The 144,179-nt window shown below is 43.3% G+C and overlaps 4 protein-coding genes and 1 long non-coding RNA gene across 9 annotated transcripts; 3 read left to right on the top strand and 2 right to left on the bottom strand.

The window, feature by feature from the left end:
• Positions 1–27,413: 27,413 nt before the first annotated feature.
• Positions 27,414–36,279, bottom strand: LOC123036254. Of its 2 annotated transcripts, none has more exons than XR_006417109.1 (2): positions 36,010–36,279; positions 27,414–28,443 (listed from the first exon to the last, which is right to left on the bottom strand). It is a non-coding gene; the product is annotated as an uncharacterized LOC123036254 (long non-coding RNA). The 2 variants fall into 2 exon arrangements; XR_006417108.1 differs by lacking the exon at positions 36,010–36,279 and adding an exon at positions 32,984–33,270.
• Positions 36,280–36,571: 292 nt separating this feature from the next.
• FAM210B (family with sequence similarity 210 member B) lies at positions 36,572–49,851 on the top strand. The gene is made up of 3 exons (XM_044455168.1): positions 36,572–37,167; positions 48,304–48,479; positions 49,472–49,851. The coding sequence occupies exons 1-3, from the start codon at positions 36,667–36,669 to the stop codon at positions 49,686–49,688; spliced, it is 894 nt and encodes a 297-aa protein (XP_044311103.1). The 5' UTR covers positions 36,572–36,666; the 3' UTR covers positions 49,689–49,851.
• Positions 49,852–52,960: 3,109 nt separating this feature from the next.
• Positions 52,961–63,629, bottom strand: AURKA (aurora kinase A). The gene is made up of 8 exons (XM_044455167.1): positions 63,551–63,629; positions 62,387–62,648; positions 60,209–60,317; positions 59,630–59,821; positions 58,817–58,955; positions 56,816–56,964; positions 54,408–54,582; positions 52,961–53,707 (listed from the first exon to the last, which is right to left on the bottom strand). Exons 1-8 carry the CDS (start codon positions 63,602–63,604, stop codon positions 53,480–53,482), a joined length of 1,308 nt encoding a protein of 435 aa, XP_044311102.1. The 5' UTR covers positions 63,605–63,629; the 3' UTR covers positions 52,961–53,479.
• A 2,226-nt stretch (positions 63,630–65,855) lies between these two features.
• On the top strand, positions 65,856–85,807 carry CSTF1 (cleavage stimulation factor subunit 1). 2 transcript variants are annotated; one of them, XM_044455490.1, is made up of 7 exons: positions 65,856–67,150; positions 69,598–69,801; positions 72,420–72,615; positions 74,612–74,889; positions 77,992–78,189; positions 80,754–81,144; positions 84,839–85,807. In XM_044455490.1, the coding sequence occupies exons 1-7, from the start codon at positions 67,031–67,033 to the stop codon at positions 85,096–85,098; spliced, it is 1,647 nt and encodes a 548-aa protein (XP_044311425.1). In that variant the 5' UTR covers positions 65,856–67,030; the 3' UTR covers positions 85,099–85,807. The 2 variants fall into 2 exon arrangements, with proteins under 2 accessions (XP_044311425.1, XP_044311426.1); XM_044455491.1 differs by lacking the exon at positions 65,856–67,150 and adding an exon at positions 71,565–71,661 and having other exon boundaries at positions 69,689–69,801.
• An 8,857-nt stretch (positions 85,808–94,664) lies between these two features.
• Positions 94,665–143,568, top strand: CASS4 (Cas scaffold protein family member 4). 3 transcript variants are annotated; one of them, XM_044455745.1, is made up of 7 exons: positions 94,665–94,900; positions 128,197–128,622; positions 132,215–132,319; positions 134,205–134,354; positions 135,629–136,975; positions 138,628–138,705; positions 141,957–143,568. In XM_044455745.1, the coding sequence occupies exons 1-7, from the start codon at positions 94,865–94,867 to the stop codon at positions 142,368–142,370; spliced, it is 2,556 nt and encodes an 851-aa protein (XP_044311680.1). In that variant the 5' UTR covers positions 94,665–94,864; the 3' UTR covers positions 142,371–143,568. The 3 variants fall into 3 exon arrangements, with proteins under 3 accessions (XP_044311680.1, XP_044311682.1, XP_044311681.1); XM_044455746.1 differs by lacking the exon at positions 94,665–94,900 and adding an exon at positions 98,880–98,954; XM_044455747.1 differs by lacking the exon at positions 138,628–138,705.
• Positions 143,569–144,179: the final 611 nt, after the last annotated feature.

Here is a 144,179-nt window from a genome sequence, read left to right as displayed (position 1 = left end):
GAGTCCAGTTTGCGGTGGGTTAGAGTGGCTTTGTCTTCAAAATGCTGAGCAAATCTGTCACACCAAAGCCCAAAGAGTTAAGTGGTCTGTAGGAGGCCCAAAACGAAAAGATCAGCTGGACAGCACTGCAAAGATGCAATAGAAATGGCAAAATACTTTTACTGCCATGGAATAGTATCTATAATGAGCTCTAAGTCATGCCCCATCAATTTCATCTCAAGATTCCCTCCACCTATGCTCTAGCCCTCTCCCCTCTCACTTCATCACCCTAAGCTCCAATGTATACCATGGAGCAGGTTGGGTTCTGCAAGGGGAGAGAGGGCCCTTAGGAGCAATCATATCAACTGCCCAAGTCTTCTCTGCATTCCACAGAACAACTTGGGCTTTGACAGAAGCACCAACCAAGTCAGCCAGATATTCCCCAGAGATCTCTGGAAATAATCTGGATCCAGCACTCAATTAGCCCCCCCATTCTAGCAAACAGGAAAAGGTGCCAACAGCCTAAAACTCACCAGAAAGTGGTCAGACCATGATGACAGACCATGTTAACCCTCCACATCTGAACCACCGTCTTTGAGGTCCATTGAAAAAACCTGGTCTAGAGTATGTCCCTGTTTCATGAGTCGGGCCACTGACATGTTGAGACAGTCCCATGGTTGTCATAGTGGCCATGAAGTCCTGGATAAAGTGGTCTTGGCATGGATGTTCAGGTCTGCAGAGTCAATTGCCAGTGTGCAGGTCCTTACCACTCTGCCTTGAGGCAATTCTGCTGTTACTAGGGGATGGGAGAGCTCCCCATGACTGGATTAAATATTACAGCCCTAGTGGGCGAATTTCATGACGGCTGGGACTGCTCCCACATGTTCATCCTTGGTCATTTTGTTTAAATGGAAGCAAACCCCAGAAGGCGCAGGAAAGCGTATTTGTATCCTGATACCTCTTCAGCTAAACTTGGTCAGAGACAGAGAAGAATCCAGTTCAGTTCTTATAAAAAGAGGGATCAAAGTTCGTTAGTCTTCCATAGTATTTCATCTGAGTTGCCATTATTTTGAGATGGTTACAATTTGTGTTTCGCAGGTTATAGGCTAACGTCAGTTACTGTACCTCATTTTAAGGAGATGTGAAAAGTCAGGAAATAAATGGGAAAGCACAGTTCTAATGATGCCAACAGTTACACAATGAGTACCCAGGAATAAATGACGAACAGCAAACAGAAGTAAATCAGTGAAGGCAAACAAATTGGCTTTTCTGTTAGCTTCAGCTTGAGGATGTGCAAAAGTGATCATTTTCCAGAATAAACAGAACACTGAGGTATTTAACTGGGGGGAGAAAACGCTACTGGTATAAATTCTATATTGCAGTATAGTTTCCTGCCCTCCCCATACACAATTATTTTAACTCTTTGTAAATCCCACTCTAAAAATGGAGTGTTGATAGCTGTAAATAGAGTGATCCATACCTTTGCTTGCTCTCAGCATAGCTACTTCTGCTAACAAGTGCAAAAATGAGGACATCCTTGAGACGTGTGAGTCCCCCCAAACACACATGAGAATTGTGCCACAAAGGGGGTGAATTAAGCACCCTCCTCCTTGTCACAAGCTGAGATCACTCAAACCTTTGATTACATTTGACAACTTACCTTTTGATAGCTGTCAGATGAAACCAAAGGGAAGAATAAACTTACCAGCAGTAGCACTTCTCTTACACATTGCCCACCCGCAGCTCCCCTTTCCCACAACCACCCCATTGAGAGTGTTCACAGTTACAAGTGCATATAAAAAAACAAATATAATTTTCACAAATATTTGCAAATGTTACATTGAGCAAAAATAATCTTCAGACTGATGGGCAACCATGGGCCACTCCGCTGGGGCACTTGGAAAGGACTTCCCATAGTTGTCAAAGAAGGAATGACAAACGGTGGCTTGACAGGTGGCTTCCACAATCTCCAGGAGGAAAAACAGCAGTTAAAGGAGCAAAAAGTCACAGGGAGCCTGAAACTGCTTGAGATCGTAGCAGGGAGAAGGGAGAACGTGCCAGCTGCCTCCAGGAACTGCTTGGGCACATTAGGGGCGGCTGGGTTCTCGCAGTTGCCCAGGCACTATTTTGCAAAAGCTGCAAGGGCTTTTTTGACTCTCTGCTAAGTGCTTCCATAGTCAATTCCCGGCATCCATGGTGGGGTTGAGTGCCCAGGTTTGGACAACATGACAACCCACTGCAGGGAGAAGCCCTACAATAGTTGTGGGGCTGGTTTCTACATACAAGCCAGACACCCCGGGGAAACCAGTCCGGGTTCACATGGCATGACAACCCATCATGGGCAGGAACCCGTGACGGATTGCTATGTTGTGCAAACCCAGTCACTGCCTTGATTATCTGATGCTCACTAGAGCAGTTTTTCCAAGTGGCCCCCTCCAGAAATGTTGTACAATTACTTCACACATCTGGAAGTCAACAGTGGGAAAGTTTGCCCTACAAAACCTCAGATTCTCTATGAGTGAAATGGCTTTCTGTTAGCTTAGTATTTATTTACTTGATTTGATTAAAAATAAAAATTTTAAATGATAAGAATAAAGCTGAACATTAATAGATGCTGTAAAAAGAGTATTTTAAAGTGAATTCAAGGATCTAACTACTTTCTTTTGTATAAGAGATTATTTTGCTCAAATACAAAACATAAATTTATTTGTCAGTTTGTATTTGCTTTCCTCTGCAACGATAGCCTTCAGTAATTGCATAGAGGTACAAAATGGAAGAGAAAAATGTTTTCCAAGCTAATCACTAGCTAAACAGTAGGAGACAAGTGCTTCAGTTTCATCCAGAGATATTTCCTGAACCAGAGAGGGAGAAAGCAGTAAGACAAAGCAATCAGAGCACAGGAACGCAATCAGACACACAAAATGACCCACCATTTCAAAAATGCTGCCAAGCCAATAAAGAGGTTTTCATTTAGGTTACACATCTGGCTGAGTCCATCCATTAAGAGGCCTCTTTCTGGACAGAAGTTAATGTTCTGAATGGAGCAACTAAAAGGCTTAACAGTCCTCCATCCTTGGTCCTTTTCCTGCTATTTCATTGCTTTTCAGTCAATTGACATCACCTTATTAAGTAAAGATAGACAGATATCACTTTAGCAAAGCACAGGGTGGCCAAAAAAAGGGACAAAAGTGGTCCTTTTTCTGCCAAGAAGTATGGCTAGTTCTGGCTGAGAGAGATAGAAATATAACCTTGGACATTCTGTCTGTGCAAATTTCAGTGGGTATAACTTTCCTGTCTCTCTTATATATTCTCTCTTACATGGTGATGGGTTCACATGGTAATCACCGTTCAGGGTGGCTTATTTAAGCCACTGTGGGTTGTGGCACATAACAGCTGCCTTCTGAATATTCAGGCCAAGTCAGGCAGTCACTGTGGCTGATCATCCTGTGTGAAGCTGTGTAAGACTGGCTTATGAAAGGGCTGAACAATGATCACAGGACCCTAAAACAGTCCCTAGGTGGGTTCACATGTCACAGCAAACGACACTGTACTATTTGCACAGCAAGTAGGTTTTTACCTCAAGCTACTGGTCAGATGGTCCCCATGGCCAGCTGTCTCTTCCTGATTGTGCTGCTGAGGTTTGAGGTGGGGTCTCCCCTTTCCCCCACCCAAGTGTACCTACATCTCTATAATGCTTCCAAGCCATACCACTCCCAGAGGACTTTTTCAATTATATGTATTTATTTATTTAAAACATTGTTATCCCATCCTTTGCAAAAAGCCTCAGGACAGCTTATAATAAAATAAATACATACCACCTAAGACATTTTGCAACAGTGCCCATGAGACTTATTCAAAATTCCAAATGTTGCTACCAACTAAAAATATTTGAGGATCACCTAATGTATGGTTGCTATTCCAGCATAGGCTCAAGACTTTAAGCGTAGGATCATTTCCTTATTCTAATAAATGAATGGTGCTTACTCATTACAGATAAGGAAACATCCATCGACATCAGTCCGAAATGATCAAATATCATTGACAGAAGTTATTTATTTATTATTTATTTATTTAGAGGTTTTTGTATGCTGTCTCCTTGCTCTGTAGCAGGGGCCTCAAACTCAACTGACCTGGGGGCGGCTGGAAGTAGAGTCTGGGTGAGGCTGGGCCGCATCAAGGATTCCACCCCTGAGGTGGTGGTGGGCCGCTCATCCTGCGGCAGCCCGGGTGCCGCCGGCGCTTTGAAGGCCACAGGGCCCCTTGCCCGTGCCCCGGCCGTCCCCGCAATTGGCCCGCGGGCCACGAGTTTGAGACCCCTGGTCTATAGCCTTGGGACGGCTCACACAAATAAATAAATATAATACAGATACAGTTAAAACCCAGAAACACCCTGGCTGCACAATTAAAACCTATGAATATTACACGTTAAAATATTGTTTGAATAAAAAGGTCTTAGCCTGGCGCTGAAAAACAAATAACGACGGCGTCACACGGACCTCTCTGGGGAGCGCATTCCACAGATGGGGAGCCACCACAGAGAAAGCCCTCCTCTGGGTACTTTGCTTCCTGGTGTCTCTCCCGGAAGGCTCCCGGAGGAGGGCCTCTGCTGCCAATATCAAGGGGCGGGAAAGCAAATATGGAAGCAGGCGTTCCTTTAGGTATCCAGATCCCAAGCCATTAAGGGCTTTGTAGGTGATAACCAGCACCTTGAATTGAGCCCAGACTTCGATGGGCAGCCAGTGAAGCTGGTAGAGGACTGGGGTTATATGAGAGTAATGCCCAGTCCCCGTCAGCAACCTGGCTGCTCTATTTTGCACCATCTGAAGTATCCAGACTGTCTTCAAGGGCAGCCCCACGAAGAGCATGTTACAGAAATCCAACCGGGAAGTTAGCACATGCATCACCCACTTTGAGAATTAGTAGCAACTTTGGCTGAATCTGCTAAAATATGACATGACCTCTGATTTATGTTAACATTCCTGATACATTGTCGCAAGTAAGATGGCTGGTAACCTGAAAAGGAAGTATACAGAGACAAAGCATGCTATAGCAGCAAACTCACTGAAAATCAAAAGAAATTTCTGGATATAAACAGCAACCACAACAACAGAGAAAGAAGACAGACTAACTGTCAGCATAGTTGAAAACATTCTATGCTATGGCATCCTAAGTAAAGTAAGGGCATGGTCTCCTCCCACACATGAGTTTAGCAACTGCTGCTAATTATCATGGCAAATTATTGCCAGTACTAGAAATCCTTGCAGGAACATAAACGAAATTTGCAAATAGGAATTCATAATTCTCCAACAGGTATATTCTGTCAGCATTTGAAGGACTGTGAAAAATATTCCTCAGAAGCTTTCATAAATATGTGATTATGTTGCTTGGTTATTCTGTAGAAATCTTCCTTTAAAGATTATTGCTAAATTTACTGAACAGTGATGGCTGGAGATGGGGCAGATGGAACAAACCAAAATATGGGGAGGAACAGATGAAGGAGAAAGAAGAGGAGAAAGAAAAGGTCCTGGTTTACATGTGACAACAACCCAGAACAGGGTGGACATTAAATTGCAGGTTGTTGCTACATGCAATCCCTGCACTCTGGTTTAACTATGGGTTGTTAACTACAAACAAACCTAACTTTGCAACCCAAAATCATGGGTTCTGTTCCTGAGCTTGTCAGAGCAAATATCAGCTAGAACCAGTGTTCAGGACACTGATGTGAGCAGCCCCTGCAGATGGATCTAGTTTCTTTGTTTTTAAGTTAGAAGTTCAGTTATGTATAGTCTGACATAACTCTAAAATTTGGTCTACAAATGCAATTGTCCAAATGTGATTCTCTGTGGGTTTAGTAACCCATTCACACTTGGCTACTCAGTAATATAGATCACGCTGTAGCATTGATTTCCTTTGTGAATAATTCTCCTTCAAGCAATGACATCAAAACTTTTTCCTTGTGTGCTCATTTGCAGCATGCTACCACAGCACCTGAAGGCAAGGTAACCTAGTTCAAACAAGATGCCAGCTGCAACCAATATGGAATGGACACATCCATGCTCACCTGGATTCATATATAAATCAGGCCAGGGATGCTGGTGGAAGAGTATGGGAATGGACGCAGAGTTGCAATGTGGAATTTAGGGTGTCTCCACCACTCCCAGAGTTTCTCCGTCTTGATCTTGGTGCTAAGCCATGCACTAAGCTGTTCCACTTTATACTAAACCATGTAAAATAAAGGTAAAGACATTTTTTCTCCATGGTCTAATAAGACCTTGTCCAACTTAGCCCCCTCCAGACATACAACTCCTGTCATTCCCTAGCCAGCAGAGCCACTGCCCATCCTGACTCAGGAGTGATTTAGAGCTGCAGTGTTACACATCTGGAAGGCTCCAGGCTGGGGAAAGAGGCCCAAATTCATCTTTTCCTGTACAGTATATTCAGTACCTTCTTGTTGAGTAAGGAATTCATCACTTTGGCAAGGTGGCACAGATAGCGTAGCTTCTCCTGACCAGGAAAGTTCACATCTGAAGAGCAAATCCCAAGCAATCAATTCATTTCAAGAAACATAGAAACTTCTCCTTGAACGCTGTGCTGAACAGTGTTCCTTCAAGTACAGTTCCTCATCTCTGTGTGTACTGAGCGCAGTACACCTGAGCATAAGGCCTGTGGGGTCCACAAAGTTCTAAAAATACTCAACTTCATTAAAATGATTACCTCAACTTGCTTCTGAAATGCTGATTAGGAACAGAGTCAGGGATTTAAAACATTACATATACCCAGGACTCAGGTTCCGGTGCCTTTTAAACACGGTATTGTGATAGACTACCATTAAGGTTATTTTGAATAAATGCCCTATACAAATAAATAAATAAATAAATACAGGTGCATGATCAGAATGGAGTACCATGAATCAGTACTTGGAGAACAGGTCTGAATGCCCTGGGGAAAGCAAGGCACTCTAAAGAAATGCTGGGCTTCCATAGAGTTGCATTAGAAATGAACGATATTTTTCTTTCTGTTCTGTCCATGAGCATCCTTGCGAATACATATTACCCTATCACACAGGCTATTCAAAGAGGAGAATAACTGTCAGAAGGATAACTGACAGATGACTGGCTGTGTTTCTTAGCACAACTAAAAGCACAGCCCCTGATCCTAAGCAGCTGCTCCTTCTCAGCTCTACATAGTTCCTATGTGATGCAGCTCTATCATGTTTGGGATAGAAGAGCAGGGATTAAAAAGTTCCTTTGCCCCCTGTATCAGCATAACACCATACCCTTCCTTTCAGTTCAGGCAACCATAAGCTAAAAAGACAATATTATATTTCCTATTTAACACATGATGATAATCACGTTGTGTGTGATTGTGTGTGTGATATTTCAGGCTGAATTTTCTTTCAGCTGCAGAAAAAGTGGGCACAACTTCTCCCCAATGTGCAAGTACCTCCCAAATTTTTTCTAAATAGTAAAAAAATATGAAAGATGAAAGAAGAAATGGGTATTAGAAAAATTAAGAGTGGGGAGGGAGAAAGAAGAGGGGAGGCAGGGAGGTTGGAAATGAAGAGAAGGAAAAACAGAGATGCTTCGTCCAGAATGGATGAGTTTATCTGTCCTCCCTGAACTAAAATTGAGACCTGAGATTTCTTCCCCAAAAAAAGCACAAATGAATGGCTGAGAAGCTTCTGTTCTAAGAGAGCCAGAGTGGTGTAGCACTGAAGGATGCCACTAGTGTGTATCCAGGAGCAAATGGAATCACACAAAGGGAAGCAAAGCAATGAAGGCAAACAACCTGGCTCTCCTGTGTTAAAATGATCATTTTCATATATATATAATTTATACACCAAGATAGTTTCCTGCCAAGAAGAAGAAAGAGAAGGAAGAAACTGGTTTTAATCTTTTTGAGTTCCAAATGGGAGATAAGTGGTATATGAACATAATGTATAAATAAATAAACCCACTTTAAAAGTGGAGCTTGGACTTTTGCAGCCATAAATGGAGAGGCTATTAGCTTAGCATGTTCTTGAGACTGTAGGTTCTCAGGATCAAATGCAAAAGTGAAGACATCCTTGGAACACATAAGCTGCTTACGAAAGGAGCACTTTGAAAGGATTGTCCACAGCTGTCAAAAATACCTTGAGGTTCCAAGGAACAGATTTTAATTTTAGTGGTTAAAACATGTTAATAAAGGATTAAGATCTAAATGGAACACACAAAGGACCTCATTCACAACAGGGCAATAAAACAACCAGAGATAACTAATAAATAAGTAAATAAACTATATTCAGCTAACTTTAGGCTGAGCCCCTATTTTGTCCAGGATCCTTATCCAAGCAGTAAGCTATTGTCATTGGTCCAGCTCTCTGGATCCATCCTTCCTCTACAATGCCAACCTGTTTTCTTTCCTGCTATCTTTTTTCTTCCTTTCTCTTGTGGTCTTCTAGATGTCTTGGTCTACAATTCCCAGCACAGATAATCAAAATAGATTGTGGAGGTAGATCACGGGACTTGCAGGCCAAAACATTTGGAAGGCTATACCTTTTCCACCCTAACCCAATATCTGACAAGGAGGCCTCAGCACATATACTGAAGTCCCCAAAACAATAAGCCTCAGGATCTTCAAAACTGCCATGCAGACCTCCTGCTCCATCTGCTCAGGCATGGAGACTACTAGGAAGTGGAATGAACAGTAACAGTAAAATCCTTGTTATATTTCCATAGCCCAGTTTGAACTGCCACGATTCAAAACTAGCAGAATGCTGGAAATAAGCTGAGAAAGGAGGCATCTCTAAGGATCACCCCGCATCCAATAAATTGCATGCAGCCCAGATGGACAAAAGGATAGTGCTACAAATAGAGGTACGGAGGGTATCTACCCAGAGAAGGGCCTTCTCTGTGGTGGTGCCCAGATTATGGAATACAGTCCCCAGAGAGGCCCACCTGGCACTGACTCTCTATTCTTTCTGGTGCCAAGTGAAGGCCTTTTTATTTAACCACCATTCTAATAATGAATATCTAATATTCTAATAATTGATAACAATTAATATTAATTGTAAGCTGTCCAGAGACGACAGTGATGGATGGTCTATAATTGTCATAAATAAATAAATAATATCAATAATTTTAATAATAATAATCATAATTTTACACACTTTTCTTCTTTCTTTTCTTTCTTTTCTTTTTCCTTTAGTTATGAATGGTTGTTTATGCCATATTATTATTGAATGTTTGATTGTATTTTATATTACTATTTTTATCTCTTCTAAGCCATCCTGAGGCTTGTTGCAAAGGACAGCATAGAAATGTTTAAATTAAATTAAATTAAAATTAAAATTAAATTAAACAAATACTACAGTTAGTGCAAGAACAGCTATCTTCTACTCTGTCCTTGCAGCTGAACCATGCCTCACCCACCTGTTGTTTTTTTTCCTCCTCCTTCCTCTCCAGCTGCTTTCCTTGTGTCTTTTCAGATTGTAAGACTAAGGGCAGGGACTGTCCAGTTATTGATTGTTGTAAGGCACCCTGGGAACCATTTAATGGCACAGTGGGATAAACATGCTTTGGATCAATAAATCTCTGCCTCCCTGCCCTTTGAACCATTGTTGTGTTGCACTAGAAAACCTGAAAGACTTATTTGGAAAAGATTCATCCCTCTATGTAACCAGTACTCCACAATAATACACAAATAGAAAATATCCATCCTATCTATTATCAGAAGGATGTGAAAGAAACTTTCTGATCAGTTAGCATGGTTGCAGAAATGACTCATCCATGAATTCATAAATAACTTGAAATGAATCAGACTGAAGACCAGAACCTGCCTCTCAAACGGCAGGGTGTTATTAATATTCATGGACAAAAGACAGTATAAACTGGTTCATACAAAGGGCATTTTTGTTCATAATTATTTCCTCTGAACAAGTGCTATTCTCAAGTACTGAGAGTATTATGGTCTGTCCGATTCAAAGAGTATTACTGCAATTAAATTCTTCTAAGCTTTGGACCCCATATTTGTTCCACTTCAGTTGGTCTCACCGCACGGACACATGTCCTTCTTAGGGAGTGGGTTAAATCTGGGTGTTGGCAGCCTTCATAATGATACTCTGACCTGATTTGCACAATCACCACATCTCCCCATGGCTTACAGAGGTGCAGCAAGATGGGCTTCAGCACCCATGAGCGCCACATGAGCAATCTGAGTGTCTGCAGATACTTGTTACATGCAAACCTGAGAATGGCTTACTGGGGTGATTGACAAGCCACCCAGAACCCATGGGCTGTTTTAGGTTTGTTGGGGGAGTTACCAGCCACCCCAACAATGCACCCACATTGGCTTCACACATAATTAGAAGCTACAGTGTGCCTGTAGGATGTCTTCTTATTCTAACGTTGGCCACCACCACAATGAAAACCATGCAGGAAAATCAGCCCATGGTGGCTTCCTCTTACAAATAAAGCAGGCCTTTTTCACACCCTGACCTTGCTGAGTAAGTTTGCTACTACACAGCTAGTTTAGTTTTGCCTTTATTTGCATGCTTGATGTGTCTAAACCAGGGAATCATACCTATCTCCATGCTGTGAAAAACTTTAGATGCTTGTTTCTGGAGTCAGTCAAGTACCTGTCAAATGTTCCATTTATCAACTGGCTTTGTTTGTCCTCAAATACCATCAAGCTGCACTGTTTTAACAAAGGAAACGCCATTAAACAGTGGCCATCCAGCACTATTTCAGCTTGCTCTTTGCTGGATGAACTTTATGCAAGGATTCATGAGAGCACAATGCGAGAGAAGCAGATTCAGGATTACTGTAAGTGCTAATGGTATAAGCTTCGATGTAAAGGGCAAATGTCACAATTCTCCCTTTGCAAAGTAATTAAGAATTGCATAGAATTGTGCCCTGAGGTGGGTAAAGGTACATCTGTATTTGCGTTGCCTCTTTCTCAAAATGCCTCTGCACTGCACTTAGAATAAAATCGAAGTGTCTGTAATGTATCATAGAATGTATAATGTATCATAGAGTCATAGAATACTTGATCTGGAAGGGACCAGAGGGCCATTGGGTCCAGCTCACTGTTCACTGCAGGACTACAGCTTAAGCATCCCTCCAGTTGCATCTTGAATGCCTCCACTGTGGAAAAGAACCAGCTTCCCTAGGTAATTGCTTCTGCTTCATACTGCTCTAACAGGCAGAAAGTTCTTCCTGATGTTCAGCCAGAATCTGGCTTCCTGAATAACCTGAGCCCATTGTTCCATCCCCTGAACTCTGGGATGATCAAGAAGAGACTCTGGGCTTCTTCTGCGTGACACACTTCCAAGTACTTGCAGAGTGCTATCATATTTCCCCTCAGTCTTCTCTTCTCCAGCCTCAACATGCCCAATTCTTTGAATCGTTCCTCATAAAGCTTTGTTTCCAGTCCCTCAATCAATTTTATCGCCCCCCTCTGAACCCTTTCCAGCTTGTCCACATTATTCTTCAACAGGACACATTACTCCAGAAGAGGCCTAACCAGTGCTTAGTAAAAGGGAACTAGTACTTGACATGATCTGGAAGTGACACTTCTGTTAATGCACACTAAAATAGCATGTGCCCTATTTGCAGCCATATCACATTGTTGATTCAGCCTGTGATCAACAACAATTCTAAGATCTTTCTAACTTGTAGAATTGCTGAGTCAAGTATCCCTCATCTTGTAACATTGCATTTGATTCCTTTTTCCTAGCTGCAGAAGTTGGTGTTTGTCCCTGTTGAATTTCTTTCTGCTGTTTTCAGCCCATGTTCCAGCCTATCAACATCACCTTGAACCTTCTTTCTGTCTTCCAGGGTATTATCTATTTCACTGAATTTTGTATCATCTGCAAATTTAATAAGTATCCCCCACACTTCCTCATCTGCATTATTTAAAAAGTATCCCTGATGATGAATATATATGCTTTTTTAAAAAGTATGACTAGGTCATTACCCAGCTGAAATGATTTTCACCTTACTTTATAAGGTTGGCATGGAGCTTTCAATATTGAAATGTAACTTTCCACATACTATAATGTTCCTCTCATTATCTGTTTATTGAGGGCAATATGTGTGTAGCTGCATATCACAGCATAACCTAACACTCTCTAGGGAGCTTGCAATAAACAGAAATGAAAACAGAAAATAAAAGGCAGCAATAAATATGACAAAGCAAATATTAAATGCACAGATTTTACAGTGGAGAGGGACAGATCAATACATTATTTAAAAGAGTTGGGTAATAGATAAGTTGTAACACAGTGCCCAAAAGAGCACAGGGATAATGCCAAGCTAGCCTCATCGGGAATGCTGTCAAAAATTACTGGGGTGCCACTACCAAAAGACCCTCTTTTTAGTAGTTTCTTACTTCAGAAGATGCAACAGAGCCACTTAGGGTCAGGCATCTAAGGAAGGTTTTTGATTTTGGGTAGACACATATGACAAAAGTCGTTATCTCAAGTTAACCTGTTTGCAGGCCTTTTGGGGCTTTGATGGTTTAAACCAGCACATCAAATTGGATCCAAAGACTGATTTAGAATTAAATGTGTGAATTTTCCAGACCCATGGCCAGCCTCATCATGGTTTTTCACTGGTAACATAAATCAGATGCCCCCAGTACCCCTAATGTTAAGTGGAACATACAAAATAGCAGCACCTCCTACTCTTTTTTGTATTTTGGGAAAAAATATGGTGTTTCTTTTATCATAGCTTATTGCAAACAACCAAGAGCCTCAGCTATTGGGCAGTATGGAAATGAAATAATAAATAAACAAGAACCATCAAATACTAAATAATATTGCATGTCAACCCCCGAATGATATCAGGTGCTGAAATGATCTGCAGTGGGGACTGTAACTCAGTAGAAGATGAAATGTGTCTCTGCTTCAGTCTCTGGCATCTTTAATACCAGATGTTGGGGCAGATGAGTTGGGGAAAGGGCTATCTGAGGACTTTATAGTCAGAGTAAGCAGTACTAAGACCAACGATCATCAGTTCTCTAATAAGTGTACATATATTATTCCTTCCCAAAACACTTTGGGATGCAGTTTTTTGGCATGTCAATCATTTGCCCTTCATTCTTTTTCCAAGTTAAGAAAAAGGTAATGACAGGGAAACATGGGAGAGGAATTGAAAACGATACCTTCAGGACCCCCATAAAAGTCTGTGCTTGAAGCAGGGTAATGGCATGGTCACAGCATCCATCTGGAAGCCACTAGAAACATAATTTTCTGTGAAGGAGAGCTTAAAATAGAAAGAGCTTCTGGATTTTGTCAAACCAGGTAGGGATAAATACTGATTTCTGCCAAACTGTTGTAAGGAGGAAACAGAGAGAACAAAAGCGGTGCTTGTTTCTGCTCACCTTTTCTGCAGAAGTCCCACATGGAGAGTAAGAGAAAGGCTTCCTTCATTCATTCATTCAGCTTCCAGGCTATGAGCAGGTGGAGGCTTTTATGCGCCTTCCTGATGAATTCAACAGGATTTAGACAGACAGCTTTGATTTGGAGGCTCACAAAATACACACAAAACCAATCTATACAACTGCCTAAAGAGTCTCTGCTCAACTGCAAGGAGTTATTTTCCTGCTCTGGACAGAATAGCCAGTGCAGAGAACATTATGCATTAAAGTCTTTTAGCCTTAATGTAAGGGTTCTTTTAACTAGATCAAAGACAAAACCAGAACTTTTTTATGCTGACCATTATCACTATTTATTCTAAATCCATTTTGCATAATAAAAGGTTCCCATGTGACCCATTCCAGTCTACCTTTTATTCAGTCTAGAGAATGAGAGCATACTATTTAGCAATTTCTGGTAATAGTAGGCAATTTCTGAAAATTACATTTGGTCTTTTCACACCGGCCTATTATGTGTACATTGGATGCACTCACAGAAAGAACTAATTATCATATGCATTTGAACTTGAGTTTCACTTCTGAACTTCATCTATACTCCTCCATCGACTCACACCAGAAGCAAAACCTATGTAATCATCTCTTTGGTGGGTACACAGAGAGTTTCACAGGCAGAGGTGGATCCCCTTGCAAATGTATGGACCAGAATGCATGGAGCACACTGATAAGAAGGATAATATTATCTGTAGATCCACCACATGGCCTTCAGCTTATTCAACTCAACTGTGTCACATTGGCAACTGAACCTTCCTGGAGGATCTAAAGACTCATCTGAAGGCCAGGACTGAGCAGGTGCTGTTTTCTGCCAAAGGTGGGCCTCACATTTTTCATTTGGAGGTCCAAATCCCTGGGGAGACCACCTGTCCCACCATCCTGCTGCCCTTGGCCCTTGCTGAAATAAAGGGACAGGCCCCTGATCGTCTCCATGGCATATGATCCTCCTGGATTAGCTGGTTTATGAGCCACATGTGCCCCTGCCTTTGAATCTTTCAATCAGGGGTGTTTTTAATCAAATGCTCTCCTCTCCCCTGTAAATACACCTGTTTTATAAATAGAGGTGTCTTTATAAGACAGAATCCTTTAAAGACACAGAGGGGGGCTGCTATGGAGAATTGTACATATTTATATTTTTGTCTTGTGGGCCTGAGCTCTGGATGTTTTCATTCTCCAGCACTACCCTCTGCCTTCCATTGCTGCTTGAAGAACTTTCACAGGGGCCTCAACAGACGAGGGAGGGATACATTCCTGTGGCCATCAGTCTCATCAGAGCTACTACACTGACCCACAAGGAGCATAGGAAATTGCCAGGTCAGAGAATTTATCCACATGGACCCATGATCATCTGCATGGTTGGGCAGCAACTCTCAAGGTTCTCTGGCAAACGCGTTTGCCCCTCTCCCGCCACATCGGAGGGGCCTCTACCCCACCCTGGAGCACATAAAATCAGCAAAACAGCAAAAACTGCAGTGCTAAAATGTGGTCTGTTCGGTTTCCCACCACCAGAGTTTGGTGACAAGCCCTTGATGCTTTCTCAGTGCCTTGCAGACTCTGCAGTGCCCTTTGAAGTGTGGCCCCTGGGAAGGTCTGGGGGACAAAAGAGCTGCCCACCATGTCCACTGCTGTGCTACATGATCTTTGACTTTAATGCAGGAGGACCGGCCAGAGACCGTCTGGATGCAGCCCGTGTGTTCTCCAAGACGTGTGACAGCCTTGAGGGAACCCCTTTCAGAAACCCATCACATTTCCAACATCTGTGGAAGTGGAGGGAGTGAAGACACTGGTCATGGGGATGTTGGAAGCTCGCTCATATGGATTTGGACCAGGATGATTCACACTTATTGTTTATTTTTATTTATTTATTAGGTTTTTCTCGCTGCTTTAGCCAAAATGGCTCTCTGGACAGGTTACAAGATACACCTACTGGCAGCAGTGGGTGTCCAGGGACCAAGTCTGAGCTTTCTTCCATGCGGCTCAGGAGCAGCACCACTAAGCTGTGCCTCCTTCCTAGTCACCCAAACCTGAGTCCAGCGATGGGAGAGAAATGTGGTGAACTTCCTCGTGCCAAGTTCGCATGGTGCTTCTGAGCTTGTGATTGGCATGTTATTAATAATTTCCTGGCTCCCCCACAATGTGAGAATAAATCAAGGTCATACTTTGCATCCTGTCATGTCGGAAACGTGGCACCTGCAGCTATTTCAATTAATGCTATCACAGGTTCTTTTTTTAATGAAAATCAACTCTAATGGGGGGCAGGAATGGGTTCTGCCCAAGTTCTTTAATAATAGCCAAAACAGCTCTTGAGCATTTGTAACTGCAGCCTTGCACACAGAGTTCCCAAGAGAAAGCACATACAAAGCCGTCCACAGAATTATTTGTTCTGTGCTTCAGCACTCAAGGGAGAAAAAGTCTCCAATGAAGTCTGTTTCCCCAACGGGAATTTCACTGAAGCCCGGCCTTGGTACCCTGGCAAGTGCAAGTCACAATCCGATTAGGATGGAACACAAGTTCTCAAGGTTCCCATGGCTTCTGCAAAGATAAATAACTTGCCTTCGATGTATGAGAACTTCAGAATCTCCTGTCCACACTGGCTCTTCAGCTCTTGGTACTGGCTGAATTCGGCCACACTGTTGCTGGCGCTTGAGAAAGTGATGCTCCCATGTACATCCCAGGTGGCAAACTGCTGTGGCACCTGTCCCCATGGCTGTTCTGTCCTTCACAGTTCAGGTTTACCTCACCTGGGAACAGGGAGAAGAATGCCAGGGTCCCGGAAAAGTCTGGCTTCCCCTTCGGCTGCACCTGCAGTCCCAGCTTTGCTGCGTGGGAAACCACTGACTCTTTGCAAGTAGGTTGGAGGGCCCCTTCCCACGTGGGGCAAGAGTTGCTCGGTCCTCTCTGAGGAAGCAAGTGAAGGCTGCAGAAACCCTTCAGCATTCCCAGACCCCTCAGTGTGCAGCCAGCCACCTTCCCCAGCCTCCGTTTGTAGCAGCCACCTTCTTCATCATTTGCTGCCAACAGAGGTGGTGCAGCACCCAGGTTTGCGGCCACCATTCCTGGCGGCCTGCCCTCTTCCCCACTCACAGCTGCCAGCAGCACTAGCAGATGTGGAAGGAATGCATTGTGCACACGGCACACAGGGCCCGATCCCTGGTAAGCGCACTGCAAACCCTGTTGCTGCAGGCAGGCTGGAATCTAGGAAGCCAAACATGGGAATCCGGTAGATCTTCCTCCCAAAGTGGTTTCTTCTCATGTCCCTACATAGGTCCTTGGCAGGCAGTAGACTGCTGAATGAGGAGGCCTGCTCGCTTATTTACTTATGTGAAACTTTTGTATGCCATCCCTTATGCATGGCTTCTCAGGACGGTTTACAATCCTTAAAATCAAAATACAATAAAACCACCATACCTATAAATAAACAACATAGTACCAATAAAAATTTAAATCAAAATCAAAGTGACTGTTAAAACGTTAAAATACTATTTTTTAAAATGACAATTAAATAAAAAGGTTTTGACCTGGTGCCGAAAAGAATATAAACTCTGCTTTAGGTCACACTCTGTTGCCAGTTCTGATTTTAGACCACAATTGCCTCTCCATGCTGGCTCAAGATGTTTTCCTGCCTGAAATGGAGGGCGAGATGCCCCAATCACATTCTTTAAACTATAGCCTGCACTAGCACTTGACTCTTACTTCAGCCGTGCATCTTCCATCGCACCTGGGGATTCAGGCTGGTTTAGGGGACTGCACTATGTCCTTCAACAGCTAGGGGAGTTGGTGGCTTCTGCCCCTCTTCCACCCCCAGCATCTTCTGTCTGAGGCAATTGGCTCACCCTGCCTAATAGTAGGGCTGGCCCTGCTCCATGGAACTGGCTCCTGTCAATCAATCCACTCGAAGGGATCCAGCAGCACTCGCTTTTTCCCTTTCCCATCATCATACCTCTCCAATTATTTCAACTGCCTCTCACCTTCCCTGCAGACTTTCAGACCCCTGGACAACAGCGATGCTGTTCTGGCACCTCTTTTCCTTCATCCTGTGCCAGAGAACCTACCTACATTTGCCATAAGTAAGACAGAGGCATAGGAAGCAGTCAAGCTGCTGTCCAAAATACCTAGGGAGCTACTTTCTGCCCACCAGGCATACATGCCACTGTTGGTGCTCCTTAAAGCAAGGGTGAAATAAACACACATAGTTATGAGCCAGTAACCATAGAACAATAAAAACAAGCATCTGTATCCAAGGAAAGCTTTTATGTCTGGAAGTAGAAGGAGAACCTCCTCTAGGGGGGTTTACTGGCATTTCAGTGCCTATGTCACTGGCAAAGTGCTAAATAAATAAACATTACATGACATGGACCCCAAACTCACTTCCTCACACTGTTTCTGCCATTATATCCTGGATTTCTATATTCCAGTAATTGCATGATACTCCTATGCATTGCTTCTTTTCAGGGTATATATTTCAGGGTGTGCTCAGCTTGTGGTACAATTCTGGATGTGGGGGAGGCTTCAGTGGGCTGAGGGGGAGAGGCTATGGGAGTATCCTATCGTCCGTTTCTTGTTGGCTTGCAGCCATCCTCAACCCACTGCTTCAAGCTCTCTCCCTCTCCCTCTCCTGTGACTTGCCCAGTGAATTGTAAGTTAAGTGCAATGCTACTTCTGCCCTCCCTGCCCTGCATGCTTTATAAAAAAAAGCATGGAATAGCTTTGCAAATCTTTCTCTTGCCTTCTTGCCTCAAGGAACAACCAGCTGAAAATGCACCAATATGCCCATTTATTGAAAAGTCATTCACATTCTTGTCTATGGCACCTACTCCGGAGAAAGTCGGCATAGGAGAGGCATTGCAGGTGCTTTTGGAAATTGCTTTTGGGGGGGGGGGGTACTGATCCCCCTGGCTTCACCCCATGGGAGTAGGAGGACAACAGCAAGCAGCAGCACAACTGCACTCCTGCACACCAGCAAACCTGCGCACAGCTTAATGGAACAAGAACAAGAGCTTTATTATTACTATCATTAGGTAAAGAGCTGCTTCCCTGCGTACGTCTCCTTTCAGGCTCCTCCTGCTTCACCCACAATTGCATTTATGTGTAACACAAAAACCATTTCCAACACAGCAGAAACTGTGCTGATTTTGTTCTCATGGCAGAGCCATTTCCATAAACACCAACGCATCTCTCCCCGAGGCTCTAGCGTAGCTCACCCCCTGGGACCCACAGCTGCTCGCCTTCCTAACGTCACTACTCCTTTCAATTAGCTCTAAGTAGGAAATGTTCTGCTGAGTGCCAGCCCTGTAAGAAGGATAGCAGGGCACTGCTGTGGTGTGAATAAGTAGCTGAAAAGTTCATAGATTCCCTCAGCTCTGAAAGCTAGAAGGGAGAAAGGAGCAGCTCTTGAAATGTCTCTCCACTGCGCCAGTGCTCCAGAGAGATTTCATTCACAGCTGCCATGTTTGGAAGCTGTCACTGGACGGCCTTTTTTGGCAGAATTTGGCTTCCTCCGGATGGCCGCTCCTGTCTGAGGCTTTCAGGTTATTGCTTGTGACTGCAAAAGGGTGCCCGAGCGAGCATCGCACTTTCTGAGGAAAGTCATACAGCTCCAGCTCCAGAGGACAAGCAACAAAGAGAGAGAACTTGTCCCTTGAGCTTCATGCTCATTGTTCAAATGAAAATAAACAGGTGGGACAGAGAGCAAAACCTTTGAGGGCAGAATGCGCCAGTTCAGGGTCCCAGCATGCCATACACTTTCAGGACATTTCATTGAATTTTACTTCACTCCTGGCTTTCCTCCCTCCAAGAATAACCCAACATACTGTGCTCATGGACATGCTTCATCTTCATCAGACTGTTTGGGAGGAGAGGAGGAGAATTTGCTAAGCCACCCTGTTTTCCTTGCAGAAGGAAGAAAAGTGGGGCATATATGTAATGTATGTGGCAATAATAAAAATAATAGGCATTTGGGCTTAAGGGAAGGAGCTACAGATTTTCTTACTTTGAAGACATACGTTCCACCTATCATGGAAAGGTGATTACAACCTGGGCAACATCTGTGGTGCAATGTAAGGACATGATCAGCTTCCTCTTGCTCAGGAAATGTTTTCATGTTCTGCCATATCCTACAGACGTGCCATTGGATAGTAGGATATTGGAACAAGGCAGAATTAACACTTTCTCCAGCCTGGATAAAGTTGAGATAATATGCATATCACACAGCAGTTCTACAAACAGGTTGCTTCGTCCAGACAATATCAGAGCCTGCACTGCCACCTGTTGACTGTACTGTGAACAACACCTGTCTAAGCAGGACGGACAGCATGTGACTACTCCACTTGCCTTCCTACTGGTAGTAATAATTCACAGAGACCAGTTTCTAGAGGCTCGCATTTCAATAGCAAATGTGAGAATTACAGGCAGCACCCAACTGTGACATGCCATTAGCAAAACTGAACCAAGTTTGTGAACTACGCACAACAGCAGCAGTCCCTGTACATCAGGGGCCTCAAACTCAACTGACCTGGGGGCCGCTGGAAGTAGAGTCTGGGTGAGGCTGGGCCGCATCAAGTATTCCACAAAAAAAGGATTTTAAGTATTCCAAAAAAAGTACAACTGATCCAGTCTTCTCAATCTTTACTAATAATAATTCAGAACATGAACGGTTCTTCAGAACATAGGCTTCTCTTACTTCCTCCTACGCCTTGCTGCCAGAGACCTGACAGCGCTTCCTCTTACACAGCTGAGCCACCTTTGGCTTGAGGGAGGAAGCAACTGAGACCCTCAGTATGTCTTGAAGATGCTCATCAGTAAGTTTGGACCTGAACTTTGACTTATTAAAGTTCATGGTGGAGAAGACCTCTTCACACAGATAGGTGCTCCCAAAAAGGCACATGGTCCGCTTGAACATCCTGGAAAGCTCAGGGAAGGTAAGGGGCAATTCTCTCAAAAATTGTCCAAGCTTGTCTGCTTTTCCACTCACCTCCCTGAACTTGGCTTTGAGTTCAGAATTGCACTGCAGGTCAATTAGCTCCATCTGGGTAACGACTCACGCAGGTGCGTGTGAGAAAAACGCGCGGGCCGCACTATCACTAAACTTTGATATCAAGCGGGGGCCACAAAATATCATCCCACGGGCCGCGAGTTTGAGACCCCTGATCTAAAGTTATAGTTGTACAACCACTTCATGATTACACTTGCACAATCCATTGTGTAGCCAGTTGTGCATTACACTTGTGCAATTCATTGCCCAGCTACTGTGGGGCATCAATAACAGGCAGAGAAGGTGCACAAGTCACCTTGCCACAGTTTTGTTCACTGTCGTGAGATACAGTGTATTTCTATTTAAATTAAGCTACTCTTCTTTAGTCCTCTTAGTTCATTCACAGATGCCAGGTACCAAGATGATCTAAGGTGCAGACCCACAAGACAAAATGAATGCACAGATTTGCATATGCTAATTTGCATTCCTCTGAGGTCTGTCTGTGCATCAGTCTGTGTGTCAGTCTCTCTAAAGGATCTTGTCTCCTAAGGATGTGCCTGTTTGTAATAAAGGGATGCATGGACAGCGAGAAAGGGAGCAGGAGGATGAAAGTGTGGAGAACAGCAGCAGATGAAGAACATGTGGGCGAGAAACCAGAGAACAGAGAATCCAGAGGGATCCCACTCAACAAAGACTAACAGGACCCCGACCCTTTACCTCAGCAAGTGTGCATGGACTGCAGAGTGAGAGGGCAGATGGCCTCCCAAAGATTCAGGGCTCCCACCTTAATGATCCAGCATCTAATATCACCTCTGCATAAATGGCCACCCTAGTCAATGCATTTGCCTTAGTGGGATCGAGTTCCTTCCACTGCGTAATTTGCTCTCAGTGCAAGGAGGGCACACGCTCTCTCGGCTTGTGTCAGGAAGGACGCTTTTTTGCTCAGCTGTGGCTCACGGCTTTTTCTAACAAACAGATTTGGCTTCATTCTGCAGCCAACACTGCAGATGGAAGACATCTCAGTTATTTGCATTTCCTCCAGGCAGCCTTTCAAGGGACTCCGAAGCACCCTATCAATTTTTTATCTGATTTCCTCAGCTGAAATGCCAGCTGAATATATATTGTACAGCACAGCCAAGCAGGTGTTCTGTTCTTCTCCCCACCCCAACCCAACCCACAACACATTTCTTCTGCTGTAATCTTCAATATGCTAAAGGAAGCAAATCTCAGCTAGGTAATTTTAGGCCCCGAGAGTCAGTGTGGTGGGGTGGTTTGAGTGTTGGACTGGAACCCGGGAAGTGGGAGTCCTAGTTCCAACTCAGCCATGAAGCTCCCTGGGTGACTTTGGGCCAGTCACTCACTCTCAGTCTAACCTAGAGTAGAAGCAGAAGAAGAAGTAGTGTTGGAAGGAGACTCCAAAGCCATCGAGTCCAACCCCCTGCTCCTCTTCACATATGGTCACACACCTGGCTGCAGGCCCACACCTTTCCAGCTTAGCCAAGGTGCCTTGACATGATAACCTACCTCACAGGGTGGTTGTTGTGGCAATAAAATGGCCATCTTGGGTTCCACACTAGAGTCAAAAAGGCAGGAGATAAATGTGACACAGTAATAACAACAGCTGCATTGGGAGCCTGTTTCAATGGCCAGGTGTATTTCTTAAGTTGTAAAGCCCAAGTCTTCTTGCCTCTTTTGAAGCCTCTGCCATTCTGTGCTTTATGAGAATGTCTTCATTCGTGATACATTAGAAGAACAACAGAACGGTTTGCCTGCCTGGGTAAGTGCAATTTTACCTTTGAGATTTACTTAGATCATAGCATCCTCGTGACTACAGGAATCAGAACAGGCCTGCATGCATTGCCTTCATCACCTGTCATGCTCCGTGTAGTCACTGGGGAGAGTGTGGCCGGACCAAGGAACCCTAAGATCGAGTCCAAGCTGCACCACTGAACATATTGTCCTCTATTTCTCTATCCTTTCCCATCACTTCCCACTGGTCAACACGATGCTAAAGGATTAAATTCATTTTCCCGTTGATTTCTTTCTTTCCCCTTTAGGCCATATCTGTATCACCCTGTTATAAAAGTCTTGCAGTATTGTTAGACTCACCACACTTTTCTAAACAGTGGGGCATTCCAGCACTGCCCTAAATTTGGTTTCCTTTGGAAGGAGGCCTCTGAGTTTTTGTAATATGACATGTATTCCTTGCAATTATGAAGGAAGGGTGTAGGTAGAAGCACAGCCTAAACACAGCCAAAGTCTATTTCTCTCATACCTCTTGGGCAGCATCCAGCAAATACCATTAGTTTACTGAACCCAAACTCTGTATTGCCTGATCACATCATCCTGAGGAGAGGTATTCCCCCTTTCAGGACAGGGAGGCAAATCTGTACTGCCCAGTTGTTTTGGTCAACCTCTGAACCCTTAGCCAGCCAGGCCAACATGAGGGATTCTAGGAGTAGTCCAGAACTCCGAGAGGGCTGCAGATTGCTTCCAACTCTGTCCTAACCCTCCAGAAAACCAGCAACTAAGAGCAATCAGCCAATCTCCCTTACAAAAGGAAGTATCTTGACAATTTCATTAAGACTATGAGGGTTCCATTGCCCCGTTATTTACACAGAACACCAAGGAAAGGACATTAAACTTATCAAAAGCTGGCTTCTTTTCCCACCCACCAGTTCCTTCACAGCTCTATCTTTCTTCTTGAATTATACAATATTATATTCCTCTGATGAATGTGATACCTCTACACATTCGTTACTTTGAGAATTGCTTCATGAAACAAATGCTGTTTGGGGAGTGGTAAGTATATAAAGCTATTTCTTTAATATGCGTTCTTCATTTATCTGAAAAATGGGCTCCATGATTTATGGTAAGGACAACTTCCCTCGCTGTGTAGGAGACAAACATCTAGACTGTAAGTTAATAGAAAGATTCGTCATTTCTATTGGTTGCCTTATCTTCGGCATCTGTTAGCATTTGCCATTCATAATCAGGTACTGACTGGTATTTCAGGCTGAGTTAGGGCCAAAGCAGATGCAGCCAGGGCTGCTGAATTTATTTCAGAATGAGGATCAAATTCCCCTTTGGAGACATTCTTGGGACTGGCATTTCAGCAGCGGGTGGGACCAAAGGCAAAAGGGACCAGGTCTAACCATACCAGAAATAGCTAATACGGTAGCACATTTCATCTTAGAAACATAGAAACAGAGCGAGTCAGAAGGGGTCTCCCGGGCCATCTAGTCTGACCTCCGGCACCAGCCAGCTCCGCTCACAACATGCCCACCATGTGGACGTCCAGCCTATCCTTGAACACCTGCAGCGATGGGGCCTCAACGACCGCTTGTGGAAGCCCATTCCACACCCTCGGGGTCCTGACTGTCAGGAAGTGCTTCCTGGCATCCAAACGAAACCTTGGCTCCCTGAGCATTGCTCCATTGGAGCGCGTTCTGCCTTCCTCTGCAGGGGAGAACAGGTCTCCACCCACCTCCGTGTGACACCCCCTCACATACATGTATGTCGCCAACATATCCCCTCTGAGTCTCCTCTTCTCCAGGCTGAAGAGACCCAGTTCCCTCAGTCTCGCCTCATACCCCATCTTGATGCTCATCTTTCCAGTAACTGCACTGCCTTAGGAGAGGGCTTTCTACCTTTTAGAATGGGGGAAACTGAACAAAAGATGGGAAACTACCACCAATGTTGGGGGAAATGGGTGGGGCAGGAATGAGGGCAGAGCCCTGTAAAGAGGCAAGGCTGTGATTCCAAACAGGTTGGGTTTGACCTATGTGCCAGAGGGTCAACATTTTGCAGTAGATCTACAAAGAACTTTCTGTATATGTTTTCCTCCTGGCTGCAAAGAGGGGCAGTGTTCAGATTGGAATTGTAGTGCTAAATTGGAGGGTGTTAACACTTTTCTTACCTTGCTTTTCCTGATGAAAATTCCAACCCTTGGCAGTGACTCTTTGACCATTCAAGGAATACACACAGGAATGTCTTTAGGGGAAATGGGACAACAATGGAGCAGGAAGGCCTTTTCCCCACTCCAGTCATATGGCCTATTTCAGAATCAGGTTCTGTTTGTAGCTACTAATAGTTTAATATGTATTTATCTTGCTGTTGTTTTAATGTTTTATTTTGTTGTTCAGTTGCAGTAACTTGCTGTTTATTTTTTAACAACTCGCTATGCATTTTATTGTAGGTCTCTTTGAATTTTAAATATGGAAAGAGAGGGTATAAATTAAACATATTTTCAAAAATTACCCTGTGTACATTGGCATCTTCAGCTCCCGGTCAGAAGAGGAGGTTGAAAATATTATTCCATTTGTCTTGGGATTTTTTTAATGATTATTTCCACATCATCCTCTTACCATTTTTCTAATGTATGCTAAGGGTACCATTCAGAAAGAAATTAAGGATGCAGCATTAGACATTTATATCTGTAGTGGGTGCTAGGTGCTGAGCAAGTACTAAGATGGGGAAATAAAATGGCAGCATAAAATTTAGATGATGAAATTAACTCACTATATTAAATTTTTCCAAGGAAGATTTGGATCTTCTCCTGGAGCAAAAATATTAATGCTGAAATTCCAAAGAAAATACGAGTTTTGCTTTCATTATGATGACATATAAATGATGTTATAGCCTGTGCAATTTGTTTGTTCATGCAGTAACATATCCTTTGTATCTGTGATTTTGAATAAATACTTTTCTACATATTCTATTTCTGTCCATGCATTCATGTATAAGGCTGTAATCCTAGGTATGCCTACTTGGGAGTGAGCCCCATTAACTGGGACTTATTTCTGAATAAATGTATAGAAGTTTGAACTGTCAAAAGCAGACCATAGTTTTAAAAAAATGACTCAAGGGGCTGCCAAGCTCTTCGGACACAGGGCATTTATCATATTTACAGTCACCACATATACATTATTTTAAAAAGGACCAGAATGGGAGGAGTCAAAAGGGGGTGCAAACGTGCATAAAATGTGCATTTGCTAATATATAGGTATAGGTGCACGCTGGGAAATAATTGCTGTAATTTAAAACGGAATTTGTGTGGAAGACTGTGATTGTCGTGTTGGCTTGCACGTGTGCTCAGTCAGCCATCCAGGTCCAATAATTGTTCACAGACCTCTTCAGTGTCCCCAGATAACCTCCTGCTGGCTCTAGTGCTGGGACTCCAAGCTCATCTTTGGAGAAGCTGGAGCCTCCCCCCTGGTTCAATTTCAGAGGTCTTTACAAAATAAAAGTATTTGCCACATTTAAAAATGCCAGTTTCTTGCATGCATGAGGTTAGTACCATAGAGCAGTGGTAACTAAAACCAGTTGCAGTCTAACACCCTTTATACACTTTTGGTAGCCTTCCTTTAATCAGTTTAAATGTTGGCATGACTCAGGTGTGGCTCCTATTTGGAACGCAAAGGACTTTTACATTTTCTGATTGTCATTCCACATTAATCAACAAGCACACTTCTTAGCTTCTTTTCTATCTATCGGGCCACAATTACCATTTATTTTCCTTAACATTCTCTCTGTTCAGACTTAAACTCTTATTAATCCTTTCCTCATCACTCTTCATCTTTAGACTGAACTTGGACTGTACAGCCCTTCAAATATAGGACTGTTCTCTGCAAAATAGGACACATGCCTACCCAAATCACACTCATTTGTGTCTCCACACCCGTGTCAATTCAAGCCCGGCCATCGCTTGTGAGGTTATTGAAAGCTGCAAGAAACGCTGCAGGAGCCATCCTGTTAGGTATTAGCAACTTTGCTGGAAGCTGAAGGATCCCACACAGACGGGGACTGGAGTAGAGAAGGGAAGAAGAGTCAGGGGTGGTGAAGGTTCACATTGAAGTTTACAGGGTAAGAGGGCTGGCATCAAGAGTAGGAAGAGCTGGGGGCCCACACCCAGCAGGGGCCTGTGGACAAGGGCTTCCTGGAGTTGTTCCTCTTCACCATTACAGCTTGGTTGTCCACCTCTCACTCCCTCTGGCCCAGACAAAGAAGGTGGTGGTGAAGAGAAGCAGTGGGAGATGCCCTGGCCACTCACTCCTTCGTGCTCTGCTATCAAGCCAGCAAGTGGAAGCCGTGTGGAGGAAGAGGAGGAGGAGTGATCGCAGGGGAGTCAGTGAAGGAGGGTATCTGGCCCAGAGGACACCAGCAACACAATGTTGAATGTATCTACTGAGAAGTAAGTCCAAAGAGACTTACTCTGCTGTGGCAAATGTGGTCTTGTGATCCCTAAAGGACTAGCTCATTTATTCAGGCATAAGCTTTGCTGGAAGCTGTCTATTTCAACAGATGCATGAAGTATTAACCTCAGACTGGCAGATTTACATACACATGCTGGAGCGGGTGGCTGAGAGGTGCAAACTCTGCTGTCCAAGGGAGCTGAAATGCAGAGCATACAGATGGTGATAATTATCTTAACAGTTGCTGTTCAGAAATATTACTGAATGATATGCAGACATTATTGAAGTGGTAAGCTGGTTATTTATGCAGTGTGATTGAAAAGCAAAAGCAACCTCTGCTGTTTTTCAGACCAAAGGAAGCTGAGTTGAATCTCCTGATGAAGGGCACTTCATTTCACATGGATACTTGCGGTTGAAATTCCTTTTATTCAAGAATAGCCACTTTAGGGTCATGGAAGGGGTATCCTGAGCAGCTTTTTTGCATACTTGTTCCCAATGTCTGTTCTGTCCATGGAGGTCGGAACATTGGTGCCTTTGCATATATCTATTGCTTCCTCCAGCTTGATGTGGTTCTGATGTGTTGGATTACGACTCCCATCACCCCCTGGGCGGCATGGCAAGTAATGTGGTCTGCTCAGTGTTTGATGTCCTTGAAATTCCAGGCAAGAGGCAACAAAACCCACGAGGCTTATGGCCAAATTGCACATCCCAGTACAACAGGCTTACTCCAGCATTCCATCAGATCACAGCTGTGATCCTCACCATAAACTAACATGAAAGAAAAACAATGATTTTGTTAGAACGGCACTACAGAAGCACGTGAGTGACAGTGCGTGAGAAAGCAGGTCTCAAAACACTGTTTCCATTTGACAGTCTGTCGAGAATTTATACATGTCACAAAACCTAAGAGAAAAGAATAACTAAGCACATAGTAATTTTCCAAGTTCCTCGCTCTATATTGTTTTTCTAAACAAACCTTGCCATAAACAGCAACATTTTACATTCCTCAAGAGTTGAGGTTACAAGCATCTAGGCTTCCCATCTCCTTTCTCTGATTCTTCTGCACTGTTACAAAGTTCATGCCATCCTGACCTGATGCTGTTCCTTATGTGGATTCCTGCCAACATGCTTGTTGGTCCCATTTCCCACCCCACACACACACACAAGCACACAGAGCTGTTATTCGAAAAAGTTCTGAAGCCGCAGTCGGGATCCGCCTCCGATGAGCTCCCTTGCAGCGCCAGATGTGACTACGTTGGGTCTGGTGGACACGCTGCGTACAAAAAGAAGGAGCGGCCCATCCATGGGCACAAGTGTAGGCACCAGCAGGCAGCCTGGGGATACGCCTTGCATGCGCAGGGGATACATACATATACGGCCGTGCTGAAACGATTGCCGCGGGTGGACGGGAGGCTCTTCCAGGGCTTGCTGCTCAGTGGGGCAGAAGAAGTGATGCCAGCTGCTTCAGGGTCACCCAGAGGTAGAGAAGGCTTTATCCCAAAGAATCCCAGTGGGGCATCTTGCTTTTGTGCCCCCGTTAGTGGCATGGAAGCTGCTGCAGTGTTGCCAGGGCAGGAAGAGGCCTTCTTGTTTCTACACCACCACTGAGCAGTGCAAAAGCAACAGAAGGGGGTGGGGATCAGCAGCACAGGGCCTCTGTTTCCTGAGCTGATCACTCGTAGCACCTCACCCTTCCTGGCTGTAAGGCGTGCTGAAAGAATTGCTCACAGCAGAACCTACTGGGCTGTGCAGCAGGTGCACTGAACGCATCTACGCATCCACCACCACAAATCGAAGCACATGGTTGTCAGAGTGCCAATGATCCATGTCATTTCTCTCCAGCGGTTTGAAACAGCATGTTCCAAAGTTGCAGGGTCTCTTAAGTGAAAATCTCTGGAGGGACAGAAAGACAAGGAAAGAGCACAATTTTTTGCTTTCAGCAAATGTAGGTTAATTAACTAGAAGGCAGGCTAACGATAACAATTGATTATGTTCAGTCTGTTCTGAGCTCTCTGCAGTGAGTGGTTGTTTGCGGATTCATCCAGGGCCCCACTAAGGTTTTACTCCCAGAGATATGGAAAAAGCCTAAGCAGAGGGGGTTTGTTTGTTTCTTTGTTTGTTTGTTTTGGAGAAATGGTTCCCCAGTGCCTTAGAGCTGTGCTAATCAGTGCAGAGTTTGCTTCCGAATTCTGTGCTACAGCTGCAGAGCAAGACAGCCACAGAAAGCAAGCCTGCATTCCATTTATTCTGGATCGCATAAACACAGAACAAACTAAAATCCAATAATGACAGGGCCCAGGGCAAACTTGCCCACAAGCGGCGACCCAGCTTGCATCAGAACAGTTCATAGCCGTGCACCGTGGCTTGCCAAATGCTTTCCAGGCCTTGTTCTTAGCACTCCTGTCCAGCGGGAAAAGGAGGAGTTCTGCTGAGTTCCTGGCATACCAGCATATACGGAAGATCAAGGGACAATCTGTGCTACAGACCCCTCCATGTGTCAGCGAACCCTGTTTTGGTGTGTATGTAAAGAACATTTATTGCTGTCGGGGGAATGGTAATAAATGCACTGCAGTTTCCACTGTGTTGAAAACATGGTCTTATCTCAGAAACAAATACAACGGCCAAACAATAGAAGTTGAAAAGACTTGAAAACCTGCCCTCACATAAACATCCATTAAGCCTATGTACAAGTCCATTGCCATGAAGGAGTAGAGGGTTTTTTAAGTAAAAATGGGTGGGGGAATGACTCCTCCTGTCCCCTCCCAAAAATCATGGAAAAGGAGAACAGGCTAGAGAGAAAAAAGAAGGAGCCTTTGTTGTCACACCTCCGCCCCATCATTTCCGATGGGGTGAAGTTAGTGGGACCAGCTTCCCCAGTCTTTCCATTCAAACTCCCCCAAAGCATTGTATCATCTCTGCCATGCTGACCTTCCCAAGAGTGATTTACTTTCCCACCACCACCATAGTCCGGGCCAGACTGAGAGGCATGGGAATAAGAACTTTGCAGGGCTGAACATACTGCTTCCCAGCATGCAATTCCATCACTGGAGAAACTGCAGCAGTGGCCTATTCTCTACCAGGCCAGGTTTAAAGTTCTCATACACATTAAAATCCCAAACAACCTGAGACCAGGACACCTGAGAGTGCCTTCTCCTTTAAAGACCTGCCCAGTCACTGAGATCATTGGAGGACATTCTTCAGGTGGTCCCACATGGCCCTGTGGCCCGACTGGAGAAGAGCGGTGGCCCCATTTCTATGGAATTTCCTTCCTCTGGAAGTCAGGTTGGTACCAACAAACTGCTCTGGACATTTTCATCTGTGAAGTGTTTCTTGCCAACCATCCATGCTTTTAATGCTACCTGGTTTTTCATGTATTGTTTGTATTCTTTTATCTGTTGCAGGTTTTTTTACTGTTCACTGCTCTGGAATGAATGAATGAGCAAACAAGCAAGCAAATGTCCCAGGTGTTCTTAGCAAGGGATTTGGGCCCTAAACTAGTGCCCAACCATACCCACTGCTGATTCCAACTAGATCACACCCTGGGGTGGGATGGTTATATGCTCTCAGTTTCCAAACATTCTCAAAGAGGCAGGCTATCATATTTCCACAAGACATGCAGCCCCCAGGAAAGAGAGAATCATGTTTGCCTTCATGAATATTCAGCAGCCAGCTAGCACATTTACCATCAGATCTGCATTTTGAATTTCATGTTTCCCTCTGGGATCTGTAGCATGAAACCTGCTAAATACTTTACATGTCCAAGGAGAGGTTCTGGACACGAGGGAGCAGCATAAAAGCTAAGCAGAGATTAAATATGAATGGGTTTCACTGCTGCATTTAGTAGTTAGAGGTCACATACTGCATTCCTTGGGAAATGGATTTCTTTCAGGTGCCCTAGGGTAATGTTTCAAAGTTAAGTCAGTACAGATGTTATGCAGTATGGCTTGGCACACCATAGTATTTCACAGTTTCCGCTACTTAGAAGAGAAGAGGCTGGGTTTAAGCTTAGTATCATTTCAGAAAGACTATAGAAGCTTTACGGGCATTTTACCATGCTATATAGCTACTGTTTTAGAAGCTTAGGATAGAGGTATACATGAAAGGCTTTGCAGAGGTGTACAAAATTAAACATGGATCAAGAAAGTAGAGAGGGGAACATTTCTCTCCCTCTCCCATGGTAAAAGAACCCAGTGGGGTCATCCCATAGAGCTGAATTGTGGGATATTCAGGACAGAGAAAAGGAAGGGCTTCTTCACACATTGGTTAAATGATGCAATTTGCTACCACAACTTATAGTATTGGCCTTTAAAGTGGGAGCAGTAAGGTTGCCAAAGTCTACCAGTTGTAAAGGCCATATGCTACCTCCAATATGAAAGGCAGTGTGCCCATGTACACTAGTTGCTGGGGAATTTGGGCACTCATGCCCTGCTTGTGGGAACATGTGAGTGGCAAGTCAGCCACCGTCCAAATGTAATGCTGGACTAGATGGCCCCTTGATCTGATCCAACCAAGCTCTTCTGATCTTCAGCACTTTCCCCCCTATTGGTTACATTTTTAGATTGGTCATAATAGTGCAAGCCTAGCGGGTCTAGAAAGGGCCATTCTTTCCAAAGAGCCCTCCCCCTCCCCCATCCCATCATTACGCACCAGTTCTTAAAATTTAGCAGAAATAGCAACACGGGTGGAATTAAAACAGTTCAGGGAATCCAGAAAGCAATTACAGCATGATCTTGCCTCTGTTGATGTAATGAAAAATATAGGTATAATCTTGACAGTATTCAAGACTGTTCATTCAGTTTGATCTGGTATTAATTGGGTGAAGTATAAGTAACTCTAGATGGAAGAATCAGAACCTGAATACTTTTAGTAAGCACAATGTTGTTCCTATTTATTCAGTCATGTGAATTGTACTTGGGTGCTTACTGGCAAGAGAAGGGTCATGGGAAGCAGGTGGAGCTCTCAGTACTGCACATGCTTTGCATCCAAAATGCCACCAGTTCAGTCTCGGCGATCTCCAGGTAGGATTTCAGGTAGGAACCCTGGGGAGCCACTGCCAGTCAATGTAAACCAAGGAGAGAGAAAAGGTTGATCTCCAGACGTTTGGCCTTTGGACTCCTCCACATGAGGCGTTGTGTTCTTGTAATCCCACACTCACAAAGATTCAGGATTCTTTCCACATCATCACCATTCTCAAGGCCTCTCCCATGTTTTCCAGTCATTTGTGCAGCATTTCTTAGATCCGGGAAGGTCTGGTACATTATGATGTCTGGTATTAAATAGCTTCAAAGGTGTATTTTTCCAAGTCATACTTTATTGCAGCACCACCTTGTGGTTGTTTGATAAGACATACAGGAAGGCAGAGGAATTAAACCTCTGGGGGGAAAACATGTGAAGGACACTAACTTCCTTGTTTAATAAAAATGGAAGAAGCAGCCTCAGTAAAAAGGCATGCATTTGCCTAATCCTCTTTTAAATCTAAGTCTGCCAGTGTGGTGCAGTGGTTCTGGTTCCTCAGCTATGAAGCTTGATGGGTGACCTTGGGCTGGTCACAGACTCTCAATCTAACCTTCTTCACAGGGTTGATGTTGTGAGGTTAACATAGAGAGCAAAAGAACTTTATAAACTGCCTTGGGTGCCTAGCAAAAGGAAGAAAGGTGGAGTATAATGCAATGTAATGACGATAATGTCCATGTGTTCTTCTACAATAAGAATAGGATGAAAATTTACCTCTCACCAGTTTCCTCACGCCAAGAATGATATTAGACTTTTCACACTAAAAAGTCCCACATTTTGCAACCTTTCTTCTATCCCTCCCCTCCACCCAGTAAGTAGGAATTAGGCCTAACAGCTCTACAGATGTGCCATAAGAAGACAAGGAAGCTGATTTGGATACAGATGGGGGCTGTTCCTAAAGAGTCAGGTGCGTGGAAGCAGGGCACCAAATCATAGGGAAGACAGTGAGGAGAAAACACTGCTGCTGTTTGTTCTTTGGAAAGACATTAGAACATAAGAGCAGAACCTAAGATAAGCCCTGCCCAATCAGGCAAAGGTCTATTTAGTCCGGCAAGCTCTTTTCGCATTGGCCGACTAGATATCTAGGAGAAGCCGACACAAGGGATTTGAGGACAATAACTCACTCATAGCCCCAGCAACAGGTAACTGGGGACAACCTGCCTGATCTCGGAGATAGCCTATAGCCATTGTGACTAGCTGGTAGCTTTCTACTCCATGGATTTGTCTATTACCCTGTTAAAGCCATCCAGGAGAGTGGAAGCAAATCCCACAGCATAACTGTACACCTTGTAAAGAAGTTCCTTTCGTGTGTTCTGAATCTCATATCAATCAGTCTCCTGAAGTGCTAGAAGTCTCTCGATCCACTTGCTCCACCCCATGCCTAATTTTATATATCTCTGTCATGTCCTCTTTTACTCACATTTTTCCTAAGCTCAGATGATCATCACTTTAGTTGCTCTTTTCAGCACTTTTTACAGCTCCTTGTAGAGACAGAGCATCCAGAACTGCACACAGTTCCAAGGACTATGTGCATTTCTGGGCACATCTCAAGCATTGTGTCCATCCAGCAGCGATGGGAATTCTTTACAGCACTTAAGTGGTGCAATGTGGTTTTGTCCATTACTTGTTTACTTGGGCAAAGTCTTTCACTGAACTCATACTATAAAGGCAGCCATGCAGCCTGTAGGCTTTTTATCAAGGCTTCAGGTTCACCAGTTCCAGCATGGAGGGCTTAGATAGTACCTCATTAGGCAACCTCCACCAATGCAACCGTCAACTGATACTGATGCTGCAAAACAAAATGTCCCCAAATAGAATTTTCCTCTATGAAATAATAGTCATGAAAATGTCACATGAGAATAGGAAATAGATTTCTGTACGGCTTACAACATTATTTCAGTCTTCAATAAAATGAGGTAACTATTCCACACTGAGCATTTATTTGGCCAGTATTTTATTTAAAATAAATTAAATAAGTCTTACACAATTAAAATTACTATATGTTAAAACACTGGCCAAATAAAAAGGTCTTGACCTGGTGTTGATATTATTTATTAATTTATTAAATTTATATTTTGTCTTTTTTCCTCTTGCAAGGCATCCAAAACAACTTCCATAATCTTCCTCCTCTCCATTTTAACCTCACAACAACCCAGTGAAGTAGGTTAGCCTGACAGTTACTGAGTGACCCAAAGTCACCCAATGACGTTCATGGATGAGTGGAGACTTGAACCCTGAGTCCTAGTTCTTAACTCTGAGCACTAGATAACACTGCCCCTGTACATGATAATATATTAATATTGCAGTAATATCAATATCCAAGAAATCATGTCTCCTGCTTATGCATCAATTCTGCAAAATTAACACCGAACACACATTCTGGAATCTTTTCTGGATATATTCATCCACCGGATAGTCTTTTTGCAAGAAAAATATTTTGTCAAAATTGGCCTTTAAGATTAACATGGTCACTATTTACAGAAATGTACATCTGTAAATGCTATAATTGCAAAAAGTGCTTTTATTGTAAAAGCAGAATGGATACCATTATTGTCTGTTTTATCTCATTTTTTTATCTTTTTGAGCTTTTTTAATGCTTTTATGTCAAAACTGAACACATTTCTTTGAAACTATAAATTGTTATTTTCTATTTTACATATTTGGATTCTTTTTATTTCACTCATGAAAACAGAACAATTGAAGATGAAAAAAACATAATGTGAAGGTGGTAACTTATCATGGAAATGATAGTCATTCCCATTTATTGCCAGTTGGTGCCCATGTACTTCCCTGTCCTTCCTTTTCACATTGCCACAGAAAATGCTTAATGAATTGCACTTCTTTCACATTCCCCTTCCTTCTAGATAATGATGATGATGATGATGATGATGATGATAATAATATTGTAGCTTTTGATGACCATAGTGATAGTAGATCAGGATCTAATCATGTGCAGTAGATCTACCAAGATTTCTGACTCCTAACTGCCACAACAAGGCAGTGAGGACTCTTCTTAAATTAAGATTCAACTGAAATGAAGAAACCAGAGGCAGGATCTTGTGTGAAAAGACTATGAGCACAGTTCAAAGAAAGGATTGGTGTGGCTTCAGATGAGGCTTTCATGGTGACATAATACTACTTCTTCATTCACAGAATGCTCCAATTTTCCTATGACATTATGGAAAATCCTTTAAAAACAAAAAGAAGGAATAGATGTCTAATGTTTTCTAGTTGTTAGTGCTAAGACTCTTTCACCTAAAAACATCCTGGACCTGGACCATGTGCTGAGAGACATGTGCCTTCATTCTACCAGGGTTATAATTGCTGAGGAATTATGTTGTAACTGACTTCAGTTGGTGGACCTACTAGTAAGAAAGAAGAAAGAGGCAAAATAGATCCCTGAAGTCTTCCCAAGCAGCAAAAACAAGTGGTAAAACTTTTCCTGGGCTGTATCACTTCTGGCTACTAGCTGTGGGTTGCACGTTTGACTCATCATGGGTGGAATTTACCTCACCTCACATGTACAAGGCCTTTTTAGCGGCACCCTCTTGCCTGCAGGTTCTAAGAAGCAGTCCCTGAGACTCCTTTGGGGGTATCTGTAATCATCTATTACCAAAACAGTACAGTCTAGGAAAGCATCTCTCACACGGGTTTGGGTTGAAATTGGTGCAAAAATGGACCGAGAATGTAAACAATCAATGTATGACAACTATGCGTGGAAAGGTGCTTTGTGGTTTACAAAATGTATTTATTACAGAGGTGTAGTTGGAAGGTCTGCAGTAAGGGGTGTGTGTGTGTAAGACTTAAGCAAAGATTGAAGAAACTAGTAATACAACAAGCCAGGACTTTTTGGAAACATGCTATATATGTATCCTTTTCAGAAAGTATCTAGGTATTGGGCACCAGAGTCACAGACAATGCATAAAGCCCTAATCCAGTACAAGCAGCTCACAAGTTTGTGAACAGTCTCTCAGTTAACAAATGCAAAGTGCCCTTGATGTCCCTTTTCGAGATCTGTCTGTCCTGCAGTGCATTCTTACTCTGAACACAGTCAAGGACTTACACATCAAGCCTACTTTCTCACCATGCTGTTTGAGCATTGCATCTTCTCATGCTGATCTCTGTGGCTATCTTGGACTGTAAGGTCGAAAGAATTTTCAGGCACCAAAGTTTTTCTTTAGGTTAAGCACATCTTCCTTGGTAAATAAAAAGATCAAAAGGATCCCTTTGAAAAGTCAACACCTAAAATCCACTGTTTTGGTACCACTTTTGCTGAAGTACTAATCCCTTTGAAATCAGAGTTCACCAAGATCCTATTCCCCCTTGCCTTCCCTGCCTATGGTGATGTACTCATCCCAGGCTTGGCATTTTGATATATAGTTTTGCTCACAAGCTAAATAGATACTATTGCAAATACAGAGACAGTCATATGTCATGGTAACTCACCCTGACAATAAGAATGCAGAGCTGTGACCCCAAGTCCTGTGGGGGCCACAGACAAAATGCACCCCAATGGGTCCAAAGCAAGATCTGATAGCATCTGAGCAGTCCTGGGTAGCTCCACCGAGGCCCTGGATACTTTCCACAACGCCCCAGAACGATGCTAAAAAGGGGACATGGCGGAGAAACACATGGATCCCAGAGATCCGCGCAAAAAAACTGATAAATGGAGGTGGGGCAGGGGCCAGCCTCGGCCGTGAACCGAGGCTGCAGGAGAAGCCCAGGTCTGCCCCACGGAGCCGTGGCTCCCCACTCAGGCTCCAAAACTGAGCAAACCGGCCTTGACGTGGGTCCTGATTCAAGGCAGCGACTTGCAGGGGAAGAGGGAGAACGGGCGGCTTTCCTCTGTTTTGACCCCGCTTTCTGCCCGGCAGCCTCCTGAGGGCGAATTGCCCGAAGTAAAGGAACTGCCTGGAGGCGGGATCCCTCCGAGCCGATGCCCCGTCGCGGAGTCAGGACAGGCGGCGCGGCCCCTTTAAGGAGGAGGGTGCCGGGCGGGGTGGGTGGCTGTTCCTCCCGGGGCCTGATCTGCCGCCTCCGTGCGCCGGGGCCGCTCGGTGGCTCCCAGGGAGCGGACGCGGACGAGGCCGCGCTGCCGCTGCCATGCTTTGGCTAGGCCAGCCGTGCGCCCCGCATGCGCTTCTCCCCAAGGGGCTGCTCCAGGCTGCGAGCGGGAGCGCGGCCCTCTGGGAAGCCGCCAGGAGCCGCCTGCAGGCGGCGGGGGCGCCTCGGGGCGGGGGCGCCGCTGCTGCCCGGGGGCGCCTCCTGAGCGGGCAGGTGCAGTTTCATTACGCGGCCGCGGCGGCGGCGGCGGCGGGGAAAGAAGCTCGGCGCGGGAGGCACCCCGCGGGCAGCCACCCGCTCCCCCACTGCCGCCTCCCGCGGGAGTCGCTGCTGCCCAGCCCTGTCCGCTTCTGGTTCGCGGTGGCTGCTCCCCGCCGGGGCGAGAGCGAGCGGCAGCTCCGGCTGCTCCACTTGGGTGCTCGGGAGGCGGCCGACCCCCACCGGCGGCGCTCGGAGATAAGCCTGCAAGCAACCGGGAGTCACTTCCCCGCCGGCGGCGGCGGGGGAAGCAGGGAGAACAGTACCCTCGGTTCTCGAAAGGTGGGTGAAGAGGGCTAGACAGCAGTTATTTTGGTGTAAGGTCGCTTCCAAGGGCTGTTGGACTACAACTCCCAGCATTCCTGGACTGTTGGGAATTGTTAACGAGCACATCTGGAGGGCGCCAGGTTGGGGAAGGCAGAAGCCTTAGTTCCATGAAGGCAGAAGCCCGGGACCCTCCGGAAAGCGCAAGAAGGGCAGGAGGACCCTCGAAGGAAGAGATGAAATGCAAGTGGAGTCGTTTTGGAGAGGGATGGGTGTAAACGCTTTAAGGCTGCAATCCTATAAATGCATATTCTTGGGAGTGAGATGCATCAAACACAGTGGGAGTTGCATCTGAACAGGATTGCATTGTAAAGTTCAGAGTGTAATATTCCAAAGTGCACCACTGGCTTGAACAGGGGAGAGCAGTGAAGGAAAATATTGCTTTGTTATTATTCTGATTTTATATCCTGCCTTTTTTTACACGTGCGAGGAATCCAAGGTGTCTTGTTATGTGCCATCAGATCGTCTCTAACTTGTTGTAACCCTATGAATGAAAGCCCTGCAAAATGCCCCATTACATAGCTCGAAGTTCAAAATTTTGCATTATCATAAGCAATGCTCCTGAGATCAAAAAAAGTAGTTTTCTGAGCAGCTTTATGCTCTGGCATCACTTATAAATATGTGAAATGTGCCTAGATTTGAGGAACTGACATCGGGCTTTTAGTGTGACTTTCATTTATAATAATAGTAGTATGCATTTAGGTACAAGTTTTGAATATAGAAGTGCTTCATGTATTATCTCGGTGGCCTGCACAAGGGTCAGATGCATGACATCTTCATCGGCTGGTTGTAGATGCGGTGCTGGAGTAGAGCAGGCAAAACAATGCTCTTTCACCGTGAGGCCTCGTTTGCCTAAATGGGAACTGAGGTAGCAAACCAATTTCAAGCTTGTACTTGTGAAGACATGGCTGATGAGCAATGGAGCAGGGTGGGTCCCTTTATATCTGAGGCTACAGTCTTCTGCCTGCTGAAAGACAGAAATCCTAGAATTCCCAGTCTGCTGGGAAGTTGTGGGACTTCTTTTCTGTCTTAAAACATGCATAGGATTGCACCTTAAATCCTGGAAAGGGCTTAATTAGAATTTTTCTTTCTGTGGAGCTTTTCTTTGGAGGAGTCGTGCTGTTCCCCACATAGGGGGAAGAAGTGATACATTCCAGGAATGGGGCAGAAGCGGTACATTCCAGGAAGTATCTGTGTCTCTCCTGCAGTTTGTGTGAAGTGTATCTTGATGAGAGGCAGAAGACAAAAACCACCTGTATGTTTTGAAGCTCTCCTTTCATTAGTTACCCTAATCCCAGTAATAGCCCTTTTTGTTTTCATTCTTCATTTAATTTATTTCAGTAGATAGGTGATAGATACATTCAGTGCCAGCCCATAGAGTACATTCCACTGTGGCTTGCATTAACACTCTGAACCTGAGGGATTATGGGCTTTGCATTCTAGCGTGAGAGGAATCTGCAAAACAGACACCGATGCCCGATTGCAGCTGTCTGTGCCTTTTGCCCCTTCCTCAGATCCTACAGGAACCGCACTCTTCCCTACCTCTCCAGCCATGCCCTGTTTCTAGAACAGCGCTTGTGATTCATATCTGAAGCCAGCACAGAAAGAACCGCACTTGCTGTAAGCTCAGAGGAAGGGTGCTCCAAGGTTGGAATCCAGCCTCATAGTGTATCTCCTAGACAGCAGCTAGTGGCCATACCATTGCAATCTGGATAACAATTTGTATAATGAGGGACCACTGATTGCAAAACCTACACATTTCACTTCACTAAATCTACATAGAAAAGATTTATTGATTTATTTCAAGCTTTTCTATCCCATATGTATCAAGACGGCTTACAATGAATGAGTAGAATAAAACAAACCCCACAGAATCTGACCATTAATATACTAAAACTCCAGTTAAAATTAATTAAACATTAAAATAGCAGGAAAATAAAAAGGGTTTTGCCTGACACCAAAAAGTTCCTATTATATTTTTAACATCTAGAAATCATGTATACCAGTAGTTAGAAAGCAAACATATTTCACTTGGCTAAGTTGCAATTGAAATGTTGTTTAAGGAAAAAACAGTTTATCCAATCTTTCTAGATCAAAAGGGACTGTTAAAATTGTACAATCAACTCCAAACAATACAAAAAGTGTCTATACATCGCATCCTATCTGCATTTTTGTTCCTTATTTCAATGAATTCAAGAACAGTACCTATTACATACAATATAATTATTTTCAGACCAGGACGTATGGATTTATTTTCAGGCAACCAGGATTGTTCTTAATTCATTTTTATGCATATTTTCTCTCACTTTCATGCTCAATTGCCACATTCAGCAGCTGTTGTCACCATTTTCCTTTTGCTTTTTTGCTCTGCTGAACCTTGAAAGCTTGCCTGGCATGATTTTTAAGAGCTGATGACCCAAGCCTTGAACCCGTTCCTCATATTCATTCTTGACTGGAAGCAAAAGAACTTGTTGGCTCATTGAGGCTGTTAAATCGCCTGCCTGTGTTTTTCTGCTGAAGCCACTTGACACTGTATGGAGCAGAAGTGCTGGGGAAGAGCAGCATAATGATGAGAAGTTGAATAGCTGCCAGTTCCCATCACTGAATGCTCTTTACATGGCTTCCTTTCTTTCTCTGTTTCTTGGACCACCTATATAGACTTGGCAGGCTTTGATCCATCTGCCCTCTCGTGTTGGGTGAAAATACTTGGTCAGAGCCCCTTTTATGATCTTTGCCTCTAACATTTTCAGATATTTTGGGGAAATGTGTTTTCTGGGAGGCATCCTGAGATTAGCAAAGTTGACAAAGTGTATCATTAACAACTACCTCTACCGCCACCAGCTTTATAGAAGGAAAGAATTTCTCTTTATAGTCATGGGTTTTTTTAACCATGCTTAATATTTGGGGCCTTTTGCTCAAACATGGTATTTAAACTAGCCACTCTTACTCAAAGTCATCAACTTCTAAAGAGCATGTTGAGGTACAGTCCTATGCATGGGGATGCTGGGAGCTGTAGGACTTTTATTATTTATTTATTTATTTAAAACATTTGTATGCTGCCTAATTGTGCCCCAGCACCCTTTGCTGTCTGAACATGCCTAGGTTTACACCCTGAAATGATTAATCATCTGCCTTTTAATAAACTATGTTTTAGAGGGGTAAACTTACTACTATTACACTTTTATACTGCCCCATAACCCACTGGACTTTCTGGGAGGTTTACAGATTTAAAAAACCATCGGAATAACAAAATAATCGTATTTAGAAAGCAATAATAAACACAACAACAAATCAACAACCCATGACCAAACGACCCAGCCCTGTTATCCAACCCACCAGAAAATTAAATGTGTATTAATGTAAATGTGTATTTAATTTTCACATCCACCGCCTAAAATGTACTCCTGCCAGTTAATTAACAAAACGCTTCAGTTGATTGCTCTGATAAAGAATGCAGAACTATAAACAACAGAATTAGGTTAGACAAGGTGGACAGAGGCCAAGAAACTCAAAGAAGCGTGGTGTGTTTTTGCAGTCCTAGTCACCTGTTTGAACTTGCCATCTGCTACAAAACCATGTTTTGAGACTTTGATAGGCTGTGCAGACCAAAGCATTGGTGATGTTTCTGCCCATAACGCTTGCTTTAAGATTGAGGCAGGCAAGGCATTGGTGAAGAGAATGGCAAAGGCCTGACTAATGCCCGAGGATGGTGTCAGAATGGTGACTGGACCAGTGCCTGGAGGCACTTATGGCTGGGATGAGGGCTAACGGATCGAAGCTGAATTCCAGTAAGGCAGAGTCTGTATGGACTGCAATTTCTGGGTCTGGGAACTGAGCAGTTTGTTCTGGACGAGGTAGTATTCTCTGTGAAGGAGCAGCTGTGTAGATTCGGTTTGCTCCTGGATCCAGCCCTGTCACTGGAGACCCAGAGCATTGGTAACCTCGTGATTAAATCACTGTAATGAGATCTGTGTGGAGCTACCCTTGGGCCTGGCTCAGAAGCTGCAGCTTGAGCAGAATGCAGTAGTAGCTGGACCCAAACTATGCTTACATCTGATCTGCATTAAAGAACTGCACCAATCCGTGTTAAAGGTTATTACTGTGTAACACATCGCCTGCCCTTTTATATACCTAGCTGACCTTAAAGGTTTTCAGAGAAGGCTTTGCTGGTCATTCCAAAATTAATGGGATTTGACTTTTGCAGGACTTCTTAGTAGTGGCACCCTTGAGAAAGCCTTTATAAAGCCTTCCCCTTGAGAGGCAGAACTTGTGGCAAGGCACAGTTTTCCAAGCTGGTACCCTCCTGATCTGTTGGACTACAACTCCCAGCATCCTGTACATAGCATGTGGTGGATGCTAGGGTGGAGAAGGATGGGGTAAGACATGTAGAGACAAGGATGAGAAGGTGAGGTGTGCATACTTTCCTTCCCTCCCATCCTGGCCATGGATGTTGAACAGACAAGGAGCAAAGCCCTGCCCCCAGCCCAGCAAACACACTGCCCTTCACAACTCTGTTGTCCAAGATAAGCACCCTGATGAGCGAGGATCAGATTGTGTCCCAGTCTGGTACCGCCAAACGCACTGCTGCATTGAAAAGATTGCCCTCTGTTTTCTCCTCGTGACTTTGAACAGTCAGCGCAATGTCCTACAGTCTCTTTTGTTTTTGCATTCGTGTGTGCTTAAAAAAATAAAAACAAATTAGCCTTTCTTCAGCTTTCTTGGCAAGGGTTTTGTGGCTGATGAAATGTCGATAAACCTTTAATGCTCAGAACTGCAAGTGCGAATGTTAAGGGAGCTCACCTGGCCCACCCAGTGTTATGCCACCGTGCCCCATCAGGCCTCTGGAATTTGCAGCCTTTAGAGTAGTTTAGAATCCAGTACCAGGTGGCCTGCCAAATGCCTAAGAAAACAAGAAGCTGCCTTGGACCAGCTTGGACCATTGATCCAGAGAGTCCAGTACTGTCTTTTCAAACTGCAATCAGCTCCCCAGGGTCTCAAGCAGAGGTTTCCATAGCAACTGTTACCTGATCAGTTCAGTGGGAGAGATCAGGGACTGAACATCTCTGGGACATTCTGCATGCAACCTCTGTGCGCTACTGAACTACAGCCACAAATCTCCTCGAGACCCAGAAGTGCGATAGCATCGCTTAACTTTCTACCATAATTGGGCACTTTCTCCAAAACACCAAATTACATCCTAAATTGCTTTCTAGATAGGGGGTGGCTTCATATTGCAGGTATACGTGCATGTGCAGCTGAGTGAAAATGCTCAAGGCTCATTAATTAATTATTTTAACAATGTTTAATATTCATAGGTTTTAATTGTGCAGCCAAGGTGTTTCCAGGTTTTAATTGTATTGTATTGTATTATATTCATTTATTTCTGGGAGCCGTCCCGAGGCTATATAGCAAGGGAACGGCATATAAAAACTTTAAATAAATAAATAAACTGTGTTTGCTTATAACAGGAGAAATTGTGAATTAATTAACCCATGGTTAATCTGTTTCTGGGTTTGGATGTCACATAGCAAGCCCTGATTGGGGGGGTTGAATATTCAAAAAGGCCACAGAACATGCCAAGTCCCAGTAACTTGCATGACAAACATGTACCTTTTCATAAAAGTACCAAATGTACACTATATGCCATGTTTTGAATAGCTGAGCAATGCTTTACCAATGCCCAAAATGCAAGGACTGCTGTAATTCAGCTCCATATTATTTCTTGCAGTAGAAACATAATTTTTCTGATCAAGATAAGTTTCCATTGAAACAACAACTTCAGTGCAGAATTTCTTGTTACTTTTTTCTGTATCTATATATAGCCTAATAGCCTACAAAATACAGTGTTGTGGTGGTAATGAGTTACATTCTGTTTCATGACCCAAATGCTGTACAGATGATGTAAGCTTGTTGCTAAGTACTGTCCCTTTTTAAGGTATGTTCCCCCCTCCTGCCTCCCTAGCTCAGATAATGTGTTGAAGCACTCCCTCCCGGGATCCTTGAGAGGAATTCTGGGTGGGGTTTGGAACTTTCCTAAATGCCTTGTTTCACCACCTGAGGTCTGTTTCTCCTCTGTTGATTTAAATTAAAAAAACAAGCAGGATTTGCTATCTCTGGTTCATGTCTCCTCCTGTAAAATGGCTTATGCAATGGAGAGAGGCTCCATTGGGAATTTGCTCAAGGCTTTTCTTGGGATCTGGGAATGCTAAACAAGTTCTTTCAGCATTAAGAGCAAGGCACTTATGAAATTGAAGGATTTTTCTACATGAGGCTGTTAATCCATTGCGTTTACTTTTGGTTTTATTGGAGAACTGAGATCCAACCACTCCATGAGGAGCATTTCTTTTTCTACTTTCCCACTACATAACCTCTAAGTGATATGGTGGAATAGCGCAAATCCATGAGGCAAACCACCCTTTTTTGCCATCAAATATACTATCCCATTTTTCCTGCCTCAAATGAAAAACCTTGTGGAAAGTATTGCATACACCGAAGCAAAAAAAGAGGGCCCTGGCATCATCTATAGAGCCTATAAAGAACAGTGAGCAAGGAATAATGAGCACACAAGTCGCATGTAGAACAGCTCCAAAGGTTCATGGATTTATAACTGACCTCTAATTCTAATAAAAGAGAACTGCAGCAGTGCAGAAACTCAGCCTGAAAGCCCAGTCCAGATTCCCAAGGGGCCACACCTGATCCCCATTCTAAGAGGCTGAAATGCCTCTCCTAAAAGTTAATTACTGCTAGTAAGAGGTTTAAGCAAGAGAGAGGGAGAAGAGAGAGATGGTATTTTGGACTCTGTTGCTTCTGCCTCACCCACCACAGAAACATGCCCCCCCCCCAACTTCTCCAAAAGGAAATTCAGCCCTTGGACTGGAAAAGGTTCAACATGCCAGACTATAGTGTGCTGTTTTGGCTCCAGCACTAGCAAAACTTCATCTAATGTTAACTTGTCCTAGTCAGCTCTGTTAGCTGCATATTTCAGCAGTATAGCAAAGCACATTGTCAGCAAGACATGTGCAATCCCTGTCCTGAGTTTTCCATGTTGCACATGAACGGGGCGCACTGGGGGACGGAGAGACGGGCGCGAACAGGGCCTGCTGGGGGAGGGAGAGATGGGTGCGAACGGGGCACGCTGGGGGACGGAGAGACGGGCACGATCTCGGCCATCTCCCCCCCACCCTCAGCAGGATCACAGACATCTCCCCGCCCCCCGAAGCATGACCAAGATCACACCTGTCATCCCTGCACACACCCGGCGTGCTGGGGGGGGGGGGAGAGATGGATGTGATCGTGCTGGTTGTGTGGGATATGGCTGAGATTGCACCCGTCTTCCCTGCATGAACGCAACTGCGATCGTGGCGATCTCCCCACTCGGGGGGGGGGGGGATCTTGGTCGCCTCCCAATGCAAAGTTCATGACCCACGTCAAAATTTTCATGAAATTTTTGTTCGCAACCCGATTTGGTCATGAACCAAGGCATTTGTGAGCCAAGGCACCACTGTATTTCTTTTGCCTCAGAGGGTTTGCACATTCTGGCAGAGTTGCTGAAACTTAAAAGCTTGAACCAAAATTCATTATGATACAGACTTAGGTTCAGATTCTGAGGCTGTTCCATTTTGATCAGATGCATGCTTCTGTATAGTTGTAAAAGTAGGATTGAAACTCTGTTTTCAAACCCTACGTTAGCCTTTGTTTATATTCTATTTATTCTGTATATCAAGGCATCTCACACAGAATGCAAAAACAAGTATATTAAAATCAAATATAACAATAAACCCAGACAGCTGCTCACAAATAGAAAATCCATGAAGTGACTCAGTGGTTTTGAAATAGGCAAGCCCCGATTAACAAAATGGTAACCGCAAATAGATGGATTTTAAAAACCTAATTGAATATTGGTGGAACTAAAGGCAGACCTATCTCAGTGGGAATCTAGAACCCCGGGGCTACCCCTGAAAAGGCCTTGTCTCTCATGCCCACCAAGTGAACCTATCATACAGAGTTGCTTACAAGCAGGACTTTTAAGGCAGATCTTAATGCTTGGGCAGTTTCGTATGGGGGGAAGGTTGGCCTTTAAATAAACGCATCTGCGACGCGATGCCTGTGTGCACAGTGCACTTGTAAGACGATAAGGCTGATTCCCAGTGCAAGTGAATGAAGTGAAAAAAGCAGTTCTGCCAGGAGTTGGCCAAAGGAATCCCACCCACCCTCTCAAAGACTCTCCAACCATTTCTTGGTATGGCAGCTTTCCCTTTACCTCCCTCATTCTAGGAAAGAATATTCTATTTCTCCGCATCCCTTATTCTATTTCTCCATTCACTTTTGTGTGGTGGCACGGGGTGAGTAATGGAAAACTTTCCTTCTGAAAAGGGCATGGAGGAGATCCAACTCCTGCAAAGTCTTTTGGGGCCAGGACAGAGGCTGGGTCCCTCCCATATACCCCCAGCAGTTCTTTCATAGGAAAACTTCCTGTCTTTTCATGCAGATGAAAAAGGTTCTTTAAAAAATAAAATATATGCCAAACTTGAACATTTTGGCAGACTGGAAAATATGTAGCCATGAATTCATCCCCCAAAATGCAGCCTCAGGGGTGTCCAAAGTAACCTATATGCAGCCTTGTTTTATCAGTATGTATGTATAGCACTTGCTATAGATTTATTGTTTATTTATTTATTTAAAACATTTCTATGCCGGTCCCATTGCAACAAAGCCTCAGGGCGGCTCACATCATCCATAAAATAAACATAAAAATACAATCAATAATTTAAAAATTGGTACCATCTTGGCTATATATTAAAATCTATAAATAATGACAAATTAACAGTTAAAATAACTTTTAAGTAAAAAGGTCTTCGCCTGGCACCGAAAAGCAAATAATGACGGTGCCAGGCGGACCTCACTGGGGAGCAGTGGCACCCCATAGGTAGGGTGCCACTGCAGAAAAGGCCCTCCTCTGGGTACTCACCCTCCTAATATCCTTCACGGAGAGTTCCCGGAGAAGAGCATCTGCTGCCTATCGTACGGGGTGGGCGGGTATATATGGATGCAGACGTTCCTTTAGATAACCAGGTCCCAAGCCGTTAAGGGCTTTATAGGTCATAACCAACACCTTGAATTGGGCCCGGACTTCAACAGGGAGCCAGTGAAGCTGACGGAGAACTGGGGTTATATGAGAACAACGCCCAGTCCCCGTCAGCAACCTGGCAGCTCTATTTTGCACCAATTGAAGTATCCGGACCGTCTTCAAGGGTAGCCCCACGTAGAGCACGTTACAGAAATCTAGTTGGACTTCGTATAAAGAAAATTTATATAAAATGTTCTATAGATGGTATTTGTCGCCAAGCCGAATAGCTAAGATGTTTCCAAATATGTCAAATAGATGTTGGAAATGCAAACATAATGTGGGTACTTTCTGTCACATGTGGTGGACTTGTGATAATGTGAAAAAGTATTGGATTAAAATACAGATGAATGGAGGAAATATTACAGAAACCCTGTGCTTTTAAACCTGAAGTTTTCTTGTTAGGGATTATACCGGAAGACGTCAACAGACAGGAAATGTACTTGATGTTGCACTTAATCACAGAGGTGAGGATTGCATTTGCTCAATATTGGAAAAATGAGGAGCTACCCACCGATGAACTGATTGTAAGAAAGATCTTGGACTGTGCAGAAATGGATGGATTGACTTTATCATTGAAGGAGAAAGAGGATATTGACTTCTATCAAACTTGGGACTCTTTCTATAATTGGCTGGAGAAACGGGACTTGGCATAATTTGATTTTAGAATGTTAAAAAAAATGTGCGTGTGTGTGTATATGTAGTAGGGGGTTGACCCAGTGAATCTGATGTATGTCATATTTGATGTTTTTATTAGCGTTAGTTTAAAACTTTTAATAAAATATATTTAAAAAAAAGAAAGAAATCTAGTCGGGAAGTTACCAACATGTGGATCACTGTCGCCAGGCAGTCGTTCTCCAGATAGGGATGCAGCTGATGGATCAGCTGGAGCTGAAGGAAGGCGCTCCTCGCCACCACCGTTAGAATATTCACCAGGCATTGGCCAGGCAAGATTGTACATTTCAGGCAACTGTAAGTGCATATGTGCCAAGGATTGAAAAAACTAACCTGATTTTAATTTCTCTCACATGTGTGTGTGTGTGTGTGTTTTAAAGGAAATGAGAGAGCAACAGTTGCTGCAAAGTGCCATTCAGGTCTCAGTGCAGTAGCTGTTGATGGGGGGAAGATGCCTGTTCAGAAATTTCATGTATTATAGAAAAAACTTGGTTCCAGAAGTCTACAACTATTGGTTATACTCTTCAAATATGCTTTAAAGAATCAATAGAATCACATCTTCTGCAGCACAATGGTGAAAGACATTTGTTAAAATCATGTATTTTAGTTGAGGTGCCACTGGTGCACTACCTTTATTATTGCTTCCCATATTTGTACCAAAATCGTGCAGAGATGAGTGTGCCTCCAAGATACAGAGGAAGAAAGGCCAACAAGCAAAAAACAAAACCAAATAAAATCTTCCCTTGAATCTAGAAATGCATCACCTCCCCAAAGCAGGTCAGAACTTGATGTTTCCCAGATGAGTTTACCTAATTGGTCTCATCTATAAATATTAAATCACCAAACAAAGACTGTCATGGCCATGTCATGAGAGCTGACTCATTCGAAAAGTCAATCATGAAGGGAATGATCAGCGGAAGGAGGAGAAGGGGCTGCCCCAGCACCCGTTGGCTGGACACTGTAAAGGAAGACACGCAGATAACCATGGTGGACTCGAAGGAGGCAATGCGAGACAGAGAGGCATGGAGAGCAATGATCCATAGAGGGGTCAGGGGTCAGACACAACTGAATGGCTATGACAAAGACAATAAATATTAAAAGCAATCATCTCTCTTCCCCATCAGAACCTCTTTGGAAGCACAATTCTTGTGCTGGACTTTACCGCAGTAGCGAGGCCCTAGGCCTAGCTTTGGAATGTTGAAATGCTGCATCACAACATTAAAACAAAATATAAATCACTCAGGAAATAAGAACACTTTTTAATGGTAACTCCAATTGTCTTCCCATCTCCACAGGACACTAGTGGATCCTCAGAAAATGATCGGACTGATTCTAGCCAGGAGGATGGAAAGAAACCAAACAAATCACAACAGCTGAAGAAAGTTTTTAAGGAATATGGAGCTGTAGGCGTAGCATTCCATGTTGGGATTTCTTTGATGTCTTTGGGAATATTCTATCTAGCAGTATCAAGGTATCTTTCCTATACTTTTTATAATTACTTTTGCGGGGTTGGTAGAGGACGTATTTATTTATTTATTGAATATGGGGGAAAGGAAGGGACAAGCCTTGAGGATATTGTTACACCCAGTGTAAGTGAAATCCTGTGCGTGTTAAACAAAAGAATTGCCTTAATGGATCGGACCAAGTTCCATTCACTCCAGCATTTATTTTTTAATAGTAACAAACAAAATATCTCTGGAAGTCCATAAGCAACACATGGTTGTGTAGGTATTCATTGACTCCATGTATTTACATAATCATTTCTTGAAAACAAAATCTAAATTGGGCACCGACATGGTATCATGTGATATTGAACTCCATTCAATTCTGCACCGCCTTTCACAGCCAGAGAGCTCTCCAAATGCTTTATACTTCAAACCTGCTGAAGTATCCAATTGAACTGGAGAGCCCACACTTGTGCTAATGTACTTCATGATCTTCTCCCAAATGATTAAGGATTTTGAAAGGTGTACCACATGCTTTTTCTCCTTTTTAAAAATCATCTGGAACTGGCTAAATAGGTGAGATTTTTTGATTGCGTTTTCTTTCCTGACCAAGAGCCAGTACCCCATTCCATGAATGTGTTTAGTCTCTTTTACTAGCACATGTGCCATAAAAAAAATTAACAGCTTGTGGCAGTAAATTGCATTAGTGGAGCATGTGGTGAGCTAGTTTTTTGAAAGAGAGGGACAGCTCAGAGATTGTTGGCTCAGAGTATCATGCTGAAATGATTGTCTATATGCAGCAATCTGAGAAGCAGAGCTTTGTGAAATGTGGCTTCCCATGGGAACTCTTGCTCTCCCTTCTTCCCCCACCCTCTCTAGATTAGCTGCCATCTTGAAAATGCTACTTTATCAGGGGCAGAAGTTTTTTTTAATAATTCAAGTTAAAAATAAAATCCTTTTGAAAATTCATGATCATTTTTAATGTTACTAAGGTACAGTATGTTTTTCCCCCTTTTAGTGGAGTGGACATGACTACTATTCTCTCCAAGTTGGGACTCGATGACGCTGTGGTACAATCCAAGCTAGCTGCTGGGACAAGTGCTTTTGTATTGGCCTACGCTATCCACAAACTCTTTGCGCCTGCCCGAATCAGCATCACCTTAGTCTCTGTGCCATTGCTTGTCCGATATTTTCGGAAGAGAGGTTTCTTCAAGCCTCCACCTTCAAGCCCATGATTTTAAAACCGTGGAAGGAAAAAGGACATGGCCCTGCTTCTTAAACATTTTGCAGTTGCTGCACCTTGGTGATGCTTCTGTATGGATTCTAGGAATGCCCCAATGGATTGTCTCTTTTGTGGAGAGTGAGGAAGTGGTTTGTTGAGATAAAGTTTTAAAACTATTATTTGATTTCTTCTCGTGTCTGTTGCTAGCTCATTGTGGCAGACCAAGAACATTTTTGGGAAGATAGGAAGCTGCCTTATATCCTATCAGATTATTGACCTGTCCAGCACAGGCTTCTGGTCTCTGACTGGCCAGGACTCCTCATCACCTGCTACCAAATCCCTTTAAATGGCAGCTATGTTGGGTTCTTCAACTTGCAAAGCATGTACAAATGCACATGAACTTGGCTTCCTCCTCACACATAGAAAGGGCACAAGCATTTAGAGCCCCTTATATTAAGTATGTAATATACTTAATTCTGTACATGGGGTAGTAGAATTATCAACACTGATGTTACATTTGACATTTGGGAAAGTAAAAATATTGACTAGTTCCTCTAAAGAAGATTAGCACTCACATTTGCTAGGCGCCATTTAGCTGGTGCAGTCCAGTGGGCATCTGTACCAGATGCCTTCTTATCAGATCTCTTGTTCCATCCTGCTTGCTGAAAACTCTTCAGGACATAGTGATCTAATTAGCAAATAAATCTGTTTTGCATATATGAAATCTGCCTGATACAGGAGAGTAGGCTATTATAATCCAGCATTCAGATAATACATGGCTATTTTTATCATGTGGTGCCTTCTACTGTTGCTTGAATTTAGGAGTAAAATAGAATCAGTTTAGGTGTAGGCATGAGAAAGCTCTGTCTACTGAAGTCTCACTGATGCTTTAAATGGGGAAATAACATTTCTAGATTTTATTTTAAATCAGTGAATCATGCTGTATATGTCACATCCATAGAAATATGAGCAATTAATTCAGGGAACCTTAAACCTTTATGTATACATATGCCCCCACACATGGATGTGAGGCTGTAGACCTAGAATTTGCATCAGCTCTAGCTAGTACAACCAGTGATGAGGTCTGATAGAAGTTCTAGCCAATGTTTGGCCCTCCAGAATCTTTAGCCTACTTGTTTTAAAAGATTATCACCAGCTCCTTAATTTGAACCCACAAGCTAATAGGTAGTATTATAAACTACCATAGAACTACCTAGCTCAGCCTTCATCAACTTGGTGCCCTTAAGAAGTGTTGTACTGTACTTACTTTGACTAGCATAGCTGTAGATGCAGTTCTAGCCCAACACACTGGGGAAGCATTAGCTAGCTATATTGTTTCCTGCACCTAAACTCCTAAATATCTGTGTAATACAGACTTTTATACAACTTTAGGCAAAAAAACCCCTCAAGGTAACAAGGTTTTCTACAGCACTGGCTGTTGCTTTTGGAAAATACAGATAACCACTCCCTTGGAAAGGAAAAAAAAATCCTTCCCACCAGAAATACCAGCACAGTCCCTATACAAGTTTAAGCACTAAGATGGCCAGGGTGTAATAAATATGTTAACTATGTCAGTAAAACATTCAAGTAGTAAACTGCCATACAAGTATGGCTTAATCAGGTTGAATGCTGTTAAATTAGCACTTACTGTATATACCAGTTATAAGAGGAGCCTTGAAACTAAAAATAGCAAAGCAAAAAACTGACACATAACCCAAAATAATATCCTTGTCTTATACACAGGTCACCTCACTACACAGGTCACTATATGTAGCTATACTTCTGAAACATACTTCCTGGTCACCTGTTCCATACATTATTACCATATATACATATTGATGGATAAGACAACCCTTACAACCAAAACTAATGAAGCAAAAATGAAGCATCGTATATGCCCCACATATGACAAACACCAGAAAAACAGCCCCAGGTACCTACTTATACATGAGTCACCTTATACATTGGTATCTATGGTAATTTACACTCTATTTGAGTATTAGATTCCACATAGTTTCCATTCAATGAAGTTATGATGGCAACAAGAATTATTGCCCATTTGTGTTGCATAGATGGGTTCTGCACCGTATATTGACATCGCTTCTGCTGTCTTGTCTTGGATTTTTCTCCACCCCAGCAGCCATGGGTTTTGAGCATCCAATTTAAGAACACCAAGGGGCCTTTTAAGCCACTGAACAGTGGTCATAACAGCTTTGCTTGTCAGGACAACAGTTCATTTAATTACAACATCCCTTGTTAGCCACTGTGAAATTCAATGTGTCTAGCAAGTCAGAAGCAGATCATAAAGGCAAGAGCCTCCATTCATTACTTCCTAACTGGTATTCAACAGCCTGCTACCTGTATACACATTTGTCTACCATGACTACTTGCTATTAAAATGCCTATTTGTCATGAATTTATCTAATCCTGTTAAAGGTATGACCACTGTACCATATGGTAACAAATTTCATGCACTGTTTTATGAACAAGTACTTTTGACTGTCTGATTTACCAGGGGCAGTGGATTCAAAGTATCATGGATGTCAGGAGATAATTCTAGCAGACTGCTCTAGCTAACCCACCATCCAGTGGAAGTCAAAATCTGAATGAAAAATCATTTTCTCATTATTTACCATTTCTAGGCCCAAGTAGGACCTGCTTATATGTTAATACATAAATGAAGCCCTATATTCTTGCACATCATGTTTTAAAAATACCTATAAAATATAAGACTTCACTGCATTTTTTAAATTAGTGACAGGGGTCCTTCATTAGCTTTATTTATCAGCACATAGTTTTAAAAATATAAACAGCCCACATCAGTTTTTCTGAAGCTTTGCCTGTACTCTTCACCACTATGCCCATTAACAGCAAGTCATCTGTTTACTAAGTCTGCCATATGTACAAATAAATAATATCACAGTCAAGTGACTATCCCCGCCCACAGATAGTCTTTTAGGACACAGAGGATTGACAGGGAGGCTCATTCTGCCTTCATATTTAAGACTGGTTCCAAATTGCTCACATTATTCTAGCCTGAACAGTTAAAGGTGACTTTCAAGCTAAGAATGTAGTACTTGGATTCTAAGTCCTAGAAAATAGATTTAAATACCACTCAACTAGAAGCAGTTGCAAGTAAAACATTTAACAGATGATTTTACAGAGAAATTGTTAGTATTGGTAACAGTTTAAGATGGACAATTGTATACTCTGTTAAGTCCAGCCAGCACAAAACATTAGCACCTTGGGGCAACTAAAGAAAGAAATTGTCTCAGAATATTGGGATATTGCCTATAAAGAATTTATTTAGAAGAACAATTTCAAAATGCCTCTTAACAAAAGGCAAGACAGACAGTTAGGGACTGTAGTTAGCGCACATTACAGACACAGGTTCCACCCATTTAAAATCACTGTAGATGTTAACTTCAGCCTGCAAGGACAGGGGTATTATTGCACTGTTCCAGGAAGCCATGACTCAATCTCACATGTTGCTATCAAGCAGCTAGAAGGACCAACACAGGAAAAACAGCCGTTTCATAAAGAAGGTCTTCAATGCCTGCAATTACATTATGTGCAAAACAACTTCAAGTAAGTGAAATACTCTTGAACTGTTTCATGGTAGCACCAATATGGATGTGAGAAGGATTTGCATCCCAAATTCCATAAGGTTCATAGGTCAACAGCTCATACTTCAATATATATTTATATGCTTTTTAATCCAATTTATGCTGGCTATCAGTCTGCAGTACAATAATTGCCAAAACAATTTTTGCTACAAACTGCAAAACTGCAGTATTCACCATGCTAGGACTGGATTTTGTTGTCATTAGTAGTACTAGTAGTAGAAGTAGTCACTGAACTAGCAGCAGCTTCAGCAATTTTATGCTTAGGAGGTTTTGTAGAGTTCGCTGTAACCCATGGATGTCTGAGCACATCCTCCAGTGGCAGCCTGTGGTACGGATTATGCTTCAGGAGCTTTGAAATCAGATCCCGAGCTCCCTCTGTTACAAAAGAAGGTACTTTGTACTCTACCTTTAAACCAAAGAAATAGTTGCAGTTAGTTAGTACATAATGTCTGTATTTAAGATCACAAACCATTTGGGTAGAGACCTGTTCTCCCCTGCAGAGGAGGGTAGGACGTGCTCCAACAGAGCAAAGCTCAGGGAGCCAAGGTTCCATTTGGATGCCAGGAAGCATTTCCTGAAAGTTAGGACCCCAAGGGTATGGAACGGGCTTCCACGAGAGGTCGTTGAGGCCCCATCGGTGCGGGTGTTCAAGGATAGGCTGGACGTCCACATAGTGGGCATGTCGTGAGCGGACCCGGCTGGTGCCGGAAGTCAGACTAGATGGCCTGGGAGGCCCCTTCTGACTTTCTCTGTTTCTGTGTTTTTCTAACCAGTTGAATATACTTGTAATTTTATTCACTAGCCTTTATCCTAAAGTAACCCTATTTAGTTTGCTATGTAACTAGTACTCTCTCAACTTTGCATACCAGGTGCTAGCTCAGAGTAGCAGTCCTCTTACTATATAAGCTGGTCTGCCTCAGCTTGTTTTCCTACTGCTGTGAAAGCAAGTGGGAAAGCATACTGGAGTAGGCATTCACACCTCAGCAGGAAATCAAAATCTCTAAAAACTTGAAATGTCTTCAACTGCTAGTTGATTATTTATATGCAATGAAATAATCAATGCAAGCATAGAATCAGCCAACAAGCTAACTTATAATTCAACTTACCTTTGAAATGGCTCTGTATGTTTCCTGGTATGTTTTTGCTTCAAAAGGAGGCTTTCCTACTAGAAATTCATAACATAGGACACCAAGGCTCCACAAATCCACCTTCTCATCATGTGTTCTCCCTTCAATCATTTCTGGTGGCAAGTAATCAAGGGTACCACATAAAGTTGACCTCCTAGAATTGAAAAATCCAATTCATGAGCCACTGAACTAACCAAAAAGAGCAGTCAAAGCAGGTGTAGCTACTGAGATTTCCTTGATCTATGTCAGTGTTCTTTACCTTGATTAACACATTTGCAAAGAATTGTCTACCAATTCAGGATTGGTGTTATAGTAGGTTTATGTTCCACATAAATATTGCTAATAGTGGTTAAGTGAGCCAGGGTGGTGTAGCAGTTAAGAGCACAGGACTGGGGCTCAGGCAATCTGAGTTCTAGTCCCCTCTCAGCCATGGGGCCAACTGGGGGACTTTGGGCAAGTCACAGATGTTCAACCCAACCTACTTCACAGGGTTGTTATGAGGATATGATTGAGAGGGGAGAATTATGTAAGCCACTTTAACTTCTTTGTAAGAAAAAAAAGGTGAGATATAAATCTGATAAATAATCAAAGCAACACCTCCTTATGGGATGAATTCAGCATTTACTGTGGACCACTGTAACATTTCATTGGTGCATGTACTCTAAATTGTAACACCTAGGTTGTAAAAAAAATCAAGATAAAATATAGCTAATGACAGATAAGTGTTATGCTTGAGAAAGCCAAGAGTTTTGAAAAAAGTAGTTTTAAAAAAATCACCCAGGAAGGAAGCAAACTATGTTTATAATGTAATGCCGGGACCAAACAAAGGACAGGATTCTATTTTATATTTAGAGGAGCTGAAGAGAAAAGTCTGTCATTTCACAGACCCTAGCTCAACATAAACCTTCCAGACTGGGTACTATCACCCCCTCTGGCAATCTTTTATCACCTGAGCTTAATCCCATTCTCCTCCCTCCATATCACTTGTTTAGAGTTGCAATAAATAGTTTCTTCCTAGTTATCTGAAGCATAATACAATCTACTTAGCCACTCTTTGCTGGACCTCATAGAAGTTCATTCATCACTGTTGATCTTACTTCTGACTTTTGTTTTTATACCTTTCAGCATTTTAATCACACAATTAGGGAATAGTACCACATTAATTTTAGTTTTTCAACACAGATGCAGAGACAAAAAGCAACAGTCATGAACTGTTTCTCTCAAGAATCCTCAATATGGGGTTACAGTCTTCGTGACACTGAGCCTGTTATATCTTTCCTATTTTGTAGTCTGAACACATATGCTTAAACTAAGTCCTGACCTTCTCAGTCAGCCTATTACCTTGGTGGAATGTTTCACTTGTTTTTTTTTTTTTTTTAAGAGTTGGTTTTTTGTTTCACTAAGCTTTGTTAGCTTCAGGGAAATAGGAACTGTGTTACAGTTCCCATCCATCATTTAGGCTCTTTAATACAAACATTTCTTGCCACCTTTCTAGTCTAATTCTAATTCTTTCTATTCATATTTCTGCCAGAATTCATTGTCTACTCCCACTGTCAAAATGCATTTCCCCTATTCCCAAATCTTTCTTAGGACTGCTAGTGAGTTGTCCCCTACTCAACATATTTCTCTATACAACCACTACCCCCAATCTCTCTTTAGAACTTCCCTAAGGGGGAGTGCCTTCCCCACTCCTTTCCCCCTTCTCATATTTTCTTGGTTTTATACAGTATTTCCTTGCTGTTTCCATTTCACACCTGTTTGATAGGCTTGTTTGTGTCTGACAGTTTGGACTCAAGTATTCAAATAAAAAACCACCTTTTCCTTGTTTTAATTCTTAACAAATGACACAGCCTGTTTTACAAGTAGCTCTATTGCTTTAATTGCACTGATGCCTCTTAAGTAGGTATCTGCTGGCTTTTGGCAACACAAAATTAAATATCCCTCAAAGATATGCTCAGGTTCCATTGTATATAGTATGCACATGTATATCCACCAGCACAATTCCAGCACAGCCTGATGATGATCAAATATGCCCTATATCCAAGAAGTGTTGCATTTCAGTTAGAAAAGAAAGCCAGATCAAGGGAGGGATAAATTGCCCCACCTGAGCTAATTATAGTGTAAAGTACTTTGGAGGAGGATATGGCTGCCTGCTAGCCTGAAACAGTACTCTCTGGAAGCAAAAATATGATTGCATTACTTTGTGGCACGTTTCCTTATGATACAAAATATTCATAAATTAAGTTGTCCCCCACTCAGTTGTTAGCAGAGGCAAATGCTAAGCTATTTTCAAAGAGGTCATTTCCTGATCAAATCAGCCAAGTTCTTATGGCTGTATTTTCACATACTTTAAACTCTCAGAACTTAAGCATTAAATGTAACCTTACCTAGATGATGGAGCATGCACAGACCACCCAAAGTCAGCAATTTTTAGTTCTCCATTTGATCCAAGCAGCAGGTTTTCAGGTTTTATGTCTCTATGAATTACTCTTTTTGAATGACAATACAATAAAGCATCTGCAAGTTCTGTCATATACTGTAAAAGTAAAGATGTGCTTATACACTAAAATTCAAAGCATCTAAGAACAATATTATGCTTTAGATTAGCAGGTTATAAATGACTAAACATTTGAGGAAAATAGTGGGAAATATCATATATACCAGCATATAAAATGACCCTTGAAACCAAAAATAGCAAAACAAAAATTGGGGGTTGTCTTATAAGACTGACATATAAAACCAGCCCAAAATACTAACCCCGTATTATATGCAAGGCACCTTATATACCAATTAGTATATGGGTATTTTTCTGAAATGTATTTCACGGTTGCTTGTTCCACAGGTTATTTTTATGTATCAGTGTATAAGACAACCCATGAAACCAAAAATAATGAAGCAAAAATTGGGGTTCAACTTAGATGCCCGAAATATGAAAAACAGCCCAAAATATCAACTTCATCTTATATGTGAGTCACCTTATGCTAGTATATACAGTATTTCAATATATTCATCACACTGCATTGTTATGAAAAACAGCAAGTCCTCATCAGAGGACAAAAGTTTGCACAAAATATAAAGCCTCCTTCTCACTACCAGCCAAATAACTCAGACTAAATTGGATTTTTTTTTTTTTTTGCAACCACCAGTGTATATACACACACACAATAATTGCTTCACTGTGCAGTGTTTTAACATGCCCCCTGATTATTATATGAAGGGCTTTATATACACTAAGCAACATCACCAAACTCCTTTTAGCCGGAACAGCTGTTTGCACTATCCCAAATGCTTGATTATCCTTTTTTCCTAGTTAGTCTCCTCTCCTTCTGAACATTTGCTATAGTTTAGCTTATTCTCCAAATGTTTCATGACTTTCATTTAGGTTAGGGGCAAGTAACCTTTTTTACCCCTGAAGGGCGCATGCACTGAGGAATGTTGTTCACACTCATACATACTCTCACACTTACTTTACCCATATCTTACTTATTTAAAGTGCGTTCTTCCCCCCACTCCCCACTTGTTCTGAACATAGAAAAAAGAAAAAGTCCGTTTTCTGTAATTTTGCTTACCCTGTGCTCATCTCCCCCAACTCTGTTTTTTAAAAACCTTCAGGACTCATTGGGAAGTTTGTGTAATTTAACAGAAGGCAAAAACATCTGCCAGCCAAGCAAAGCAACAAAGCTGCTTTTTTTTTTTTTTTTTTTTTGAAAATAGGCAGAAAAGGCTAATGCCCACCTCATACATTTAACTAAGGCAAGAATGGAGAGCACACTGCTGTTCCCCCTCTCACACAAAATACACTTACATAACAAGGGGAAGCATGTAATAAGATTGAGAAAATTCTATTAAATGCCCCCACACTACTGCTCATCTGGCAGTAAGAGCAGAACACCCTGATCAGCAGACTCAGCTATTTTCAGTGCCAATCAGCTGAAGGCAAAACCTACAGCAAATTTGCCATATGTGACCATGAACTATTTAATTCCATTTTGGAAGCTGCAAGTGCACTACAATATCAAGCAGAAAGGAAAGGTAATCTTTTCATTAAAAAGTCATTCAGCTCGGTGGAAGAAACACATCCTATAACAAGCTTTATCTTAACTCTAGGAGGGCTATACAAAACAGCTATCTTCCACCAGTATCTCTTCCATTCTATTTTGGGATGATTTTCAGCAAGCTATGCTATTATGGTGAACTGAGAAATAGTTAACATGTTATTTTTAGGCCAAAGGACAAAACTGTTTAGTGTAAAGCTCTCTCATCAGTAGAGGGAATAAGTGCTCCAAGATGTCTTTTACCGCCAAGGAAAAGTTCAGATAGGTATGTGCAGTATTCCAAACAAGATTGCATAGACAGAGACAAGGAGCATTCACAAAATGACAACATACTGTAGCAGTCCGTTGCTCATCAAATTTGGTAAGCTTTTGGAGCTCTTTGTACACTTCTCCACGAGGTGCATGCTCTAAGATTAAGTAGACTCTTCCTGGATCATGGAAGTAGCCATATAACCGAAGAATATTGGGATGCCTACAAATATAATTTATGAATGAAACCATGATTGCGAATGGAATAACAGTTCTCCCTGACTCCTACCAGCCTCTTAGTAAGAAAACCAGATATGATTGAAACGGTATTCTCTTGAAATCACCAAGAAACTTTCTCTTGAAAGTCAGGTGGAGTTTGTTAGTGCTCAAACCATTGGTAGGTATAAAAATAACTGTTTCAAGCTGTATACCAGAAAGTTAACCCTCAAGACTGAATAGCACCTGCTATTAAGCAATTGTGAACTTGGGGTATAAGCCTCTATCTAATTTCACAAATGCTTTCAAGGTCCCATCCTCCACCCAAACTGCTTGTATAATATAAGCTTCATGTATTCTGCCTTTACCCCACTATTCTGAGCCAGTGATTGCAAAAGATGAACTTTCCCCACCAGCATGGTTCACAGCCTGTTCTTTGTGGTGCCAAGAACCCCTCAGTTCCTAATCAAAGATGCCTGCTTTCACCTTTGAAAAGGGATATTTACCATCACGACTATTAAGCTTGCATAACCAGATGGCAAGCAGCTCATTATGGTATCAAAATTTGTTGTAACCCACAGGATTAGTGGACATACTTCTCCACAAACATTTCCTTAAATAACAATTTAAGTCAGTAATTCCATAAACACATTCAAAATAGCCATTTAAAATCAATTTTACCTGAGATGAGATTGTATTTCTACTTCTCGCCGAAGTTGATGCTCTACACCTGCTTTTTCCAGTTGTGATTTAAATAAGACCTTCAGAGCCAAAATAAATTTGCTCTCTTTTTCCCGAGCTAGGTACACATTTCCAAATTTGCCTTTTCCCAAAGGACGACCAATTTCAAAATCATCAAGAGACCACTGTTTTCTGGAAAACAAAAAGTGATATTTAGATTGCTGAACAACAGGAGCAAGGAAGATTTTATTGGGCTTCAACTGACTTATCTTCTACACCTGCTTCTCTTCTGCTTTCTACCTACCCAGAAACTTGTGTATTTCACCCAGTGCAAGATAACTCAAGTTAACAGATGACTTTAAGTGTTTTCAGAAAAAGGGTCAGCCATGACTTCCTTGTCTCCCAGTGCCAAATGTAACCCATTACCTGCAGCACCAAGTAGTGACTAATTAAGAACCCAATCTCTATCTTAATACATTTCAAACCATGAGGTTTGAAGTTGCAGATATTATGGCTATAACATGTGTCCTAGGCTCTTGTATCTCCCACCCACTTATAAAAACAAATGAAATAGATTACTTTTTGGTCTCGCTTTTTGAATTTGTTTCCTCTTTATTCTCATTCTTTGAATTTGATACTCCTTTGATCTCAGTCTGGTTTTGCACACTTTCTGTTCCAGATTTTTTTCCTGCATATACAAAGATAAATATATGATTGAATTATATACACAACTCCACATTCTAGCAGTATGTACTTTAAAGTGTCCTTCACCATAGCACACTTAAGCTCATGTTTTGCAGATGGAATAATTTTAAAAACATATGCACATTCATATCCAGACATCAACACATACGCTAACATTGAGGCACCAGAAAAAATTATAATGCAAAGTCAAAAGATTCCTATGGAAATGACCGTTTGCAAATTAAACTAGTGCCTTCTATGTGAAATGACACTTGATTGCACTAAAGAGTACCTGCTGATTTTACATGATTACTAAGATATGCAGCTCTTTGAATACTCAAAAAAGCTCTTTCATACTACCTATGGTGTTCCCACTGTCTTCCCTTTTAGGAAAACTTGGTTGGGTTAACTGCTTGTCTATAATTTCATGTCTGAGCAGTTTTTAATACAATGTATCCTCTGTATATAAGCCTCATTAGTGTATCTACAAAGGTGGACCAGTCCATACTATTTGGTGCTGCCCCGAAGAGAAAAAGATATAAAGCAATCAAAGACAGGAAGAGTGTGTCTCCGTTGGTTTTCCCAGACCTCTCAGCAGCTTTTGATATTATCAACCATGGTATCCTTCTGGATAGGCTGGCTAAGTTGGGAGATTGGAGGCACTAATTTGTGGTAGTTCCACTACTTGGCTGGTCTATTTCAGAAGGTGGTGTGGAGGGATTGTGGCTCTATGCCATGGCAGCTTTGCCATGGAGTTCTGCACCATTCCATATTATCCCCCCATACTCTAACATCTACATTGAAACTGCAGGGAGAAGTCATCTGGGTGTCTGGGCTATGGAATCATCAGTACACTGGTGTGGCAGTGACTGTCCTTAACCACTGTCTGGTTGGGGTGATGGGCTGGATGAGGGCCAACAAATTGAGGCTTAATCCAGACAAGATGGAGAGCCTGTTGGAAAGTTGTTCAGCCTTCCAGGTAAGTGGATTTTAGCCCTGTTCTGGACAGGGTATGCAGCTTGGAAGTGCTCCTCAACCCAGACTTGTCCCTGAAACTCCAGGCGGCTGTGGTGGCGAGAAGCGCTTTCCTTCAGCTCAGTTAATCAACTGTGCCCTTACCTGGATGAGCAGTGCCTAGCAACAGTGACCCATGCTCTGGTAACTTTCCAGTTGGAATATTGTAATGCGCTCTACATGGGGCTGCACTTGAAAACAGTCCAGATGCTTCAGTTGGTTCAGAACAGAGCTGCCAGTATGGTAACAGGAAGTGGCAGGCATACACATATAACACCAGTCCTTTGCCATGTACACTGGCCACCAACTCAAGTCTGGGCCCAATTTAAGGTGCTGGTGATGACCTATAAAGCCCTAAATGGTTTAGGACCTGGATATCTGAAGGAGGGTCTCCTTCCCTGCCCTTTAAGATCTGGGGTAGAGTCCTTTTTCCAGGAGCCCTCCTTGAAGGAAATAAGGAGAGTGACTACCCAGAGAAGGGCCTTCTCTGCAGTGTCACTCCGGTTATGGAATACATTCCCCAGAAAGGTTCACCTGTCACTGTCACTTTATTCCTTCCGATGCCAGGCTAAAACCTTATTTTTAGATTTGAGTCTGATTTTAATGTGGGGTTTTATTGTACAGAAAATCAATTTGGATGCTGTGTTCCACTTTGTTTTATTATAAGACCATCTCGAGACCTCAGTAGTGGACAGTATATAAAAGTTTTAAATAAATACATAAGGACCAGATCAAGGAGATTTTAGTTGATGTGATTTGTGTGTACATATAATTTTATAAGAATATTTAATTTGGGACAAATACAGTACAGGAATATGTAGTTTGGAACATTATATAGAACACAGGAGAGATTATTCCTTATTAAAATGAACCCAATCAGACTCTGATGTCACTGATGAAGGTATCCTCTGAAACATGTCAAGCAGTTCACTATTAAAACACATTCTATTTTCCAATACCATTACGAGGCTTGCCTGTTTTTGCTCATTAATATACAGATATAAACAATACACATGGATTTGCTACAAAGTTACAAGACAGATGAACACAACTATTTACCAGACACAGATGACTGATGTGAGGCTGCAGTGGATTTACTTGAAGCTAGACTCCTAGATGTTGGCTGAACAAGAGATGTTGGTCGCTGCTGAACTGACTGGTTGGAACGTTTTGGACAGGAAATGTGTTTCTGTGTCTGGGATTGAATAGGCACTCGTTGGGGAACATTTGACGTAACTAGAACACGCTGTGCTTGCACTCCACATCCAGGTGTTCGGTTCTGGGTTGCAGGAATCCGCTTTGGAGCATCCACAGTAGCTACCTAATTTTTTTAAAAAGAACAGACCTGTAAATATAGTCACCCTCTTCTGAAAGCTTTGAGGTGCTTCAGTGTTTATATAGATTCCATTTCCTTTGTAATGAAGTAATTGAAAGCCTATTAGTATAGGTTGACACTCACAGATAAAAGACTCCAAATTTCACTGATCCCATATTTTTTAGCCAGCATATTCAAATCCTTACTCAGCCTTAAACCACCCCCCCTCCACCTCCAATCTCTCTCTCTTCCAAAATTGTTTCCTGCTTACACACAAATCTGGATAACCACATTTCTTAGGCAGGAGGGAAAGAGGCATTCCAATCAAATATTTGATGAATATTGATAAGTTATTTTCATACCATACGATTGTCAGGCTAAATTTTTTCATCAGTTTCAACCATTTCAGCAGTATTTTTTTTTTACAGATACAAGAACACAGTGTTAGAAGGATCTCCAGAGATAACACAGCTCAGCTCACAATTGTTTAACACTGTTAAGTGCAGTAGGCCAGGAGGTCAAGCAACCTAGTCTGTCTGAACTAACCACAATTAGATTTACTATTGCTTCTCAAATTTGGATGCAATTATAAACCGCTGGCCTACCTTGTAGTGCAGAACTGCCTTTAGCACTTCTCTTTCAACTGGCACAACCTTGTAATCTACCCAATAAGTGAGGCAAGATGCTCTGTGGCTCATTCTCATTTAAAAAAAAAAAAAACAGCTTAGCATTGCATCTGATCAGGGTTGCACAAAATTCTGAGAAAGTATTCTATAAGATAGTTTACTCAGCAATGCATAAAATTAGTGACATTCAGATAATATATAAAGTAGCTAAGCATAAATTATTATTATTATAACAAAGCGAACAGTTAGTCTCTTTGTAGCATCTGCAAAAAATCACTTTACCTTCACATTTTGACAGGGATGCCTACTCAGGTTCTCTTTACCAGTTTTGTCCATTATCGCCTAGGGAGACATGAAATTTAATCACCTTCCATGTACAGCATACAACACTTCAGTGATTTATGCCCTCATGCCTCCTTCAGAAATTTGACTCACTTCCATGTTTAAGTCATAATCTCTCAAACTACTATGCTTTGAAAAGTATTTGATATTAAATGCATTCACCTTCCTACACCTGTCAGAGAAGCAAGACTCCACATAGCATTAATTGGATATTATCTGGGCAGCATCATCAGCTCCAAAGAAGCAGAAAGGAATAATAAGATCTCTCAATGGAGCTCATACTACATATGACAAGTTCCTGGAGTCTTCACTGCCTAAAAGGCAATTTCATTCTAGGGCTTCCGAGGACTAGGTTATACATACAGCTGCAAGAAGATGACTGAGAATACATGGATGCATGCCTTAAGAATGAAATCACCTTTCAGTTTCAAATCATTGGACAAACAGTTATGCCCAAGGCTATCAGATTTGGAAAATGTTGGCCTAGACATATACCCTCAAACTTGACCCCATAAATACACTTCCCCTACATTTTATAGGCCTTTTATTTGAACTCTCTTGTAACAATCACAGAAAATGCAATGCAAAGTTTTTGTTCTCAAGAATTTCTAAGGGTGCAATCCTATGCAATTTTTGGTCAGAAATAGTCCTACAACTATCATAATTGCCTAGGCAATCCTGAGAGTTGCAGGAGTCTCTCTAAACACGCATGAGATTGTGGCCTTAAAAACTCCCAGCTTGTAACAACCAACAAACTGGGAATTTCAACTTCAGCTATTTTGCTCCTCGAGTGTCTCAGCTTCTTCTCTGTCGGGCCAATGGGAGAAGCAGAACCACCCTGGCAATTGGTTGAAACAGACTCCAGGCACAGTCAACATGAACTGAAGCAGGCTTATAACATTCTTACTTTCCATAAACCTGCTCCACCCTCCCTCTGCTTCAAATTTCCCCCAGCTACATCTATAACATTAGTGTCTAACCCCGCTCCCCTGCCGAAAGAGAAGTGCTCAAGATCTACCAGCTACTCTACTGTTAAGTTTACAGCCTACTAGCCCAGGGTGCCATGCAGGAATTTCTCCCTATTTTATCCTGCAAGGTGGGCTCCAAGATAATGACTGGACAAAGTGAGCACAGGACTGAGTGCATATGTGCACACAGGTCCCTTCTGCTATGACCAGACACTCTACTCGGGCACCATGCTGCCTCTCATTGCACACTTCAGAAAAAACTTCTAGAAATGTCTTTTTACACCCCATAACCAAACGGGGGGGGGGGACACATGCCTATGGTCTTGTAGCCCTAATTGCTTACTTCCGTCGTATTTTTCTTTAAAGCAGCTTTCCCCAACCCTGCACCCTCCAAATGTTTTGGACGTCAACTCCCATCAGTCCCGACCAGCATGGCCAAGAATCATGGATACTTGGAGTTGTAGTTCAAACCATCTGAAAGAAGCGAACTGGGGACGGCCTTATTACCTCACGGCCGGGCCAAAGAAAGAAAAAAAGGAGAGAGAGAAAGGAAAGCAAATACTATCGGACAACAGTAGTAGAGAAAGACAAGCTGCCACATAAAACTCCATTTAACGGAGAATAAACTGGCTTTACCTCATACCTCCCCCCCCCCCACCGCAGCGGAAAGCCGAGAGAAAAACTCTGCAACGTTTAAGAAGCATATTCTCCCACGAACGGAGCTACAAGGGCGGTAGCTGAAGAAACAAGCCGCAGCATCCCACAATACAGGAGAACGCCACCCCTTCTGAGCCATTACCAGAGGAGCCCGCCGCGAACGCTCCCGCACCTCGACCAGCGGCCTCCAACAGCGTTTGAATTCAAACACTCGCCCGCCTCTTGAAACGCCCTTTAAACTGCCACCGCGCTGCGATTGGCGAATCTCTCCCCCTTCCACGCCAAGGCAGAGTTCTCCGATTGGCCTCTTCTGCAACAGCGCCCGCCCATCCACTAACCGTCCTCGCAGGGGAGAACGGCGTCCTCGAGGGCTCGGGTCATTTGCACATGCGCAAGACAAAAGGAAATTAGGGAAAGAGGACGTGAGACGGGCTCTTCCCCTCGCCCTTTCCTATGGAGAGTAGCCAATCAGGATACGCTTTAGCGTGCGCCGTCTTTCGTTTGAGGTCGCGCCCTACGTAAATTACGTAAGGCTGGCAAGCGCGTTTTTTCGTCGCGCTTTCTTCCTCCGAATCGTGGCGGACTGTCTGTTTTCGTTCTTACGCATGTTGCGTATCACCTCACTAGGCAGGCAGCCCCAACGATGGCAGCGAGCAGCACGTCTCCGCCTCCATTCTTCTGAAGAGATTTGCGATGGAGGCTGGCCAAGACTGAGAGGGCCTTAGAGGTGCTTATCCCGCCCTCCACACACATTTCTGGGCCCGAGACCTAGCCCTGAAATTTGAGTGAAGCAGCTCCTGCACCCCTCATGAGGGAGCCACGCATATCAGGGCCTTGCTGTAACGGCAGCCAAGGACAGAGGCCTGCTCTGTGGGAGACTCTGATCGGCTTGAATGCATAGGGAATATAGGGCTGTAATCATAGTCAGTTACTCGGATATACATCCTAGGATAAGTGTGGCAGACCAGCAGGAAAAAGTGCCTTTTCTTTGTTCTTTGTGCCTCCATTTTAACAGTAAAAAACAGGAAGAGGACTGTTGTTTTTTTTCCTTAAGGAGTGGTTCCACCCTGCCCCAAAGCATGGCTTTACTAGGCCAAATATGAAAGGCCATTACTAATGACTATTTTGGAATCTACAGTAACTTGTAAATAGAGTTGTAAGTGGCAGGAAGTTACAGATCACTGGACAAACTCTGGTTTGGACTACGAACCTATACGGTATTTGTACAGCCCATGAATTCAACCAGAGTGGCAGTATGTTGTGTTAAGAGGGACTGGGATTTGCCAGTCACTATAAGACTGATCTTTGGAGTCAAAAAGAGCCTGAACAAAGAGGAATTTGCCAACTTTTTGAAAGAGCACTGGTGTTTATATGTTGTACAATCGTGTTACTTAGCTACTGAGCTGAGCAAGGGGCAACATGCAAGCGGATGGGTTCTTAACCAAGTGTGAAAGAATGTTGAGCCAGGTTAGATTTTCTACAATGAGAGTAAATGTTACAAGATAAACAGTGTACCATTGACTTACCAAGATACCAATCACTGTATCACACAACGAATAACTTGTTGACAGAAGCATCTGTGGACTTAAGCAGCAGATCCCACCACCTATGTGCACTGCAAAGCTGGTGTGTCAGGAATGAGGCTGACCTTGGGAAACTAGGGCAGACATCAAATTGATGTGCTCTTTTGAAGAATGGGGTTGAAGATTATTTACACATAATTGGAACTCTGAACAAGTGAGGGGGGAATTTAAGAGGGCAGGGTGAAGAACGTGTGATAGTTCTATGAGGAAGAATGTCAGGTCGTCGTATCACTCCAGCATGTGATAGGCGGCAGCTTCCATGGAGCATGAGTAACATGGGCTCACCCACGAATGAAGCACGGCCAATGCGGTTACCATTTCTTGAGGCTGATGTGAGTAGAACTTTCCTTGGGATTGGGGGTTTGGGCCAATTGGTCGTTTGGACTGATCATAAATCCATAAGGACTTAACATGGGGACACACACAGTGTCATGCTGGATCAGGTGAAGTGCTTATCTAGTCCAGCATACTGTTCGCTCAGTGAGCAACAAGATGCCTACAAAAAGCCCTCAGGGACTTCCTCCCATTCATGTGCCCCAACAACTGGTAATGTGAACCATACTGCCTCTGACACTGGATTTATATCAGCAAGAGAAAGGGTCGATTTAAATCAAGTTTCCCAGTGAAAAATATTTCATAAATTTCCTGAACTGCAAATCTGACCACTAAACTGTATTAATTTACAACAAAATATTGAGCTGGTTTGCACATCCTGGTAAGTTACTGTGAACTACTTCACCCACAGAGCACTGAGATGCATGCCTGTGACCATCTTTGAATATGTGAACTGCCATGGAGGTATGCTGCAGTTAATTGGTTATTTGAGGGTTATTTGAAGTTGCTCAATCCTCCAATAACTCACAGTGCCCACTGTCCCACAAGATGACAAGTTCCGGTACCTCAGCCACTCTGCCTTGCATATTCAAAATGTCAGCTGGCACATGTTGCAGTGGCTTATCATGATGTGTGAAACAGTCCACTCTTATTTGCAGTGATTCATTTTTAAAAGCATGCTTTATTTCCTCTCTGACTATATATGGTTTGTATGCTTTCCTTTTTTTACTTACAAAGGGAATATCTTTGAAATTGTCCAGTACATGGTTTTTTTATGATCAACAATCATGTCAGTTTGAGGTTGAGTTAGTGTAAATTCTATACATGTCCACTTAGTTCAATACTATAAAAGTCTACTTAAAAAAAAGTTCCATTGAGTTTAATGGAATTTACTCCCAGGAAAGTGGTTAGAGGCATGCAGCTTAAGCATGTGAATACAGGAAGATGCACACTGGATTTTGTCTCACAGTGAAATGCCCTTAAATAATAGAATGAAGCAAAATTTGATTGTTGTGGGTAGACCAGAACAGTTTATTTCATCAGGTGAAAATTAAATGCTTAGTTTTTATGCATATGGTGTAAATATTCATTTTAAAATTACACTAATTCTTCATTTTGATAGAAAAGCCTCATTTAACTCAAATTATCTGACAGAGGCATTTATTAAATTTGGATAGTAAATATATGACTAACTGGATGGCACATAAAAGCAGCAACAACATACAAATTACTTAATATTTACAGTTATCTAAGAGACGATTACTATTTGCATTTGTTTGAAAAACACAGTTTAAAAAAAAACTTTTTAGAGTATCCCTTTTTAAACCATTTCATCCATTCAGCTGTGCTGTTTTTCTGTCTTAGCTACCGGCTTTGCTAGACCCAGGTCCACCACCACTTCCACACAGAACAATTCTATCCAGCCCATGTCTTTGCAAATCTGTATTTAGTCAGGGAAGCTGAAACTGAGAGACCAGAAATTTCAGGCAGCAGCAGCAGCTTATAAGTAGGCTGGACAGAGTGATTTTCATGGCATGAGAAATAAACATGAACAAATGCTCATGTTAGATTGCATTCCCTATCCATGTGTGAGTGTGACAACACTGTTAATTTTATAAGACTAAGTATAGGTTTAACATGTTTGAGACTTAATTATAACTATGTTATTTTAAAAAATGAGATTAGTATGAGTTTTATTTTTTAAAAAATCAAATCTGTTTTTATCCATCCATACAAGGTAATACATAGCCATCATGACTAGTATCCATAGGTGGTCTAACTCTTCTGCTCTGCTACAAGCACATCCATGATATCATATGTAAATGCTGATTTACTTCCTCATGTATTATCTGAAGTTGTAGCCTGTTGTATACTTACTTTGGAGTAAATTCCCTTAAACTCGGGAGCATGGCCTCCTCAGTAAACATGAACAGGAGCAGGCTTCCCGTTGCAACTACACTTCTTCTTGTTCTCAGTTCCCATTGAAGTCAAGAGGCCTTATTTCTGGGTAGATGTGGATTAAGTTTAGTAGACGTTATCACGGCTTTCATAAAATACTTTCTTTGAAAAATGAGTGAAATAACTACTGTGCAAAAAATGCTGTTGCTGATTCTCGGTGCACACTGAATTTGTAATTACGGTTGCCATTCTGGCAATGCCAATGATGCTTTAAGCTTCACTGATGCTTTAAGCTTCACTTCTGGAATTTCTGCAACTTATACAGCCCTTAAAAGCACAGGAGGCATGCTTGAAAAAGAGTTGACAGTTCAGTTTTCGACAAGCTGCATCAAATCCCAGTTCTTTCCTTTCTTACCCTGCTTCTCCTACCCCGAGCTTGATTTTAACGAAGAAAGTGAGATGTTTCTTGGTTATTGAAGAAGCAGAGTACCATTGGCGCATGCGTGTTGTCAACTATGTGATTTGCTGGATTCATTTCCCTTTCTAGCTTCGGCTTCAATCGATGTGCGGGGGCTCGATGCAGCAGCCTGTTCGACGGAGCGGCCCTCGGTCTAGGTTGCTGCTGCCTCCGCCGCCCCCTCCGCTGCCTGCTCCGCTCCCGATCCCGTTGCCGGCACAGGCACCAAACGACATTGCTGGGCCCCCAGCAGCCATTTTGACCGGAGATCGAGCAAGGCCAAAAGACGGGCTGGTAAGGATTCTTTTTCCAGACCCATCAGTTTGGGGAGTTCCCGCCGTAGCAGTTTCGCCCACGTGGGAGGCTAAAAGAGCCTATGCGTTCCTTTCCCTCTAAGAGCCGCTCCACCCCTATTACCACGATCTTTCTCGCCGTAATTTTGGGGTTCTGAGTATGGATTTCAAGTGAGGCCAAATAACCACAGTTTTACCCTAAAGAGCTGCAAGAATTATGTAAAGGAAAGAATGTGAATACATGGCGAGAAACATGAGTATGTTTTTATTGTAAATATTTTTATTTGGTATCCTACTTGAAGCATGTTAGGCAGTTTAGAAAAGTTTTTAGCGCTCCCTACTCCCAACCTCCGAGCACAAAAGCACGGCTCGATCAAATCACACTGGCCGTCTAATCCTGTATTTTGATATGAGCAGTGGCCAGATAAATGTTTCGTATTGCCTACAAGTAATGCATTAAAGCAATAGCCCTTCTTTGCCTTGTAAACATATGTAACTGGCATCCCAAAATATATTGTTTCTGAACCTGGTAGGTTTTTTCCTATACTTAATGAAATATTCGTTAATTTGTTTGATCAGCCTTCAGAACAAGGCTCTATCCCTGGAGGTGCATCTAGACATAGTAACATAGAAACAGAGCAAGTCAGAAGGAATCTTCCAGGCCATCTAGTCTGACCCCCGGCTCCAGCCGGCTCCGCTCATGGCATGCCCACCATGTGCATGTCGAGCCTTTCTTTGAACACCCTCACCAATGGGGCCTCAACCACCTCTCATGGAAGCCCATTCCACACCCTCGGGGTCCTAACTGTCAGGAAGTGCTTCCTGGCATCTAAATGGAACCTTGTTTCTCTGAGCTTTGCTCCATTGGAGCACATCCTGCCTTTCTCTGCAAGGGAGAGCAGGTCTCTACCCACCTCTGTGTGACATCCCCTCACATACCTGTATGTCACCAACATATCCTCTCTGAGTCTCCTCTTCTCCAGGCTGAAGAGACCCAGTTCCCTCAGTCTCGCCTCATACGGCATCCCCTGCAAACTGGCCACCAACCTTGTGGCCCTGCGCTGCACTGACTAACCTGGCTATATCCTTTCTGTAATGAGGGGCCCAAAACTGAGCACAATACTCCAGTTGCAGGCACAGCAGAGTCATATAGAGTGGTAGTAATACCTCTCTGGATCTAGAAGCCACACTTCTGGCTATGCCAACAAGGGTGGCGTTTGCCCTCTTAACCACCACATCACACTGCTGACTCATGTTTAGCCTGCAGTCAACCAGCACCCCAAAGTCTCTTTCACAAGTGACAGAGACCTGAGGGAACCCCGCTTGTCACTGGCCACCATCCCAATGATTCCCCACTAATGGTTACTTTCTGCTTTCGGTCAGTCAACCATGCCCTAATCCATTGGACAGTGCTTTGGTGTATCCCAAAACTCCTCAGTTTCTCCACCAGGATATCATGGGACACTTTGTCAAAGGCCTTGCTGAAATCCAGGTAAACCACATCCACTGCATCCCCTCCATATAGCCATCTCGAAACCTTGTCGCAGAATTTCACAAGGTTTGTCTGGCAGGACCTGTTTTCATGGAAACCGTGCTGTGTGGCTGCCAGCCTTCCTTCCCTATCTAGTATCACTAGATCTTTTGCTATTATGAGCCTTTCCATTGTTTTTCCTACAAGAAGACAAGAAGCTCCTAGTGCTGACAATTAAATGACTGTGTGCACCTGTTCTATCCTTCCTTCCTTAACAAGTTTTCTGTGCTTAGGGAAAAATACAGCAGAAATTATGGAAAAACATGGGAAGATTACATGTGGGAGACAATTCCATATAGAACCTCCATCAAATCATGTATTTTGAGTGAGGTAATGGCAAAATGAAACCTTGCCTGGAAACATCTTTTGACTTGCAACAGTTAATTCTATAAATTAGTTGCATTATTTCTGCTTTCCCGAGCTGGTGTCCTCCAGATGTTTTCCACTAGAAGTCAAACTGAGGTACTGAGTTTTTCCATCAGCCTCAGCCAGTAAAACCAGTGATCAGGGATAATAGTAGTTGGAGTTCAAAACAACTGGTGGCATCAGCTTGAGGAGTGCCACCTATTTAACTAATAATCCCTCTTATTGGTGATATGTTCTATGGATGTTTTGTGTCTTGTGCATAAGATTGTAAAATCCATTTTTAAATTAAATATTTGGAATATACTAATCTCATCACTTTTACTGGCCAAGTTCTCTTATGTGTCCCATCAGCATCTGAGGAGTGCTTGATGGAAACATGAGAAGGCCTTTTCATAGTTGTGTCCAAGTCTTTGGAACTCTCTTCCCAGGAGAATCAGTCCAATCCCCTCTCTGAAAGCATCATGTCATTATTAAGTTTTTGTATACATTTTATAAATATACATGTTTATATACCATATTAGGCATAATTATTTTTTCTGCCTTTGTCTTCTTACTGCTTTTGTTGTTGTTGCTTAGTGCCTCTGTTCTTTCTTAAGGTAGTTAGCTATAATGAGCTTTTTCCTATAAACTGGAACATAGCAAATTAAGTTTTAAGAAATAAAAAGTAAATAGTATGTCTCCTACACTTAGAAGCAATTGGGGTTTTTTCTTCTTTTTTTCAGACTGCCGGAAGATCACCCATGTTAACCATGTACAGACCAAAAGTAAGCCTGAAAGATAGGCAACAACTTTACAAGCTGATTATTAGTCAGTTGCTATATGATGGATATATCAACATTGCTAATGGTCTTATAAATGAGGTAAAGCCACAGTCTGTTTGTGCACCCTCTGAACAGCTGTTGCATCTTATTAAACTGGGTAAGTACTGATACCAAGCACAAATTTTAGATGTTCTTTTGAAGTAAATTTGAGATGCTATGCTAGTATGATGTTGTTAACATTGTTAAGACCCTGTTCTGGATGGCATGTCAGAACATCAGTAATAAAATATCTCTTCTCTGGATATTTATTCCCTACAATCTCATTATCCTAAAATAATACTAAATACTAAAGCGATATTAAACGAATAAACCTATATGTTCGTTTTTCCAGATGAAAAATATGTCACTAGGGATTACTGAAGAAAAACATTTTCTAGATCCAGACCTATTTATACATAGAGTAAAGCTATTGACGTTAGTGGGTCTGTTCTAAGTATGACTGAGTGTGGATCCAACCCCAACAATATGCTTAGAGTAGCATAGTAAACAATAATGCATATACATGGTGGCCTCCATTCCAGCTATCTGCTACACTGATATTGTAAAACTAGCTTAGCCTCTCAGATCTGACTGGTGAACTTGTAGTCATGCAATATGTTAACTCCCTGCTAGCCCTACCATCTCTTTAGACCATATGAATGAGAATTTATTAGGTCCCATGTGCCTCCATGAGAGATTAAAAGTTGTTTTAGTTTGTGGGAAGAGAGTTTGGAGAGCCTTAACATTGCACGGCTGAGCCCCTACTGTAAGATGAAAGAGTTGTTGGGAGTGCCATGGTACTATTTCTGGTGGTAATTGTACGAGTTTTATTATGTATTTTGAAATTTCCACAGGCTTGTAGTAAGAGAGCTATTTCTGAGATAATTTTACTCTTCCATTTGTATAAACAAGACCATTGCCTCACTCCAGATTTAAGGCCATACTTTAGGCTACCATTACATTAACATCTTCCCTTCCCCTATATCTCCCTTTCCATGTTCCTACTACCATTGTGTTTTCCCTAACTTCTTCTTTCATGATTTCAAGTTCTGGTTTACAAGCAAACTTTGTTACCCAGTTTGAATGCACAGCCAAATAGATTGCACAAGAGAGTAAGTGTGTTGGGAGGGTGGTGAGGTGGAGTAATTGGAATTCGGGGAAGAAAAAAAATCTTATAAGCCTAAGATTTCTTCTTATAACCCTAAAGCATAGTTTGGCATTACATTAGACGGAAGCAGACATCTAGTGTGCACCTGAATCTTTGTGGAGCTTTGTTTATGCACATGATAGTTTTTAAAGTTTTAGTCATTTTAATTGCTCAGTTAAGCACAAATCAATTGAAAACACACTAATACAAAAAGCATGATATTAAGGCTGTGGTAAGTCCAATCTTCCCTATGTGCCCTCCCACCCCTTAAGATCTGAGGCAGAGGCCCTGCTCAGGGAACACTCCTTGAAGGAGGTTAGGAGAATGAATACCAGGAGGAGGGCCTTCTCCGCAGTGACACCCTGACAGTGGAATGCACTCCCCAGAAAGGTTCGCCTGGCGCCAACATTATATTCCTTTCGGCGCCAAGTAAAAACCTTTTTATTTGCCCAGTATTTTAATATTTAAATATTTTAACTAGGTTTTTAATATGATCACTTTCAGTCACATTCTGTTATGCTTGTTATGTTATTGTATTTTCTCGTATTTATTATTATTTATTATTATTACTTATTTAGAATATTTCTATGCCGCCCCATTCGCAAAAAGCCTCAGGACAGCTTACAATAACATATTTATTTATGTTGTAAGCCTTCCTGGGATGTTTGTATAGGATGGGGAATAAATATTGTACATACATACATACATAAATATGATGGGCCAAACTTTTGAGCAGACATGCAAAGGAACGAGTTCTTAATGATCTAAAATATGTTTCTGAGGAGCAAAATTTGGGCTGCTATGCTGACTTTGCTTAAAGGCATGATACTGATATGAGATCTGAAACATCATTTGATACCACTTATCTCCCTCAGAGAACTCCTCAAAATAGACTTGCGAAACATTGTAGTAACTGGTGCCATCTTTCCTGTTTTTGGGAAAATAAGACTTTTGTATGCCCTTCCAGGAATGGAAAATGATGATAGTGCTGTTCAGTATGCCATTGGGCGCTCTGACACAGTAGCTCCTGGCACAGGAATTGACTTGGAGTTTGATGCAGATGTGCAGACTATGTCCCCAGAAGCTTCTGAATATGAAACATGTTATGTCACATCTCACAAAGGACCCTGTCGTGTAGCTACATACAGCAGAGATGGGCAGTTAATTGCTACAGGTTCTGCTGATGCTTCGATCAAAATTCTTGATACGGAGAGAATGTTGGCAAAGAGTGCCATGCCTATTGAGGTAAATATTCCAAACAGTAATCTGTCCATAAATGTTCATATTTTTGCGTTAATAGTTCTGTGGTCATTAGGATTAGCACAAGGACACAGAAAGCAGCATAGAGTGGACCTGTACCACAGCTCAGAGACTTAAGAGTGTGCAGCAGGAGGTACATGAAGGTAAGGTGAACTTCACCTCCTTGTTTCTCCTGCTGAGCAACTGTGGCACTTCAGAGGGTGAGGGAAGGAGACTGGAGTGCCATCAGGCAGGGAGTTCTGTGCTGTGCTGGGGAAACAGGACATGGGTCCCCAGCTCTGAGGTCATAGCTCTATTCTCAGATCTGGGAATCCAAAGTAACCTTTGGCCCCTTGGATGCAGTCTAGGGGCTGAAGGATTGTTCTCCTTGTGGTCATTAGCTTTATGCTCACAGTCCACTATATTTGAGGTTAGGATTGAGGGTCGTCTTATATCAAAAATGATTGTGAGGGCTTTCCACATCATTTGCATTGGGTTCCCTGAATTGCATGTAGTTCTTTTTCTCCCATTGTGAGTCCAGTTGTGTGGGATACGTTTAGGAGAACTGATATGTTGAAGGTCCTCCTTTTAGGCTTGGTTATATGAGACATTATATTTGTGTATGCAAAAATTTAACCTTTAGAAATGCGTTGTTTTAACATTTTGATCAGTTGTACAGTGAGTGGATGCACTGCCAGTCATATTGGAAACTGGAATAGATACAGTACTAGTTATAGTGAGAATTGGAGTGAATGCAATACCAGTCAAAATTGTAATTAAGTTGTTTCAGTGGATTATCCCTAGGATACAGGCACAATTATGCACACAGCTTTTTGGGCATGCTAGTATTACTACCTTAAAGGTGTTTAATATTCCACTAAAACAACATCCAAATAAAGCTTTGAATTGGACTGAAGGTAATATTTAAACAGTGCTAACACTGTAGTCTCTTCAACGAGTAAGTCCCATTAAAAACATGCTGATTTTTCAGTAAAGAACAGTCAACAGTGAAGAAGTCAGGAATGCAAGACAATGGATTCTAATAATTTGTTATGCACACATTTAACTGTTCAGAATCAGCTAAATGTTTACAATACAAAATGTAGCAGTATATTACAGTATATCACAGAAGTGAGTACACCCCTCACATTTTGTAAATATTTTATATCTTTTCATGTGACAACACTGAAGAAATGGCACTTTGCTACAATGTAAAGTAGTGAGTATACAGCTTGTATAACAGTGTGAATTTGCTGTCCCCTCAAAATAACTCAACACACAACCATTAATGTCTCAACTGCTCACAACAGAAGTGAGTACACCCATAAGTGAAACTGTCCAACAGTGTCAATATTTTGTGTGGCCACCATTCTTTTCCAGCACTGCCTTAACCCTCTTGGGCATGGCGTTCACCAGAGCTTCACAGTTTGCCACTGGACTCCTCTTCCACTCCTCCATGACAACATCAGGGAGCTGGTGGATGTTTAGAGACCTTGCGCTCCTCCACCTTGTGTTTCAGGATGCCCCACAGATGCTCGATAGGGTTTAGGTCTGGAGACATGCTTGGCCAGTCCATCACCTTTACCCTCAGCTTCTTTAGCAAGGCAGTGGTCGTCTTGGAGGTGTGTTTGGGGTCATTATCATGTTGGAATACTGCCCTGCAACCCAGTCTCCGAAGGGAGGGGAACACGCTCTGCTTCAGTATGTCACAGTACATGTTGGCATTCATGGTTCCCTCAATTAACTGTAGCTCTCCAGTGCTGGCAGCACTCATGCAGCCCCAGACCATGACACTCCCACCACCATGCTTGACTGTAGACAAGACACACTTGTGTTTGTACTCCTCACCTGGTTGTTGCCACACATGCTTGACACCATCTGAACCAAATAAATTTATCTTGGTCTTATCAGACCACAGGACATGGTTCCCCTAATCCACGTCCTTAGTCTGCTTGTCTTCAGCAAACTGTTTGCAGGCTTTCTTGTGCATCATCTTTAGAAGAGGCTTCCTTCTGGGACAACAGCCCTGCAGACCAACTTGATGCAGTGTGCGGCGTATGATCTGAGCACTGACAGGCTGACCCACCACCCCTTCAAACTCTGCAGCAATGCTGGCAGCACTCATACGTCTTATTTCCCAAAGCCAACCTCTGGATATGATGCTGAGCACGTGCACTCAACTTCTTTGGTCGACCGTGGCGAGGCCTGTTCTGAGTGGAACCTGTCCTGTTAAACCGCTGTATGGTCTTGGCCACTGTGCTGCAGCTCAGTTTCAGGGTCTTGGCTATCTTCTTATAGCCTAGGCCATCTTTATGTAGAGCAACAATTCTTCTTTTCAGATCCTCAGAGAGTTCTTTGCCATTAGGTGCCATGTAGAACTTTCAGTAACCAGTATGAGAGAGTGAGAGTGATAACACCAAATTTAACACACCTGCTCCCCATTCACACCTGAGACCTTGTAACACTAACGAGTCACATGACACCGGGGAGGGAAAATGGCTAATAATGCCCAATTTGGACAGTTTCACTTATGGGTGTACTCACTTCTGTTGTGAGCGGTTGAGACATTAATGGTTGTGTGTTGAGTTATTTTGAGGGGAATGCAAATTCACACTCTTATACAAGCTGTATACTCACTACTTTACATTGTAGCAAAGTGTCATTTCTTCAGGGTTGTCACATGAAAAGATATAATAAAATATTTACAAAATGTGAGGGGTGTACTCACTTCTGTGATATACTGTATGTCATGCTATGAAGATAGTACAGGCTTGCTGAGATTTCTGACTTACTGTTCACAAGCATGGTGTCAAATACCCCTTTCTGTACAATGGCTCTTCCCACCACTGGGAGAGACTGGATGAACAAGGAAATGAAACTTCTCATTATGTCCTGACCTAAACTTCTGGTTTGTTGCTCCTCTAACAGATTAGGTTCTAAAGATAAGCATTTCAAGTTGATTCCCTGTTTTTGTGTTGAAAGGTGCAGGCAAGAAACCAAATAATAAATGTGTAATAGTAAATATTCATGTATTTACTTGTCTCTTGGGTCAGGTAGCTAAAAGGCTATGATTACAATGCTGTCTATGTTTCTAAACATTTTCTTTAGGTTATGATGAATGAAACAGCCCAGCAGAACATGGAGAACCACCCTGTTATTAGGACTCTTTATGATCATGTGGATGAAGTGACATGCTTAGCTTTCCATCCAACAGAACAAATCCTTGCTTCTGGTTCAAGGGATTACACACTTAAATTATTTGACTATTCAAAGCCATCTGCAAAAAGAGCCTTCAAATATATCCAGGTTAGATACATTAATCATAATTCTATAAGGAATCCAAACAATAACTGGTTTGATGTGTGTAGGTTTTCACATGAAAGTTTTCCTGATGTCACCAAATGAAGTGCATCTATGTTTGCAGGATAAGGACCATGCTGGAGTTCACAAAAGCTAATTTGTAAGTTTCAGTCATAAGGACATAAATCAAGCTTATATATGTAGCCACTGAAACTACTTTGCTTTAAGCCTAACTTCATGTCATAACTAGCTTCCCCTGACTCTTTTTACCTGGAAAACAGTTTCAGATGCTGCATCTTAGAATGGGAAAGACTGCTAAACTTTTTCCTTCCAGCTTTTCCTTGGCTTAAAGTCTTATCACCACTAGGGTTATGACAACGCTTCATGGAATTTGTCCCTCTAGTATCTACAGACTTAACTCTCATGTTCTGCTGTGTCACAGAAAATGAGCTGAGCTGAGCTGAGCTGAGCTGAGAAAAGTCCATAAAGACTCATGAAACAAAGGCAGCCTTTTCTGCATCACATGTCATATCCAGCACAAACAAAGCCTGTTGAACATGCCATGGAAGAAGGATGCTGCTTGCCCAGCATTTAAATGGGGCTCAGTTCCTAATGAGTGCAGCATCAACTCAGACTTGCAGCCTCAAAAGAGTGGACTGGAGCCCAAGGAATCCAGTTCTCCCCTCAGAATGGATTCTTCACACATCCCTAATCACCACTGTTCAAACCTGCTTAGGGGGAGGGGAAAAATATGGAGTACCACTATCTTTTCCCACAAGGGAAAGGCAGTGCAGAGAAGAAGATTAAGCAATCACTCCCTACTCAAACTTACAGTCTGCTAGGACTGCTTATGGCTTTGTCCAAACCAAGAAGAAAACATGGAATGCCATGTTTCATCTGCTTTCATCCTAATGTGTAGATTGTAGAAAAAAATGAAGATGGATATCTGACTTTCCTGTCCACTACTCAAGAAGCATATATTGGGAGGGGCTATTGGTAGGTGGAGCCTCAGTTCAGGGGGAGAGTATCTACCCTGTTCTGGATGGGGTTGCACTCCTCTTAAGAATAGAATGCAAAACACCAGAATGCAAAACACCAGGTGGCATCTATGGCCAGGAGCAGCTTTTATCAACTGTGGCGGATATATCAGCTACATCCCTCTCTGATGGGCAGAATCTAGCAAGGGTAATCGATGCCCTGGTAACCTCACATTTGAACTACTGCAACACACTGTACATGGGGCTACCCTTGAAAATGGTCCAGAAACTTCAGTTGGTACAGAACAGGTCTGCCTGTCTGCTAAATGGGATGGGCCAGTATGAAGATATAACCCCTCTTCTTTATCACCTGCTCTGGTTACAGTTGAAGTCTGGGCTTGCTTCAAGGTGCTCACATTAACATATAATTCCCTAAATGGTTTAGGGCCTGGATATCTAAAGGAATGCCTCCTCCCATATATACCTCCCTGGACCCTAAGGCCTTCTGTGGATGTCCTTCTCTGCAAGCCACTGCCAAAAGAAGTAAGGGAGGTGGCTGCGAGGGGAAGAACCTTCTTGGCTATGGTGTCCCATCTATGGAATTAATTCCCCAGGGAGGTGCACCTGGCACTGATACAGTCTTTTTTTCAGTGCCAGGTTAAAACTTTTTATTCTCCATTATTTTAATTGTTGAACAAGATGGTTATGCTTTTAGTTTGGTTTTTATTTAGATACAGTTTGATTGTTGTGGACAATGTCTATAGTTTTTTTAAACTGATTTTGTTATTCTTGAATTGTTATAATTATTGTGTTGTTATGATTGTGTTTATGCTGTAACTGGGAGAGCATTGCTATAGAACAGTCTATATAAACTTTAAATAACTAGATAAATGATATATCCTGCCTTGAAAAATGGTCACCAAGGTAGACAGCAGTAAGCCTAGCAGAGCTGGTAGGGTGTAGTTAGAATGTTGGACTGCAGCTTGGGAGAACCAGGTTCTAGTCCCCACTCAGTCACGGGGCTGAAGTTTACTTGGTAGTTCTGGGTCAGTCATTGACTTCCAGGGCAACATAACTCACAAATTGTTTGTGAGGATAAAATGGAGAGGAGGACCATGGGAGCCACTTCGGGTTCCTTGCAGGAAGGAAAAGAGTGAAATAACAGTGTAATAATAAATACATATTAAATTTTAAGAAACAAAGCTGTTCTCAATCACCACCAGTTTTTGGTGCATGTTATCTGTCTTGTGGGAGGAAGAATAAGATTTCAAATGTATGAAGTGAGGAGTACTTTGTGCACACTACATCTTTACAATCACTTCCTTTTTCTTCAAAGTGTTGTTAAGTTATAATAGGGTCACCACTCACCACTTAGGCATTTTCTACTTAGTAGCCCCCTTTTTTCTTTTCAAATCTTGTATTGAGCTATATCATTTTGCTTTGTGTCCTTTCTAGCTTGTTCAGAAAGCAGTGTCCTTTAATGCAAATAATTTTATTCTGTGCTTTACACAGCAGCTGATACTAATTAATATCTGGATGAGTCTTAACTGGATAATGCCTTTGAATGTTAACTGTGTCTTTTCAAATAAACAGGAAGCAGAAATGCTGCGTTCAATCTCTTTCCATCCTTCTGGAGACTTCATACTTGTCGGAACCCAGCATCCTACCCTGCGACTATATGATGTCAATACTTTCCAGTGCTTTGTATCTTGCAATCCTCAAGATCAGCACACTGATGCCATATGCTCAGTTAATTACAATGCAAGTGCTAACATGTATGTAACGGGCAGCAAAGATGGATGCATCAAATTGTGGGATGGCGTTTCAAATCGTTGTATTACTACTTTTGAGAAAGCACATGATGGGGCTGAAGTCTGTTCTGCCATTTTCTCCAAGAATTCCAAGTATATTCTATCAAGTGGAAAGGACTCTGTAGCTAAACTATGGGAAATATCTACAGGAAGAACACTAGTCAAATATACAGGTGAGTAAAGGCTGATCCAAAGAACATATTTCTTTTTCCATAGGCTATGCATTTAATTAAGTGCATGTGGTATTTTATACCGATACTTGTTTGGATTTTGGCTTTGTGTAAAACCAAACTGCTTTGGGTGTAATCATCATTTTTCCATGTGATTGCCTGGTCTAAAATTAAAAGGTTGCTTTGTGGACCTCTTTGCATGTAATCATCTTTGAGTTTTATTAGCACAAAAGCGTAATTTTGATAACCAGTAAAGTGCTACACTGGAACTCAAGGAAACCTCAGTATGTTGCTTGCCGCTGAGCCAAGTGGTGGTCGAGTATCTTAATGAGGATATTAGTGGACTGCTTCTTGGGATCATTATGATGAAAATGGCAGAAAACCTAGATGCTATATGAAGTCTATAAATGCACCTATAAGTAACTCCAGAATTTCTCAGTCCATAAATCAGTAATATTTTAATACACCACTAAGCACTTCATGTCTTCTAGATATAGGAGAGATACAATGTATCTATGATTTTTTGAGAGTATGCTTGTGTTCTTGCATGGGTCAAGCATCCTCTACTTGGAAGATAGTCTTTGTATTGGAATATTGCTCTTCTGGTTTTTCTTTTCATATGCCTGGCCCAGTAAAAGCACCATTAAAATGTAACACTGGACTTTCTCTACTTAGTACTTTTCTACTTCTCCAGTGGGAGTTTCTGCTACAGTAATCAGAAACCAACCATTTGAGCTGACTTATATAGGAACTGAGAAGATGATAAGGTTTGTCTTGTAATTTAAGGATTATAATATGTTAAACCAGCAGGGTGCAGCCAAGTCCTGGCATACAGAAAATTGTCTTTCATTGTTATCTGCCTCTTTGACAAAGAAACTGGAGGAAAGGGTAGATCCCCTTAGCATTCATCCTGTTGTTCCCTTTCTGAGTAAGCAATGCATAAGTATAATGTTATGTTACTTTCTCATTAGATAGATTGTTACCTGTCAAGCCATTTTAATTGGTACGCTTTATTTTGTCATTTTTACCAAGCCAGTATTTCATAATACTCACTTATGCAATAAGCAGGAAATATTTTGATTTGCAAAAGGTTTGTGTACAACCGTTATTTCAGTCATTTCATTTCAAATCATTAGAGTCTGTCTATTTCAGTGAGATTGCCAGCATTCTTATTCATGGACATCATCATAAACCAGTGCATCTAATAGACAGAACTCTTTTGATACTGTCTGTATATACACAAATATGTATAACTAAATTCATTATATACGATATGTATAATGAATCATGTTCCATTAAATTTTGGTACTTTCTGGTATACATTTGCATTTCTATCTCAGTTCTCAGAAAAATTGAAAGTTATGTGTAACTACAGGTAACCTATACTTGGGAAGCATTAAATCTTAGCTTTGATGAAGGCCTTGAGACAATCTGAAAAAAGGGAAAGAATTTGTGTACCAGCTAATGGATAGTATATAGTTGGTGTGAATACTTAATTTCAGAAGCTGCCAGTAGATGTGTGAATGTCTAAGCCTTAAATTATTGATAATCTGGATTTTCTGTTTCAAAGGTTATAATCCATTGACAGGGCAATCCTGTATATGTCTATTTGGAAGAAAGTCCCAGTGATTTACCTAGAATTTAGATCCAAGTTTATGTGTATACTATGAGGTTTCAGTCTTAGCTGATTGTTTCACTGATATAAATTACTAGATGTACTTAACAATTTGATTAGCAGGGTATCTTATTAAGAAGTTTATGACCGAGTTAGAACATGTTAAGGCATAATCTAGAGGTGGGTTACCAGTATTGCTACATATTTCTCTCATAGCCGTATGAGCAGGGAAAATATATTTCTCCTCTCTCACATATTATGCAAATAATGTCTTAAATATTATGTATGTTTTGATGGCAAGTGTAGAATAATGTGAATTCAAAAAATTGCCACTAATTCACTATTCCTGACTGTGATCTTGCACATACCTCTTTCAGATCTCCAGCAACAATGGACCCAAATGTATTTCTTAAAATCACAGTTCTTTAGTACCTTGCCCCAATTCATTTTACCTCACAGGCAAGCTTGCTGTATATTTTAAAAACACCTTTTAACAATGCTTCATCTTTTAACAAGAATCATTTGATGTTCAAATTAGGGTTGTAATAACATTGTGTCTTGGACAGATTTTTCAGTTGTGTTTATACTAGAAGATGGTCATGCGCCAATTTTGTGTAACACACATCCTTATTTCATCTGGAATCAGTTTTTCTAGATCTTGTTATTGTGATAAAGCTAATGCCCATTTTTTGGTCTGCATTACATTTCAGTGTAGGTCTACAAGGGCCTGGTGTTTTGCTATCCTTAATTCTCTTACGGTTTGCCTTACTTTCTTTACTGTCATTAGCTGGTTCAGTGTATTCCTTTCCTCATCTGAAATTTTAGGAAACTGGACATTAGAAAGAAAGGCATCAGGTTATTTTTCTTGGGGTGAGTCAGACCTGTGTAACTATGAATAATAATTAATTCTGCCCAATTAATTCTGTTAGATTTTGATCAGATAGAACAGGAATATCTCAAATCTATAAATATGCCAGTTTAAATTTGTAAATGAAAATCTTCATCAAGGTGCATAAGGACAGTCTCATATGCTTTTGTATCTAGAAGATTGATATCCAGTCTGGGGGCAAATGTCCTTGATGATCTTTTTCAAAGGATCACTTGCTGCCAATAGATCACTTTGCTTATCAAGCTACAATATTAGATGCACAGGAGCAGAACATTAAAAACTGTTCATTGTGAGTGAGGAAAACTGTAACATCTTTGAAAGAGGTAATCATTTCTGCTTTGTTAAAAACAAGCAAGCAAACTAAAACTCATCTTGATGCTGAACTGAGAAACATCAGTGCTGAACCAGAGTCTTGTACCTCTTGTTAACTAGATGAGGGGAATTATCCAAAAACTGAAAGTCAGTAGTAGTCTGTTGATGAATCTGGTCTGACCTGTTTTAATCAGTCAGTGTGCATTAGAGAGGAATCATCGATAATCAGGTGGAGGTTGATGCTCAGAGAGTATGTTACCACTTGGCATGTGACTGATCAACTGCTCCATTACTTGGAAAGCAATGATCTAGCAAAGCATCATTCACATTTTCATAGCAACTGATTTGATCACTGCAACGTGCTCTACAGGGGTAGCTATCAGACACCATACAGCAGCTTCAGTTGTGCAGATGGCTGCAGACTGACTCCGGCTCGGACGAGCAGTGCAGAGGAAACATAAGGACCTGATACCGAGCCATTCCACCATCTGCCTGTTTGCTTCCAGATACAATTCGGAGCATTGAGGCAGCCCTTGGAAGCCCTAAATGGCCTGATCCCATGAGCCGGATCATCCAAGGAAGTCCTGCTCCCAACTAGTATTAATTTGCAGGAGGGTATTTTCTTTGTTGACAAGGAACTGTGGGACATGTAAAGGATTTGTTCCAGTCTATGCAAAAATGTCTTTTTATGAACGCCCTTACTAGCTTTTTGTTCATTACTAAGGACATTTTTATTATTGAATTTTGGGAATCAAGTACTTGCCAATGTGAGTCAGGTGGCAAAGTAGAATACAGTTTATAATGAAGTCTGCTATCTTTATATACTTACTTTGAAACATTGGAGCCTTTTTAATGGTATACGTATGTTGCTACACCTGCAGGAGCTGGTTTGAGTGGACGCCAAGTTCATAGGACACAGGCGGTCTTCAACCACACAGAAGACTATGTGCTTCTTCCGGATGAAAGAACCATCAGCCTGTGCTGCTGGGATTCACGAACAGCAGAACGAAGGAACCTTCTTTCCCTAGGGCATAATAGCATAGTTCGCTGTATTGTCCACTCTCCGACCAATCCTGGCTTCATGACGTGCAGTGATGATTACAGAGCTCGATTTTGGTACCGAAGATCAACCACAGACTAAAGCTAAATCTGAATTCTATTCCCTTTAAATATATATATCAGAGTGACTTCAGTGCACATAACCCTTAAATTCAAAGGCTTATGTACATCCTATTCCAGGTGGAGATGATCTCCATCACACCTTGTACCAAATATTTTCTCTAGACAGCCGTGTTTTGCCATCTAGATTTATTTACAGGGACAGAAGGAGGCCAGGACACCTGCTGGAATCAGTGTAGGTCAGTAGCCCCAGCCTCCTCCCCTCTCTGAATGCCCCCTTTCTCCCACTCTGAGGCCCAGTTGCGACCTCTGGGGGCAACCAGTGCTGTTCTTTCAGGACCATCTGTGAAGGGGTTGGGGCAGTGGCCTGGCCTTCAGAGTCCCTTGAAGCTGGGACTTTGATGACTCTTGTAGCCTTTAAAGCAATGTTTTGGGGCCATAACTGTGTTTTTACTGCAATTAGTTTTAAGTAAAACCCTCCCTAAGAAGAAGGATGATTTTAAAGTTATGTCCATATATTGAAAACTGGAACTACTTAAAATGGTTTTTGATCCCTTCTCTAGCTTCTCGCTCTTACTAGAAAAGTTGGCCTTCTGTTTTTTAAAACTTAATTTTATTTGATATATGCTGTTAGTTCTGACTTCTGCTGTGCTTTTGTGTTTTACAAAATTATTTAGATAATATAGATCTATTACTGTAAAGTTCTCATTAAAACAAAGTCTTTAATGCTGTCTCTTAGTTTTCCCATAATTAACTATTAGTTTATTTCTGCTTCATAATTTGTATACAGAATATTTAAATAAGGATTATAAAATATAGTAATGTCTGAAAGCCAGTGATTTGCTAGGGCCTTGTCTTAACCATGCCCCTGGTTATACTTTTCATCCCTGATCTGAGGTGGGTTTGAAGGTAAGAATGTTAAGAAGAAATCAGTGTATTACTGATATACATGAAGCATCTCAGCCCCAGTGACAAATCTTCAGCATACAAATGAGTTACAAATGAGCAGAGCAAGGAGGTCACGGTAAAGATTCTTTCCTTGTTTTGTATAATATATAACTAAACTGTAAGCTAACAACTGTCAGTAAATTGTTCCCCTTCTGCTAGTAAACAACCTTTTCCCTGGTAAACAAAGACAATAACACCAGTTAAACAACAAGAAAGTAAAAATCCAGCATGGACATGAGAGCTATCCAGTGTAATACACTGTCACATATATGGCTGCCAGCTTTGTAGTTGTGTGCTGGGTGTAATGATGTCCTGCCTCTTAGGCAATAAATTCTTTCCCTCAAATCCAAGGTTACTGACCTGGAAAAATTAAGAGGCAGAGAAGTTGGCTGATGAGACCTTCAAGAACCAACAAAAGAATCCCATTCCTTGAGTGACAGCTTCTCTGATGTCATGGAAAATGATTGTCTTGGGGAAGCAGGACATCATTCTAAGGAAGAGGGAAATGATCCCCTAGAACAGGGGTCGGCAACCCACGGCTCCGGAGCCGCATGTGGCTCTTGAATGCCTCTGCTGTGGCTCCATTGCATGCGTCACAGCTGCTGCTGATCCACGGCCCGTGCCGGCACAGCGGCATGGTGGCCGCCACTGTCAATCCGAGGTCCGTGCTGGCAGCCACCGCCAATCCAAGGCCTGTGCCTTCACAGCGCTTGGATAAATCGAAGAAAAGTTTCTGAAGAAAACCAAACGTTTAATGGTACGTGGGTAGATTCATTTGCTGTTACTGCTGACAAACTTACGGGGTTTGCTGTTTAATGCATGCAGCCCTTTAGCACTGACTTTGACTCTGCAGGAAGCTGTTCTCCTATTCAAAATATATGAAAGTCCTACTGGTTTATAATGTAAGATTAAAAATAACAGTTTTTAGTGACTGAACAAGAGCTGCAGCTAAATCATAATGAAGATATACATAGAATTAAGGTAAAAAACGATACATGCAGTGTTATCTTCAGTTTAGATGTCAAAAGGGTTTTGCGGCTCCCAGCATTTTCTTTTGTGTGGGAAATGGGTCCAAACGGCTCTTTGAGTGTTAAAGGTTGCCAACCCCGGCCCTAGAAGGACCAAATTCTTCGGAAGACAAGTAACTGTCCTTTTACACTGAGGATGTGCCTCTGTGGGGTGGAGGGCTTGCAGTAATGACAGAAGTACATCTCCCCCACCTTACCTCTCCAGTGGACTTAGATGAAACCTTAGAAACATGGTCTTTTATGCAGTTTTACAGATTTACAAACAGCATAAATCAAAGTAATTATTCCTTTGCTCCGTTGGAATAGCATCTGCCCATGTGAAGTGCTGAATCTAAATTGGAACATTCCCCTCCTTCCTTTTTTGAACATTATCTGAATGGCAGGAACAGCAGACAATATTTAGTTGGTCCACTTTCTTAGCCTGATGCCTCCTGATAGGGTCTAAGAATTCCCCTTGATCTCTACCCCTCTGTTTTAAACAGAGGTGGTTTGGTTTGGTTCAAATCCATTAGGTTCCCAAGCTCTGTCTGAAGGTCTCATATGGTGACCTTGACAGTTCAGAGGCCTTTCTAATGCCAGTGTTTCTAATTCCTTCTACTGCAAATCTGTAAGAGTTGCTAAAGGGACTGTAATCTGGGAGGGCTGGACGTCTTCTCTACAGGTGGGTTATGAATGAGTTCCATTCCTGAGAACAGAAAATTGTCTTTAAGTCACATCACTGTGTAAGTCAGATTATGTAGTCAGCTGTGCACATTTGCAGGTATTAGGAGTGCAAGACCTCATGAAAGTGGAAAAACAGTTAACATCTCTATTCCTCACTCCAGCCCAAACTCACCAGCATCTCCTCTTGGCAGCAAGGAAACACTGGATGGGCGGGGCAGGAAGCCATGCTTTGGAGGCCTCCCTCTCTCCCCTTTCATTTCCATTCTATGATGATGACAATTTTCCACAGTAATTTTAAAAAATTAATAGGCGTTAGGTAGCCCAATGTGTCCTGCACAAGACATCAAGAATAGGCATTATGGTAGCTTGTTTGCAAGCAAGGGTTGTTTATAATTCAGACGTTCATAACTTGGGGACTGCCTTTAATAGTTGATTCAATCATTAGACAAATTCCTGGGTTTCTGATGGGCATGTAGGCCACAAGGTAAATTGTTTGCCTAGTGGGAAGGTAGCAGATATCAAGCACCATCTAGATAACTTTGTAGTTAGTACTGAGCTAGAGTCAGTGGCTGCCTCTGTGTTGGTACCAGTGATGTGAGAAAGTGTATCCATGAGTTTCTGGGAGCCAAATGTATGATGTTAGGTAGAAAGTTGAAATCCAGGATTCCCAAAATGGATGTCTCTGAAATGCTATCTGTTCTATGTTCAAGGCAAGCCAGACATGCAAAGCTGAGAAGTCTCAATGCATGGATGCGATGGTGGAGCAGGGAGGAGAGGATTGGATTGGTTAGTCACTGGAGAAAATTTTGGGACAAGGCAGACCTGTACAAGGTGAATCAGCTCCACTTGAACCAAAATAGAACCAGGCTGCTGTCCAAACTAAAAAGGTGACAGAGCAACTTTTAAATTGTACCCTGGGGAAACGCCAACAGGAGCTGAGAAGCATCCAGTTTGGGTGAAGCTATCTATGGGGGATGAAGATGAAAAAGTTTCTGTTTGCTCAAATGTAGAAGGGGAAGAAAGGCCATGAGTGTATGGTGAAGCATGATAGCCAAAGATGCCTAAGTGCTGGAAGAGAAGCTGCACACAACAGAGATACCTGGAGAAAGTCAGTCTGTATAGGTGTTTTCTGTGTGAACGTCAGAAACTTCCAAGCCAAAATAGAGCATTGCAGTGTCTGGTTTTCAAGGGGAACCTAGATATGATGGGATAAACCTAGTGGAATGCAGAGAACCAGTGGCATGCATCACCTCTGGATATAAACTCCACAGGACAGAAAGGAGAAAGAAGTGTTGCTCTTCACACCGAAGAGGGCATGGAGCCCAGCAGACTTGAAAACCAAGCACAGAAGTACTGTAAGTGACAATACCTAGTTCCAGATCTTAATTTAGCACTAGGAACATGCTATCGGTCTGTAGACCAGAGGTCGGCAACCTGCTGCTCCGGAGCCGCACATGGCTCTTGAACCCCTCTGCTGCGGCTCCATCACTCAAAACGTGCCAGCACAGCTGCTGATCTGCTTGAAGCTCCACTCAAGAACGCAGCACTAGCTAGTTAAGTAAATCAGCTAGTTAAGTAAATCGCTACATTCCTCTGCTAAACAAGCTTCCTGCAGGCTCTCATGTTACACGAAATGCTGCTGAAAAGATTCTCTTTGTCCCAATGTAATCTCCATCTGAATGTTAAAAGCTGCGCTTGGGACCTGTCACAATTCACTTCACTTGACTGTTTATCTGCTAATCAGTCACTAAATACACATATCTGCACCGGTGCCAATTTACTGAGCTTTCCCCCCTCCAACCATGGATAAATCTGAAGAAAAGAGAAGTTTCTGAAGAAAACCAAACATTTAATGGTACATGGGTAGATTCATTTGCTGTTACTGCTGACGAACTTATGGGGTTTGCTGTAAGTTCAATGCAGACAAGACGGAGGTCCTGTTGGTTGGCGGATCGGGCTTCGGAGAGGGTGGACTTAACCTACTCCTGAATGGGGTTGCACTCCCTCTTAGGGACAAGGTCCGCAGCCTGGGAGTGCTCCTCGACCCGGAGCTTTCATTGGAAGCTCAGGTGACAGTGGTGGCGAGGAGCGCTTTCCTCCAGCTTTGGCTGATTCATCAGCTGCACCCCTACCTGGAGTACGACTGCCTGGCGACGGTGACACACGTGCTGGTGACTTCCAGCGCGTCTTGACTTCTGTAACGCGCTTTACGTGGGGCTACCCTGGAAGACGGTCCGGATACTTCAATTGGTTCAAAATAGAGCTGCCAGGCTGCTGACGGGGACTGGGCGTTATGTTCACATGACTCCAGTCCTCCGTCAGCTTCACTGGCTTCCCATTGAAGTCCGGGCCCAATTCAAGGTGTTGGTGATGACCTATAAAGCCCTAAACGGCTTGGGTCCTGGTTACCTGAAGGAACGCTTACATCCATATATGCCCGCCCGCCCCTTGAGATCTGCGGGAGAAGCCCTTCTCCGGGAACCCTCTGTGAAAGAAATTAGGAGGGTAGGTACTCGGAGGAGGGCTTTCTCTGCGGTGGCGCCCAATCTATGGAATGCGCTCCCCAGAGAGGTCCGCCTGACGCCGTCATTATTTGTTTTTCGGCGCCAGGCGAAGACCTTTTTATTTAAGTGTCATTTTAATTGTTAACAGTATTTGCTTATTTTATCTGGCCAGGGCGACTTATTTTATATTGTTACTTATTTTATATTGTTATTTTTATATTGTTATTTTTGTATTTTACTTCATTTTGTGAGCCGCCCCGAGGCTTCAGCGAATGGGGCAGCATAGAAATGTTTTAATAAATAAATAAATAAACTAAATAATGCATGCAGCCCTTTAGCACTGACTTTGACTCTGCAGGAAGCTGTTCTATTCAAAATATATGAAAGGAGTCCTACTAGTTTATAATGTAAGATTAAAAATAACAGTTTTTAGTGACTGAACAAGAGCTGCAGCTAAATCATAATGAAGATATAGATCTACTTCTTTGTTTTAAGAAGATTCTTATAAAAATTCCAGCAACATGATTACATTGGGAGAGGGATGTTTGTTCAATATTTCGCCACGTGATAAAAGGATGAGGGCACACAGAAGCAGACGGCATTTTTGGTTTGCTGCAGGTGGCATGTTTGGTTTGCTGCTAGTGGATAATATAAGTTCGGCTTTTTATTTCATAAATACAAGGAGGACTCAGATAGACATTGAGTATTGTATTTGAAAGTAACTTTCAACCCAGCGTCTTTTTTTTCAGAGTTCAAAATGTTTTTGTTGCATGCAGAAATAAAAATTTGTTTTCTCTGTAGTAGTTCATTGATTTCATAAATGCAACACACTATAGTTTTTTATACATAGTATAAAGGTAAGAAACTATATATGCAGTGTTATCTTCATTTTAGATGTCAAAAGGGTTTTGCGGCTCCCTGTGTTTTCTTTTGTGTGGGAAATGGGTCTAAATGGCTTTTTGAATGTTAAAGGTTGCCGACCCCTTCCCTAGACCATAACATTCAGGTTTTTTTGAGATAGAGAAATCAGGGAGGCCTTAAAAGGTGGGTGGGGGGAAACAGTCCTGTAATAATTGGGTGACTTAGCTACCCCAACATCAACCAGATAAGTGTATGTTCCAGTTCCTACAAAGAGGCTGCATTTCTCAATGCCCCAGGTGACTGTGCCCTAAAAGAGCCGGTCATGAAACAACCAGGGACCACAGTGTTATCAGTGGTTGTATAGGTATATATATAAGATTGCTAGGGAAGTCCAGAACAATCACATTAGAGCAGCCTTTTCTAAAATGAGGGAACTGATAAAAGGAAGACGAAAGAGGGAGTCAGGAAGCTTGACTGTCTTCAAAATGCCTGGAGATTACTCCATACACACCATAGTAGAAGCTCAGATAGTATGTATGATGCAAGTTAGGAAAGGTAGCACCAAGTCCAAGAGGTCACTAGCATGATTAATGAGTAGTGTGTAGGAAACAGAAGGCTTCCCACAGAAAAACGGAAATGGCAGCTGTAAAAAGAGATGTAAACGAACCTGTGCACACTAAGGGATGCAAAAATGCCTTTTCAGGAGTATATCACTATCAACTTCAAGCCCAACAATAAATGAATTTGGTATCAGAAGCAAGAAACCCATTAGAAGGTTAATTTGATCATCTGGTGATGATAAACTTAAAGGAGTACTGATGTGAGGGATAAGGAGATTGCAGAGTGCCTGAGCTGATTCTTTTCATCTGTGTGGACTGCAGAAAGCAAATGACAAATACCCATGGCTTTCCTGATATTTTCAGGAAAGGAGTCTGAGGAACCAAGGATCTATATTGGGACCAAAGCTTCTCAATTTTCTCATAAATGATTTTGGATGAACAGTGAAGTGGCAAAGTTTGCTGATGATACCAAAGTTTACGGTGGTCAAAACCGAAAGGGATTGCGAATTGCTCCAGAAGGATATTTCCAAACTGGGAGATGAGGCCTCAGTGGCAAATCTGATTCAGTGTAAACAAGGGTAAAGTGATGCATGTACAGGTGAAAAATCCCAACTTCCAAGAATACATTGGTAGGGAGGATCAGAGCAGCAGCTAAGCTCTGGAAGTTGCCTCATGTGACAGTCCTGTTATTCTCACAGGATCTCCTGCATATAAATTAGAAAATAAAACAAAAGGAGGTGGGCGTAGAGAGCAGCTGGTCACACTCTTTCTCCTGCTGCTTGCTGTGCTATGAGCCTGGCTTAACCAGATGTGCCCAGCAGCAGGGAGATAGGGTAAAAAGAACGGGGGGAGGGGGGAATAGTCAGGGATCATGGATAAAAAAAAACTATGAAAACACTTTGTTATCTTACGCCGTTGTTATATCTGTTTCTCATATTGAGGCACATACGTTGTCCATAGAGCCAAAATGGCATTATACATGGACTCCAGGAAGCTATGAGCTAGGCTGGGAAATCCCCAGGTTTGCAGAAGTACAAAAAAGGGGTCGGGGAGGGAGAGGGATAAAAGCATAGAAGAAGTGCCAGACCAGGTGTGCTCAGAGATGGAAAGCTGGGTGAGAAGGGGAATGATATAGAATATCCTGGAGGGAGGCTGGAAGAAGAAACAGGAGAAAAACCGGAAGAAGAAACAGTCCATACCGCAACGTTTTGCGCACACGCCCCCCTTGTGATAGAGTTCCTTCGAATTCCTCATGTACCTCAGCCTCTCCAAACCTGAGCTCTTCTAATAGGATTCAGACCTATCCACATCAGCATATTGGAGGGGAATGAGCCAAAAGGGGACAGATTTTATCGAGCATGTGGGAATTAGCTGGATGCTGCTTCTGATCCCTCCTCCTTTGTCTTCTCTACATGAGACTGAGTTTGTCCCCTAGGGGGCTCTGCAGTGACTTGGGCCTGCTGTGGGGAAATAATAAAGTTACCATAACTGTGCTGCATAGGTCCTACTATATTTGGTAGCAATTACTTCCAAAAAGTAGGTTATTATTACTATTGCTATCAGAATTTCTTACAGCAGGTTTGTAAGGAAAAGCAGCAACTTTATTCATTGTTGTTGTAAAATATTAACAAAGCAAAAACAAAGAGGAAAAACCTAACTATAAATGTTTCTATGTTTCTAAATCTGTGTAGATATTTTTCAATGTGTGCATATGCATTCTTTCTGTATGAGAAGATATGGCTTTGTTGTTGTTAGATGCAAAGTTGTGTCGGACCCATCGTGACCCCATGGACAACATTCCTCCAGGCCTTCCTGTCCTCCACCATCCACCATCTCTCAGAGTCCAGTAAAGTTCGCCCTAACTGCTTCAGTGACTCCATCTAGCCACCTCATCCTCTGCCGTCCCCTTCTTCTTTTGCCATCTATTGTTCCCAGCATTAGGCTCTTCTCCAGGGAGTTCTTCCTTCTCATTAGGTGGCCACAGGATTTGAGTTTCATCTTCAGTATCTGGCCTTCTAAAGAGCAGTCAGGGTTGATCTCCTCTAGGACTGATTGGTTTGATCTCCTTGCAGTCCATAAGTAGTGCATATGTAAGCTTCAACTAAAGGAGGCCAAATATCCAAACACTCTGCATTCATCAAAAGTGGACCGAACACTAAAAATGTGGAAAAGGTCAAAGGGGATGCTGTGGTTGGCCTAGAGTGACCCACTCAACCAAGCTATACTGACTTCATCTTACCTGGAAAAAGAAACCTCACTTACGCAAGTGGTTCTCTGCTTAAAAGACCAAGACACCAGATGCTGGCACTGTAATACAGATGATCTGGATGGGGTCCTCTGAAGTCCAAGTGCCACCACTTAGCCAATCTCTTGTACAAAGTAAGTCCAACTGAGGGTCAATGTGGTTCAGTGGTTAAGAACAAGGGACTGGGAATCAGGAGATCCGGGTTCTAGTCCCCACTCAGCCATGGAGCTCACGGGGTGAATTTGAGCCAGTCACTGCTTCTCAGGCCAACCTACCTCACAGGGTTGTTGTGAGGATACAATTGACAATTATATAAGCCACCTCAAGATCCTTGGAAAGGAAAAACGTGGAATCTAATATAAAAGAAAAACTGACTGGGACTTCCCTCCAAGTAGATGTGATACCCAAAAATGCACTGCAAACATTTTACATACTTCCTTCTCCCCTTTCTTCCAAAAAGTGGCTCGTGTAAACTGTGCTTTATACAAATTGTAAATCTAATTAGATTCTATCTCCCAATTTCTGACCTGATGCATTCCCAGCATGGTACACAGTTGAATGAGTGGATCACAAAGTTTACATCAAGGGAAAAACTTGCAGTTAATAATCTGGTCAAATTCTTATAAGATGTTCAGCAGCCATTCTGTTCCTTGAATTGACTGTCTAAAATAGGAAGTACAGGAAGATGAAGCAAAGCATTTTTTTCCTGTCTGTGGTTATTTGCAGAACAACTGTAACCAGTCATAAGAATTAAACTCATTTTTAAACTAGATTCCCTCCTCTGCCTGAACTCTTTCCACTGACAGGCTTGCTGCCTTGAAAATTCCTTTTTCTAGGAACATACCTTTCCACTCCTGGCAAATTTTAGCGGATTCAATTTTGGGATCTTTTTCTAAGAAATCATTTCTGGCCTACTTTGCAAACCTAACTACCAATTTGATGATGATACAGGAAGTGGTGCCAGTTATTGGTAACAACAATGAATAGAAGCGTTGGAGCCAGCATGCTTACAAAGGTAGGAAGTTTCGCTTTGAGTAAGAAATGCTGCAATAAGATTTAAGAGTTGTGCTGTGCAATCCTATGTAAATCTATTCTGATACATCCTGCATTGAACTCAATAGGGCTTGTTCCCAAGGATGCGAATAGTGCCTATAATTTTGTTCATAGAATTCCTGGTAGTAAGCCCATTAGACCCAGTGGAATTGACTTCAGGGTAAATTGGCACAGAATTGTACTGTTCTGCTTGCAGTCCTATACTTACTAGAGATTAAGTTCCACTGAAATTACTTCTGAGTACCCTTACATAGGATTGCTTTGTATGGTTGGGAGAATTGTTGAGGAATTCTAAATCATGATTTTACCACAAATGCTTTCAGAAATGAACTGGGATAGAATGACCTGTCCTTCTTCATCCTCTTCGTTGAAGGCTGGTGAAAGTCAGTGAATCAATTTTCTTTGTGTGGGTATTTTTTTTTTTAAACATTTTTATGCCACCCCATTCGCCGAAGCCTCGGGGCGGCTTACAACAATAAATAAAAGTAATTATAATATAAATTACAATAAATATAAACATTAAAAATCCAAAAATACAATATAAAATAAGCCGCCCTGGCCAAATAAGATCAAATAATACTAACAGTTAAAATGCCGCTTAAATATTTCTTGAGCATACCATTTCTTTGAATGATTCACCTGATTATTTCAGAAAGTGACAATACAAAATGTATCACATAGATAATGCTCTTTATGAACTGAACCGGGTATGGGGGAGCTGTGTCTGAAAGGGCATCAGGTAGGAGGAGAGTCTTTGAAGTCTGGAATGTTAAGGAAAGTTGGAAAGAAAGCTGAAGGGGACTTGGAGGAACAATTGAGATGATAATTTGGTTAATTGACAAGTTGGAAGAAGGAGGCAGTTCTAGTACACACATCTTACATTTACTGTGAAACTGTTCACAGCCCAACAGATAAACACCCAGGTTCTTGTCAATCCCGAGTAAATGGATGCATGTCAGTGAAGCTGCAGGTAATGCTTTTTCACACCTATCACGTACCTAGTGCTACATGGTGACGCATGTGCATCTCTTTTAAACCTAGTGTGTTGGTCACAAAGCTTGCCACCTTTACTTGAGAAAACAGTGTACATGACAAAGCTGTCCTGGAGCTAAGCCGGTGGGATGGGGTGTACCTGCTCTTAAATCATGAAGGTAGTAATACATTGTTTTCCCCTGCAACCTACACAGAGTGTGACCCGGTGCTTTTAATCCCCATTCAGCCATACAGCTCACCTGAGGCATTTACTGCCCCTTACTCTTACCTGCCTCACAGCATTGTTGTAAGGATAAAAATGGAAAGGCGAACTGTATTCTGCCATAAGCTGCTTGGAGGAAAGTCTGGATCTCCAAATGTACGGCTGGATTCAGATTACACAGAAATGGACTTCCCCACTGCCTCTTTTCTATGGCAGCCCTTGCAACACCCTGACATGCATGCAGCCCACAGATCCCACTGAGGAGGGGGATCTCCTGCAGAGAGCTCTTCCTTTCACAGAAGGCAGATCCTGGATCCAATGTATAATAAACAAAAATGGGGCAGAAAGTTGAGTGAGTGTTCAGGGATCTCCCAGAACAATCAATGGTAATTGAAAGCACAACTTTTGGATGGTTCATGCCTCTGGGCAGTGGTGCCTTACCTCTCAGGATGAAGAGAGCTCCTGACAGCAAAATCCTTGCCATGCTTATGCGGAACTGATTTTGAGTGATGGTGCTTGGGACTGCAGTTGCAAGAGCACATGAAACTGGATCATGCGTGGCCTGAGGCTATGTATGTTGGCTCAGCGAACTTCACTCAGTTCAGCCAGGCTTATTCTGAAGCACATGTGTATAGGGAAACCTTAACCCTACACATGTATTGCCTTAGGGTGGATTAGTGGCTCCTGAATGTGTGTTTGTCCCCTCTTAAGGCAGGATTTTAAACCTGGACTTCAGAAACCATGTTTGTTGTGAGGCTTTGAGAGTTAAAAGGAGAGTATAATCCACATAAGTTCTTACTGATGTAAAATGAGTGATAGTATTTTCTTCTTCCAAGTAAAATTAAAGAATATAATCTTATTCTGAGTGGATAAGAGTGGATAATTCTTATGAGTGGAGTCTGCTGGAACCGGGGGGGGGGGGTCAGACTAGATGGCCCAGGAGACCCCTTCTGATGCACTCTGTTTCTATGTTTCTGTGCTTCTAATTTTAGTGGGTACAAGAAAAGCTTGAGGACAAAATGATCAAGGAGCTTGGGTAGCTCCCTCAATGAAGAACGGCTACAAGGAAAGCTTGTATTTAGGTTAGCAAAATGCATGGAAAGTATTGATCATTTGCAAAGCATGTTTATGGCTGCAGCTGCTTTTTCCCAAAATTATCTGGTGCAGTGAATAATAGTAGCCCTGTTACCAAGAACTCAGGCTGAAATATGCACAATTGTGCACCACATTTGTGATTGCTCAGGGAGTTGCTGTGCTAGCACTCAGCCATTAAGCTCTCTAGCTGCCTTTGGGCCAGTTGCTGGAGCATCCCCTATCTCTCTCTCTCTCTCTCAGCCTACCCCCATCTTGCACAGATGTTGTAAGGAAGCAACAAGGGATACAAGATAAAGGGAAATGGTAGTGAGTAAAGGAAACCCTGAGCCTTTTGAGGAGATTAGATGTGGCATTTGAAGGTGACAAAAATACATTTAAATCACATCTAATCTTGCTCAACCAGTCTGGGCCTGCCTGCTTATCTATCTACCTACCTACCTATCATTTTTGTGATCAGTGACATGCCTGAGAAGACACAAATGGAATATAGAACAAAATGCTGCAGTGTATTTCAGCTAGCCAGCCATTCCCTCTGGTAAGACACTCCATTCCATTCTCATGCCTTTGGGTTGTTTGGGAGATGTACTTCCTTGAAGGTCCTTCATTCCATGAAGATGTTTTGTACTTCTGCAATCTTTGGGATTTTTTTCACAAGTCTGCTGATACTTGTGAGGGAGCGCTCTCTCTCTCTCTCTCTCTCTCTCTCTCTCTCTCTCTCTCTCTCTCACACACACACACACACACACACACACACACACACACATATAGAGAGAGAGGGAGAGAGGGAGGGGGAGAGAGAATGGTGCTCAGTTTTCTGTGAAAAAGAGGAAGGTCAAATAAAAAAGGGGGAATACAGAGACAAAGGAAAGGGGTAGTGATTAAGGAACCAGGGAGAATTGCACCAAACCAGAGAATGTTAAAAAGTGATTAAGCAGCAGATTCCAGCCAAGACCAGATGGTCAATTTGAATATCCAGGCCCCACTGAAAGTATTTCATTTTCATGGGTTTGTTTTGCTTTGTTCTTTCCAATTCATTCTTTCTCTGTGCAAAAGATGTCATTAAGCAAGCCTTTATTTATATCTTCTGAAAGGCAATCACTGAGACATTACAGGCACGGGGCGGGGGGTCAGGGGGGAGTGTGCACTGAAAATTAAGAACCACCACACATAAGACAACATTAACACAAATACACACACACAGATGCCACCAGCACTAACTCACACAAACAAAAAGGGTGCTTGGAAATGTACGGCTAAAACAGTCCGTAAGGGCAGAAGAATCTGTCATATGCAGCTGTATCGCATCACATTCATGATGTGATAATACTTTATAGGTGAGATTTAAAAAGGGGTCTTATGGTGGCTCCCCCCCCCCCCCCCAACCACGGCTGCTGCCCCCTGTGCCTCGCTTCTCTCTCCCTTGATATTGGAGACACCAAGCATCCATTTGCATGGAGATAACAGCAAGCCAATTGCAAGCTGGATTGTGTGATCAGGTCCCTTCATCCCTGCAGGCTGTTCACTTCACTCAAAAACTCCTCCTCCAGGCTGGGGAGGACAGAGGCAGCCAAGGTTCACAACCAAACCTTACAAATATTGAACCCTGATTCATAGTTTGCCCTGCTTTTTTTTTAAAAAAGACAAAAATAGGGAATCAACTCTGGAGTGTGCATTAGGTGATGGACCCATAGAGGCTGAAGGTGAAGCCAGCAAAATGAAAGTGAACGTGAGTATCAGATGTCGCTTTTAGCCCTGCTTTATTGCATTTATTTGTTATGGTATGTAAGTCGGCTTCAGCTCTATGGACAAAAATAAGAGATACAGAGGTGCAGTCTATATCAATTGGGAGGGAATGTTTCATTCTTTTTTTATTGTTTGCAGTTGTTTCAATATATTTTACATACTTAACATTTAATTTGCTTTTCTTGATGTGCAAGTTGATTGGCAGTCTTATACATTTAACAAGGAAAATACAATCAAACATTTATAAGATACTTTTGCTACAATCCTAGGCACCCCTCTTGGCAAGTATCATCAAACCTTCCTTCTGAGTACTCATGCAAACTACAGCGTTTTAGGCCACTGGCTTCTTTTATAGAAGTCTGAAAATCAAGGTAGACATACTGGACTATGAAGAAAGAAACAACCAATCCTTCATTGGGCTATACTTTTGTTAGAACCACCAGAACAGCACAAAAGACTGGGGCAACTCTGTTGTGATTTTGTGACTTTTGGTAGGTCTCCCAAGAAAGGTATTGCTCAGCTGATGGTTTTGAATAGTTCAGGTGCTTTTAATTGTTTTCATGTGCGCAGTGGTTTAAACTGCTGTGATGCTGGGCTGGTTGATCGAAAGGTTGCCGGTTTGAGGCTGCACAACGGGGTGAGCTCCGGTACTCTGTCCCAGCTCCTGCCAACCTTGCAGTTTGAAAGCCTGCAAATGCAAGTAGATAAAAGGGTATCACTTCGGTGGGCAGGTGACAGCGTTCCGTGCACTTCGGTGTTTAGTCATGCCGGCCACATGACCACGGAGACTGTCTGCGGACAAACGCTGGCTCCCTCGGCTAGGAAACGGAGATGAGCACCGCCCCCTAGAGTCAGGCATGGCTGGACTTAATGTCAAGGGGAAACCTTTACCTTTTCATGTATTCATTGATGGTGGGCATGTCGTGAGCAGAGCCGGCTGGAGCCAGGGGTCAGACTAGATGGCCCAGGAGGACCCTTCTGGCTCGCTCTGTTTCTATGTTTCTATAAGTACTAGTTCAGTATAATTATAAAAGTCTTCCATTATCTCTACCCTTCAGTTCAACCCATATGACTATATATATATATATATTTGCGAAAGAGATGAGGGATGTTTATGAGGGAACGAAAATGCCGCCCTCTAAATTTCTTTGCTCTTCTTTCAAAATAAGTCACATTGCATGCAGCATGTTCTGTTCTTGGTTTTAACCAGACTCCCTTTTAGACTAAATGAAATAGGATATTTCTGAAGGAATGCAATATTTGCAATATTTGTGCAATATTTGAGAACTAGTGAATGTTTTTCCTCTGATGTTGAGAAGGAAGTGAATTATTAACAGCTGCTGACTGACACTGGGCTTAGAACAGATTGATCCAAACTTTCCCAACCCAGTGTCCTACATATGGACTGAAATGATGACCATCCACAGGCAGCATTTATGGGGAGGATGGAGATCGTAGTCCAGTGCTTCTGGAGAGTATCAGGTTAGAGAAGGCTGCTCTGATGCAGTTCTATTGTGATTAGCCACATATTGAATGATGCATGTTGAATATCCAAACCTCAAAGTGGACATTGTAGAGATGGAGAAATTGCAGAAAAGGGCAGCTAAAACAGCAAGATACCAGAGCACATCTTTTATATAGAAGACCTGTGTTTGGGACTGTTTAGTTTAAAAAAAAGGGAAGGTAGTTCTGGGGAGCATCATAAAGATTTATAGCTGTAAAAAAGTTGAATATAAATAATTTTATGAGAATGAGAAAAAATACCCTCTTTTTTCACAATGTGCAAACTGTTGTACACTTCTGGGGTCATTCCATAAAGTGAATGCTGGGAGATTCGGGACAGATAAAAAGAAGTATCTTCACACAGCAAATCTGCCAGCACAGATGTAATGATGGTCACTCATTTGGATGGCCTGAAAGAGGATAGATACATTCATGAAGAAGAAAGCTATTCATGGCCACTATCCTGTGCTACCTACAGTGCAGAAGCAGAATGCCAAGGTGTGAAATATGGGTAGGAGGGGGCTTTTGCTGGCCTTTGGGGTTTCCTTGAGTTTTGGGTGGCTGGTTGGCCATAGTGGGGGAAAAACTATGTTGGCCTAGACAGGCCTTTGGTTTGATGTCAAGCAGGTACATTTGCAGCAAGCCAGGGATGTGTAAGGACTGTTGTCAAAACAGCACATCAATCTTGCACAAGCCACCTATAGATGAACATCATTACTTTTTTCTGGAGACTTTATATTCCTCTTTCCCCAGCCTGTTTCCCTCTATATGCACTGGACTAAGCTCCCAGCATCCCTCAGCCAAAGGGGATGCCAGAAGTTGTAGTCCAACATGTCTGGAGGATAACAGGCAGTAGAAGCCTGTTTCAGGGGCTATAGAACAGTGTTTTTCAAACTTTCCACAGCTGGGGACTGGTGAAAACGGGAAAACCACACTGGGGACCACTGAGGCAGAAACAAAAAGCATCATATACATAGTACAATATTCTGTGTATTAGTTTCCAAAGACAATACCGAGGGAGAGGGAGGGAGGGCGGGAGAGAGAGAGAGAGAGAGAGAGATCTCCAAAACAACCAGAAACCAAGCAACATAAAATGCCAGCAGAAGAACAAAATACCAAAATTGGCATGGCATGGCTGGCTCCCACTAAGCTGTCTCTCTGCTCCCTGGTCCCCCAGCCCCAGCAGCACCAACTCACCTCCCAGGAACACAAGGCCAGCCTCCGTGGCCGTCTGCAGCCAGCGGGATGCAGCCCCCGCCCGCACACCCACACAGACAGGCAGGTACTAGTCCACGAACAGGTGCTGGTCCACAGACCAATGGTTGAAGGCCACTGCTGTAGAAGATGACATGCTAAAGCCAACCTACAGTTGTATTTAAGAGAAGGGCCATGGCTCAGTGGTACAGCACCTGTTCTGCAGGTGGAGGGACCCAGATCCCCTTTCTGGCATCTCCAGAAGGCACTGGAAAGGTTCTCACCCAAAACCCTGGAAAACTGTTGCTGCCAGCCAATGTGGAGAATACTGGGCTAGACACCAGATAAGATAGCAGCTTCCTATGTTTGCGCTTCATCCCCCTCTGGCTTCAGTGTTTCCTTTTGTCTTTGTGTGATAAAAATGTCTATATGCCTGCCAATCGAACACTGAATGAAGTGTATTGTAAAGCTCATGTTACAATAATGTGTTGAATATTACAATACTATAAAGCTCTGCTTTGATTCAGTGGGCTTACTTTCAAGAAAGCAGGCAGAAAAAAAAAACCTGGCCCTAATTTCTGTGGCTACAACATTTCACCCTCCCCACATTAAGCCACTTTTTCCTTCTCTGCCAATAACTGAGTATTGTTAAACAAAATGAATGGATGGAACTTAGGATGCCACTTGAGTTGGGCTTGTCTGGCAACTGCGGTTGTTCATATATCCCAGTTTAAATGGTAACACTGGTCCGTTTCAGAAGGGTAGTCATCTTCCAGCAAAAGACAAGTAGATCAATTGCAAAATAAGTGCTTGTTCACTACGGAACCCACTTCATCAGATGCATAAAGGGCTGTCCAAAATAGACTTAAATATTGCAGGGGAAGGGAGAAAAGGAGCCATAAATATACTCTAATAATTCCAGGAAGTAGCTGGATTAATCTATTTCAGCAAAAAATAACTAAATGTGCAATACTTAGGAGGTTTAGGTAGATCAAAGGCCCGTAACTCCCAGCATGACTGCCTGGGGGAGTTATAGTCCTTTTTCTGTCTAAACTTATGTAGGGTTGTACCCTGAGTGTCTCAGAGCACCTGTAAATTTAACACATCTATTCTGGCACAAGTCTTTATGGACCATGAGCTTTTCTGCATGAGGCTGTTAATCTATTGCATCTGCTTTCTCACAGAAATGAGAACTGAGTGCTCAAAGAGGAGCATTTCTATTTTTGTTTCTCTGCTACATAAGTTATAACAGTCATTGTGACATAGAAGAGGGAATGATAATATATCATATAAGAAAAGTCCTGCAGCCCACTTCATCAAAGCTTTAATGCACCTCATGAACTGGGCTATCATTTCTGAAAGCTTACACTAGAATAAATGTGCTGGTCTGTAAGGTACAATAAGGTACTTCAATTAATATACTAGCATGCTCTTTTCAACAGGGTATCTTATTTATTTATTTAGGAGATTTCTATGCCGCCCCATTTGCTGAAGCCTCGGGGCGGCTTACAAATAAATAAATTAAAATACATAGATAACAATATAAAATACATGTAACTGTATAAAATAAGTCACCCTGGCCAAAAAACTTTAAAATAAAAATAACATTAACAATTAAAATAACATTTGAATAAAAATGTCTTCTCCTGGCGCCGAAAAACAAATAACCACGGCACCAGGCGGACCTCTCTGGGGAGCGCATTCCATAGATTGGGCACCACCGCAGAGAAAGCCCTCCTCCGAGTACTCACTCTCCTAATTTCCTTCACGGAGGGTTCCCGGAGAAGGGCCTCTCCCGCAGATCTCAAGGGGCGGGCGGGCATATATGGATGTAAGCGCTCCTTCAGGTAACCAGGACCCATGACGTTAAGGGCTTTATAGGTCATCACCAACATTGGGCCTGGACTTCAATGGGAAGCCAGTGAAGCTGACGGAGGACTGGAGTCATGTGAACATAACGCCCAATCCCCGTCAGCAGCCTGGCAGGTATATTTTGAACCAATTGAAGTATCTGGACCGTCTTCAAGGGTAGCCCCACGTAGAGAGCGTTACAAAAGTCAAGTCAGAAAGTCACCAACGTGTGTGTCACTGTCGCCAGGCAGTCGTACTCCAGGTAGGGTGCAGCTGATGGATCAGCCAAAGCTGAAAGAAAGTGCTCCTCGCCATCGCTGTCGCCTGAGCTTCCAGTGAAAGCTCTGGGTCGAGGAGCACTCCCAAGCTGCGGACCTTGTCCCTAAGAGGGAGTGCAACCCCATTCAGGACTAGGTTCAATTCACCCTCCCCGAAGCCCGATCCGCCAACCAACAGGACCTCCATCTTGTCTGGATTGAGCTTCAGTTTATTGGCCCTCATCCAGCCCATTACCTCAGCCAGGCACCGGTTCAGCACAGCCACTGCCTCACCTGGATTGGTGGAAAATGAGAGGTAGAGCTGGGTATCATCAGCGTACCGATGATTCCACAGCCCACACCTCCTGATGAACTCTCCCAGCGGTTTCATGTAGACGTTAAACAGCAAAGGGGACAAAATGGACCCCTGCGGTACTCCATGGCATAGCTGCCATGGTGCAGTCATAGTCCCCCAGCACTGCCTTCTGGAATCGGCCATTGAGATAGGAACGGAACCACTGCAAAGCAGTGCCTCCGACCCCCAATCCCGCTAGCCTATCCAGAAGGATACCATGGTCAATGGTATCGAAAGCCGCTGAGAGGTCCAGAAGAACCAACAGGGACGCACTCCCCCTGTCCTTCTCCCTACACAGGTCATCGTACAGGGTGACCAAGGCAGATTCAGTACCGTACCCGGGTCTGAAGCCGGACTGAAATGGGTCCAGATAATCAGTTTCATCCAAGAGTGCTTGGAGTTGTCCCACCACCACCTGCTCCAACACCTTGCCCAGGAATGGGATGTTGGCCACTGGTCTATAATTAGTGGCCATCTCTGGATCCAGTGATGCTTTCTTCAGGACCGGTCGGACTACCGCCTCCTTTAAAGGGGCAGGTACCCGACCCTCCCTCAGAGAAGCGTTAACCACTTCCAAGATCCAGATCCCAATCCCGTGATTGGTGTTGTTTATTAACCAAGATGGGCAAGGGTCCAATAGGCAAGTGGTGGGACGTACTCGTCCAAGCACCTTGTCTACATCATCAGGCCGCAATAACTGAAATTCATCCATTAATTTTGGACCAGACGGTGACATTGGTATCTCCCCAGAAGCCTCTGAATCACTAATAGAGTCTAGCTCGTGACAAATCTGAGTGATTTTCTCCCTGAAATGCTTGGCAAAGTCGTCACAGTGGACCTTCGAGGGTAGAACCAGATCTTTCTTAAGGCCAGGGCAGACCAGGCCTTGTACCACTCATAAAAGCTCCGCCAGATGGCATTTTGAGAAGGCAATGGAAACGGAGAAGAATTTCTTTTTCACCGCCCTCACCACCACAGCATAGGCCCGATAATGGGCTCTTAAGTGTGTTCAGTCAGATTCATCCTTTGATCTCCTCCACCTATGCTCTAGCCGTCTCCCAGCCTGCTTCATCACCCGCAATTCAGATGTATACCAAGGGGAAGAGTGGGCTCTGCCTGGTGGGAAAGGACACTTAGGAGCGATCGTGTCAACAGCCCTGGTCATCTCCCCATTCCATAGTTCGACCAGAGCCTCGACAGGAGCACCAGTCTTGTCAGCCAGAAACTCCCCCAGGGCCTTCAGGAATCCGTCCGGATCCATCTGGCTCTGGGGGCAGACCCACACAATCGGGTCTGCACCCTTACAGAGGGGGAGGCCGCTCTCGAGCACAAACCTCACGAGGAAATGATCTGACCATGACAGGGGTGTCAGACATAAATTCCTCACCCTCAGACCACCCTCTTCCTGCCCCGTCGAGAAAACCAGGTCCAGAGTGTGCCCACGTTCATGGGTCGGGCCTGTGACATGTTGAGACAGCCCCATGGCCGTCATGGAGGCCATGAAGTCCTGAGCCACCCCGGTCAGACCAGTCTCGGCATGGAGATTGAAGTCCCCCAGGACCAACATCCTGGGGGTCCTCAACACCAGGTCCAAGACGATCTCTGTCAACTCAGGCAGGGAGACTGTTGGGCAGAAGGGTGCACGGTACACCAACAGAATCCCCAATCTGTCTCAATCGCCCAACACCAAGTAGAGGCACTCCAGCCCTGGTCTCGAAGGGACTGGAAGTCCCGTGAGGGAGATGGAGGCTCGGTAAACCAAAGTGACCCCCCTCCCCTCCCCTCCAGGCGTGGACGGTGCTGAACCAGATACCCGGGTGGGCACATTTGAGAGAGGGTGACGTCCCCCCCCCTCCTGCCCAGGTCTCCGTTATGCAAGCCAGGTCAGCCCCCTCATCCACAGTCAAGTCATGGATGAGGGAAGATTTATTGTGGACCAACCTGGCATTAAGCAGCAGCACTGTCAGGCCCGAGGGGTGGTTCACAAGACTACCTGGAACCCTCTGGCTGAGAGCAGAACCAGAAGGAGGGACGGGTGTCAGCCATCTGTCCCTCCTCCTTCTACGCGGACACATTAAGCCCCCACCGCTGTAACATCCATTGCCCCTGACCACCCCAATGGCGGCACCCACGCGCTCCCCAGGAAACTCAACCGTCGACATGGCCAGGGACGACTCCATAAAAATGAATGTTCACTCTCTTATAGCCAGTATAGCTAATGTGGTCTACCACATCTGGGGTGCACCAGTGTGGGAAAGTTTTCCTTAGAAGGCTGCGCTACCATGTAAATAATGTAATGCTAGAAGTGTCCAGAAGACAGAAGCTGCCCCTGCAATTAAATGAAATTACTGTGGGTGAGGTCCAAGTGGCAAAGCTCTTTGGCCAGCCGGACCAGGCTATGATCAGGGATGGAACTCTGGATGGCTTTTAGTGAAGCTTCTTGGCAGACAGAGCCTTTTAGTCCATGGTGGCCGGGATCGTGGCATTTGCCTGGCAGATAACAAGGTCTCACATGTGACACAATGCTCTTGAGGAATTTTTGACTGTATTTCCTCTTGGTGTCAAACATAGTGACACCAGGGAAACAACAAAGGCGGTACTATGCCTGGTTTTGTATGCATGGGGCTGGTTTAATAAGCCACAGCCTGCCTTCACACACATGTGGGTAGATGAACACCCACACCCTTGTGGTAGGATTGCTGGTGAGAGGCTGCCCCCAGGATGGGTGAGCTGGGAACTTGGGTGTCAGGCACTCTGCATTCATCAGGCTGGTTCACCAGCCACTGTGGCTTATGAACTACCCTCATGCCACAGAAACAGGGTCATTGTCAGCCTTGAATGAAACACTGAAACTGCTTTCAAGACACACAATGCCAGCTTACTTCAAAGCCCAAATTAGGAAAACAAAAGGGAGTACAAGCTCCCACAAGGAAGGTGCAAACAGATGATTAAAGATGTTAAAAAGTACTTTGAGGAGCATATCAATGTCAAGGCTAATAAAGAGTTTTTAACTATATCAGAAACAGGGAACCAGCTAGGAGGATGACTGAACAATTGGTTAACAATGGAATTAAAGTACTAAAGGAGGATAAGGAGATTGCAGAGAAGCCGAATGAATTCTTTTCATATGTCCTCCCAGCAAAAGATATAGGACAGATACTGTTCCTGCACTGATGATTTCAGAAAGGGGATCTGAGGAACTAAATCACTGAGCTTAGATGGTATCCATCCTTTGCTGAAAGTTTTTTTACAAAAATATTCCTAAGATCAGCCTCTGTACCAGTGTACTGGAGAATGGCCAATGTGACACCAATTTTTTAAAAACGGGGAGCCAAGGCATTACGGGCCAGCTAGTTTAATGTCTCTTCCAGGAAAATTCACTGACAGTGCTATTAAAGACAGAATCGTTAAGCATATTAGAGGACAAACCCTGCTGAGAAAGCATCAACTTTCTTGATAATAAAGGTAATCCATGTCTTACTAACGTTTAGTGTTTTTAAGAGTATCGATATGCATGTGAATGGGGTGATCCAGTAGAAACTGTTTATTTGGACTTCCAGGAGTGGCTTGCCAAAGTCCTTCACCAAAATCACCTCAACAAACCTAGCAGTCATGGAATAAGAGGGGGGTTAAATTACAGAAAGCAAAGAGTGGGAATGAATGGTAATTGCTCTCAAAGGAGGGATGTTATCAGTCAGGACCCAAACGGATGTGTATTAGGACTGATGCATTTCAACTTATTAGTGATCTGGAATTAGGAGTGGGCGGTAAAGTGGCCAAGTTTGCCAGCGAGACCAAACCACTTAGGGTAATTAAAACCAAACAGGATTGTGAGTTGCTCCAAAGGGATCTGTCCAAGCTGGGAGAATGGGAAATGCAGTTCAGTGTAAAATGTTGGAGCAAAACAATCCCACCTTCAAGGATAGGCTGATGGGATCTGATCTAGCAATGATTGGTCAAAAGTAGGATCTTTGTGCTGTGCTTGGCAGCCTAATGAACACATTGACCAATGTGTGGCCCCTGTGAAAAAGGCGTAATTAGGAAAGGAATTGAAAATAAAACTGCCAGTGTTACACTGCTCTTACACAAATGTGTGGTGTGACCGCCATAAAATACTTTGTAAAGTCCTGGTCACTGCACATTTAAAAGCCTATTGTGGAGTTGGAAAAGAGGCAGAAAAGGACAAGTTAAGTGATCAAGGAGCTGGAGCAACTCTTCCTTAAGGAAAGATTGCAACAGCTGAGATTGCTTAGCTTTTCCCACACCTGCCATGCTGATTTCCCTAAACAAAATTTGGAAAATTAAGATTACATCCAAATTAAATGTTGGATGTAAATATAATAACTCTGACCAAATTTCACACATGTGTGTGAAACTCTATTCCTGAATTTATACTACTAATGTTCTTGGCAGCTAAATACAACGCGGTTGCCAAAATCAGCTTCCATCATTGGATCTCAGTTGTCTGCTTGGATAGTAACCCCGTGTTTGTTATTATAAGGCATATTAAAAACTTGGTTGCCTCCTCAAATAATTCCACAGCTAAGCTAGGTTAATGTTCCAGCAGAGAGCCTTTGTGCAAAGTCAGTCTCCCATTCCCTTGAAATAAAGTGCCCGCAGAGTTCAGCACAGAGCTATTGTCTCCTCCGGTGTCCATCCCCTCAGTGACCATGGGAATAGCTGCTATATTAAGTGGTGCTGTGCTGAAAATTTCCCCCACATTTTCCCTCATTCGATTTGATAGAGGAGAAAGTGCTTTGGAAAATCATTCAAAGGAGAAGATGATGCCAGAGAAATCCTCATGAGAATAGTTCAGGATTATTAGGTTTATGAGGTGGCCAAGGGATAGGCATGGCTTGTGTCCAAGAATCTCTCTTGCTTGTAGCCCCCTGGCCTCTCATGCTTCAGTTCATTTTATGTGCTGGCCACCCTCCCTGTTCCTGCCCCCCAAACTGCCCCAGAATATCACTTGGTAGGGGGCATTATGGAGGATGCAAAATGGAGGCTGGGCAGCCAGCTTGGCACCAGCACTTATCCTTTCAGCCTTATGACCATCTTTTGATCTCAGAGATTTGACAGCGTATGATGATGACAAAACGGAAGACCAAATATGAGATGGACTGAATCCATAAAGGAAGCCACAGCTCTGACTCTGGAAGAGTTGAGTGGAGCTGTCATTAACCGGACATTTTGGAAGGCTGTAATTCATTCGGTTGTCATAAATTGGAGTCGATCTGACAGCACATAACACACATATGATGGAAGCTTTAATAAGATCTTAAATATATCTTATTGGTTGTTTAAACTTGTTTTAAATATGTGTGTTGCTCTCTCTGTTGCATTTTTACATGTTTGTTCATACATTGTTTTTTTATAATGTAGTTTTAATGTTTTAATCCTTGTAACTCCCCTGGAGATCTTTGGCCATTGGGCAGTATAGAAATATAATAACTGAAATGAAATGAATACATTTGCAGCTGTTGCCACTTTTAGTTGCCATTCGTTTCCCTGCTGCATAAAAAGGAGAAAGAAACTGTGCAAAAAAGCGCAGCTTACGGTGAGTGCTCCTTGGAAGAAACTGCCAAATATCTCTCCTCCCCATGCAGAAATTCAGTGAAATTCCCACACACACACACACACACACACACTCACACACACACACACAGGTGAATTTTCAGGTGCCAGTTCTAGTGTTAAGTGAGAGGGCACATCCAGACAGAGGACTCGAAGCACTAGCAATCCAATGCAGCTGTTCCATCTCTTACTCCTCAGTGGGTTTTCTATGTTAAAAGAAAAAGACAGAAGAAATGGTAAGAAAACACAGATGGTCACCAGGAAAACTTAACATCTACCCAAGGCTGTGTCTTCCTTTCTGGAGTCAGTCAATCTCACAGCTAGTCTTTTGTCTTCTGCCTTCAACTTCCCCTGCCACGATTGTCTTCTCCAGGGAGTTGTGCCTTCTCATGAGGCGTCCAAAGTAGGACAGCCTCAGTTTTGTCATGTTTGCTTCTAGGGAAAGCTCTAGTTTGATTAGACCGAGGACCAACATGTTCATCTTTCTGTCAGTACAGAGTATTGATGAACAATGCAAAGATAAAATTATTGTGATTAATATTGTTATTTCTATGATGCTCGATAGCAGAAACTCTTTTGGCAGTTTACAGCAGCACCTAAAATACAACAAAAGTGCAAAACAGCCCTTTGGAGATTCCACCAAGGCTGCCTCTGATTCTGCCACCTTGCAGCTAAGATACCAGACCTGGCTGCTCCTAAAGAAAGGATCTGTGCTAAACAAGCAGATTGGTTAATTCTCCTTCTTTCGGTGCTCTTCAGCTTTCTTAGGGCAGTATAAGCCACTGTGGCTGAACCAGAAAGGAAATGAAAGGGGTGGGTGGGGAGATAGGTGTTTTACCATCCTTATTAATAAAATAGTGAAGTGGAGGAGGCTGGGGCAGAGATGGAGCTGCTGGTCCAGACCTTCGTCTCCCAAGATATGAAAAAAATGGCTGGTCCCTTTCCTTGTCCAGTGTAGTCACTGTAGCCTCCAAACAGTGCCCCAAACAGCACGTTTGAGATGGCTGGAAAAGCACTCTTGATGATGCAGTCTTTTGGGGATGTGTGAGCCATCTTTCTAGCGAATGTTGGGATGGAGAAGTCAGCAATGGATTTCACAACCACTTTGATTTGAAGAATGAGCAGGGGAAGATCCTGCTCTTGATACAGTTTTCTGGTTCCGTCAAAGGAAGAGGCAGGGTGGTGTTTCAGTGCTAGAACAAGTGGAAAAGATTGCTAAGAGGTTTGGGTTGATTCTCTCTGCCCCCTCAGATCTTAGATTGCAGCATTTCAGAGACTAACAGTACTCACCCATTTTCTTACTGTGCCTTCCTACTTGTTTTCCATGTGCTCAGTTTATATTCCGGGAAATTTAAAAAAAGCGTCACAAGATTTCAGACCTCCCTCCTCCCAGGGAATTGGCCATATAACACTGACCTGCAGGCAAATACACTTCTTCAAAATAAGAGCTTTTTTAAAAAGTGTGTTGCTATGCCACTGATATGGGGGGGGGTCGAATTTTTAATTGATGAAAATAGGAACAGGCTTGAACATCTCTGCTGTCATGCCCAAATCAATACCTGAGTCCTACCCTCCTACCACTCCTATTAGGCTTTTCTGAAGGCTCTGCTCAGGGCTTTTCTACACAGGGTTTCTATTGTGTGCACCTGATTCCTTACTCATGGTGGTTTATGGGTACTTCAGATAATGCCATGATCCTCTGACCTCAAAACGATCAGCCTAAATTGCAAGAGCCAGATTCAGATAGATATCAGGAAAAGTTTCCTCACTGTCAGAGCAACACAACAGTGGAACCAGTTGCCATGGTAAGTCATGGGCTCTCCCACTCTTGAGACATTAAAGGTGAAACTGAACAGTCATCTGTGTGGGATGGTGTGAACTGGTGTCCTGCAATAGCAGGGGGTTGGACCTGATGGTCTTCTTGGCCCCTTCCAACTCAACTATTCTATGATTCATACATGTTTCTCTAGCATTTCCTGGTTTCTTCTTCCTTTTTAAAAATTTTTCAAGAACAGGAAAAGTGGGGTATTCTTTCTGAAAGTGCTATTTTTACTTGTGTTTTTGTATAGCTCTGCTATAGCCTAGCTCCAGTTAAGGGTTCTGTGGCAGAAAAGCAGAAACGGAAAAACCCTGTGTAGAGCTCAGATCTGAATTCTGTGAAAAAGCGACAGCAGACATGGCAATGAAACACCTTCCGTAGAAAAATTCTTGCTTGTATGATGTGGTCAAAGCCATCTCCAGCCCCAAAGGCCTGAAATCCCATGTCTCTGAAGTGCTGTGTCAGTGGGGCTGTGGACTTGCTTGCTAGGTAAGTCCACAGCCCTGGACTTGCCTATCACCTTTTCCTGGCAGCTTGAATGCTCCTTTTTAATTTCCCACAATGCCCCAGAAGGCTGCTACATACATTGAGGCCACTGAGGGAAATATACACCATGGCTTCAAGCAACCCAGTGAGCAGGGGCAAGGTAGGGAAGGTCTCAACAGAGCAAAGGAGCTATACTGAATTTCCAGTGGTTGCCCAGGTATGCTGTATGTTTGTGGCTGCACTCAAGTTACCCTGTTCTAACTCTACCCTCTGCTGTTTGTCTACAGTTCAAAATAGACCTCAGCAGCACAGTAGATGAAATAGGAGACTGTGCTGTGCTTTCTGTCTTAATGCTCATGTGCATGACCTTCCATGCATTTGCACTAGTGCTGAAACACATTTCTGGATGTTTCTTTCTGCTTGGGGTGCTAGTGAATGTAACTTCTAAAAGATGCTGAGGAGGGAGCTGAAACCTGAAAAATGACAACGGCAGCAATTTTGTACTAACAAGATCTTGACAGGTGATCAAGATTGGGGCTACCCCTGGCAATCAAGGAGAAAGAAAGCTTTCCTCCGCAAGCCTGTTAATCTGCTGTTGATTCATTGTAAGCTTTGTCACTGAATTGAATCTGAGCAGGGGCACGTTCTCTCCTGCTTTTCCGCTGCACTGCGATATAGCAGAAGGGAGCAATTATAGAAGAGGAAATCATGCTTTCTTTTACTTTTGCAATTAAACATTCCATTTCCCTTGCTTTAGAAAACTGAGGGTCTGCTTTTCTGGGATTTTTAGAAGTGGAATACTGGCATAAAGATTGGCTGCACCATCTTTTCTAGTGTCACAGTGCATGCACGGGAACACTAACTGTGCAATTCTATTCATGTCTACACAGAAGGAAGCCCTGTTTTCCACAGTGGTGCTAGTTCACTACTAGGTGGATGTATATTGAAGACACACCCTGCCAAATTCACACAATACAATCTAGTGGAGCATATTTTGCACTATCAGTAATGTACAGTGGTACCTTGGCTCACGAACTTGATCCATTCCAGGACTCTGGTCATGACCCAAATTGGTCATGAGCCAAGTTAAATTTCCCCATAAGGGTCAATGTAAATAAGGTTAATCCATTCTGCAACTATTTTTTAATCAGAAAAATGTGAAGCAAAGTGACAAAGAACAACAAAGATCGTGGCCATTCCCCCCGCTCTCCCCGAGCACAAGCGCAGCCATCTCCCTGCCCCTCCCCAGCACGACTGAGATTGCGCCCATAATCCCTGCACATGCCTGTCATCCCGGCGCGGGGGGTGGGGGGAGATGGGCGCGAATGGGGCGCACTGGGGGAGGGAGAGACAGGCACTATCGTGCTGGTTGTGGTGGGGGGAGATTGCCGAGATTGCGCCCGACTTTCCTTTCCTGCAGGAGCGCGCCTGTGATCACACATGTCTTCTCTGCATGAACGCAACTGTGATCACAACCCTCTCCCCAGCTGGGGGCGGGGAGACGGCTGTGATCTTGGTCGTCACACAATGCCGAGTTCGTGACCCACATCAAAATTTTCATGAAATTTTTGTTCGTGACCCAATTTGGTTGTGAACCAAGCCGTTTGTGAGCCAGGGTACCACTGTGCTGTAGGAAAGTGGTGTTTTTCTGATATTAATTAATCTAATGAACATCCTTCAGGCTTTCAAGGGAGCAGCAAAACAGTGATTGCCATAGAAATGAACATGACACGTACACGGCAAAGAGGGGCCTCCCATGATGTGTAACAGCAGAGTAGTAGTGGACTGCAATTCTTCAGATGGCAGTGGGTACACCTGGGACACTATTGCTTCCTATAAAATGTTCCAGAGGCACAGTGAAGGAGCACAACAAGGGGTGGTCATACACGAACTGTTTTCCCACCCATGTTTTCTCTCCCTGAAACAGTTTTTTCAGCTATGTTAGTCCCAGTTAGGCTTAATGACCCAAAGCAACACGCACCAGGGGGAATATGGTTTTAAGTCCTATGAAGGAAAAAAAATCTCCCTCTAACTATCCATATTGTACTTTCCACACACAGTTATTAGGTTAGGGCTGGATTCTGTCACGTTGTGCTTGGCCCGGTCTTTGTGTCTCTGCTGCTTTGGCTTACAGGGCTGGGCTGTTAGCTTGTCGGTGGTAGGAAAGCTTGCTCTTGTTGGCTGTAGTATCCAAAAATATACAGATCCCTCAAGTAACAGAGCGGATGCTCTGTTCTCACAAGATAATATGTCAGCGTAGGCTAGGAAGTCCGAGCATAAGAAGGAGAGGACATGGCGACAGAAATAGACATGGAAGTGACCCAGGGCCGTCACCACAAGCGACAGACACTGAAACGCCCCAAAATAGAACCCAGAAAACAGAACATGGTGCCTGCCATTTGACCCTCACACCAGCAATCCTGCTTCCCTCAGGTATGACAGACATTGCTATACCACAACTGTTGTAGTGAGAGCCCACCTGCCAGTCCAGATGGCATTTGGGTGTGGAGAGGCGCCATCTTGTCCTCCCCACAAACAGCAACATGGCTTGGGCTGGCCCCTGCTCATGGTACTCTGAACTCAGCAGCGCCCCATCCCCCAACCTCACAACTTTGGGTCTCGGTGGACACATTGGAAATTTTGAGTTGTGTGGGTATTCGCAGAAAATGGTTGTGAGGGATGTGGGCGGAGGGGGTTGTCCTGGCATAACTTGACTGCCATGGTGCTCATGGGCTGGTAGAAAACAGCCCTTTCCTAGGAGGCAAATTGTAAAGATTTCCAGGAAGCTTGCTCAAAAACATGCAGGACCATGGTGGGGCCTGGGGTGCCAACAGCATAACCGCTCTTTCCAACCCGACTGAAGATGGCACAGGAGGGCTGCTGTTTGCTTTGCAGCCTGCCAGCCTCCTTGTTTGAAAACAAAAACCAAAGCAAAATTGAAGACCCACAATAAAAATTGGGAGAGGCAAGAAGCCCAAGGGGCACCAAGGGAGCTGCCTGTGCACACACTGGGGATGATGGGAGCCCTCAATGTTAGCCTGTTTCAAGAGCCTTACCTATAAATTTCAGCCTGCCCAAGTAATATCTTTGCTTCCTAAACATGACCAGTTCTTCCTCCCAGCTTTTTCATTAGCATGTTGTGGTTTTCACCATGTCTTTCTCCTGAATGTTTCCAGATAATAAATGATAAGCAAAACCCAGTGCCAAATAAGGCTTCATCAGTGCTGGGGATCTGGTTACTTCTTGATCCAATGAAATTGGCACTATTGTTAATACAGATGTAAATAGTTTGAGTCATTTGCACAGACTGCCCCTGGGTTTTTTTATAGGTACTTCACATGTGATTGCCTTATTGAATTTAGGTTGCTTAACTCATTCCACATTGTGGGGGCCCTTGCTTGCACTCTGGGGGAAATTCACACATAAGTAATGAATTTCACCCTGCAGTCCAGTCCTTTTAGGACATTGTCACAATCTGCCTAGTCAAAGCAGTCCCAAAATTCAGCCTCTTGCCTTTTATACTTTTCTTTCTATAAAGCAAACATTGCCCAAAGTGAGGGCGGGGGGGAAGCTTTTCATAAGAATTTTTTTATGGGATTCTTTTTACCCCAGACAGGTTAAGTATAGGTCATGGCAATCTCTTTTGACAATAAAGATTCAGAATTAAACCCTCTAGTGAACAGAAGTAAAATTCATTAAGGCTAAGCTTTTTCATGCTGGTTTAAATTTTGTAGCCAGACAATGTTATGTGGACCTAAGGACGTAACATTGATTGCTATGCATAACTTCGGAAAAGATTAAACATTAAATTACCTGCACTTGCTGAAAGTTAAAAGCCATTCTTATGCATACTGAAACTTCCCAGAGGAAATAACCAGCACAGGGGGCTCTCATATGCAGCATTCTCCTTTTCTGGGGTGCTTTGCTTGCAGTAACAAAGTGCCCCCACATGCAACTACTGCTGGGTTTCCTATGGATGCAGGATTTTCATATCCACTGTTGATGCAGGGGAGCTTCACTCAAAAAGTTCATTCTGAGTGTGGGCTTCAGTGCCAGCTCCCGGTTTCTGAGGGCCCCTCCATGATCTCCCTCCCATCTCCCTTCATGCTGCTGTTGTCACCAGCTCCAGTTACTTCTCATCCTCTTCCTTGCCATTGCACCCACTTACAGAATGCCAGTGGGCCCTGGCAAGCATTGCTGCTGCTCCCTGCCAGCACCATGGTCTTGGCCGGAGCCAGAAGAAGGGGAGCAAGCTGGCTGCCGTGATGGAGAGGGGGAGCACTTCCTGGGCCATATTTTCAGTGGGCTCCTGATTGAGTGCAGGTTCTCAGCAGATGCCCAGCCGTACCTATTCTTGACAGTGGCCTTGACAAAGCCTTATTTGGGCTGGTTGAGCTGGTTGAAGCGCCATCGGTGAGGGCTGGACATGCCCATGGTGGGCATGTCATGAGCGGAGCCAGCTGGAGCCAGGGGTCAGACTAGATGGCCCGGGAAGCCCCTTCTGACTTGCTCTGTTTCTATGGGCATTCTATGAATGGACGGAGAAGAAGAGTGGAGTTCATTGTCAACTGCTTTGTAAACAGCCCTGGAAGCTGTGCTAAGCAGCAGTATCTGCATATATTTGTACAGGTACATTTTATATCCTGCCTTTTTTCTTCTCAAGGTACTCAAGGCAGCTTACATAATTCTCCTCTTCCTCTCCATCTTATCCTTACAACAAGAACACTGTGAGCTTGATTGGGCTGGCCTAAAGTCACCCCGTGGCTCAGTGGGGACTAAAACCCAGATATCAGCACCAAATGTTGCTCAGTTTGGGCAAGCATTTTGACAAATGCCTTTAAAACAAACTGAAAATCTAAATTGTGCTGCACTCAGATAATGCTTCCAGCAGTTGTTGGACCAGGTGCTGGCATGCTCTGAAAAGGATGTCATTCCTTGATGTCAGTTTGCAAGCTATTCAGATGCTACACAGGAGGGAGACAAGCACAAGAAACTAGAGAAGGATGGGGAATTTCGGGAAAGAAAGATAGGGAGCCAAAAAAACACATTAGACTGTGTTTGAATTATTTTGCTGGTTAATGAAATTCCATAGTGTCTCCCTTCCTGACATCTACCATGAGCTTTTGTACACAAAGTTGTTAATCTGCTGTATCTGCTTTCAGTTTCATCACAGAATCTAAGCATTACATTAAAAGAAGTTTCTTTCCTGCTTTACCACTGTGCCACCTCTAGGTGGCACGGTGGCATTGAAGAATAGCACCAATCGTGCAAATGTACAAGAGGCAATCGCGTTTTCTTTCAGCCTCACAACTAAATGCTGCATTTTCTCTGCACTGCAAAAACTCATGCAACCTGCTGGTCAGACAGAGAAGTGACAATGGAAGGTCGTGGCTTAGGAAGAGCCACGCTGGTTCAGATCAAGGGTCTGTTTCGTCCATGGTACTGCTCACACTTTGGCCTCCTACAGGTAACACATAGTACAACAGCAGCCCCCTGCCAAAGTTTCCCAGGACATGGTGCTCCCGCTCTTTGCTCGCAGAGGTGCCATGTAGCCTTGAGGAGTGGTAGCCCTCGATAGCCTTCCCCTCTGTGAACTTGGCCAGTCTCCTTTTGAAACTGTCCAAATTGGGGGCCATGACTAGTACTTTTTGAAGTGACTTCCTCAGTTAATTGTGGGAAGAAATTCTTCATTTTATCTGTCCCAGATCAGCTTTATGGAAGATTCCAGGTTTTAGTGCGATGGGAAAGGAAGAATGTCTCCCTCTCCAATTTCTCCATGACTTGCATACTGTAACATTGTCTAAAGAACCTGTAAAAAATGCAAATAGGGAATGCCATGTACCTGAGGAATATAGGAAATCCCCTAATCATGCCCTTAAAAACAGCAGCTGAGGAAACCACAAGGCAAGGGGCAAGGGCCTTGGCTCCCAAATCCTGGTTTTTAGAGAGCCTAAGCAGAGCAGATTTACTGGATGAAAAGTTATAGCGGTGCCGTGTCTCCTTTTCAATAGGTGTGTGGAAGCTGCATTGGCAGGCGGGGGTGCAAAGGGCTGAACCAGATAAAATTTACCTTCCACTGAATGTCACTATTCAGACTCTGCACCCGGTGCCATTTTGGCTTTCCACTAGGTCACGTAAGAGGCAGGAAGGCTTGGTAAAGGAAACACACGGGGCTGAGAGGAGGGGAAGGAAGACAAGTGGAAAGACTTTGCTGACTGCGAGGAATCTAGAAATGGATGGCCAAAAGGCTGAGCTGAAGTACAATTTCCTACAGCTGCCCAAGTGAGGAAGGCGGAAGTTCATATTCTTCCTGGTGTGAAATGACTTGCCGATGCTTGGACTGTAGGCGTTCAGTTTGAATAGTTGGTTAAATTCTATTCTTGTTTTCTTATGAAACTCAGAAAACTTTGCAACCTAAACCCAGCCTTGGGCCTGTGTAGGTCTATTTAAATTTCATCATGTAGTTCCTCTTGGGCAGGTCACTTCAGCTGTGACTCAGTGAGTAATCTGCTTCTGCAGCAGTTGCTAAAAGCTGCTTTTGCTGGCCAAATTCCTAGATTCTGTGAAGGCACACATGAGTGATAAAAAGCTATGTAATCCAGGCCTCCTTACAAGTCGCCCCACTGGGAGGAATTACATGATTGCTGCTTCCCATTCCCCCCCCACCCCGCCCCAAGGTCCCTGTGTAGACCCTCGTCACTGCTGGTTGACCCACCTGCTGTCCCCACACCAACTTCGGGGAGAATGAGCTTAAGCATAGTGAAGACAGTTAAAGCAAAGAAGCTTTGAATAGCTTTACTGAAATCCATGGTGCAAAGTTATGTAAGAGAAAATAAATTCAGGGTCTGTAACAGTACTTTGTAAGTAAACAATATAAAAACCTAGGTTTGCTTTAAGCCAGACTTTGCCGATTTGGGACCCTCTAGAAGTGTTGGACTGCCGCTCCTACCATCCCCAGCCAGCATGATGAGACTGCAGAATCAAAGCAAATGAAGCTTCATAAAACAATATGAAAATAATAATTGTTAAAAAGTCATGTCAAGGAGCACATAAAACACATATATACCTAACATGTTTTTTCCAGAGGGTAAAAGAGACCCATTAAAGCAGCTTTAGCAAGGTTGAAAGCATCCTGTTTTCAAAGCTTGGAAGAAATCAGAAGCTTTTTGCCCAGTGCTAAACCACTTCCAAAACATTATGCAGCCAAGGGGCCACTACAGAAAAGGCCTTCTTATGTGCCCACTTGATCATGGTGGGGTGGTGCAGCAAGCAATAAAGCAGCTTCCTCTCTGATACTTTCAGGAACTATGTAAATGTTCCTTGCAAGGATGGTAAGAGCCACAAACATTTTACCTGGCTGCCTTCGTGCTCCTTGTACCTCTTTCCTGATTCTGCTTCCGCAGTGCTACGTGCGGTCATACACTGCCCTTCTTCCTGAGCTGCCCCTTGTGCCTGGCAGCAGCTCCACAAAAACCTGCCTGACATCCCATGACTTATTCCTTCCAAACAACTCCTCAAAACCCACCTTTGCCATGAAGCCTTCAGAACAGTCCCTTAGCCACAGCTGTACTGCAGGCTTCCCCAGTCAGGGGACCGTTCCCCACTGGCATGCTGGGAAGTGTTGTTCAAAGCATTGGGGGTGCATCTTGCTGGGAGGGGGTGCTCTGCATAAACTGAATGCATGCATATTCTGCCCCTTTATCTCCATCCTCATTTTTCTGTTGTCTCCCTTGTGCTGAATTTTAGGACTGGGGTCCGATACTTTGCAAAGCCCTGTGTATATTGATCGTTGATGATAATGGTGATATAAGCATCTCCTAGAGGAGTTCACAGGCAGAAAAGTGATAGCATTCACTATTGAAAGTGCTTCCATTTAGCTAAGATGACTGTAATTGTTAACCCTGTTTCTTCATGCACTTAATGTTTAACAAAAGGCCATCTATCCTAGTGGCCTTTGCCACACAACTTATGAACCGTTTTGTGTTGTGTTGTGTTTTTGTTTTGTTTTGTTTAAAGCTTTTGTATACTGTCCCATTACTGGCGTCCTATTGCAAGCGTTACTGAACTTGAACCCTCCATTTTTAAAGCATTGAAGTGTAGTTGTGCTAAATGTCTGTGATGGATTCAGATGTGAGGAAAGACTCTGGAAGAAGCACTTCACCAGTTCAAGAAATACTTGTGGTTGTCAAAATAAAATATTGGCTGCAATACTGGTTAAAAGAAACCCGTTTGGAGGAATTGCTACATGAGATAACCCAGGCTATTACTGTGTGTTTCTGTCAGCTGTTTGGGCAGCCAAAGAGGGAGAGAGTTGCCAAGTCAGGCATGAGAAGAGAGCCATTGTTCCGAGGGCCATCACAGCAAAAGGAGTGGATGCTATCGGCAACAGGCTGCTTTCATCATCTGAGCTGGCAAACACATTTCTTCTTTTGATACTCTGGAGCAGCTGTTTCTTTTCAGCAAATGTTGTGGGTAAAAATACAAGCCTTCTGTTCCTTAATGTATTTTGCCCCCCAAGGAAGAAGCCAGTGCTTTGGGTAGCAAATTCTTCACAGTCTTCTGAGCAGAGTTCAGTACTGGTGCAATACTTTGCAGTTTACCTCTTGCTTTTCTTGGGAATTCATATATGCAGAACTGCTCTCTCCCTGCCTCACATAAATGCTCTTCTAGCACAGATGCTGGCTTGTAACTAGTCATCCCAATGTTAGTTACTAGCAACAGGCTCCCAATTCTCTGTTCAGCTCCTCCTCTTAGAAACCACTGCAAGGGAAACTTAAAAATAATTTTGGACTGTTAAGGGTCCTGAAGCTGACAGTCCTCCGTTTCTCATGCAACACTTTTACTATGTGCCTTGTAAGAAACAAAGGAAAGAAATGGGGGTTCACCTACTCAGTGAGTCTTCTCCCAAAAGAGGGCCTATGACCTCCCTTGCAAAAGCGGAAGGGGCAGAATTGCAGCTTGAGACTGACAGGCAAATATGCGTAAATGGTTAAGAAACCTAATCATTCTGAATGAGTTCAGATCTCCAGGCCAGATGAACTCCATCCTAGAGTAGTAAAGGAATTGGTGGAAGAACTCTAAGAACCACTGTTTAGTTTCTTTGAGAAAATCTTGGACAATGGTTGAAGCACCAGATAATTGGCAGAGGGATAATATTGTCCCTACCATCCAAAAGTGGGAAAAGGACGAAACTGGGACTATAGACCACTCAGTCTGACATCAGTCCCTGGGAAACCTTCTGGAACAGATTATGAAGCAGTTGCTCTGCAAACACATTATAAATAATGCAGTGAATATGAGAAGCCGACATGGATTTGTCAAGACTAATGTGATCTCATTTTTTGGCTGGGTAACCTCCTCTTGTAGACTGTGGGGATGCTGTGGACAAAATCTAACCTGACCTCAGCAGAGCTGTTGACCAAGTGCCCCATGTTGTCTTGATTAGCAAACTAGCTAAAAGTAGGTGAGATGGAACAACTATAAGGAGGATCCCTCAGTGCCGACAGATCCGACTCAAAGGCTGGATTCATATATCGCAACAAGCAAGACCATGCACCTTCCACTGTGTGTGGTCATTTGTGTGGATGTACCCAAAAGAGGACCAGGCTCATCATGGTTGCTCTTTCCCCATCCACCTTTTCTTCCTGCTCAGTCCACCAGGTTCTATTGCAGGAGGCACCATGGGGAGGAATTTATTTGTTTATTCAAAACTTTTGTACCCCCTCCTATACATAAAAGGCTCAGAATGCTTCAACAACAAAGGCACAGCATAGTATCTGATAAAAGCCCCCCACCCTAAAATAAAAAATCAAGTCTTAAAATAATAGGGAAAAATAAAAAGGCTTTGGCCTGGTGTCAAATTAAGGAATCAGGCTCCCTACTTTGATGGCCACAATTGCAAGCTGAGTTTGGCTCGCCACGGCTGTCAAGGTGACACAAAGAGGGGTCATGCCTTGAAGTGTAGCAGAGAACAGGAGCTGGTCAGGCAACTTCTCCTCTGCTCCAGAGAGAATGGCTGAAACAGGAGGGGTTGCCCGATCCATGCTCAAGCAAGGGAGTTGCAGCCTTCTGGGCAGCATGCAGGAAGGACCAGTGCCACTAGATTGATTCCCCCTCTGACGCTTGGTATGGACCAGAGTGAAGCGCCTTGCTCTGCTCCTCATGAGTCAGTGGCAGGGGCGAGATGCAGCTGGGCAGCACTGTAGAAAGAAGCAGCACTACTCGATTGATTCCCCCTTTGCCCCGTGGAGAAGCAGCAGGGCAAGCTGGGCAGCAGGCTCAGCTGGTAGCTGGCTGCGTGCTGCAATGGATTCCACTGCCCTTTCTCGCTCTGGCTTGCAGAAGAGGCTTCCCCACACTGGTACCTACATGCGATTTCCAGCTCACACAACCATTTTAGCACCGATACGCCATAGAACGGGTAATTGTTTCTGGTCAGGGTTTCTCAAAACCAATGTGCCATGCAGAAATACCTTGAGGGAGTTCAGATGACACAACAGACCAAATGATGGAATAGCAGAGTTGGAAGGGCCCACAAAGGCCATTGGGACCAACCCTCTCCTGTTGCAGGACACCAAGTTACCAAGTAAAGGTTAAAAACCCAGAGCTGCTTGTTGTGCCATGTGAACCCACCCAAAGAGTGCTTATCAGTGGCACCTTCTCATACTGAAGAGAGGTAACAAGTAGAATATGGAAGGGTTTGGCCCAGTGCCCTTTAACCCTTTTATTAATGATTTGGGTAAGGAGATACAGGGACTGCTTATCAGATGCGCAGGCAGAACAAAATTGGGTGGTATAGCTAATAGTCTGAAAGATAAAAATACAAATCAACGTGCTCTTGATAGGTTGGAGAGCTGGGCTTAAAACAGCAGAATGAATTGTAAGAGCGACAAATGCGAAGTGTTGCATCTAGCAGAAAGAAACCAAATGCATAATAACAAGAACAGGGATACTTGGCTCAATGAGACTACAAGTAGGAAGGATCTGGGAACTGTAGATCACAAGATACAGATGAGCTTACAATGTGGTATGGCTGTAAAAAAGGCAAATGCTATTTTGGGCTGTGTTGATAGAAGTATTGCTTCCAAATCACGCAAAGTACCAGTACCCTTCTTCTCATCTGAAGTGCTGCATCCAGTTCTGGGCAGCCACAGACAAACTTGAAAAAAAATCAGTAGAGGACTAGAGGGGACGGAAACAAAGCCCTATGAGGAGAGACTGAAAGAACTTGGCATGTTTAGCCTTGAGAACAATAGACAGGGGAAATTATAATGCTCTACAAGTACTTCAAAGGCTGTCACAAAAAGGAAGGGCAGGCTCTTTTCTTGTTCATCTTGGAACACAGGACATAGAATGAGGGGCATGTCTTAGAGGATCAAAGTGTTGCACATCACCAGGGAAAGTTGGGTCAAGGCTTCAGCTACTGACACAGGACAACTCATCAGGGGTAACTAGCCATGGTGGGTTGTCATGATGTGTGACCTTCATCTGCTTCCTACAGGGTGGACTGTTTGTTTGTTTGTTTTTTGCAACAAGCCAACTTGAAAACCCGTGGCTTTTTCTAGTGGTTCTTCAGTGAGGATATTTTTGAGGCTCCAAATGTTTTTCTTTCTCAAAGTAGGAAATGAAAAGGGGTAGTAAGTGAAGCAGGGAGGAAGAGGCGACACAGGTTCTCCCATGAAGAACACCCTGAGATACCAGCTGGAGGACCAAGGGGGAGAACAAGCCACAGGGAGCCCAAGTGTCTCTTGAGCACACTGTGGGTTGCTTCTCCAACCACCCCCACTGCGTAGCTCATTCACAAGGTGACTTAGCAAGCTGCTACTCAGACATTCCCATGGATGAAAAACAATGAAGACATATATGAGCAGTGAAGGAACTAGCTGGGAGGCAGATTACATGACATCGCATGGTTTCTCAATTGCACAGGCAGCCAGAGTGCTGCAGCAAAAGAGTGGTTACTGCAGCCTGGAGTAACCAAAGTGACTTCCCTTTCTTCTTGGATACATTAAGATTAAACTGTAAACAAACAGAATGTGTTCAGGGCATTTCTTGCCAAGGGAGAATGAAACTCCAGGTACAGAATTCGATGGGAGGAAGATGTTGAGAGATAGAACTTGCTTATTTTTTCAAATATGCTTTCCATATTTCATGTGTTCATGGCATCGCCACAACAAAGATTAGAACTTGGTTCAGACAACACAAGAATCCCCAACACTTGTTATCATAGGTTGGTTGTTGTATCATGGGAACACAGCCCAGGTCACCAAGGCTGTTTGTTTGTTTTTGAGAGAGAAAACCCACCCTGGAAACCCACGTGCTGCTCTAGGGCTGTTGTTATTCACAGTAGCTTGCCTGCCGTGTCAGCCGAATCTGGACATAAGTCACCATGGATGAGCCACAAGAGCCAGAGAGCTGCCTGCTGCAAGTGGCAGAAATCCTTTGCTGCGCCTGATAAGCCGCTGCTGTGTGAGTGCCACTGAGAGCAGCTTCCAAAGTGCCCACATTGCCCTTGGGGGCACTCAAGTCCCTGGCAAGGGGCTGGGCTCTGTGTCACCTCCCTGAGGGGTGTGCACCCCACCTGCAAGGAGAAGAAGTGGACATCCTGGCTGGTGGCTGGAGAGGTCTTCTCTCAAGCCACCCGCAAGGATGGCCGGGATCTGCTCCTCCTGTCTGTCCTCCCGCTGCACTTCAAGGCACAGTTCCTGCTTGCACCGTGGGAACAAGGAAGATTTTGTTTTACAATTCTTTTTTGTCTCTGTTGCACAAACAAGACTTGTGTCCTGGGGTGCCAGGGGGTCAACTTCCAGCTTTGGCTGAGGCACCGTGCAGGGGACTGTCTACTGCAAGGGGGAGGTAGGTAGCCCCCTGCCTGTTATCCCGGCCAAAGCTGTTGTGCTTCTGGGCACAAGCTGTTTGTGCAACAGTGACTTTCTGACAGCTGCAGTGAAATGAAATCAGCTTGTGATTGTGGCTGTCAGAGAGGAGACTCAGTTCTTCCCACGGTGTAACCTAGGATGCTTCCTGAAGGAACATGGGGGAGGAAGGGTGCAAACTAGTGATGATGAAGCTGATTCTCTGTTGGGTTCATCATGAATGCTTCACAAAACAACAATTCACCAGTGGCTTCTTGCCAGGATGGATCGTTCTGTTGTGGGAACTCAGCCAGTGTCTAAACAACTGGTCAGAAGAGGAATTCTGTGGAATAGTGCATCTAGTCCAGCATCTTGTTTCCTGCAGAGGCCAAGCAGATGCCACCTGGGAAGCCCACAGGCAGGATATGTGGGCAACTGGCCTCACCTGTTGTTTCCCATGAATGGTCATTCATAGGCATCATGCCCCTGGCTCTGGAAGGAGCCACCAAGCCCTGGCATCTCTCTTGCTTTGCACCGGTTTCTGAAGATTGCCATGCCAGCCCTATGAGGTGCTTTCTGGAGGCACGTCAGGAACCCTTTAGGATCCTTGCCTGCTCTCAGCTTCCCCCTGTAATGTCCCTTTCTGCCCTGCCGTGCTCTGGAGCAAGCATAGCTGGGGAGCTTTCTCTGGCTGAGTGGTGGGTGTGCTGCCCTGCCAGCAGGTCTTCCACTCGTGGCATGGCATCTACACAGTGTCTTATGGCCCTTAGGCAGCTGGTTGCTGGCTACAGGATTGCATCTGGTCTGTTTGCATAATTGTCTGTGTATACATGGCTTCATTTGTGTTCTCATTGTGGCCAGAGGCAATGTTCTGATATACCCTTTCTTGCCTTCAGCAGTTTCACTGGCTCTGCTTGCTAACCTCTTCCTTTTGTACAGAATCATACTTCTTCTGATCTGTGGTATAGATTCTACCTGAGGTATTTTTGTGGTTTTGAATAACCCCCAAGCAGTATGGAGAAATGTGACTGTAGCGGCAGGCTCAGGTAACACAGGAAGACCAGAATGCCTTTCCACCTGCATGGTGCGACTTCCTGGCTGATACCAGGAATCAAACCATCAGGCATGGCAGAGGTCTTAAGGCACCTCTTGCCCCTTCGCCACTCGGTCCTCCCTCAGAAATTGCAGAAGTTGCCTTGGGGGCAGCAGGGATGTGACAGCGCCCACCCCGATGTGTGGATAAACCTTGCAAGCCGCAGGGAGGCTTGTTGGCACGATGCAGGTGGCTTGCTCGAGACCTCTTTGCCGAGCTGTTGCACGGTGCTGATCCTGCCTGGCGCTGCAGCTGCTGGATGGGGGTGCTGTGCAGGGCACGAGAAGAGTTCTGCTACAGCAGAGAAGCCCTCTCTGGTAGGATTGGTGGCGGCAGCCCCAGACTGGGGAGGAGCCGAGCTGCACTGTGCTCAGCCTGCAAGGACAAGCAGTGGGCGACCTATACCCTCGCAGACACCAGCCCTTCCTGCTGGTGGCTGTGGTAGCACAGGGAGCATCTGACAGCCGTCCTCAAGTGCCGCTGGGGCACTTGGGGCACGTGTCACCCAGCTGCTCACCCAGGACCCCCTGGCCGGAGCAGCACACTCTCTTCTGCCACACTTGCCAAGCAGCTCTGTAGCAGGTTTGGCCACCCCTGTGCTTGTAGTGTCATTCAGGTTTGGATGACACTTGTATTTCATTTCTGCGCCACCCAATAAGCAAAGCTCTCTAGGCAGTTAAGAACAATTTATACAGTGTAGTAAAATACAAAAGTACAATACAATCTATATCAATTAAAAATTAAAACAGTATTTTTTTACAATATTTTTTTACAGTATTACAAATGCAGGCATTTGTCTTCTATAGCAGTGCCTCTCAAAGTGCAGTTCTGGGCTTCCTTGTAAGGTCTCCAAGGATGGGAAGTAGATGCAATGGCTCACCCCTGATGGGGCAGGATTTTTCCCCGAAGCAGTGCCACTTTAAGCCTGAGAGTGGCTTAGAAACCCTACCACAAGCTGTGGATTCTTGGAGTGGCTTATAAACACTGACCTTGTAAGCATCTCCAAATAAGCTATGGAGGATTCAGACAGCATGCTAAACCATCGGAGCTTTCAAACCTAAGTGGTTTAATATGTCATGGGAACTCAGCCTCTCGATGTTCCTTTAGAACTTATTTTGAAGCACTTCCCTAATTTTTTAGGGAGTTTCCCCTTCTGAAGTCAAATGTGTGTTGGACTTGGCAATTATCTGGTCACCCATACCTTCAATTTGATAGCACTGTGCTCAGTGTTTCAAATTAGCCTAACAATGCATCTTACACAAGGTCCTAAATGCTGGTTAGGATTAAGTCAAATTCTCCCCTTTTCTGGCTGGTTCCATGACCAAATCTTCTAGGGCACAGTCTTTACCTGTTAGGATATCTGGAAATGTTACCAGTTTGTCATGTCTAGAACACACATTTATCCAGTAAATTAAGTTTATCCAATAATCATTGCTACATTTTTTCTTCAGGTGCTTCCATGATTTGTTTCCCCATCTTAATAGCATCTTATGCATTTTGGTCAGGTGTGTGTGTGATACTAAGCCCCTGCAATAACTTACTGGTATTGTGACCCACAGGGATGCTGTGGAAGGAACTGTCCCCTTGGGATTTTTCATCTGCTTCTTTGACATGTACAGTGACAACATCCTTGTCTTTTGTACAAAGATGACGTCCAGAGATAATCATATCCTACCAATTTTCTCTATTCTCATTTTCATGATGCATTTCTGTAGTATATATATATATCTAGGCTGTTCTCCTATAAAATCAAGCACTCTGTACTAACAGTAAAAGATAAATACTATGCAGTAACTATCCCAAAATGTCTTTGATGTGTGTGTCTTCTGCTCACATAACTGAATGCCACTCCATCTTGCACGCAGAAATTGAGCATGTTAGATAAAAACTTTGGCATGAACTCGTCTCTTTGACATCCAGGGGTTTTTTTTTTTAAATGTGTAGGGAATATGGTTGTGTATGGTGGAATATTCAGTCATGCACCCCCTCATTCATTCTCATGGCTCATCCCAGTCATGGGTTTACCATCTCTGTGAAATCTAATTGTATAATTATTAGCTCAGAAACATAAGTTCTGTGAGCATGGTGATTAATTTTAAATGAAGTAGGTGCTGGGTCCAAATAGGTTCTGAAGAGGTGACTGGACCCTGGTCTACCTTAGATCTTACCTGGGACATACATATGAATCTACTGATAATGAGTGCAGCCCACACCTAATCTAGTATCTTCCTCCCCCCAGAGCACCTTGGCCAAAGCGCTATATGACAACAAAGCCGAGTGTCCGGATGAGCTTGCCTTCCGCAGGGGAGATATCCTGACGGTGCTCGAGCAAAACCTCCTGGGGAGCGAGGGCTGGTGGAAATGTTCCCTCCATGGAAAGCAAGGCCTGGCCCCTGCCAATCGCCTCCAACTTCTTACTCCTTTCCAGACACCCTCCACCCTGCTTAACTCCCAAGGTCTGCCAACCAACCCACAGACTATCTACCAGGTTCCTTCAGCACACAAACTTCCTGCGCCATTACCCATCTATGAAAAAATGGATGGTTGGATCACGCCTCCTCCACCGTCTTCCTCCGCTTCTTCCCCGATCACACAAGAAGAGTGTAAAGCACCAGCTTTGGCTGCAAAACTGTTCAGTGAGAAGACCCAGAGTTCATCAAATCAGGTACAAGCGTAAGCGGCTCTTCAAACGGCAAAGGGACACTGAAAAACAGATGGGCACAAAGCATGGAGGTGCATGCTTTACACGTTTCCTGTACCCTCTCCCCTCTCTCTCTTTCACTCTCACACACACACCTGCATGCACATGCACACTGGTCTTAGAAGGAGGGTTTCCTTCCAGCTTTCCAACCGACCTCTAAACAAGCTCACAAATTCTGAAGAAAAAGCCGAACACCAAGTGGCTCTTCAGTTCAAAGTTTTCTGCCACAGCCTCCACCTTCTCTTCTTGTCCGCATCAATTTCCAGTGAAGGCCATGTGGCTCCGTGACAGCTGGATTGTCTTAGCAATCACAATGAGGCAGCCACAGCAGTCACTACTGGGCTGGTATACGTCAGCTGGCTTGTGTTCAAAGGATTCCTTGCTTTTTTTTTAAGAGGGATGTTTTATTTCCTCCACAGTCTAATACAATGATCTAGCATGTATCTCTCTAGGGAAAGGGCTAAATAATTTGGACCTCTGTATTGCTGAAAAGAGGATAGAGTGTGAGGGAGACTTAGACAAATTTATGAAGCTTATATCTCAAACAGCAAAAGCTGATGGCTACAATTGCACTTCCACAGGCAGTATCAGGTGCTGGAGACAAACAGACACTAGGGGTTGTCATCACCATCAGCTCAGCTTTCTAGAGGTCTTAGCTACTTATGGATAGAGAATGCTGAATGAGATGGAACACCATCAGATCTAGCATGGCAGTTCTCATGAGAACTGGTAAAAAGGAGTAATTACAGCTACTTTACTAGATTGCTAATGGGTACTTTGAAACAGGTAGTACATCTTTCAGATGTTAATCCTGAGAATGTGAAGTTTTTTGGGGTTACGTGATATACACATCACAGTTGTTGCTACAAAGAACAACTGTGTCATACTAATCTATCACACTGCGCTCCCCCCCCCCCCACAGAACATGGAGCTCAAACAGCCCAGCTGAATTCAAGAATAGAAACAGGGTAGATCCAACTCATATGGGGACAGCTGGAGGGCATGATCAGCTGTTCCCAGAGCAGCTGGTCAAAGCTGCCGCTCGTCTGTTGGAGGGTCTAATACAGAATCTGGCCAAGGAAACACAGCACCTCATCTTAATACATCTCTCTTAAATATTGCAGTGGTATTTTTTTTTCTGAGCAGGAGACAATGGACACACAACAAACAGGGGCATCCAGGTGATACTCAAAGCATGAGAAGTGGGTTGGCATCCACTGGCATCTCCAGCATCATCATACCGGCTCCAGCCTGATACCGGTATGTTGAGCAGGACATGTGAAAAGAGGCCACTACATCTCTGTGTAGAGAATGGGTCCCTTGACTATGCAGAGTTCTGGATAAGGAGAACTTGCAGAAGGACTTGTCAAAGGGGCTTATTTGCTAATCCGCCTAAGAACATAATAATCATAATAATCAGGCAGAGCAACAGTTCAAGGACTGTGCCACAAGTTGTGCTCACTGATGAAGCGGTTTCTCAGGAGCCCTGAACAGGGCTTTGCACACAGTTCTCCTCAGTCCACTCTTAGGAAGGGGAACTTAGGTTGGATGAAATCTCATGCTTAGATCTCACTGGGTGAGATCATCCTAAGGTCCTAAGAGCCAGTGTGGCGTAGTGGTTAAGAGCATGGGACTGGGACTCAGACGATCTGGGTTCTATTCCCCGCTCAGCCATGGAGCCACCTGGGTGACTTTGGGCCAGTCACAGACTCTCAGCTCAACCTACCTCACAGGGTTGTTGTTGTGGGATAAGACGGAGGAGGAGATGTAAGCTGCCTTGAGCCCTTTGTAGGAAAAAGGCAGGATATAAATCAATCAATCAATCAATCAATCAATAAGATCCTAAGATCACCCTAAGAACACCCAGTGAACTTACTGGCATTTGAACCCACATTTGTCCAGTCTTAGACACTTGGAGTGCTGAGAAATAAGAAATAAAGCTCAATGCATCCCAGATTTCTGAAGAAACTCTTCTGATGCTTTTTATGGGCTAGGGTTGCCTCGAGCTCCCACCTCAGTCTGCTGAACTGGAGGGATATCATGAATAGTGGTATTTTAGAGCAGCTGAGGGGTTTAGGAGAGTGCACGGCATCGCACTGTCTCTCCTTAATCAGCTGGCACCGATTGTCTACCAAAACCAGGCCTGGAATCAGAGTAATATGGATCAAGACATCCCTTCCATCCAGAATTCTGCTACAAAGGGAGGGCCCAACACAGGTACCACAGAAACTGCATTACGGAGTCTGCCTGGTTCCAAGAACCAGGTTGGTAACTTAATATAGGGCTGCCGTAGATAGACTGGGCTTTTCTGTTGCATTTGCCACTGAACTGCTACTTCCAACCACTTACTGCTTTGTGTTCTGAAACTGACCGACCCTTTTCAGTTCTGTACAGACCCAGACTGTGTGAGCTGAGGAGTGGAACTGGGAAACTCACACAGTGCTATACCACATTACTGGTCATGTTCAGGCTGGCTTAAAAACTGGGTTAAATGCAACAGGCTGAGCAAGTGCTGCTCTCCTAAAGGTACAAGGGGGCTGCAAAGAAGCCCAGCACCTGAGACTGCCGGATCTTTGGCCAGCAGTTCCCAAGGACCCAAGAGCCCAAGGAATTTTGGGGACTGAGAGACTAGCCTTGTTATTATGGCACTGGTGGCAACCATGACCAATTGCCTTTGTTGCTCCAGGCCTTGCACCCATAGCCAGGGTGTCTGTCAGCTCCAGGTCACCACACGCCGGAACAGAGGAATCAGATGAGACATGGCAACTGTCTAAGAGCCAGGTCTCCTTCCCAGGGTCAAATGCTGACTCTTTAGTGACCACTCCAGCATATTTAAACTAAAGCAATTGGCAGTAGGCTTTCTAGGAGCTCTGTTTAGTAAGCTGGGAGGCTTCCTAGTTTCTCTGGAACTGGGAACTTACTTGGATGCATTCTGTGCAGAACCCAAGACTGATTAGGGCTTTTGTTGTGATGTTCATGAACTGATTCTTGTCAAGGAACTACACTGTAATCTGTCACCTGTGGATTTTTTGAAACTATAAAGGCGTATGCCTAATTACTAAAATCATTATGATTAAAAGTTTTACTGAAACTGCTGCCTTGGCTTCAGGAAGTCAGGTTCCAATAGTATCCTCATTGCACCTGCATCCACAGGACATCTCCTGGTCTTTAGTATTTTGTATCCAGTATTTAGAACCAAGGTGGTGTCATGATTAGAGTATTGGACTTACGATTATTTTATTCTTTGAAGCCTTACGTACCCAACTTTTTATTAACCACACATTTCTCATTCTTTTGTACCTGACAAACCTTTTTGATCTGCCAGTCATTCAGTCAGGCAGTCAGATAACATGAGCAGCAAGAACAAATCAATGTGCCAAAACCCAACTGAGTTCCACACACAGTAATTTTGCACTTCGCTATCATATTTGGCAAAGACAAAACACAGAAATAATGGCAGTGGCTGAACCTGTGAAATGCTTGCAGAACCCTTACATTAATTTCAACCTTTCATTTTTCTTCCACCTCCTTGCCCTGCCCACCCCCCCACCCCCAGCACCTCTTCACTCTTCCCAGAGCGATGTTGGCATCTGCACCGGAGAGCAAATGTGATATATATGATGTCCCATCACCACAGCATCGTGTATCCCTGTTCACTCAGGTGAGTCCCTCCCCCCACCCCCTCCCCCCGGTGGATATGCCCAGCAATTAAGAGAAGCTAGCTCACTGAAAATCATTGCCAATCATTCTGTGTAGATTAGGGACGGGTAGAAAGAAAATCTCCAGATACTAGGGATTTCAGCTCCCAGCATTCCTGACTATTCATCCAGCTGGCATAAAGCAATGTACACTAGGGTGAAAGGACCCACCTTCTTGTATGTTTAGATGGTGGCGACTAAGAGATTTTGGTATTGTAGAGACAGCTGAATCTATTCTGGAGCTGCTGTTAAGGCAAATTCCACAGTGGGTATAATTAGAATACCTGAAATACAGTGTACATTTCTGCTCACTGCACCTTAAAAATATTAGCGTAGGGTTGGAAAAGGTGCAAAAAAGGGCAACCAAAATGATCAAAACTCCCTTATGACGAAATATTGGGTCAGGGACTGTTTGGTAAGGAAAGAGGTGACTACAGAGACACATGCTTAGAGGTGGGCAAAATTACACATGAAATGGATAGGGAAACATTTTTCTTCATCTTCCACAATTCTAGAACCTGGGGTTTTCCCACGGAACTGATTGGTGGGATATTCACAACAGTTACTTAAATCTTCACAGAATCAGTTGAACCTATGGAATTTGCTACCAGACAGAATTATGGTCACCAATTTAAAAGGAGATTAGACATATTCATGAGGCTATCAGTGACAGTAGTCCTGATGGTAATATGTCACCTCCAGTATTATACACAATAAGCCTATTTGTTTCAGTTGTTTGTGTGCTGCTTGCGGGCTTCCCACCAGCAGCTGGTTGGCCCTGCCACGGACAGAATGCTGGACAAGATAGTCCTTCAGTCTGATTCAGCAGGTCTCGTTTTTTTGAGGAATTTTATTTAGAGAATGAGCATGTCATGCTGCATCACTGCACTGAGTTTAAAAATTCATTTGAAGACAGATCTTTGCTGAGCCACTCTGCCATCTACTGTTCATCTTCCTTTAGTGCATCATTGGAATGGCTCCCTTTAGTCTTTGATATAGAACCGTATTTTTGTCAGCTGTTAATGTCACAAAGAGCCATGAAGGCCTGACCCACTTTGACACTGCTGAAGGTCCTGCTTAGACTAATGTGGAGGTTTTGATAGTCTCTTCCTACACACTTGCATGTTTATCTCTCCAGCCTTAAGGCATAGAGACAGCATGGCATAGAGAACAGAGTGCTGGACTGCAGTTCTGAAGATCCAGGCTCAAGTCCTCACTCAGAGTTGAAAGTCACTGGGTGCCTCTGGGCTAGCCACAGACTCTCTTCCTAGTCTACCTCACAGGTTCTTATGGGGAGAAAAGGGAGTAGAAAAGAACCTTGTAACCTGCTTTGGGATCCTTGCAGGAGGAAGAAAGGCAGGGCTTACATACAGAATAATAATACAAGAGCAAAGAAAAAGCAGACTCTAAAACCTTTCGTGTGAGATAATCCAGGGCTGCAGACCACTATGCCTATACACTGTGCTCACTTTCCCTGCCCAGCCAGGCATGGTCTCTGCAAATACAGATCTCTAGCTCAGTGAACGGGGTGCAGGGACCACCTGGTGTGGGAAGCACAGCAAACAGAAGGGCTGGCTTCTCCTATTTATTCCCCTGGCCTGGCCCATGGCACTGAAGATGCTACACCCTGTTCCATCCTGATCCCAAAACTTACCTGGAGCAATCACAGAGACAGAGAATGCAAGAGGTCCTCAGTACAGGGGTTCCTATTTCTCTTGTTCTGTTTTCATCTGGGGAGGCTCACAGGGACCCGATCAACTTCTGCTTTGCTGTGCACAGATGAAAGGAAATGTATAAATTATTTCCTTGCTGCTAAAAAGACTAATTTCTTTTTAAACATTTAATTAGGGTCTTGCCACTCCACCCTCTTCCAGAAAGGGCTCCTGTCCATTCCCCACCACAGAATGTTTCCTGGAAAATGCACAGCGGCTTTATGACATCCCACCAAACCCAGAAAAAGCAAGAGTTCACACATGGCAAGAGTGTCCTTTGGACAATGTAAGTGAAGTTCACATGGCAACTTGACATCTGTTGCTGGAGCTGGAGGTCTGGGTGGGAATCAGAATGGCAGCAAACAGAAGGGCAGGTTCCTGGCATTTCTATCCAACCTGACCAATCCAGAGACCCTTGCTGTCAGTCACAAGGGCTGATGTTACAGAGAGCGAGTGTGGTGTAAAACAGGTGCCAGCATGTTACCCTGGAAGACGAGCAGGTGAGTGAGCCCGATATTGCGGCTGATGTTAGTAGATCCTGTGAAGTGAATGTGGGGACAAAGTTGGCATCTGGGCTTGCTGCATGCCCTCGTCCCTAATTTGTGTTATGAGGCCTATTGCTGTTCTACATTAGGCTAGCCTATTTTAGGTTAGGCTGGACTAGCTTTGGGAAATCGACTTTTCTGATTTCTGCTCGTTCTTCCATGTCTAATTCTGCTGCTGCACCATTGCAGTGGCCTATGTGAAATCCTCTTGCTTTGCAAAAGGTTGCTCAGGTTGTTAGTAGGGCAGCCCACTTAGCATTAAAGATGGAGATAAGCCTCATAGAATCAGGATTTTGGCATTAGATGGGGATGGACATCCTCCAGACTTTGTGGAGCCACATGGCCCCTCACCCCCAAACCCACTGGAGGCCAGATCTCCACAACAGCTGCTGCTGAGACAAAAACAGCAGCATTTTCCTTGCAAACAAGGTCCATGCTCTTGCATGCCTTGTTCGCAAGGAAAATCACTGGGCTTTGTTTGCTTTGCTTTTGCCACTGCTGCACACCAAATTCAACAGTACAGGTGTGGGGATGCAGCCCACTGAGAACAGATGCAGCTTGTGTTTTACTCACTCCTCTGCAGATGACTTGACTTCTCTCCTTAGCACTGTTTTAATTGGAAAGGAAGTATATAAATTAAACCAGTGAATATTCCCAATTCTATATAATTTCTCAAACTCCTTGAAGGTGTCTGAAACATTCCACTGCTCTGCCTGGGGAGATCTGCCAAGCTGCATCTTTCTCAACCTTGGGACACACTTAAAAAAAAAACAATTTATAAAATAGCTTTTAAATGTTTAGTGCTCTGCATTTTGTTGTTATTTGAGTATTACAGCTTAAATTTTTAATGTAGGATTTGTTTTAATGTTATTTTGGTTGGATTAACTGTCCATGCGTAGTTTTGTTTTCTTCGTATTGTATGCTGCCTTAGGTACAAGCACTCTAGAAAAGCAACATATAAATGAAACAATAGCAATAACAATAACAATGTGCATTTTTGTGTGCTGCTATTCAGGTGTATGTCATCCCTGAAAGCTTCAGAGGAACCTCCCAGAGAAAACATCCAGGTCATTTCAAAACTTTACCAAACCTTCGGAAATCAGAATGGATTTATGATATACCTGTGTCACCTGAAAAAACAGAATTAAAACAAACTTCTCAGACTCATTCTGCAAATAAGCATGTGATTTATGATACTCCACCAGCTAGATTTGATTCTGGCATGCCGAAAATTCCATCATCAGATAACAAAGATAAATCAGCTGGTTCAGAAATATATGATGTTCCACCCATACAAAGGAAATGTACTTTTCCAGAGATTCCTCTTTATGATGTACCATCCACACATGATGTGTTGTTGCAGCATCAAAATGGTAACTATAACATTCCTTCAGCTGCTCTCTCCTGCAGGACTGAGAAGGAGAAACATCAAGAGAATCTTTATGATATTCCAAAAGGAATGCCTACTGCTTTGCTTCCAAAGAAAGAAAACACGGTTAGTAATTATTCCGGGGACAACATGTGTGTTTGTTCCCCACAGTCGTCCACAGATGGCAAAGTGGACCAAGACAGACTGTCTGTCTCAAGTGTGGACAGCAGAACCAGCAGCATTTCAACATTGTCAAGCTCTTCCACTGAGTCCTTTTCATCTACAGTGTCATCATCTACTCCACCTTCATCTTCAGAAGAACCCAGTAAAGAAACAACCATGGACCTTGAGTCGGCCATAGAAACTTTGACTAAGTTACAGCATAGCGTGTCCAGTTCAATTGCAAGCCTAATGATCTTTGTCAGCAGCAGGTGGCGACACCAGGAACATCTGGAGGGAAACATTGAGGAAATCCATCGAGCGGTTGATCACATAAAGGTCTCTTTGGGAGAATTCTTGGACTTTGCTCGAACCATTGAAGGAAATGCATCTTGGAGCTCTGACAGTAAGCTTCAGAAGAGATTTAAAAAACAGCTGGATATCCTCACTGACTCATTTCAGATACTGGTGGAAACTAGAGATGCATTGAACAACTGCAAATGGTCACTTAAGGTTCTGGTTATTAAGAAGCCTCAGAGCAATCCAGATGACCTGGATCGGTTTGTTATGGTGGCTCGTACCATCCCAGATGATATCAAGAGATTTGTATCCATCATCGTAGCTAACGGGAAGCTACTTTTCAGAAAGAATGGCAAAGAGAAAGATGCCAAAGCTCGGATTGCTGGTGCAGAGCATAATATGACAAAGTGCACTGTGGAACAGAAAGTAGAAGACAGTTCTCTTCTGAAAAATAGTTTGGATAAACCAAAAGAAGATAGCCCAAATTTGGAGAAGGCAATAGCTAACATCACCAAGGACTGTGATCATATCCAGGTACAGGTCAATGAACCTAAAGATTATAGCAGGGGTGGGCAACCTTTTTGAACTCAGAGTCTATATCCTCATGGTCTATAGAACTGGAGGTAGGAGTGACTAAAGCCAAAAGTAGGAAGGAAAATCCCCTTTTCTCTGGCTCTGCCACTGTCCTTTTAATCTCTTTTTCGCTTCTTTCCCTCTCTCTCCCTCCCTCCTTACCCTCATTTTCCTTTTCATCATCTATTCTCTTTCTCCCTTGCCCTCATTCATATCTACACATATCATATACACACACAAAAGCAGATACCACATTATTCAACTGCCTATGTCTTTCCATTGTTTCTCTACCTCATCTCACTCTTTCTCTCACACACATAGATAAAAAATACAACCATATTAAATTTTTATATGGTTCTCATCCTATTTCCTCAGGAAGTTCTGATGGTACACCAAGATAATACAAGAAGAAAAAAAAATTACAGGTAGTTTGGTTCCCAGTTCAGTTCCCATCTATCTCCGGGTTTAGACACCATGCTAACACACATCTGATGCTTGAGTGTGTGTGTGTGTTATGGCTGTTCCAGGAGTAGTTGTTGAAATGTAGGTTACCATGTTGTCTCAACCCAACCAAGACAACAAATCAAGGTGAACAACTTACAGTTCACAGCCTAACAAGAAATCATGGGTTCTCTCGATGGGATGTCTTTGGTTAAGAAGCCATGGCTTATAGCACAGTTGGGTTCAAACAACACAGTAAGCCATGTTTCAGCAACAACCCACAGTTACTTTTTTTTTTTTTTTAGGCCCTGCTTAAAATGCTCCTATCCTCCAAATCTAGCAATTTATTAATAGTTGTTTGATTTATGGGATTTATACCTACCCTTCAATAAACTTTCGGGGGCAATGCACAAAATTTAAAAAATACACACAAAAACCCCAATTATAAAACACACAAAATATACCCCCCAAAAGCAGCATAAAAAGAAAAATCCAATGGTAGTAAAGCATATTAGCTCAAAAGGCCCTGAGAAAATAAAAATAATTTTCATTTGGCACCAGCACTATCAGTATAGGTGCTAAGTGTGCCTTTCTAAGAAGAGCATTCCGTTATCAGGATGCTTCCATTGAGAAGGTCCTTTCCCCAGTAACTTCCCATGCACTACTGTAGCTTGGACATTACAGGAACCCACAGAAGGGCATCTGATGCACATCTTAATGTATGGATAAGTACATGTCACAACTGCACTTGGAGTGTTGTATGCTGTATTTCTCATGCATAACCCCTACAGCAATTATAATTTCAAAACATATTTAGGATATTTTGGTTTGGATACTTTCCAAATATACAACTGGATTCCTCTAATAATTTAGGGAATCCCAATTTCAAGGTATTGCCACCTGCTGCTGACAAAGATCTTGAAACATCACTTAGATGTTTCTAAGATAAATATAAATATAAATAAAAAAATATATAAAACACCCTCTTGAGAACAGACCCCAGTGATTCCATTGGGATCAAAGCTTAGAAATGAGAAGAGAGCTGGAAATGAATTGACTGTTCTAGAAGCAAAATGTCCATAATCAGAAGCTCACAATCTTCCACTGTTTAAGGACTGTGGCCTCCATTTAGGCAGAATGTTCTACTGACGTCTTTTTCCCCCACTTTGTAGAAGCCATTAGAATCGAAACAAGCACAACTATCTCTTTCACCTACCCAGGCACAGAAGAGTACAGAGTTTAAAATAAAGGTAAATTATTTGTTACTACAAGGCTCTAAAGCAATTTGCCTAATTCTTGAAAAAAACACCTTCTTCATAGCATAAGGGCTGCAACAGTTAGTTGGTTTGAGAGCAATCCTATAGACCTGGGGACACACCCCTAACACTGTAACACTGACCAGAACACCTTGGATAATAGGGGAGGATGGGCCCTTCAGTCAAACAACTGTGAAGGACAACACATCCTCCATCCCTGTCTTAGACTAAGCTCTGATTTTGACTTTTTGTCCGTCTGTCCATCTGTCCTTCTGAACCATCCTCCTGCCCTCTTCCAGGCACCATGGAGGTTTCTCCAAGTAGCTCCTTTTACAAGTGGAACCTCAAGCCCAAATCTAATTGTTTTGGGTTCCCTTGGCTGCCTCTCAACTGCTGGTCATTTGGTGATTTCCTGGTTTTGTGCAGCTTCTGTCTATAATAATCAGTTGAAATGCATCTCCTAAGGTTTACTTACTGAAATGTATGCTTTACACTCAAATAAGCTAGTTTTGCCCTCCTCCTTCTGTCCTATATCCCTATCCACCACTGAAATACAGCCTCTGAAAGATCCCCAGGAACAGAAAACAGAAGAGAAAACCCTACTTCCCCTCTGATATCCATACTGCCTGCAAAAATCTACCAGGACTCGGATATTGGGAGCTCCAGTTTCCTACCTTAATCTTTGACCTACTCCCTTAATCTTTTAGGTCAAATGATTGAAAATAATGTGATTAATTAAAATTGTGCGCCCTCTTAACCAGGCTGCATATTTTAAGAGGCTTTATTAGTATATTTGTAATGCATGTACTTACAAAAACTGAATATGACAAATGCTATGTTTCAAAGAATTGTTCATTCTTATATGGGAAAAGGAGGAATACTGCTTCTTTTGCCAGCATAATCATGCATAATCTAAACCCAAATAAATTATAGTTTTCATTGGCAAATTTCACTACTAATCAATGATTGATCAACTAGCAAAATCAAATAATCATTTGATAAATTTCATTAATTGGTGACATTTCTTTTTAAAACATGTGCTGTTGGGTTGTCTCTGACTTATGCCAATCCTATGAATGAAAGTCCTCCAAAACAGCCTGTCCTTGACAGCTTTGCTCAGCTCCACACAAGGCTGTGGCTTCCTTTATGGAATTAATCCATCTCAAATTTTCCTCCTCTTCTTCTGCCTATGACTTTTCCTAGCATGATTGTCTTCTCTACTGAGTCTGGCCATCTCGTGAGGTACCCAAAGTACGACAGCCTCAGTTTTGTCATTTTTGCTTCTAGGGAAAATTCTGTCCTGATTTGCTTTAAGACCCACTTGTTCATCTTTCTATCTGTCCAGGGTATTGTCAAACCTCTCCTTCAGCACTATGCTTCGAACACCTTCATCTTCTTGCTTTACTATCCAGGTTTCCACCCATCCATAGTAATCAGAAATACAATACAGTCGATGAGTTTGGCTTGGTTCACAGTGAAACATCCCAACATTTGATGTTCCCTTCTAGTTCCTTCATTGTTGCCCTTCCAAGTATTAGTCTTCTAATTTCTTGGCTGCAGTCTCCCTCTGAATTGATGACTGAGCCAAGGTATGTAAAATCTTTCAAAATTTCAATTTCTTCATTGTTGGCACTAAAGTTCTATAATTCTGTAACCATGAGTTTTGTTTTCTTAATATTCAGCTGCCATCTGCTTTTGCAATTTCTTCTTTCACTTCCATTAGTCTTTTCAATTCATTTCTGCTTTCTGTCAATAATATGGTATCATCTGCATAACTTTAATTATTCATGTATTAGTTTTCACTCGTTCCTCTGATCCTCATCCAGCTTTCCTTACAGTACGTTCTATGTACAGTTTGAACAGATAGGGAGATTTTAAAAAAAATCTCGTCTGATGTGCTATCCTATAGCCTATTCTGTTTCTCCACATTCTGTCCTAATAATAACTTCTTAACCACAATACAAGTTACACATCAGGACAATCAAGTGCTGAGGCACAGCCATTTCTTTCAGGACCAACCATAGCTTCTCAAGGCATAGTCAAAAGGCTTGCTGTTAAACCACAGGCTGCTCTTCTTTTAAGCTTCTGAAATATCTGTGTGCTCTACTAGCCAATGTGTATTTGTGATACAATCTCAGGTGCCTCTTCCTTTTCAGAATCCAGGTTGCGTATCAGGCATTTCGTTTTCCATATAGGGTGATGTTCTTTGTAGTGCATCACCCGGGCATCACCTTGCTTGCATGGGAAATGTCTGCACTCTCTTGCATCTCTTTTCTTGGAATTTGGAATGTATATACTAAAGGTTTCCAGTCTGTGGTCCCTGGTTTTGTTTTCCGTATGTGTTAGCATAATATTGTTAGGATTTGGACAGAATCAGTCTCTGCAGCTTGAATTAGTTCTATGGGTATCTTATCTATGGCAGGTTCTTTATTCCTTCCAAGTGCTTTCAAAGTAGCTTTCACTTCATTTTCTAATATTGCAGGTTCTTCCTCGTAGGATTGCTCTAAGTCATCCTTTCATTTCCTTTATATAGTTCTTCTGTATAGTGTTTCCATCTTCTGTTTTCTCCTCTTGGTCTCTGAGAGCTGTAAGTGGGCGCCCGTGGGCAGTGGCAGCAGGCAGTGACCAGCAAGCAGGTGCCTGTAGGCAGCTGAGTGGCAAGTGAGTGCCCATGAGCAAGCGAGGAGCTGCAACATAAACGCAAAGAGTCATGTGTGGTTCCTGAGCCTCAGCTGGGCCACTCCTGATATATACAGTTGTCTGATTGGTTGCCTGAGTATTTGCGAAAAACAGATTGTTGGCTTCACAGAATTCTTTGCGTTGTTCTCCTGCTTCATTAACCCCACTCATCAGTTTCATGTAGATATTAAAGAGCATGGGGAATAAGACTGACCCCTGAGGAACCCCATACTGGAGAATCCACGTGGCTGAGCAATATCCCCCAAGGACCATCTTCTGGTGCAGGCCCTCTAAACAGGAATGAAACCACTGCAGTGCAGTATCGCACCACTCCCAACTCAAGGCAGTCAAGTGACTGTTGCTTGAAACCTTGGAGACATGCTGACTGTCAGAGTAAATCACACTGGACGAGATGGGCTGACAGTCTGGTCTGTTATAAGGCATCCTCCTGTATTTTTAACTATTCTACTTCTGAGTACATCAGTAGTATTTTTAAATGTTTTAGAGTTACTCAGTCTACCCTAAAGCTTTCAATGGCTTTCTTATTTTTTCCCCTTTCTCTCTAGGGTTCTCCACCTACAATGAAACATAGCATTTTGAACAAGCAAGATTCAGCTGAGAAAATGGTGCTGTCCAGTATCTGCAGACTGTATTTTGGTGCTGTTCAGAAGGCCATTGCTGTTTTCCTCAAAAGCCTTGATGCTGATCAGACCCCTGAAGTCTTCATAGCCAAGAGCAAACTGATTATTATGGTGGGCCAAAAGTTGGTTGATGCCTTATGTCAGGAAGCCCTTAAGAAAACCAATCGAAATGAGATCCTGTGTGGCAGCTGTAATTTCTGTGCCTTGCTGAAGAACTTGGCAATTGCCACCAAAAATGCAGCGATGCAGTATCCAAGTCCTGAAGCAATGAGGGAACTTCAGGATCAAGTCGATGGCCTGTCAAAGTACATACAACAGTTCCGGGCAATGATGGAATAGTGATGATTCTGCTGCTTTTCTGACAATGCATCTATTGGCAGGACTCAAAGTGGCACAAGAACTGTGTTTCATTTTTAGATGTGATAGAGAGACTCTTCATATGTTAAAGAGATATGTGTCAGTCTTCTGCCTCCTCAAGGAGGATAATAGCACTGTAGCTCCCTACTTCACAGGGGTGTTGTGAGAATAAATTTATAGGCATTTGGTAGAATATGTTGAATCCTATAGATACAAATAGTCTGGAGCTGTCCAGAAGGCCATTAGTGTATTCAGCAACAACACTGAGCAGATTCCCAAGGCCAACTTGTTGCTAACATCTTGTTGGATGAAAGTTGGCAGACCCTCTTGGGTGGTGCTAAGTTAAACATGGTTAATCACAATTCATGGATTAAGTGAGAGGATCATGTGCTCCTTTCTCCCCAGTCCTTTTGTATATGTAGCAAAGGGGACCGTGCATTCCATGAAAAAGACAGCATTCCCTTAAACAGAATTGACAATGGTCAGGCATACCCATCTAACTTGCTTTTAGATTAAATGGAGATTTACAAATGGAGGGTATAAGGCAGGAGCACACAATTCTACATGCTGTTTTTGGTTCCCAAAACCAAAAATTATTGCTGTGTATACATTAGTCATATTAGGGATTCGGAAAATAGCTTTGTAACAGTCGTCATTTTTCTGGACCACTGAAGTTCTAGCTGATACACATAAATTTTCACTGGAGGGATTGTGTTGCATCTGAGGCATGGGTGTGTCAATATGGATTATGGAGAATTGCTATCATTAGTCAAGCCACAGGTAGTTCCACATCTCAGGATTTCATTGCATCTAGGAAAAACAGATAGCTATCCTAGGAAGTATAAGAGAATGGTTTAATATTAGTCCGTAGATACTTAAAACAGTGGTTATACTCATTATGCCACTAATAAATCTTCTAATGTCTCAGAGTTACACCTTTTCCCTAAACATTGGACTACTCACACTTCATTTCTTGCCACACCATAGTGTCCCTCTTCCACTGGCAATCCTAGCCGGGGAGCCGCAGCCTTCATTCCTCTTCCCACCAGCTGCCTCTTGCAAACATGCAACAGCAGTACTCTCTATGGAATGGGTCCTCAAACTATGGCCTGCGGGACGGATCTGGCCCGCCATGGCCATCCATCCGGCTGTTTGCTGCCTGCAAGCGCCTGCTGCGAGGGCAGGGAGGTGGTGGCTCACTCACTCGGAGATGGTCTCCGAGCTAGCAAGCCACCGCCTGCCTCCCGTGCGCGCGGGGGGAGGGGGGGAGGGGGTGGCTCGCTCGATCGGAGATGGTCTCCAAGCAAGCAAGCTGCCACCGCCACTTGCCTCCCCTAGGCACACACTTGCCTCTGCCTCGCAGTGCGGGGAGTGGGGGAGGTGGTGGCTCACTAGATCGGAGGTGGTCTCTGAGCGAGCGAGCCACCACCGTGCATGCCTGACGCCGCCTCGCGCGCACCCAACGGCACCTCACTGGCCCGCGCGCCCAGGCACCCCCACCCCACCGGCCCACACATGTAGCCCCGGCCTTTCAACTGGCCCCCTATCGAAAAAGTTTGAGGACCTCTGCTCTATGGTCTTCCAATCATCCTGATCCAGACTACTGGGCCCACTTCTTCTGTCTTCCACTTGTCCTCTTCATGTACTTCTTCCTTCTGAACTCCCCACCTCCTAAGGCTTGCTTTCTTTCTTTCATACTGGGGCTATAGACTCTGCTGCATCCTGCATCCCTTTCAGTAAGTAACACTCTCCTGACTCTCCTTGTAGTTCAGCCTGGAATCCAGCTGGGCT

This window comes from Varanus komodoensis, unplaced genomic scaffold (genome assembly GCF_004798865.1).
Source record: "Varanus komodoensis strain SLA01 unplaced genomic scaffold, ASM479886v1 scaffold8, whole genome shotgun sequence".
Classification (NCBI taxonomy): Eukaryota; Metazoa; Chordata; class Lepidosauria; order Squamata; family Varanidae; genus Varanus; species Varanus komodoensis.
Note: the sequence above shows the minus strand (reverse complement) of the source record. Positions and strands in the feature narration are given on the sequence as shown.

Excerpts from the sequence above, each read along its gene's own strand:
- CSTF1 (XM_044455490.1), top strand. The coding sequence starts at position 67,031 with ATGTCAGGTCGTCGTATCACTCCAGCATGTGATAGGCGGCAGCTTCCA. Across the intron at positions 67,151-69,597 it reads TACCATTTCTTGAGGCTGAT|CTTCGGCTTCAATCGATGTG; the intron begins GTGAGTAGAACT and ends TTCCCTTTCTAG. Across the intron at positions 74,890-77,991 it reads AGAGTGCCATGCCTATTGAG|GTTATGATGAATGAAACAGC; the intron begins GTAAATATTCCA and ends CATTTTCTTTAG.
- AURKA (XM_044455167.1), bottom strand. The coding sequence starts at position 63,604 with ATGGACAAAACTGGTAAAGAGAACCTGAGTAGGCATCCCTGTCAAAAT. Across the intron at positions 58,956-59,629 it reads GAAATACAATCTCATCTCAG|GCATCCCAATATTCTTCGGT; the intron begins GTAAAATTGATT and ends TTATATTTGTAG. Across the intron at positions 54,583-56,815 it reads GTGCATGCTCCATCATCTAG|GAGGTCAACTTTATGTGGTA; the intron begins GTAAGGTTACAT and ends TTTCAATTCTAG.
- FAM210B (XM_044455168.1), top strand. The coding sequence starts at position 36,667 with ATGCTTTGGCTAGGCCAGCCGTGCGCCCCGCATGCGCTTCTCCCCAAG. Across the intron at positions 37,168-48,303 it reads GTACCCTCGGTTCTCGAAAG|GACACTAGTGGATCCTCAGA; the intron begins GTGGGTGAAGAG and ends CCATCTCCACAG. Across the intron at positions 48,480-49,471 it reads TTCTATCTAGCAGTATCAAG|TGGAGTGGACATGACTACTA; the intron begins GTATCTTTCCTA and ends TCCCCCTTTTAG.
- CASS4 (XM_044455745.1), top strand. The coding sequence starts at position 94,865 with ATGAATAGAAGCGTTGGAGCCAGCATGCTTACAAAG. Across the intron at positions 94,901-128,196 it reads GAGCCAGCATGCTTACAAAG|AGCACCTTGGCCAAAGCGCT; the intron begins GTAGGAAGTTTC and ends TCCTCCCCCCAG. Across the intron at positions 134,355-135,628 it reads AAGAGTGTCCTTTGGACAAT|GTGTATGTCATCCCTGAAAG; the intron begins GTAAGTGAAGTT and ends GCTGCTATTCAG.